At 37.6% G+C, this 129,696-nt stretch overlaps 3 protein-coding genes across 5 annotated transcripts; 2 read left to right on the top strand and 1 right to left on the bottom strand.

The window, feature by feature from the left end:
- Nucleotides 1–8,036: 8,036 nt before the first annotated feature.
- CCNI (cyclin I) lies at nucleotides 8,037–30,966 on the top strand. Its single transcript, XM_072405487.1, has 7 exons — nucleotides 8,037–8,366; nucleotides 13,056–13,212; nucleotides 24,389–24,523; nucleotides 26,227–26,301; nucleotides 26,518–26,658; nucleotides 27,959–28,189; nucleotides 29,341–30,966. Exons 2-7 carry the CDS (start codon nucleotides 13,099–13,101, stop codon nucleotides 29,794–29,796), a joined length of 1,152 nt encoding a protein of 383 aa, XP_072261588.1. The 5' UTR covers nucleotides 8,037–8,366; nucleotides 13,056–13,098; the 3' UTR covers nucleotides 29,797–30,966.
- A 2,722-nt stretch (nucleotides 30,967–33,688) lies between these two features.
- On the bottom strand, nucleotides 33,689–91,602 carry SEPTIN11 (septin 11). Of its 3 annotated transcripts, XR_011919915.1 has the most exons (11): nucleotides 91,422–91,598; nucleotides 62,331–62,451; nucleotides 59,737–59,932; nucleotides 57,354–57,540; nucleotides 55,300–55,461; nucleotides 54,883–54,979; nucleotides 54,550–54,718; nucleotides 53,001–53,133; nucleotides 52,494–52,681; nucleotides 45,862–48,264; nucleotides 33,689–38,222 (listed from the first exon to the last, which is right to left on the bottom strand). XR_011919915.1 is itself a non-coding variant. In XM_072405485.1 (10 exons), exons 1-10 carry the CDS (start codon nucleotides 91,446–91,448, stop codon nucleotides 38,204–38,206), a joined length of 1,299 nt encoding a protein of 432 aa, XP_072261586.1. In that variant the 5' UTR covers nucleotides 91,449–91,602; the 3' UTR covers nucleotides 33,689–38,203. The 3 variants fall into 3 exon arrangements, 2 of the variants coding, with proteins under 2 accessions (XP_072261586.1, XP_072261587.1); XM_072405485.1 differs by lacking the exon at nucleotides 45,862–48,264 and having other exon boundaries at nucleotides 91,422–91,602; XM_072405486.1 differs by lacking the exon at nucleotides 33,689–38,222 and having other exon boundaries at nucleotides 43,150–48,264.
- A 26,189-nt stretch (nucleotides 91,603–117,791) lies between these two features.
- On the top strand, nucleotides 117,792–123,987 carry SOWAHB (sosondowah ankyrin repeat domain family member B). Its single transcript, XM_072405484.1, has one exon. It carries the CDS (start codon nucleotides 117,939–117,941, stop codon nucleotides 120,930–120,932), a length of 2,994 nt encoding a protein of 997 aa, XP_072261585.1. The 5' UTR covers nucleotides 117,792–117,938; the 3' UTR covers nucleotides 120,933–123,987.
- The last annotated feature ends 5,709 nt before the right edge of the window (nucleotides 123,988–129,696 follow it).

Below are 129,696 nucleotides of genomic sequence, written 5' to 3'. Positions count from 1 at the left end.
TTTTCTATTCATTATATCTACTAGAACCCTATTCGGACATATTTCTGTAAGTTACAGGTCTACAATTTAAAAAAAAAAATTTCATGAAAACCTGTGACGCTTTTGGTACAGAAATCTAGACATCAGTGTAACGCCCAGGTGGTTAAAGAGGTTTTTGTTGACAAGCTGGAAACTGCTGGAAACTTCTGAATTGTACCAAGACACAGACATATGTGGAGAGAGGTTTTTAGGTACATTCAACACTTTTCCATGGTTCTGATAGATTTTAGGATAGATCTGTATAGGAAACAATTGGCACCTGCACTGGGCCTAGTAGTCCAGGTGACCCACCAGATCCAGAGCTGTTTTTAATCATCAGCAAGGTGCCAAAACTGTAGGGTTCACTCACTGGAGCATTACTGTTTATAAAGTGGTATTGGGGTTCAAACCACCATAGGAATGCTGGATGCTAGGGTTAGAAAAAATGCTAATCATTCTGATCCAATTCCTGTGAGTAACTGGTAGGAAAATAGGCACTCAGATGCTTGTGTGAATAAAGCCTTATGATATCAAATTCAAGAGGTCAAGAAAAGCATTGATTGGCTATATTGGTGGTCTATTGTTGAAATATGTGTGACATGCTTTTCTCCAGGTCATCAGACCTCAGGGACATGGTCACACATTTATACAAATATTCCAGTGTGATCGGGATTGATAAAATTTTCAAATCAAGATTCTTGAATTTGATTTTAATATTGTCGGTCAGAGACAGATGTAGCTGAGCTCTTGTTGGCTGAGGAGAGTCTGGGGGCCCTTGTACAGCTGCATATTTTGCGCCTCACTTTGTCTGCCCCCGTTGCAGGTGATACATAAATGTCTTTATACTTAATCAATAGGATCTTGATTGTGTAGAAAATGTTTACATATTTCCAAACAACACATGCCAAGCAATGTTTTACTTCTATCATGTCTTTTCCAAGTTCCATGTTTTCATTGTGTTGGGAGAATGAAAATATGCAATCAGGGCCCACATATGAGATGTTTGCAAGTGCCCACCAGTGACTTCAGATGACCCCGGATGAAAACACAAAAAGCACCATTGTTGTATGAATCCTATTAAATTGCAATAAGGGCATCCCTACACATACTGGTCCTCATCAAAAGATTCCGTTGGAAGTAGACTTTAAATTACTATTATTATTCAGTATTTTTAGAGTGCCAACAAATTATGCAGTGCTGTATGGGGGTTGCAAATGACAGACAGATAAAAAGCAATGAAACAGGAGGAGAGGACCCTGCTGGAAGCAGTGGCTGATGGTGGGAGGATATTACAAATGAACTGGATTAGTCTGGTTTCTGCTAGGAGTCTCCCCATATAAATACAGATACTTTCTATCCTAAATAGTTAATGCTACATGTTATACTATTGTATGCAATGCAATATGTTACCTAAGTATACCAGTGTTTCAGATTTGATTGTAAAGAAAAAAGTTGTATTACTAAAAAAAGGCTTAAAATGCAAACGTTGTCTAACATAGGGTTAAAACACAATAAAGAAACCTCTATAAATATATGTTTACAGTATTTCTGATAGATAGATAGATAGATAGATAGATAGATAGATAGATAGATAGATAGATAGATAGATAGATAGATAGATAGATTGATTAGATAGATAGAACTTTTATATAAGTATTGTGTTTGTGTAGTGTTGTTTTGTGTTACTTGTAGAAAGCTACAGTAATAAACACTGAACATGATCCTGTGATGCAGTTGGTGGGCGTGGTATTACACATAGCAGCACGCCATTGGTTGAGCAGACACACCTCCTTTCCAGCTGACAGAACAATAGGTCGCTGTGCCTGAGCCAGAGCTTCTCTATGAGGACTAGAGAGGGGCGTGTCTGTTAATGTCTGCCTAGACTCTGTACACAGGAATGTGACGTCACATGTCACTCATCTTCGCACTGATCCCTCCGCACTAGAAAAAATAGTCTGCTGTGTTTATATTGAAGTGAGGATAGCCGGGGTTACGTCATTCACATTGTGATAGCAAAAAATCAGCTTGATATGTGACACTATAGTCGTAGAAAACATGTAAGATGTTACAGGAGCTTATGTTATTAGCAGTATAGTATTATTATTATTCAATAATAAACAGGATTTTTATAGCGCAAACATATTACACAGCGTTGTACATAAAATAGGGGTTACAAATGACAGATACAGACACTGGAGGAGGAGAGGACCCTGCCTAATTATATTATTATAACAGATTTTCTGGGCTGGGTTTACAGTCATATTAGAAGTAGGGGCAGCAACAAAATTAAAATTCACTTCTTCCCATGGAGATGAGATGAGAAAGGAGTATGGTTTAACACTAAGTATTCAGGTAAAGGACAGGCACCTACCACACCAATCTTATACAAACCATGAAAAAGGAATAAAGAATCCTGGGATATACCTATGTGTTTTTTTTTGTTCACCACTGTTTCCTTTATATGGGTTTTAGAAAATAAATGCAATATCTTAGAATTTGGGTTTGCAACCCCCAGGACATGGAGAACGACACTAAAAAAAACAAAGATCCTTGGGGATGGTGGCAGAGGCACATTGTAGATGTGGTCAGTGTGGTGACATGATACATTATGCATGTGCCAAATTCAATACATCAGTGCTGTAAGTAATGTTTGCTAGCTGTGGCTACACTAACACACTTGATCAACAAAAGAGATATAAGAACATAGTATAATAATAAAGTAATAAAAGTTTACTTTAAATAATGTAGCCTTAACACCCCCAAACAAAACTACACTGATTATACTTTAACAAGGCCAGCTACTAACAGGACTGAAATCACACAAAAGAACAAATCCACACAACCCATAAAGTCAGATTCACATCTGTAATCTTAAGATTGACCTTTGCATATCAGTACTTGGATGAAGAAGAGGAGAGGGTAGACCCCTCCCTTAAGCTTGTCCTGAAAATGTATTTGTTGTTGAAAATAAAAAAGGAGCACATACAGTACTTAACAGTGTTGTTGATGTGGTTGCAATACTTTCCACTCAGCACTTTTTTTTTTTTTTTATGTTTTCCTCTCTACATCTACATCCTTGTTGTGCTGGAATGGTAAGGCAAATCACAAGACAGATGAATGTACAGGCATGAGCTGATCCCTGGGGCTTTTACTATTTACAGGTCTATAAACATGAAAGGTTGCATTATGTGATGCTGTTCTCCTCCGAGATATCCAACATGATTAGCTCTTGTCTGTGGCAGATATATGGGCCAGTTTCATCACGATACATAAAAAATGTATTTATATTTGCAAAGCAGTTGGGTCAGAAACATTGGCAATTAGAGAAGGCTTGTATGTCTTTCTGTTATTTAAAACTTGTTTGAGATTGTAAATTACATTCAGATTTTGTATACAGATTCAGATACAGATTCACATAACATAAAATGTGCAGGACTGCAGAATCATAACTTTACTGGCCACCATTTATATGACTCTGTAAAGGAGCAATAGGAGCATATTAAGCTATGGTAAGCTATAGGAGCATAGAACACATAAGAAGGATGGGGGCAGATGGCATTATTATCACCATATGTGCCTATCATAATATTGGTCCTAATGAAAAAATAAATTCCACTTTGCAAATTTGCAATCAGGCAGAGGTTTATTGCAGAAGGGGACAGGTAATATAAGCTGGCAAATCAGCTTTGTTCAGTGCATTGATGCACATACATTAAGGTGCATTGTGTTAGGGCAGCCTGTTCATTTTGAATGGACAGTCAACACAGGAATGGACTAAAAAACAGATATGCAGCACTTTTTTTGGCATGCTCACTACAAGAACAATGGTGTGTATAATGCAATGCATGTTTGTCAGACCTGCGTTCCTTAAGCTTTAAAATGGTGCAACTGCCCACAGTGGGCAATCACATTGTGTCTATTATTCTTTGGGACAATAAAAGCATGAATGTTATTGGTCAGTGGTCATTATTGGCATTATATGTGTAGAACTCTTTCCTTCATGTTGTCAGGAAATAGCAGCAAGATATAGATGTCACTGAGAAAGTTCCATTCACCAAGTAGTATAGTCAGAGGACGGTGGTTGCAATACTCACAAGGCTGAGAAGAGGTGATTTATAACAACACAAATATTGCTGGTTACTTTTAGGCATGAGGACCTGGTGTGCCAAGATAAAGACATATTCTCAGTAACCACATAGGTTAGATCCAAATTACACGGATAGGAAATCAAGGACCGCACCTCACATTACTGGTTTCCTTTCAATGACATTGGCATTAAAAAAAGGGGCCACAGAGGTCACAATTGTACAGAAAGGTCCTTGTCTAAAATTCATACTGAGGCCCATAGATCTGTAGCTATACTACTACTACACAAGTAGTGTGTTTATTGAGGAGGGACTGTACAGAGTGTTCAGCAGAGTAAGGGCTTTATCAATGCTCTTATTAAGCCTCCCTCATCAGCAGCAACAACATGTACACCAGATGGTGCACCCTATCAAAATGTATTTTTGCTTTTTTTTTTACCTCTGTAGGTCTTGCTACCCTTCCATTAGTGCCTCTACAATTATAGACAGCAATCATCCATCCATATCTTTCTTCACGTCTCATGAGAGGGTGCTGGGGGAACCAAGGATTGTCATTTAAGTAAGTCACCAGACCTGATCAACTTCATCTCAGTATTTACTTGGTGCCTTCTAAGTGACCTAGACTGACTCTCAGTCTTCATTTAACCAGTGCCAAACCATTACCTTGCAGTTGCTCCTATTACATAGACAGCTTTATTAATATTATTATTCTTATTATTAATTATAATAATACACAGGATTTATATAGTACCAACATATTATGCAGCGCTGTACATTAAATAGGGGTTGCAAATGACAGACGAATACAGACAGTGACACAGGAGGAGAGGACCCTGCCCCGAAGAGCTTACAATCTAGTAGGTATACACATACAGTATTATGCAGTCTCACGTATTACACAGACAGGTCAGCTTTACAATATGTAATACACCTACTTACATTAAAGTTTACATTGGACGGCTGGGAGATTTCAGTGCCTCTGTTGAAAATGGATTTCTTTACAATTTGTTTAGCTACAAAGGTGGATGAGGGCTTGTTGTAACTATTTAGCTCTTGTACCTTTGTGGTACCCTTATACCCAATTATAGCAAATTTTACATTAACACTATGGGCCTATTATGTCGGCTATAACTTTTTTTTATTACTTAAGATAACAGAGTAATATATATTGTTTTATTAGGACAAACTATGTTATCTTTTGACAATAGTGTTCTTGAAAGTTTTTTTATTTTCTTTGTTTTTATCTGTGTCCCTTGGTCTCACGTCCCCAACGTTCACACGCCGGCCGGCATCTGTGTAGCCTGGCGATGCCAGGCAGGGGAAGCAGATGCCGGGCATCACTGGAGGACGCTGTGGGCACGTGGGGACCAGGTAAGACTTAAAAACTTCCTGGCAATTCCACCCTGAGTGTGGCTCAGGTTACTGCTTTTGATACTAAAAACAACACCGAGCCACACTCGGAAATACCACCAGGGAGGTTAAGGGCCATCTAAGACATAAATAACATAAATGTAGAGTTTCCTAAAAGGAAACACAACCCATGCCCACTAGTAGTTGTTTAACATAACTCTAAAGATGCTGTTTATTTACAGAAATAGCTTTTAGTAAGTTCATCAATAACAATAAAGAGAAACAATGGGAAACATAAGAAAAATCCACAAAACAAAGATAGCTGCTAATTCTAGATTTAGAATACTAAGGGAGGCTTCCCCCTCCCCCATACTGAAAGAATGGTTGTCACTGAATGGTGCTTTTTCTTTATGTTTTCTTACACGATATAGGCTTATCTGCTCGTACCAGTCAAGTATTCTGTGGAATCCTCTTTTAGCCCTTTGAATCTATTTAAGCCACAACAGAGTGAAGACCAGTCAGTCATACTCAAGAGCCTCAAAGACAAGATCATCTCTCATCATTCCCTTTTTCTTCGTCACAGCCGTTATGTGATATGTGTTATGTGTCACCTTTATCAAAAAGGGCACAGTCATTTAAAAAAGTAATGGATGTTTTATTCAACTTTAATCATAATGACTATATTGTTTATTATTATTATTGCTTGTGTAATTTGCCATGTTAATAAAATGATCTGCTTTTAAACCACTAATAAAAGACCATGGCCAATCAATTGCCATCAGTGGTTTCTTGCCTTTATTTATGAATAATGGTTTGTTTATTGCAATGACACCTACAATCCCATGCAGATTTCACCCATCTCTTTAGGCAACCAGTCCTAGTACTCCCACTGTGCATATAAACCGTATGGGATATAAAATGTAATGGACAAGGTTTTCATGTTCAAGCCTAACTCACATTCCCGTTCACACCATGACTACGTTTTATATGAAAGATAAGCATATAGAATGGCAGCATTTGAAAAAATAGAATTGCGTCTCCATTATGGCTGATGCAATTGTCAATACCAATGTACACTTTTCTTAGGTACTGCTCACCAAAATGCTGCCATTAGCACCCATGAAGTGTTTACGTAAAATCATATAAAACCACATGTGATGGAGTATTTGTGTGATGGTATACTTTAAGTAATGACAGTGCTAATTCTCTATATATTTGTTTTTCTATAAATAAAATACTTTTATTTAAAGTGGTATACTACACCATAAGCCCCCCTTTTTCAAATAGACCCCCTCTGGGGATGTTCAGACTGGCAGTGAGGTTGTTGTGGTTAGTTTTCTCACACCAGTGAACTGCTGATAAATGTAGTGTTTCAACTGCGGAAGCCCAATATTGATAAAAGCAAATAACCAAGCAAGGTGCTAGCCGCTGGAAGCTATTATTATTTAAATACCAGGATTTATAAAGCATCAACACATTATTTTGACGAGCTGTACACAGGGGGAGAGGACCCTCCCCCCAAAGAGCTTACAACCTAAGAGCTACGTGGGAATGCATGATCCCGCACCAGATCTGAACCGGCCAAAAGCTATGATCTTACAGGTGTTTTTTTTTGGTGGTACTTGATGTGGCTCACCATTGTCAACCAGTACGCAACCACCCCGAAATCACTTGGTTATCACTGAAAGGCATGAGAGCAGTTCCCCATTTTTTAGTAGGTGTTTTAAGACTGTGGATTATTTCGGAAGCTCCATGCAGGGTTTACAGCTGAACTACAGCAAGCTCTGAGGGACCCCAGATGACCCATAATCTTTTGCAACGTGACAACAGAACTGCTCGTAGCTTAAAAGATGTGAATGGAACCCAAGCAGTGGTGGACACATCCAACAGTGAGCCCCTGTGCAACACTGACTAGTGGGTGCTCCCTCCAGACCTCCAGCCATAGTAAGCAGAAAGAAAAAGCCCATAAATTTAAATTGTCCTGAAGTGTAGAAGTGACCAGTGCAGGGATTGCTGGGACAATTACCACAGACCGGGGGCCTGCATGTTGGCTCCATAGCCCAGCGCCAGGGATAGATAACAGGGTGCACAAGCCAGACACTGAGGGAAAAGGCCGGTGTGCAGGCTGCCGTGGGGGCCCCTTCTAGCTGGGGAGTGCCTGGGGCCCCTGTACAGTGTAACGCTTTGCACAATGCTATGTCTGCCCCTTCCTCAGCGCTCCCATAGTAGTTGAAGCTGAGCGCTCAGGAGTAGTTAACCTTGCATTTGTCAACCGCCCATCCAAACTTTGCCATAGCAGACACCATACACAAAAAGGGGGGAGTTGTGGAGCCATTTATGCTATTGTTTTACCTCAAAATAGCCCATGGCACCTAATGCTTTAAGATATTTTGAGGTAAAACATTTCCATTCAGTCAAAGGAGACAACAAGCTCCCATAAGGTGAATGCTGGAAATCAATGCAAAGTGCAGAGAAGCCTCCAGCACTGTGTGTGACTGCGCTCCCTCCGCCCCTATTCATACAGCTCCCCCTCCTTGTCAGCTTTATCACCGCACATATATCCTTCCTCCTCCTACCGGTCCTTCTTTCCCTCCCCACCCCCTTTAGGAAGTAAAGTAGTCCTCCCTTCCTCTTTCTCTATTTTTTTTACCCCTCATTCCTCTGTTTTTACCCCATTCACCTTTATCACCTTCCCCCCACACGAAGAAGGACTCGGAGACTTACCTAGGAGAGGCTGTAATCATGCGCCCCTCCAGCTTCCACAAGCAAGGAGGAGAAACCCTCATCTAAATACATGGGGGTTCTGTTATATAAGACATACCCCTGTTTTTTTTCTTTTACATTTTTTATTATTTTTTAATGGACCGGATGATCTCCAAATGGAGCAGTGAAACCAACAGCTTTGCAGGGGAGGTGAGCTGTGGCATAGTAAATAATATAAATAAAATATATCCATGTCTTGATTATTGTTGTAGTAATACATGTATTAATATTGTATACATTATCACTATACATTGGCAGGTTCATATTGCTGTATCACAGGTCCCTTGTATAGTATTTGCACTGATTTCTTATTATTAGATGTATCTGCTTTTTATTGCACTGTAAATACATTTAGATTGCAAGCTCTTGGGACTAATCTCGTACACTGGGGTTCATCCTGTTTGGCATGCAGAGAGGTTGCAGTGACATCATCTCCCCATGTATGGAGTCAATGCAGCAAAATACTTGTACACAGATCCTTTGTGTCCCCATATCCTGTGTCATACAGGCTCACATGACAGTCACTTGTTTTATTCCATCATTCATATAACATAACCAATGTCACTTTTATTTTCTATCAGTGTTGTGTGATCTTCCCAGGTTACATAACACTGATCTCATATAAGTTTCTTTGTTGTGGATTGCCAGAATGTTTTATGTACGGTACATGGGCGATATGTAGGTGTATGATATTATTAAATCAGTACAAATTAATAAAATACCTGCAGTCATAAATAGTAAATCAGTGCAAAGATCAAGGAATGCTATCCATAGCAGCAGTCATATCCTAGCGGAGTCACAATGTTGTGCGATTATTATTGTTTGCAATATTTTCTTATAAAAGCTGTTGTTGCTGACCAGCTTCTAAACTTTGTACCCATTAAGCCCCCAAAACGGTTTCAGTAAAGGTTCCCTGAGTCCAGAGAATTATTTCAAAGGTTTCTCTCAGGATTATTAGGGTATTTTATAAAGTCAAAGAGTGTATGCAGCTCTTTTTTTTTGCCTTTACACCATACAATGCCCAGTAGATGTATACCACAGGGATGCCTACTTGCTGCATCAGGGTGCCCCTCACAATGAATGGCACCACAGCACACCAATGCCTGGTACATGTGGTTAACCCAACCTTAGTGGTTCCTATGCCTTGGGTGATCCTGACACAGGCTCAATGAAATGTAAAATATATTGTTTTACAGAATCGCATCTTTGCACTGGAGTAATGCACTCAGAATTGTTCAGAGTTGGACCACAACATGCTAAGCCAGCGCACCTATATTGTAGGACAACGCAATGATCTATCACTTTCTTGCATTGGTTTCAGTACAAAACAAAGGTTCATTTAAAATTATTAGCGTGACTTAAAGCGTACCTAAATTCTGAATTTTCCCTTGACATAAAAGGGTAGACAACCCTTTTATGTTAAGTAAAAATTCTGTTTTTTTTAAAAAAAGTTTCCAGCACTGCCCCCTAATTCTCAATCGCATAGGCGATCGAGAATGAATGGGAGCGCAGAGCCTCCTGGGATACAGTCACACATCCCTGTCTGTGCAGAAGGAGCCCTTTCGTCAAAAGGGAAAAAATTGCCGTTCTCACACATATGCCCAGTGAGATCGGCAAGTTTTTTTCCCATCTTCCATACCCAATCTTGTGCCTGTTTCGGGCCCGAAAACGGATGCTGCAACAACAGGATACCTGATGGAAGAGACCTCTGGGCTGATCGATCCTGCTCTGTGGGATTGAAGGTAAGTGTATTTTTTTTGTTTTCGGTGAGATTTGAGTTTACTTTCTCTTTAAAACGGACCTATCATCATGTTTTTTCCTTTATATGAATGAGCAGAAGGGGCTTTCTTCTGATGTAAAATAAAGTGCCGATCTCACGCATACGCAGTGAGATCGCCATTTTTATTTACATTTTCTGAAAGACATGTCAGCTGACCTCGCGCCTGCGCAGGTTGAGATTGAGTACGTAAGATGAAGATCCTTGGAGAAAAGGAAGAAGATGGCGGTGCCCGGTATACAGCCAGGCATGGGACAAAGAAGGAATAAAAGACGGAGGAAGACCGAATAGAGTAGGATTGCGGATGGATCGATGGCTTTCCACCTGTAAGGTAAGTTTTTTTTTTTTTAATATAATACATATTACCACACAACATAATGTGCATTTGATTTTGAGGGAGTCATATCAAGTCTAGAAGTCCCTGCTGAGAACAAGTCTAGGGAGGCCAGAGCCTGTTAGTGTATATATAGCCATTTTTTTTAAATTTTGGATAGAGTGTGGAAGTTTTAGGATCTTTGTTTGGTTTTGATTGCTGTTCATATCTCCAGTAGGTAGATTTGCCACCAGAATTTTATGTCTCTCAAAACAACAAGAACATAAAGGGATGTTGCTACCAGATCTGGATGAAGATTAGGCTGACATTCCCCATTGTCAATTCACACACCAGCAGTATACAAACCTGCAGCTGCTTTTGTGATGACCTGATCTGATCTTACCTACAACTTTGAGCCAAAGGGTCCCATACCCAAATTGATAACTGGGCATCCAATGTAATCTTCTGTTAATCAGTATATTTGCCAAAACTGACACCCCAAAATCAACTTTTAGCTGCTGTGATATGAAATGGAATGCAAAAGGGCCTGATGTATGGAAGACTGGAAAGGATAGAGTAATATTGGAGAACCTTCGTGATCCATTTGGCAGATAAAAAATAATTTGCTATTAGTTGCTATTAGTTGGCAAATGTTTTTAATCCTGGACCAAATCCATTCCAGGTTTGCTGGATCATTCAGGTTCTCCCTTGATAGTCTATCTTCTTCTAAATGTTAGGCAGTGCTGATTGCTCCCCAGTTCAGTTATATCTGAGTATTAGTCATTAGAGATAGTAAGAATGGGGTAATTTGCAGCCAAGACACAGTTTACTCAAGTTACTATGTTAGCCTGTGTATTTATAGCTTTGGCTTGTATACACAAATGCTTTGTTTGCATTGAGGTGCACTGCCCTGAGTAAAGGCAGCACAGGCGGTTGAGAAGTAATGTTTGATAGCCATAGAAATGCCTGGATAGGAACTTGCAATGTGTTTGGCCGATTGCAGAGTATGCTTGTGTACAGACAACCTGCCCAGATTTTCATCATTGTAGTTTCCGTGATTTGCTGCAATTATTTTTGGCTGGTTTTGGTTTAAAAAGGGTTGACTGAAATCTCTCCTGCATTTAATGTATATTTAGTTTCCTAGTACACTCCCCTAGTATAATGACCAAGTGAATGGATTTTCTATGCATCTTGTGTGCCTGTGAGTTTCATCTCCATGTTCTTGGAGGTAGCCATATCTGTCCTTTTTACATATGCATTATTATTTATAATTTGATAGAATAAGGGTAACTATGCGAAAGCAGCTAAAATGGCTTAAATAATAAAGCAGGCACCCCAAGGGCCATGCCACACTTGTGATTTTATCATTGCTGAGTTGTAAAAGTTAGGTTTTGGTGTTTTGGGACACTTATGTGCTGCCAATACCCTCCCATAACTAATGGAGCTGGCTCTAAATTTGGAAAGCCTGTTCAACTGCTTTCACAGAGTGATGTTTAAATGAACACGCCGTGTTTATTGGTACACAAAATACCAATGCGTGCAAAATGTAGACCATAACTCCATTATCTTTTTTAGGGTGTTGATTCATGCATAGCATATAAAATGAAAAACAAACACACGTGAATGGAAGGTGTGTTTGTTGTTGTGAAATATGGTGTCAGATCCATTTTCAGGAATGATGTGTGGCTCATCCTTACACCCAAAATCTGCTGTAATTGCAATTGTTATTTGTTTTTTGTTACTGGTGTTTCCAGGAGCTTTATCCAGAACTATACGAAGAACAGAAATTTTTCTTTCCATAGTGCTGCATATAAATCTACTTTGTGTCCATCAAATAAAAATAAAAAAAATTGAAATAAATTTGTAAGTAGGTGTTTTCAATGTTTATAGATAGCCTTGTTAGTATAAATTCTAGACTTCTTAGATCCAGTCTTTGAGGGCCAAGATTTGCACACATTTTTAGCATTTTACAAACAGACAGCAGTAAATGAAGTAAGATAAGTTTACAAAAAACTAGAGATTAGCTATACAAAAATCCTGGCTCACATGTGACCCTGGGGGACTGGACATGGACAGTCCTGATATCGGATGTTTTCATAACTTTAGTTGCTTCTTCTTGCATTGTTTTCTTGCAATAAAACTAAACAGAATTAGTTTCTAATTATCCTAACTTTTTTATTAGCAAAAAAAAAAAAATGGCTAAAGTTGGGCTTTAAATATACACATCACCCAATATATTAGTACAGTTGTTCCACAGATGGATTTGCTAAATGAAGAATAACCCTGCAAAGGGAGCAACCAAAAACTTTAGATTACAACCCAGCCATCTCACCCAAACATTTATAAGAAGACTACTCGTATAGAGTTTCACACTAATTCTGATTTGCTCCTTCACTCCTTCAATCATGTATTGTATCCAGCATAAACTTTATTCTTTTTTCCTTTAATATTTGTTATGTTTAAGCAAAATATCCTTATTTTAATGCATTACTTTCCTATTCCCATGAGTCATATGATGTGATTAGTACATCTTGCTTGTTTTTGTTTTCACTATGTATGTTTTAGAAAAATGTCCGCTCAGCAGTGATCCATGTCCCCTACCAGAAAAGAGATGTCACAAGGCTTTATTGCACACATACAGGACATGTGTAATGCTTGAGTTATAACCTTGTCATGGACATATATCTATCTATGTTAGCAGCTAATGCCATTATTTTGTGTTAAAAAAATTCATATTTTTGTTTTGTAGGTAGCTGTATCTGGTTGGGTGGCAGGCGCATCCAAGGGGTACCATGAAGTACTCTGGGCCCCTGGAGAGCCAGAGACTGTCCTTTCTTTTAGAAAGGGCAGTCTCTAGAGAAGCCCAGATGTGGAAGGTGTGCGTGCACAAGACCCCAACCAACCAGGTAAGTGTTTTTTTAGAAATAATATATACCTTTTTTGCTTAAATACATGCTGAAACTGTGAGAACACTTTAACACTACTCCTACATTAATTCTCCATGGAAAAGTAGGCATTATTGTGTCTTAAAGCGTATTTAAAACCAGTATATGGTAACAAATATGCCTTTAAAAAAAGCCAGCACATAGAAAAGCCAGACTTCAAGTCTCCCAAGCTCTGCCATGGTCAGATGCCATTATGAACCTTGGTCTAATCAACATTACTTTTGTTTCCTGAACTGTGCTGCTGATTTGAACAGTCTTCGGGGGGACTTGAAAGTAGCAGTCTGACTCTTCTAATGATTCCAGCATGGGATGTTCTTTTTTTTTAAATTCATATTATATTTAGGATGATCGGTTAAGTTTTAACTTGTTGTAGAACACATCATGAAATGGGCCTGTACTGACACAACATAAAATGACTTTTATTTGTCACATCAAGCTTCCTTCAGCATACTTTGCTATGAGCAAAGACTCAGAGAAATGGCATGTCTACTAATTGTGTGTCCACGCCATTTAAGTCAGGCTTATGTTTAATTTTGTGCTTTTTTGGTATGCACCACAATAGTAAATGGCAGCCAGCTGTGAATAAAAGAATAGGCTGCACACATGAAAATCAAATCTCCATTGTCTGTTTAGTCATACTTAACATAAATCAACCAAATTGTATTTAAACTGATGTGTTGAAGTACATTAGTCATTGTCAGCATTTAGGTATATACCCATGTTTAGTGAAATAAACTATGTTCAAGTAAAATTGTGCTATAGAAAGAACAAGTTACACCATTTGCCTTTACAATAACGTAAAGTAATTGGGAGACGGGGACAGACTATTGTCATCCTATAACAGAAAGTACCTGGACAGTAGCTTTCATGGCAGATTTAGTAATATACTGATAGCTGCAGATTCAGACAGAATAAAAAAATACTTTTAACATTATGTACGGCATATATGTGCTGAGATGAGTGGGATGCCCATGACAGAACTTTTAGTGCTTGAGTTTACATATACAGTAGTTTTAAAAGGAATTGGAGCACTGGCTTGACTGCTGAGGTTTTTTTTTACCTCCAGAGAATTTATGGTTATCCTTTTATCCTGTAAAACAGACACTGCGTCATAGGTTGTCAGTTAGGCAGGCTTGTGCAGCATTTCTTCATTTTGTATCACATGTTTTCCATGGTAATGACACATGTATATACACGTATGTAATTGGAATATGGTGATTTTTATTTAGACTTCTGTCCTATCACAGAGTGAGTCTAATTTCTACAGAATATCTATATGGGAATGTTACAGTGCTTTCAGAAAAGTCAGCTTCTTTTGTGGAGTTGTTTGAGTTCTTGTATCACCTTTACTAACAATCTTGTTTCCAAAATAAAAGCAAAGTGAACAAATTCTAAATGTATTTGTATCATAAAATATTTGATAAATACATTATAAAATATTAATTGAAACTGGGACTGATTTTCACTTCAAATCTGATTTCCAATATTAGTTTTGAACTGAAGTGACCAATCATAAGCAACTGATTTTTCAGTCCTCGGTCAGACATGAAGAGATCAGACAAATATCAATTATACGTACACATCTTACATAACATTTATGAAACATCAATCAAATCCAATCAGAATTGCAAACCCTTTTTAACTGAGAAAATCAAGTATTTAAAGTACCAATCGCAAGAACAGTAGGGGTTTTACTTTTGTGCCTAGGCCTTAGACTATAGGTACACTTTAGATTTTCTTTTACAAACGAAAACTGAAAGATGCCTGAACGAGTGCTGTACATACAGTGCCATTCTGCTCTATGAAGAGGGAAGGAGGAGAACAAGTGAGCGGCACTCCACTGTGCTTTCTCCTGTTCACTTGCATTGTGGTCATTCGTGGATCCTCTAGGACAGGATATTAAACGATGTCTGATGGCCGGTGTACACATGTCAAATTCTAAAATAGCCCGAAAGCAATAATTGGACAAAATTAATCATCTGACGTGTGTACGTAGCCTTAAGTCTTGCCACAAACAACCTTTAAACTCTGTAAACAACACAAAAGTGCAAGGTATTATTACGGATACGGACTAATAAGGTATATAAAATCTGTGTACTGCAGACTAAAAGGAGGACGTTATGACAGCAGAAAGAAAATGTTTTATCCTACATGTTAAAGTGTATTTACACCCAATGGTTGTATAGAGTTGGAAAAAGATGAAACTAATTTATGTAGCTCATTACCTATTTCTCCTATATCTCCAGCTGGTAATATAGTTTATTAGACAAGGGGAATGTGACTGTAGATTGCTAGGAGTCATTAGTAGAGCATTCCATAGATAAAAGCTCTAGGTCAGCTATCCTTGCATGGTAAAAACCACAATATTTCATCTTTGTCTTTGGACGTGGGGGTTAACTTAGGCTGTTTACTTTAGAGTTTGATTAATGACTTTATAAGAGAATTTTAACTTAGCTTAGTAAATCATGTGAAAATCATGTGCCAGGAATTGTAAAAAAAAAATGATGATTGTTTGGGTAAAATCAGTGAATCTCTACCTAATAAAAAAAAGTTTTTGTTAGGAAAAACAGGACTTTTATTCAGCATTGGTCATAAACACATTAAAGCCGCATACACATGTGCAATAATAGTCTTTGGAAAAGATCTTTCACAATCCTTTCCAACAACTATTATTGCACGATTCATGAACAAGTGCTGTACATACTGCACCATTCTGCTCTATGCAGAGGGGAGGGGGAGAACGACGGAGCAGCACCTTGCTGCGCTCCGGTCCCCTTCCCTTGCATTAAGATCGTTAGTTGTCCATCGTCCGTGGATCTGCCAGGACGTTCGTTCGGATGCCAGATTCTCGCCCGATATCGGCCCTGAGGCGATTATCGGACGAGAACGGTTGGAGGTGTGTATGTAGCTTAAGGGTCTGCACCGATGGGTTTTATTTGTGTCAGATCTGTTTCTCCCCCTATACAAGTCCATAGCATTGCAAAAGTAGTTTGAAGCAGCTGGGGGAAGCTTAGAAGAATAGCAGCTACAAGTGGTTTCAAAAGGATCTTAACCTTATGTCAAATACAAGTGAAACACAGGTAAACCTAACCTCCCTTGTTCTACCTGCACAGGTCCAAAGTGACCAAGTTGCTAAACTTTTTTTATTTTTTACCTAAGGCTCTTTTTTTAGTTTGGGGTATACAGTATACTGACATGCTTCAGTTTTTTTTAGATCTTTCTGGGATTGCAATGGCAAAATGTATGCACATACCATCCCTGCTCCAACAGTGTTGGTCTGAATGAAGGGGTAGAGGTGCAAAGATCTCCTACAAACTAAGTACTTGTTTACGTGGGTGGCAGGCAGTTTGCAGGGAAATAAATTATTTTAGTTGATGCTTTGCCTGTCCAGTGTAATATTTAATATACTAATATAGTTGCAAATTTTAGCAAAGTTTGATCTTTTATTGTGTGTACTGCAGCTTTAAATACTCTTGGCAATTTTCTTTCAGATATTTCACATAGCATATATTTATTTTGTACACCATTTTGTAGATAATTTTTGTTTACAAGAAAACAATGCGGAACATAATAATGAAAAAGCATATTAAAGCTAAATGACATATAACAGAACACGTCTTCAGAGTTTATGTAGGTGCCCTTTACTCTAGGGACAGTTATCTTGAGGAAATGGTCTGACATCCTGTTCTACCACACAGCATTTCCTTGTGTTTAAATTAGGGTAAAAAACATCTTATTTTAGATTCAGGCTATGTGCCATTTTGTGTTTTGTAAGAGCGTATTTTGGTTCAGAGTTTTTATTTCACATACGTTGGCTTTAGTGGATAGGCTTCATACATGACATTGTCTTACAATACTTAGTACTGTAGAGATGTGTACATTCACCCAAAAGTAATATTTCAACTTGACATAAATGATGTTGAAATAAAACTCCAACATGTTACACTGTACAGCATTAAAAACAGCATCTAAGTTTAAATAGTTGATGATGACACTTGCTTATGCGTGAATATAGTTAGCTCTATCATTCTGGAGAAAAGATCAAGTTAATGGGCCTGATTTATTAACGCTCTCCACAGCTGGAGAGAATACACTTTCAACGATGAAGTTGGGTGATCCAGCAAATCTAGAATGGAACTGATCCAGGATTCAAAACATTTGCTAACAAATAGCAAATGATCTTGAAGAAATCAATTCCAGGTTTGCTGGATCACCCAGCTTCACTGATGAAAGTGTATTCTCTCCAGCCTTGGAGAGATTTTTTTTTTTTAATTAACATTTTTTAATTATTTTTCAATCATTAACTGACAATAAAAATGTAACAAAACTGGAATAATAGGGTATAACACACAATAACCAGTATAATGCGCATCCTTTAGAAAACAAAGGACAATCGTGGTGAAAATAAAAAAAGCATGTTGAATCAACAGTTAAATGTACATGGAAGAACATAGAAAAGACACATCTCCGCATAGGGCTTTGGAGAGCTTTAATAAATCAGATCCTATGTAAGTTTTTCACAAAAATGGTAGATGATTACCAGTTTTGATAAGTAATGGGGATGGAGTGTGGGTTAGAGTCACACATGAAAAAATAGAGATAATGCTGCTGGAGAATACAAGCATTAAGAATCAAACTGGGCCTACTTCTAAGTGTGCAACCATAACTGTAAAATCAGCTTTGACTACCAATGAGTTTAGCAGACTTCAGCCATACTTTTGTATAAGTCTAGACCCTGTCAGTATTTCATTCAGCTGGAGTCACTAGATTTAAAAGTTGCAATGTCAGCAGGAATATTCTTGGATAGAAACCTGATAAAGTAATACAATGGAATATAACCATCATAGGATTGGTTTGTAAAACAGATATTCTTTGCCTATCCTGTTTAGTTTGTGCTAGAACATTTTGACGTCTTTATATTATCAGTAAATAAATATTATTCATTCTTCTGATGATTTTGCAGTAGAAAGTAATAATACAGGGTATTTGCTTCACCATTTGTTTAGTGTGTTCCCGTTCAGTTTATATCTTGTTTCTATGCCCTGGGGGCATTCATCATGGTAATAATTCATTGTGTGTTCTTGGAAAAGTTCTATTTGCTTCTGCAAAATTTGGCATGTCTCTGCAGCACAATTGAGGTGTAAATATAATAAAACCTAGTTGTGTCTACAGACAGGTTTTATATGAGAAAAACGTATAATAAAGTAACAAAATAGCAGATTTTGTCTACTTTAGGCTTAGTCTACACGGACTGTTTCCCCAGCGTTTAACCTGAGGCTTTTAAAGCCCTTGTTTGAAGTCCCCATGCATTCCAATGGGCTAATCTACACCAGGACGTTTCCTTCAGGCACGTTTTTGAGCTTTATTTTAAACGTTGCTTGCAACGTTTAAAAAATTAAAACGCTGGTAAATCGCTGGAAAACGCGGGAAATCGCGGGAAAACGCGTCCATTGATTTTAATGGGAGCGTTTTCCTGCGTTTATGCATGCTAGAAATTGTCAATAAAAAAGCTTCCATTGATTTCAATGGAGGCTTTTACAAACGTTTTAACAATAGCCTGTGTCCTGTGTCACTATTCCATGTGTCATGCATGAATAATTACATGTACTATGCTGTTAAAAATTAACACCTATGCCTGGCACGTGTGAAGATTGTCTGCCATTGTGTTTGCTTTTGGTGCTTTTCACACCTGCAAATGATGTCATTCATTATCACTTGTGTGTAGTCATTGTGCTTCACCTTGCACTCTTTTCACTCTATTCTGTGTATACTGTTACATTTGTCACTGTACTGTTGCATGATCACATTATCACATGTATGCAGGGATGTATGTACTTCCTGTACTCGCAGAAATCACTGCCCAGGGTTACAATTTGCATTTCTACCAAGTGCTAAACGCTTGTAAAATCGCGGTAAAACGCGGATAAACGCGGCATAGACGTTTTTCAGCTTTTTCCAGCATTTAAAAAAAGTTTTAAAACGTTAGAATAAGTGCATAAAAACGCTTATAAACGCAGTAGGAACGTTTACATGCCTTTTTACAAAACGTCCATGTAGACCCAGCCTAAGTGCATAAAAACGCTTATAAACGCAGTAGGAACGTTTACATGCCTTTTTACAAAACGTCCATGTAGACCCAGCCTTAAGCCGTTTGCTCTCGATGTGGTGCATAGTTTGCCTAAATGATGGGATTAACGGAACTCTCAATCTAAAGGACAAAACCAAGCAACAGTTAAAATTGATCAGTTAATAAATTACTTAATTTGTTGTATTCTTTACATACTGTGTTGATGTGTTGGTAATATGATTGCTATGATTAAAAAACACACATTTTTTATATATTTATATAAATTCATCTTAAGTCACTAATGGTGATTATACAAAAATATAATTGACCTATTCCTCATTGTATTATATTGTCAGCAAAGCAGGTTTCCAAACATATTGAAAAACAGATTTTATAACCTGGACCCGACCCCCTCCCTTACGGCTAAATTTCATATTTAGCCGTAAGGATTGCTGGTTTGAGGACAGAGGTAAGTAGTTCTGCAGGTGTGCTCCACTCAGGGTAAAGGCATAAATGAAATGGCAACTGAATCAAGGGTTGAGTTGTCCTTTTAAAGTGAAACTAAACCTGTGAAACCTGTCTCTGTTCAGGCTGGGATGATTTAACTTATTCCTGGCACATGCAGGGAAAACTGGAATTGCCGGGTATCCTGGCAAACAAAGATGATTTTGTGCATGCACAGCTCAGCTTTTTGACAGATACCTGGAGCAATCAGGCAGATAAGAGACATTTTTGAAGAAGGAACATCACCTATGCCTTTTGGCAATAATGACCTGCCTGATTGTGAATTTTTAAAGTAGAACTTTGTTCAATAAAAGATTTAAGTAAAAAACAAATCTGCCACAGTGATGGTGTCTTTGACTACATGTCTTTGATTATTTACTTGCAATTCCTGAATAAGAAATGTAGAGTCTATATTCCATTTAGTTTGTCTTTTCTGAGGTATTGTAATAAAGCCAGCGTATTTTTTTACCAAAACACAAATTACAAGTGTGTGTTACTTTCCTAAATTGCTCTGTATAGTGTGGGAGCCAAAGCCAAAACCGTGTTTCCCATGTGGATTATGTGATTATGTTGGTTTTTAAAGTTCACATATGAGACACACTTGATTTCACTTTTGAAGTTGATACCAAAGTCGGCAGTTCACTGCTTCAAGTGTACATACACAACTACTATGATTATTAGTTTATTTTACCTTCTTTACTGTACATACATTTTTTAAATCACTTTCCTCAGGGACAGAGATTTAGTTGTTAAGCCCATGAGAAGGTAAAAAAGATTCACATTTTAGTGCCATTTAAACAGGACAAATTATAGAATAAAATATATAGTTTTATAACACTATTTTTAGTTGATCAAAGTAGAAAAAATTTTTTGCTACATTTTTGTTTTTGAATTACATGCAAAACAATATCACCCAAAGAAAGTTTTGTTTGTTCTTTTACTAAAAAATGTATTGAAATTTCTGAATGAACAGATTCATACTGAAAAAGAAAATATTGCTCTGGTCCATAGGAAGTATGCTGAATGTAACAAGCAGAATCACTTAGGGCTTTTTCACACCCATGATGTGAAAGCACACAGCTGGCAGCTCTTGCTTCCGAGTGCTCAGGAGTGGCAAACTGCACTGCCAGGTAACCATATATTGGCACAAATCTTCAAACAGCCACATGGTCAAGCGACTTGACACTTTTAGGAACTGCACCCCGATCTGCTGCAGCCATATACAAAATTGATTCCCAAAGGTTAGGACCATGTTTAGGCTCGCAAAAGAAAGCTGAGGCTCACTGCGGGTCTGAAATGGCCTTTACAGTAGTCATGGACATGGGAAGATGCCTAATGCAGCCATTTTTGGTCATAATGTGGGGCAAGCCTATTTTTTTTTCAAGCCTGTCATGGGGTCATAAATAAATAATATGAACTATGTCTGTCATTATTGACCTCCCAGAAATTCCTAGTTAACATGCCAATGTATCGGACTCTGGCTTCTCTATTTTCAGGTCTGGACCTTTTTATCCAAGCTGGAAGCAGTTTTTTACTTTTCTACTATGCAGTATACATCCCAGCTTGACGTGCAGAATAGAGCCAAAGATAATAAAATTCCTATGCGGGTTAATGGAAGTTACATACTTAATAGTTGTCGAATAGTTCCAGGGAAGGACCCCACTGAAATGTTGGGGAACATGGTGGCAGACCAATACCTTCCCCACAGTCCTTTTACAGAAGTTTTCTCTAATGTCATGTACTTATGTCAGTGCTTATCATATCCATTGTCATGAGTTCCTGCAGTTCCTGCTTTTTCTACAACTTGAAATACAACCAATAGCTGTTTCTAACCAAAACTACTTCAACCCTGTTTCAGACAGCTGATTTGGCATGGTTCCTCCTTGTTGCCATTACTCATTATGTGGATAACATATTCACTTTTACAAAATGTAGACATTGACAGTGGATTAGTAATAATTCTGGGTATAATGCCAGGATTTCTGACTTTGATACACTGCAGGTCTTATGAACTTTGATCACAGAACACTTGCAATGTGAGAAACTCTGAGGTGGAATCTGATTACTGCACTTTGCTTGTCTTCCCACAGAAAGTCTGCTCAAATGACATACTTCTTGCCATGTCCTATGGAGCGATAAGATAAGGCTAATGAATGGCCTTTTACCTCCTTTCACAGCCTATATTACATGATCCTACCTAAACTAAAAACTAGGGCTGAGGAGTTTGCATTATCAATCACCCAGCAATCCAACAGTGTGATTGCCAGTATTTATTTTCTGCTTTACAATAATTCTGTATGCTTGCATGTCTGCTTCTGAAAGGCTTGTTTTAGTCAGTTATGTTTTGAGTCTGATTTATGAAACATGGAGCATAAAACTTCAGCAACTCTGTCTTGCACTGTTCTGTACTATGTGTTGACTAGTTTAGCATTGTTCAAGTCACTTCTTGCAAATCACGATCCTCTTAGTGTGTAAAGTTTCACATAATAGTGATTCATAATACTGGTACAGTTGGGTTCATTATGCAACATTGTTTCCACCAAGTTCTGGTCTCTGTGTAAACTTTGGAGAGTAAAGCTACGTACACACGTCAATCTGGTGTGTGTAGAGCCCGCGTCTTTCATTGTCCGTGGATCCGTCCTGGCGGATCCACGAACGATGGACGATGAGCGATCCTAATGCAAGGGAAGGGGGATCTGTGGGTCTCAGTGCTATTTTTTTCTACCATTTAAGACAAGCTCCTTCTTGTAATCACAGCTGAAACCTTTAAAAAAAGTTAGTGGCGAAGTGGACTTAGCAAGCGGGCAGCCATTTGATCAGAGCCTCATTGACTGCTCCATGACGGTTCTGGGTGGGGTTTGTGGTGTGATGCAGACTCGACAACATTTTTGTCCAGTATGGAACAGTCTCTACCAGCCAAAACAATACAGTTGGAGAGTCTGTTGAAGAGTTGGAGTGTCTGTCAGTTGAAAGAAGGGCTGAAATAAAAAAAGAAAGGTGGTGGTAATTTTAGAGAACACAACTTTGAAAAGACAGAAGAGCACCTTTGAACTTTTAAAACTTATAAAATTAGTAATTTTCTGACATTTTAAACAACTTCCTAAATGTAAAGCTGTAACCAGTAAAACAGCCCTGTTTTGGAATTGAGACCAAAAAGCTTACATATGGCCTTCAGTATAAGTTCTAAGTTAATGGTTTCGCACAGAAGAAAATGTATGGGAATGGCATTAATGTACAGCCAGGAGCTACAGTTTGTAGTGCTGATCATTATTTTGTTAAGCTTGTATAGGCTGTTTTGATTTCTTAATCCGGGGGCATGACTGCTATTGTGCTCTGAAAATGCACATGTAAGGACATTTTTATTCTTGAGACTGCTAGCTTTCCTTGTGGCTTATGAATTGGAAAGAAAGCACAAGCAAGCCTGTGAGAATGACTACTATCACGTTCGATTTCAGAATATGCAGAGCCTGGGGCATGGTACAAGTGCTTACAATGTAAACCTAAACTTTGTGTGGTTTTGTGTCAGTATTCTTAATGAACACGTATAGGCAAGAATTACCACACTTTACATTAGTACTATATATCTATTATCAACATACTACATATATAGAGGCTTCCCTCTCGTTTCATAATCAGGTGGCTTGAAGAATGTTCACATAAGACATACTACATAATATACATAATACATAAGACATACTAAGCATACAACCATCACATGATTGTTTTGTAGTAAGGACTCTTTGGTAAAGTTGTTCTAACATTCTTACTACATTGGGTAGGTTAGTGGCCAGTGCTAAGTTATTATCTTAAATGTTTTGTTTAGGTTTCTTCTATTCCCCCTAGGAATCCCTTTCCTCCCCTTGTGTGTGGTCTGTCTAAGAATTCATATTCAACAAATAATTATTAGGATGAGATGGTCCAGTTGACCCAAGCTTTGACAAAGTAGGTTAAAAGATACTGGCCCTCAGACTGTGGACATCATTATGGGATTATCTCCGGATTCAAACTGAATAATATTGAGCTACAAGCTTCTTTTGTTATTTCAAGTTTTATAGTTTGTTAATATTGGCTGGAGTTTTGCTTTGTAATATAGACAAAATAAGTCATTAAAATTCATTTTTTCTCAGTCATTTTTAATCTTTTTCTTTATCTACAGTTTTTAATAACCTAAAACATTCTTAGAGATTTTACTTTGTGACAAAGTTAGGTAGAATAACTATGTGGAGTTTTTATTGTTGTAATGCCAGACTGTAATTCCACTTTTATTCCAGCCTGCCCTTGGATCAGGACTGAGGGCTCTTGAGAGGATTACTTAGGCAGGATGTTCTAATGTTTTCAGGCAGTTATGTTCAGAACCCTGCTGGTCCCTCCCACCATAATCTGCTGACTTTGTATAGAGAAGCACAATGACAAAGTAATTATGCCACTAGAGTCTAACATATAAAGTATGTATTGAAATTTAAAAGGTGTTACGAAAATGTAATTACCACTGAGGAACCGGGGAAGGCAAATATAAGTAGATGAAACTTGAACATTAATAAATCTGTATTTTTTTGTTTTGCACAGGATACAGCTATTTCTCCACAACAGCGAGATGAAGTTATCCATTGGTTGGCTGAGTTGAGACACCAGTTCCAGGTTTATCCAGAAACACTTGCTCTGGCCATTAGTATTTTGGACCGATTCCTAGCCTCAGTCAAGGTGATCATTTTTGTTAAATGTCATTTTATATATATATATGTATGTGTGTGTGTGTGTGTATATATATATATATATATATATATATATATATATATATATATATATAAAACCATTTTTCAAAGTACCTTATCACTTGTGTGTGTGTGTGTGTATATATATATATATATATATATATATATATATATATATATATATATAAAACCATTTTTCAAAGTACCTTATCACTTACTCTGATTCTATATTCTCCTAATCTTCCTGGGACCTATAAACCCATATATATAAAGCACCAGTACTAAACATCTCCGGGATCTAGGGGCATTCAAATGTGGATATTTCCTTGATACTCTAATCCTTGTTTTTAAGCATCAAGAATTTTTTGTCATTTTACTTTCAATGCATTCACTGTCACAATCTCAATAATCCCCTGAAAAAGCCAATATGGCAAAACGTGACGGGACATGAGATAAGCTCAAAATTTTGAGAGATATATATTTATATTTGTTTTATCAACACTTTCCGTCAAGTTGTATTCTCATATATAGACTCGGAGTGTTATGTTGGAAATAGGACAACCTAGACTCTATGTATAAATAAACACAAATACATTTTTATGCCCTCAAAGCTTATCTTTCCCTTTCTTCTTCTCCTTCTTTGATATATATATATATATATATATATATATAAAACCCTCCTGCATTTACTTGGGAACGATGAAGTTTTTTAACCCCCCTGGCATTCTAATTCTGTCCGTATTTTTACCCCAAAATTGTTACATTGTTTTGCATGAAAATTTATTTTACATTGTAGGCCTATAATTCTTAGGCATAACTTACTGAAATATGTCCAATATTTAATAAATGCTTTAATAAACTATAAATTAATAAAAAATCTGTTAAAACAAAGGTGCATAAATGTACAGAAACATGTAATATAACTGTACAGTAGCATGTATAATATATATATATAGTATATTTATATATATTATATAAGGATTACTTTGGAGTGAATTCAATACAACTATTTTGTATTGAATCCAATACAAAATTATTATTTCCCGCCACGCCTCCCACACGTACCGACACATGTACTGACGTCACCGGAAACTCCCGGGGATTGTCAGTGCACTCGCTAGCAGAAGATCGGGAGAAGAGGACGCGGCACGACAATGGGCACAGACGAGGAAGACGCCTTTGGGACCAGGTAAGTGGTTTTTTTTTAATGTTTTTAGCTACCCCGAGTGTGGCTCGGGGTTACCGATTTTTGCATGTTTTTTTTTTAACCCTGAGCCACACTCAGGAATACTGCTAAGGGGGTAAATACCTAGAAAATATTGGGAGCACAATTGACCTACTTGGTCTGGGTTGATATAATCTGTTAAAACACACTGATTTCTTACATCAGGAATTCAGGTATGACCTGACCTGTGGCTTTACGATTAGGATGTTGCCGCAAAATGTTATATACGGTATATGTCCAATATTGTTGGATCAAATACACACTAAAATACATTTCTGTTTTACATTCCTGTAGAAAACTACAGAATATACTATGCTTATATTTTCAAACAATACTGTACAAAAATAGAGAATATAAGGTGATAAAACATAATTATATGCCATGTACCAAGTTGAAAAAAAAATAATAGGAATTCCAAGGGATGGCCATGAATTGTCAGATCTAATCATTTGGTTTTTACTTTGCAGGCTCATCCAAAATACTTGCGGTGCATTGCAATCAGCTGTTTCTTTCTTGCTACAAAAACCATAGAAGAGGATGAGGTGAGTCCTAATTACACAGATTGTATGGTTATAGGAATATTTTATGGGCAAATCAGTGGCATACTTTAGGATTTTACTTGGCACAATGTACAAAACAACTGGAATGTGTTAGATCAAAGAGTGAGTGAAAATTCCCTTGCAAGTTGATATTTTTCTTTGCAAAGTGAACAGCCAGAACTTCTTTAGTAATTCAACTCCAATGTGTTTCTCTTGCAGCGGATTCCTGTTCTTAAGGTTTTGACTCAGGAAAGTCACTGTGGCTGCTCTCCAGCCGAAGTCCTCCGGATGGAGAGGATTATTCTGGACAAACTGAACTGGGATCTTCACACGGCAACTCCTTTGGATTTCCTTCACATTGTAAATACATTCTTCTTACATTCTGCTTTTATTTAAACCTATTTATATTGAAAAGCAATTCAATCCGATTTTGTTTACATTTTTCAAAGCTAATTATTTTAATGGTATTAAGAAAGAAATAGGTGGTACAAAGTTTTTGACGGGTTTACACATAGATGGCACCTTACACAGCAAATAGAGAAAAATATCTAGGCAGAAAACATAAATTTGTATGGTTATGAAAAAAGTACAAATAATGGAAGAGTCTAAAATCTGGAGCTTTTGTTTGCTCAAATATTTTTAACATGAAGATAGGTATATGTAACGTATAAAATATTTTCATCTTCACCTGCAGTCATTTGATTTTCTAAAATTTACAAAAATGTAAATCTCTCCTTCTTGCAGCTATGGAAACTGTAGACATGCTATCGATTTGTTGAGATAGATACTTGCCCATCTGGAGTGATGTCACTATGCAGGTTTTTAAAACACTGAGGCTTGTTGAGTGATTATGGCCTTCCCCCTTTCCGGGCTTAATAGTTTGAGAAATATTTCGGTATCAGAACAGAAATGAGTAAAAATCTTCAATGAGAACATTGCAATGTATATATTTGAGAAGGGAGGTTTGTTTTTCATGTAACTGTTTATGTGGAAAGGTAATATTGCTTAAAAGGGCAAATACAAATGTAAATTCTACCTACCCATGTACAAAGTAAAAGTTATTATATGATACAGAATATTTATATATTTTGGTGTCTGCAAGTACTTGTATTAGTCTCCAGAGTAATGTAGTCTGTGGGGCCCCTTGGATCTCAAATCCTGGCTGTACAGCACATAGGGCTTAGGTCAAGATAAGGCCCTTACCTATCCACACACAACCCCCTGTCATTCGGCTATCAAATACCTGATTCTCTACTGTCCACTAAGAGACTACTCACATTAATTACCATAAATGTTACATATTTAAGTGTGGTAATCTACTGAATACATTCCAGGTGCATCCAAACAAAAGATAATCAATGACTTACAGTTGGTTTGGACCTTGTGCTCTCCTTGTGGCCCCCTGCTAAGTCAGAGCTACAGATCTCAAGCTCTGGAGACTTGAAGGGGAAAGCTGAGGGAGGCGGGTGTATGAGGACAATTCTTCCTATATACATTAAAAATGTATTTTCTGAAACCATGAAAGTTCTTTCACTACAATGAAGTTATCAATAGTGTGTTGTAACCAAATCTTAAAGCCAAAATACTAGCACGTTCATGAATGTACAAAGGATGTACACTAATTTATTGACACTCACATTTTTTTTTCTCTTTTATGCAGTTCCATGCCATGGCACTAACCAACAGCCCTCAGATGTTAGACAGGATGCCAGAGATAAGTCCATCACAGCACTTGGCTCTGCTCACTCGCCAGCTACTTCAGTGCATTGCTTCTCATCAGCTCCTGCAATTTAAGGGCTCCATGCTGGCATTGGCTGTCCTCAGCCTAGATATGGAAAAACTACTGCCTGATTGGCTGGGGCTTACCATCAAACTGCTTCAGACTGCACAGGTGGGCTAAACATTTCTGATGTTTTAAAGGGATATCACTTCCCTAATAAAGGTTAAAAAAACTCCCTGATTTATTTCAAGGAACAGTGGTCCCTTTATTATGTACGTTATCAGAACCTTGCTCTGGAAGCCTGACACACTTAGGATAACTGGCAGCTTGCTTTGTATATAAGAAAATTAAAAAATATGAATATTGCCCTTTAATAAAGTCAATGAGAGTCAGTGAAGTATCCCATGTTGATTACACAATGCCACATCCCAGGTTATAATAATTTCTACACAATTGAGGGAAAAAAGCAAAGGGGATTTTCCGGTATACATCTACGGTATACATCTACATACAAAATAATGAGTCTTTGTGTAATATATAGACAATTTTTTTTGATCATTTCATGTTAATAAAAACCACTTTAATATCAATTTTAAAAAACCTACAAACTTGTTTTACATATTTTTTTTTTTTGCAACTGATGTAATTTACATGGTCAAAAACTTTCCTCGACGTGTTTCGTGGATACAACCACTTATTCAGGAGGAATACATATTCTATAAAACAGTCATATTTACATCCTAAATTTTACCCAAAACAAAAAAATGAAAATCTATATTATAAATATTATACTTACATCACGAAAAAATATGTTCAAAAAAAGGAAGCTTTTTTTCCTCAATCGTGTAGAAATGATTGCCCCTAATAGTTTAGGACAGCTGACTTTTAAGGAAAAACATGGGTAGCATCCTAATTCTGGCATTTTCTGGTATGACACTAGCTGTCAGTTGTGCAGATGTTGGTTCTTTAAGAATCAGGACTGTGATGCCAGTGACTGAATGGCTTTAACCATGTCATGGTGTGGTTGCTCTATTTCAGATTGGATTGTGGAATGTTTAGGGGCATGTCAGTGCTCTAACTTCTGTGGTAGATCCTGAGTACAGGTATCCCTTGCATTGCATTGTGAATAGCAAAATGTATGAGCAGACACCTTTAGGCTATTCAATAGTGTTAAGTCTGTGGCACACTACTTTGAATATATATTATGATTCCTTGCCTAAAATTTTCTTCTGCTATATATAAATACTGCAGTGGTCCTGTTAATGCTATACCATGGTGTTGTTGAGTGATCAGTTTTTGACTAGTTCTGTAATCTTTTACAGATGGATAGCTCCCAATTCTTCTGCTGTCGGGAAGAGGCAGCACGGCACCTTTCTCCTCTGCAGGCTTCCTTGCCTCCCAACGCTGTATATGTCTACAGCCCCTTAAAGCGGATGCTGGTGACCTGCAACAGAGGAGAGTACAAATTCCGTCCCTCCCCTGTCCCAGGGCCAGCTGTCCACAAACAGGGTAAAAGCACACCAGGAGCTCTTATGAAGGGAGCAACTTTCTTCTACCAGCGACTGGCAGCACCGTCTGCCTGCAAGCAGGCCTCCACCAAGCGTAAAGTGGAGCAGATGGAAGTTGACGACTTCTATGATGGGATCAAAAGGCTGTACAATGAAGATAGCACTACAGAGGCTGGGAGCATGGATATTGCTGCATGCAATAGCGGCCTGTCTAGACAGGATGGCAGCATATCCCCATGTCCCCAGTTGCAAGCAGTGTCTGTCATGTGATAGCGGCCTTTCACACCTGCAAGTAAGATTCCTTCTGACACCTTTTTGGATGGAAGTTTAAACTTCCAGTGCGGTGCATTCCTGTCCTCATAACAGGAATACTGTTCAAAATCCACGCAGAATGACATCCATTGTAGTCAAGGCCATACCTTACCAGCTCTGGACAGAGGTCTATGATTCCTGCCTGTTTTCTCATGCTGCTAATTCTGGTTCCATCTCTGTCATAATATTAAATTAAAAAAAAATACATGAAAACAACACATAAAATGAAAACATATAAAAAAAATCCAAAACACCTAAAAACAACAACAAAAAAAGTAGCAAGATTGTTTAACTTCTCTAGTGTTGTCAGTTCCATTGTGCTTTGCTGGAGTATTGTATACTGTGCACCTTGACATTTTGTATTTTCGTGCAAGCATATTTCTATCTGGTGTTCTAGAGTTGACCTTAAGCATTATCTCTTATGTATGTCAAACGTTTTTGTTTTTTTTCTTCCTGTGCTGCTTTCTTGTGAAAACTGACTTTACACTAAAAATATTTTCATTCCTAACCAACCAACAGACAAAACGATGATAACTGTGAGTCCTACCAAGTTATTTAGTTGTGCTGTAATATTTGGAGAGCACTCTGCTTACTGAGCATTGTGTGAGCTTTAATCCAATGTCAATACATGGATTAATCAGAATTCGGTTTAATTAGTTGTAGAACTTTCATCTGTGTTTCTTGATCAATAGGAACTGGCCCTATAGTGAAATTATTCTCTGCTTGAAGTGGGTTGAAGAGATGTATGTTTTTTCTTACCAGCGATTTGATTTCACTCACAGGTACTCACCTACCAGATGCTGTTTTATTCTATTAGATGCAATCACTTTTATTTGTTGTGTTAACAGTACACCATGATCGAACTATGGCCAGTTTTAAAAAATGTTAGAACCTTTTGTGGCACATTAGGTTTTTCTTTTTTTTATTTTCCTCTGGGACAGTGTAACTAGAGTTCATAAATGCTAAAATAGTTTGTCCCAGCATGCATAATTTTTATTGTAAAACTATACTATTCATAACATCATACTTTATAAAGATCTCTGCTCAGTCTGCGGCAGGCATGGCCTATGGAATCTTTATTCCCATGTAAGTTTTTCCTGGTTGCAATAAAAGTTGCCCGAACTGAAACTATTTGCTTTGTGATTTCTGTGTTCCTAAAATGTTTTTACTGTATCTGCATCTGAAAATCAGTAGTATGAGGTCACATGAGGCCAGACAGTTGACTGAGTTTATGCTGATAACACGCAGTTGTCAGAGTCAGGTCAGTCAGCTGAAGATGAAGCAACTGTCGGACCACATGTGACTTTTTTTTTTTTTTTTTTTTAGCAAAAATGATAACTGAAGATTGAATATACAAATTGTCGACCGGTTTGGACTCTTTTAGGAGCCAGCAATATGGAAATGTAATATTTCATGGTACTGTTACATTTAGCTTAATATATGGATCATTGAGTTGACTGGAAGAAATCTTTCCCCTTTACTAACCAAAAAGAATACTCAAGTCCTAATATGAATTCTCGTTGGGGTTCATTTGTTTGTATCTACCATTTTATTAGCAAGATAGAAAATGTCTGAAATATGGATAAAAATGAACATGGTGGTTACATGAAAAATGTGTTTTTGTTTATCCCTATCCTCGGGTTATAAGCATCATGTACACCAGGGGTCAGCAAACTTTTTTGGCAACTGGGCCATTTGAGGATGTCAAGAAGGCACACTAGGCCGGACTTTCCCTCGAGTCCCGCGCTGGTGGCTCCACCCCCCACCACTGAAGGGAAATCCCTTTCCTCCGCAATGCATACGGAGGAGAGGGAATCTCCCCTTACCCCGGCGGCGGAAGTGTTAACGCTGGCTGTGGTAAAAAGGGAAGGGAGGCATAACAAGGAGGCTCAAGAGCTGGAGGTTGCTGACCCCTGCCGGCTTGGATTAGGCCGGATCGACCAGGGGGGCACTAGGCCGGAATGGGCTTCTGGCTTGGCTGTATCTGGCCTAAAGGCTGGAGCTTGCCTACCCCTGATGTACACAATCCTAAACTAAAAAAGGCATAGCCTGCTGTCAACATAAAACTCCTTCTGGTCTTGGAGAATAGGCTTTCCACCATCTTGAGATGCAATATGTGGGGCCTGAGCGACCAATGAGCAGGCTGTATTGTCCTAACAACAGCCTGCAGGAGTTTGTGATTCTTAATGTGAATATGGAGAAACTGAAGGTAATACTTTAGAGGTCTTGGATAGCAGCCTATGTGCATAGCTACCCATCCCCTTGCTTATAGGTTGGGAATCTTTTTCACCCATAAGAACAATTTGCAAATCCAAGTACTTTTTTTTAAAGTCAAATTCAAGAAATATTAACCTTCAAAATTTTGATTAGGAATACTTATCTTAGTAAATCAATCACATGGTCTCTCGTGGTCCTCAGTAAGTTTTCAGCTTTTCAAAATGTTACCATTTATCCAGGCAGACAAAATTTACAATGAAAGTTTCTATTCTGCGTTCTTGACATCTGAATTACACTTAATTTCCCCAAAGAGTGCTTAATGTAGATCAGACTCAGATCTGCATTTTGATTACCAAAATAATGGCAGTCAAGACATTTCCACATAACACCCTCTGCTGGAGGATGAGAGGAATTGTTGGCAATGTATCACACTTCCAGCTACTGGCTTAGGTATTATTATTATTAATATTATTAATAATAATAATAATAATAATAATAATAGTATTAATAAACATGATTTATATAGCACCAACATATTACACAGTGCTGTACATAAAATAGTAGCAGCATACAAAAATCCAAAGTGATATCTAACGTTTTTGTTTTTTTATTTAACTACAGCAAGTGCATATTCTCTATAATTTATAAAGAAATTACAGACATCTAGATAAATAGATTTTCTTATACCAGTATGTTTTTGCCTTCTCTTTTATCTCTTCTTTTTAGCTGTGGATATGCAAATCAGCATTTCTGACATTTTCACACTTGCTTCTGATTCTCATAAACAGATGCCATCAGGAAACTAGTATTTTGCAGCCCCTGTTTTAGTTCAGCAGAGATATCTTTTCAGCAGTACCCAGTTCTATCTTTCTACATATAAAGTTTGTGGTCACTGCTAAAGAACCACAATACAATAAACCCAGAACCAAAGGTCCAGAATTCCTGTTTGTTCACAATTTATATTCCATGTTTTGCATGCTCTATTTTAGCTGCTCAGCAACATTCACTGTTTGTATCTGATCTTAAGGTATGCCACCCAGAATCCCATATGCATCATTATGGCCATTGCATGTAAATCCTCCAAAAACATGTCTTTTTCAAAAGCAGACTGTTGGCTTATACTTTATTTGGTGTAGAAGGCCTTTAGGTGAATGGGCTTGATTTTTTAAAAGAATTCGCAAAAGAAGATTCGCTTAGCTTAGTTGATGTGAAAAATAACATTGAAAAGAATACACAATCACATGCAAGGAAAAAAATCCTTAACATGATTGGATGGTTGAAGTCTGCAGAGATTCACCAACCTCAGTGAATTATCCCTTGCAAGTATATAATTCACTCTAAGTAAACCAACCCCAATGTTTCACCAACTGGCCCTACAAGTATTAAGTGGCCAATACTAAAAATAATGCCATGGTTTGCTTTGAAGAATACTTTTCAAAATGTAATATGAGAGTTCTTCCCATGTGAACACATAATGGCTCTCACCCTTATTTTTCTATTTAAATGGCAAAACCAGTTCTGTATAATAAAATATTCTCAGCTATATACATTGAAAATATGTTATGATTGAAGATTACATTGAATAATTGACATTTATATTGTAACATAGAAAATAGAATATGAAACGACAGAAGTCTGTAAATCTGAGTGTTTTATTATAAGATTCAGTAACCTGAGTTGTACATTTCAGTGACTGACTCAGTCATTTTATTTTCATACAAAACACATACAATATAACAAAGGTAAATAAATAAAATGTAGACTGAAAGGATTGATACTTATGCATTACCACACAAAATAATCAATATTTTTTTACATTATCATTAGGTTTATTTTTTCATTTAAAAAAATCCTTCATATTCACAGACACTTCTTACATATATCATGATTTATATATATACTGTACACTTCACTGAGGCAGGCAAGGTAAAACAGAGGGCTACGGACTGCTTGAAGTATGCTTGTGACACATGCAAGTTTATCTGTGTGACTCCTACATTACTGATCATACATCATACAATATCATGTACAACCATGATGGATTCACATAGAATATTATCTTTTAAGACCAGTGGTTCCCAAGTTTTTTCATTTTCATGACCCGCTTGGTGTCTTGGTAATTTTTTAAGGGAATTGGCAAAATTGGACACACACATTGCGGATTTTTGGTGTCTCTCACAATTTGTTCCACTATATCCCAGCTTCTTTAATGTGTCCTGTACTACCCCATTACAGTATTGCCTCCATTATCATTCATTTCTCACATTATGGCACACCATTTATTGTTCCCGAGCTCCTGTAGTACTCCCTTACATTGTAGCATCTTGTTTATAGTGCTCCCTTTCTTTTAATGCCCACATAGTGCATGCTCTTTTAAAGTTCCCCCCATTAGTTCTTTCCTATTTATAATGCCCCATAAGGCACCATTCAATATAGGGTCCACATTATAATACATTACAATATACATTATGATACCCCAATAATGGATTCTTCAATATTGTGCCCTATTGTGTCCCTATAGTGCACCATTTATTACAATCCCTAATCAGTTCTCCACGTATTATATTAGCCTCATAGTGCATGCTTTAATATAGTGCCCCCCTTTAGTTCATGCCTAATTGTAGTGCCCTCATTATCATAGTACCCTATCATCCATAAAAGCTCATTTTATCATAGTTCCCCCAAAGTTCTAAACTCATTATTATCACACAATATAAGGCCCCTGTTTGTTCACCACCCCAGTGCAGAGCACATATAAAGGAGAGCATTGTATAGCTGTATTCACCTGTGCACTCCTGTTCACAGTAATAGCCACATCCACAGCCATCACACTTGCTCTGATTTCTACTCTTGGATACTCTGTTCTAGGTTCTGATTTTATTGAATAGGCTTCACAATGTTTGCCTTCACAGTTAATCTCCTACTACAAAAACAATATTATAAACATCTTCCTCAGTCTAATTTCTTTTATATAATATATTGTGTGAATGTCTCTGCTGTGCCCCTTTCCATACTGTAATGTTTTATTTTATATATTTAATATAGTAGATATTTGTGAACATGGTAAATTTAGTGTTTTTGTAAGGTTGGTCTTATATAGTACACCAGGATCAAAGGCTTTTATCAATGACCCCATATACTTTAATGATTTAGTAAACCAAAGCAGTAGCTTGTGTCCATGCCGATACAATAGTTTTTCCCCCCCGACAGATTTTCCCATGATTATACTATAACACTAAGTCATCCTAATCAAAGTTCCATCAGCTGAAGGGGAAAAAACTGGGGCAATAAAGTAGTAATTATCACAACGATCCTTACTGATTGGCATTGCAGTTATTTTTCAAAACTTGTCTGCTGGCTTCCCTTTTCACTGAGCAGACAAAGGTGGGGGCATCACCTGGTAATCTTACACTCTTTCTATCCTAGGGTGGCTACACTAATGTCTTCACTGTATATATGTAAGAAATCATGGTTGTCATCCAGTCTGCTTTTGTTATGGGGAAAGGAAGTGGGGGGAGTGGTACGGCTATTGGTTTACACCAAAAGAAGGCTGCTTACTTTCAGATAACAAGATCATCAGGTATGTTCTGTATTGTTGAAATACCTGCAATATATGACATCTTTTTTTAGGGTTTATTCTTTAAACACACCTCAACATATGGCATTGGGGTGAATTGGGACCTAGGTGAACTTCTTTGTTCCTTACCAGGGATCGGCAAAGTTTTAAGGCCACTAGGCCATTTATGGGGTGGGCGGGAGCACACTAGGCCGGACCCACCCTAATGGCTCCGCCCACCACCAGGGAACGCCCCCTGAAGTGAAATCCCTCTCCTCCATATGTATAGTGGAGGAGAGAGATTTACCTTCAGGGAGCTTTTCCTTTTTACTGCGGCGCCGGAGGTATCAACGCCGGCCACGGTAATAGGGGAGCAACTGCAAGGGGGCGGCACCGGAGCTCCGGTGGCTACGCTAGTTCCCCCTGGAATTCCTAAAACCCTTGCTTAGCTCAGAGTTTAGCCAGAGTGGTAAGCTTAAGGCTATGTTTAGACTGTTCGTGAAGTTACAGTGTGGTTACTGTTTCCTCATGATAGTGAACTATAGTCTCTCGGAGGACCCTGCATGTAGCATCATCCCAGGACAGCCTCAGAGAGAATAAATGAGGGTTGCAGTGAGCAGTACAGTACTGCTTACTGCCGCCAGTGCAGCCATGCAGACAATGGTTTCTTTAGGAGGCCAGATGGTGACCAAGTGGCTGGCCAGGTACATGAGATCACTCGATCCCAAAGCAGGTATGGACCAGCCCTTAAACTACAATTATTTTTGAAAAAATAAATTGGAAATTTGAAAATAAAAAGGAAAACTATTTTTCCTAATTTTTTCATACAATCATATTGTACCTGACGCTATTTTGTAGCTTATGTTCTACACCTACCAAGGGTAGTTTCTGGGAAAGCCAAATACCCTAACTGCAAATGTGTGGGAGGTGGGAGGAAATTGAAGTGCCCATAGGAAACCCACACAAACAAGGAAGAACATGTAATTTTCTTGCACCAAGCACTTTAGTTTAAAAACTGTATCAATGTTTGTGCCTTTCTGTGCCAGTGACTACAAAACCCCAGGAAGTGCAGGATAATACCCCCATTGGCTTTACAGAAACAAATAGCTACAAGCCAGTTTTCACATTGCACACTGAATTGATTGTCATTATTGTACATTAATAAAGTATGAATACCCATTCCTCAATATTTCACAGATGTATTATGCTTTATATACAAAATGTCTCAGTGTGAAAATGAGTAGAAAAATGTTCTTTGCAACAATGGCAGCCTTCTGACAACATTTACCATATAGATTGTACAACCTTGATGAATATAGATGGTACAATAAACCACTTGCTGTTTCTACCACATTATATTCACATCACCCAAGACTTCACTTAAGCGGCAGTGACGTGAAAATCAAACGTGCTTGCTTGAAAACGCACGGGCCTGTGCATGCACTAAAGCAACATGCCGCCTTTTGGTTTAAAAAATAATGCTACATCTAATTTTAGTGATCAGTCTGTGAAACTTTGAATATATTTACAAAGTTTCAATTACAGCAGCAAATGTGTAAATATCAGAACTGTACGGACATCCAATAGATTTCAGATGGGGGAACAATGTTTCTGATTTGTAACACAGCAGTGTTCTGTTCTATGGAGAATGGAGGATCGGTGAACAGAACCCCACTGTGCTCTCTTCAATTAAAATACACAGTGGTAATACTTAAATCTACTGTGGAGAGCACTGTACATGTCACAGTGGAGACTAGCACAAATATTCATCTAAGACAATAATCATCTGACATAGCTTTAGACAGTTAAGGCGCCCTTATAGGAGTTTGACCTGTGTAACAAATGGGTTTTTGCAGTGTTTGTCTATGTAGGAGGTGCCAGTTATCCTATCTGTAGTATGGAAACGGTGTTGTATCGTATAACCTGGGCTTTTGTGTTCTCTGTAGTGCTTTAGTGAGCTGTTATCAGTTACAATGACCCACAGACAAGGTGGTGTAGGCACCACAGGTGTTAGAATATCAAGGTCAGCTGTTCCAAAAAACCTCCTAAAGCCAGGAAACAAAGAAAACTGATACACAGTCACATCTATAAGTTCTTCAAGCCTCTTCATTGCAGTCTATATCCTTCATAAACAGTACTTTTTTCTTAAGTTTCCAATCTTCCAATTCAATTTTGTTAGACATTCTCCATTCACAGGAACTCTACTTCCTTTTGTGGAGTGAGAATCTGGACTTTACCTGAAAAGAACAATTTTGGGGGAGAGGTTGCAGTGTACATAGCATAAAATATGTATGTAAGGGTACCTTACAGCTACTTCACTAAAGCAAGTCAGTGAAATGCCATGCCCTTTGGCAAACAGCTTTATATTTTACACACCCATGAGGCCACATAGTGCTTTTACTTCTGCAATCATATATAAAAGTGGTGCGTACACAGACACAGTATACATCAACATGTAACCCACAGAAGGAAAAATCAAGGAAGAACAAAAGAATGCATGAGGCAAATCATCCAAGAGGTGATCAAGACTGCTTGTCTTCTGGCCCCCTTAAAGTCCATAGTAGGAGAGGTGGAGGACTGTCAACAGGTTGCTTATATAAAGAAGAGGCTACTGGAAAAAAAGAAAGAAAAAAAGAATATTCAAGCAGTGGGATTATGGTTCTAATTTTGGGCCATATATCACCAATCCCTGGAGATATGATTCTAATATATGGCCATATATCAACAAATCCTGGGTTTATGGTTTTAACATAGGGTCAAATATCACCAATTCCTGGAATTTACCTAATCATAGAATACTCTGTTTCTGCCATTTTGCCATATGACAGAAAGTGATCTTTTTCTGTGTGTCCTAGTGGGTCCAAAAATGTAAGAATGCCAATAGGAACCGATTTTGCTTCTAAATATTTTAAGGACACTTAAAATGATTAAGCAAAGTGCACTGGCTGCTGGGTGCTGTTAGACAATGAAATTCCTCAACATCTGCCATTTTTTAAGAGCAAGTGTATCATCCCTAACTTATGCCTTAATTCTACAGCTACTTATACTGGTTATCTTCCATTCAAAACAATGCAACCCAGTGCAGCTTGCACAAACACTGTAGTAGTTCTAGACTCTGGAACAAATATAGGTAAGCATCTATAAGGAAGGTGGGTAGTGTAGCTTATTTTAGTTGTAGACTTGGCAAACAGTATTTAAAAGGAACACGTCTTTATATACACTCAGAAAAAAATAATCCTTAAATGGTCACACAATCTGAGCAATGACAACTTTCCATTACTTTACATAAAATATATCCCCCTAAGTTTGAATTTTGTTTTATTTTATTTCTTTGTTGTCCCCCTTGTGCTCTATTTAGAGAAAAACTGTACTTATATATTTAGGCTGCAGACTTAAAATGTTAATCATTTATGTTTATTAGATTTAGTGACTGCTCTGGAACAAGTAGGTGCTCGGCAATGTCAGTTCAAATAATTCTCACAGTTCAGGTTTCCTATAACAACGCTTACAAAGTTCACAAACCATAACTTTTATTGTCCTTTCTAAACCACATGTTACATCTACAGAAGTAAAGGTTAACATAACACAAGGCAGATATACACACACTTTTTTAATAAATATTTACACAATATATATTTGTGTTTGAGTTAAGATATACCTCTGACGTTTCACACCTAAACAAATGCCTTGCAGCTTACTATCCTAAGTGTGCTTCTGGTCATTTTAGGGTTGGAGAGGCTAAAGTGGGATTACTAAACAGGAAGTCAGCTGCTTTAGGAAAGCAACTATTCTCACAACAGCTATTTTAAATAACTTTGGTCTCATATATGTTTCCAGTAATACAATTTCCTAAATGATATAGCTTGAGCTAACACTGCAGCAGTTTAAACAATAGAAACACTTTAAATGTACCACTATGCTGCATTACCTAACAAATGTTGGACTGAATTTGAACAGCTCACATACTCTGTGGCTGAAGTGATTAAATAAAATCATTCAAGTTTCCATATTTTACTTTTATGACCACAAACCATAATGGATGAGCTCACTTATAAAAATGACATGAACTTTGAATTTAAAAAAAAAGGAATACTTTACAAACTAGGGCGCACATTCTGTATCACATGGCAAGATATTTTAATGATTCAGCTGTCATCGATGTTAGCAAAAGCATTTTTAATGGTCAGCTCTAGAGTCAATTAAAACATCAGTACAGAATACTTAACATGACCTTAAAGTAGCTTGTAATATAGCATCATTGAAAGGCCTCGGGTGGTGCCATCTCTTCATATCCACAGCCTTCCAGTGGGTCAGCTCTGTGCATGTACTAGTTTATGCACGGGAAAAGGTCACAGAAGACAGCAGTCTCTGTAATTACACTTGCTCTGGGCAGACAATAAAATTACTTATTTGTATATTACTTTACTATGTATGGGGTTGATTTACTGGAGGTTTGTGTATACAGAAATTAGCAACACTAGAGGTACATGGTGTCATCACACTTCAATAGTTTTAGAATCCTCATCTTAAACACAGGTAAATTTATGTGATATGTTAATGTTGCTTTTCTAATGTTAAAAAAATAAAGTCTTAATTAGTTTTGTTTTTTTATTAGGTACACACCAACAAAATGCATGTAAAAGGCATGCACAAACTATACCATTATAAAGATAGGACAAAGACAGTACAAGTGAAAGAGGTTGCTTTACAATGCAAGATGAGAATACACAAAATGGGGTCCATAAATTACCAACAAAATACCAATCCACATCCAGAAATAAAGAATGTGGCAGCACCCATTATTTATTTATATATTCTTCAGGAAGATATATATATATATATATATATATATATATATATATATATATATTTGCATTTATTTTGCATATATATATATATATAAAATAAATGCAGTTAAAAAAATAAAAATAAAAAAGGAACAACATAATAAAGGGGACCTCTCACCATAATACGCTATCTAAAAGGCTATCACGTTTATATAATTTAAAAAAAAGAAGGGCCCCTCCACTTTCATTTTTACCACCGTGGTAAACTTATGTCACAGCCTCTTGGGATACGTATGTCACATATACCAGTAGGCTGCTCCTTCTGCTCATGCCTGGGTATGTGTCATAATGGTCTTTCCTACAATGTAAAAAAATGCCACATGTATACAAGGAGTCTGATTTAATAAAGTTCTACAAGGCTAAAGAGAATACACTTTGGTCAGTGAAGCTGGGTGACCAGCAAACCTGGAATAGATCTGCTCCAGAATTTAAAACATTTGCTAACAAAAGCTAATGACTTTTAGGAAATCCAATCCAGGTTTGCTGGATCACCCAGCTTCACTGATGAAAGTGTATTCTCTCCAGCCTTAGAGAGCTTTATGAAATCAGGGCCATTGTTAGGCACTGTCTAGCGTTGTGGACAGTGTGTAGCGCCATCTAGATTTTTCAAACAGTGAGGGGCTCCATGGTTTATGAATATTATGGACTAAAACATAGGTTCTCCTCTGGGTCTTGCAGCCTCATGGCTTATCATCTGTATATCATTTTGTAGTCCATAATTTACCAGGTGGGTATACCTTATTTACATGAGCTGTGCACAGACCTTTATAAATGTGAGCCGACTGATGACGAAAGTGCTCACAGTTGCTTTCACTGTGTGAAAAGGCCGTCATAAATCTGAAAAAGATTAATTGCTTCCTTTGTGTTTTAAAGAAATCAATTAGGGGGAACCCAGTCACAAATGGACTTGAATTTAATTAGTAGTTAGATGAAGAGTTTTGTTTTATGCACTTGAACGTGTACAAAACCCAGCCCTCTTACAGTGAAAACAGTTCTTGTTCACTGCCTTGTGTATAAAAGTGCAAGACAAACCTTCTTGGACTGTTCCAGGGTGTCACTAATCCATGCATTGTTTATTGGTGTCAATCCTAATTGAACCTGCTAGCCTAAAAGAAGTCCTAAACTTGATAGAACCATGGTATTAGAGTTGCTCGTGGAGCAAAAGACTGAGACATGGCTGCCAACTGCCCCATAATACACCCTGTAGAATGAGATCTGGGGGGAAGAGGTATCGCACACAAGGAACTGAAATGAAAGACAATTAGGTCTTATTACTGTATGACAACAGGTGGAGGAATTAATAAATTCTTGAACCTTGTCCATGACAGTATGGTGGACCCTACCAAGTTTGGTTCAGACTAAACAGTAGTAACGTTGTAATGAAAACAAAACTACTGCAGTGCTCTCAGAGGATACACCTATCTGAAAAGTAAAACAGGTCATGGATGTTGTAAAGAACACATAGTATAATACTGGCCTTTGATTTTCTTTAGTTCTTTATGAAATTAAATGGGATAATGGTAACCCTACATCAAAGGCAACCTAACAACTTCTCATTAGGAATCACAGTTGGGAAGTTGCAGGAAACTGCCATAGTGTCAGAAACAATTTAGTGGTGTTGAAGGAAGATTTTTGTACTACAGTTACAGGATCTCAATTTGGCAAGGGTAGCAATGTACCAGATGTTGTCTTGCTCTAAGATTTTTATTTTTTTGTAGTACACAAGCCAGAGACCCAGCAAGGTATGCTGATGGGCTGTTATGCCAATTACCAATTGTATGTTGGCAAGATCTGCTCCATCCCTCAGGTCTGAGCAGTGGGAGGAGCGTATGTTCATCTTTTTTCTATATATAGTTTGTATGTATCTATGTACACAAATCCAACCATATCAGATTGCAAAGAACAGATTGCTGGCTGAAAACCTCAGACACTCAACAGTAATGACTAGTCTCTGTAGACTGGTATCCAGACTGCCTAGGCTGTGAAACAAAATACCTATTGATAGAAAGAAAAATTTACTCTAAATAATTTATCCGAGCCCTTTTATATTTGGAGGGGAACTTGCAACCTGAAAAAAAAAATAATACAATCTTCCTATGCCACTAGAGAATATATAAAATATTTTTTAATGTATATATTATAATAAACTTCCTCTTAGAGGTATGAAAATATTTAGACACCATGATCCTGTGCTGACCAATAAGAACCACATCCATCACCATAGCTTTTTGGACTGCCTGCTCACTGAGAACAGTGTGGGTCAGTTTTTTGCATCACAATACTAATAAAAAAAAATGGGTTCCTTGTGTGTGTTTTATTTTGTGCTCATTTAAAAGATGTTGGGCTTTTTATATTGCCTGGAATTCCTCTTTACTAGTATTTACAAATATGTATGTTGATGGTATTCCTTTTCTTTCTAATATTAGGTGGACACATAAAACACTTTTTTTACACTGGTGGATACATTTATATATATACAAACACATATCTGACACACAAAGTACATTGTACAGTGCATTCAAAGGTCTTAAATGGAAAGTAGCCATTTGGGTTCCAGAAAACTCGAACTGGTACCCTCTGCTCAGTGATTGAGGAAAGGCAGAAGTTGTATTGGCAACCAGCAGCATTTGTAATATACAATTGTCTCAAGGAACAAATGCATTTGAACAAGAAAAGGACACACACATGAAGTTGGGGTAAAAGTATATTTTTTGTTGAGTGCTGGCAACAAAACATGTCCTCTGTCCAACATACAAAATTGTATTCAAAATAACTTGTATAGTTTTATATTTCGAAAGACAAAATGTTTAAAAATTTAAACACATAACAAGTGCCTACTATATGCATCAATTATAATAATACTGCATTAACACTGGATGCAAGGGGAAAAAAAGGGAAAACAAGACATCCATTTTATATCTTTAACAACACTGGTATTCAAATTTCTAAAGCTACAATTTAAGGCAAATGGTATATATTTATATAAAAAAAATTAAAGTATAACATAACATTATTCCTAATGCTGTTCACAGCTTTATGTTCAAAGAGGAAAAAAGGTCATGTTAAAACGTGACAGCAAGTGTTAGGCTGCATCCACAAGCTTACCAAATGGCATACAACTTGTTTATCCAAATGCACTGCAAATGAACAGGACGTGATGGACAATGAGAAAAATGTGACGACCCATGAATTACTGGAAGAAGCAATAAAAAGCAAAGCAATGGAAAGCAGAGTTGAAGGGTACGACCAAGACAGCATCACAGGCAAGGATGTTTGTATTGACCCTACACTAAACCCTGTAAACTAAACCTTTTTTTACGATAGCTGCAAATCATGCTTAGCATAACATTATTGGGTGTATTTAATCTATATACAGAAGCAGCCCAAAGATCTTACAACAGCTCATACTAATGTACTTGCAGCACTATATACTCCTGTACTAAATCTCATTAGGATTGAACATCATATGATCATATTGTATGAAGTACTGGGGAAGGGATAATCACTTTGATACATAAGCCCAGTAGTGGCACTGCAGCAAGGTTCTGGTCTGGCTGTATTGTGTATCAACCGATTCTCCTTGTAGCACTCGCTTAGAAAGCAGATAAATATATTGTGTTCTCATTTAAGTACAAAAGAGAACTGGAAAAGGTACATACACTGTGTGAATATCTGCTGTATTTTTTTACAAATGGTTTATAAGTTTTGCTACTCTATCTGTACATGTTTTCCATACTAGTGGTCATTATTACACTAAATTAATTTATTCTCTGCAGTTGTCAGACATATTACGAGTTCACATTATTTTAATGACAGTGATTGATTCACCACCAATTGTTTGTTGTAAGTCACATTAAGTCACATGACCTGTAAACAGACCTGTAAAGGACCCCCCTGTCTTATTATCTGATTACTAGTTAGCTAACTTGTTAGGTTTTTGTGATACTTACACTACATCGCTCAGAAAAATGAAGGGACATTCGAAAATTTAATACCAAGTCAATTAAACTTTTGCGATATCTATCTGTTTGGAAGCATAATTGTGAATCAATTTCACCTGCTTTGGGCAAATAAAAGCCAACAACAGGTGGACAGGAGGGGCAACATTGCAGAAGCAGAAAGAACAGTATCTGCGTCTTTGTGCAAAGAGGAACAGAAGTGCACTGCTAGAATCCTAAAAGATGGACTGTAGTGGGACCTGTGCTTACAGTCCAGCGTTGTGCATCTCAATTGCCAGACAACACCAGAATTGGCAGGTTTATCATTGGCCAGCATGACCAGTTTGGCAGTGGGTCAGAGATGGTCTGGGAGGACATGGAGGGCCAATCAGACTTCCACATGCTACCAACTGCTGTTAGGTACTCAGATAAAAGCCTCCGACCCATTGTCAAACCTTATGCCGGTGCACTGGAGTTCCTCTTGGTGTTAGTCCTTGACTAGTCCCCACGTTCCCCCACCCCACAGACCTGAATCCAATAAGAATCCCCTGGGACATTATGTATAGGTGCAGCTGTAGCATCACAGACTGTCCAGGAGCTTTTTAGTGCCCTGATCCAGGTCGGGGAGGAGATTCTCCCAGGGCACCATCTGCTGTCTGATCAGAGGCATTGTTGGGAGTGCATAAAAGGATAAAAAAAGAGAAAATATATAGTAACACATTTCTCAAACTCAATGTGCAAATGCTGCAACTGCACAAAAGGCATAAATACCATCCCTATGTATCTACCTTTTTCTTTACAAAAGGATAGGTTTTGTTACTTCACCTTTTGTATGGGTTTTGCATCCTTTAAACATGGGTGAATGTTCTTTGCTGACTTTGAACATCTGTTTTTGAAGTAAGAATATTTATTCTGAAGATAAAATACCCCGTAAACATCCGATGCAAAAGTAAGAGAAGGGGGTCGGAAACCTCGCAATGTTTGTTCTAAACTGAAGTAATGGTAACCTTCAATTTAGAACATTAGATTAAAGCTATTCACACAACTCCCACTGATTTAAAAATAGCCTTTGACCTAAGTGTGAATGTTGGTTCGTATGGACGGAACGAATATACAAGCACTTTCTTTGAACAAATCACTATGCAAACAGGTTTTTAAATATATGCCATTATGTATATCTTTCATAGAATTCTCTTTTTTATCCCCTCTACACCTGGATTGTTTATTTGTATGCAATTCTTCCAGAGTAGTACAAATGAGCGAAAGGAAGAATTTTCCTGGTTGCTTTTAAACAAGACCCATTCCAACTCCAGAATTATTTATTTAGGAAAAACTACTTGCATGCTTACTATTTCCTAATAATTAGGAATACACACCATTTTATTCTTTGTCAATATACTCCGTATTTATAGCACTTGGCAATTGTACCTGGGATCTCAGTAAACTATACTGTATATATACTTACATGCTGGAAGGGGAAGCGCATCCAAACATATGGAAGGTAAGCCATTTTACTCCGTGCACAGCCAAGGACTACTGTGAAAAAAAATAGAGACAGAAAGAACGCCATACAGGTGCAGGGCTAATGCACTAAACATGGCCCAGGGATAGGTAATGGAATAAAAGCTTGGATGGGTCACTGTGTAAATGAAATGTTTTTATATTGTCTTTTGTTTTGCTTAAAAATAGCTAATTACAAAAGGGTACAAACAGTGCAAACATTTTTACACAGCTATAACCAAATTAGAAACATGTAGACTAAAAACAACTATTCAGGTTTAGGTAGGCTGTCTCCAATCAGGTGGGCTTTTACCTGTAATCCAGAACACAACAAAATCCAGGGTGACTGGGCTGTCACTATCCAATCCTTAGTGACTAGGGCACAACCACAGAGGACAGGCCCGAAGCAATCAGCATACAATGATAATACAATGCATGGGGAACTGCTGGTCAATGGACCTGAAATTCAGCTCACAAAATGTCTTTCTTTACATAGTGTCTGCCTGCACTATTTGGGCACTATATATGAGCAACAATTCACTTTAAGGCTGAAATTCCTGAGATTAGCCATGTTTTTTTACCATATCTTTTCTATAATGTGAAAAGTGATAGAAAGCAAAGTGAGCCCACAAATTTAAAACTAACCAGAAAAGAAATCTCACAATTTCAGTTTGAATGTGCAATACAAACACAGCAAAAGCAGCACACAAAATGACAACCAGAGCAAGATTTATCAAGCAATTATGAATGAATGACCAAACGTGATTAGGAAACTGGTTTATGGTCAGAATTCCGACCCTTCATTTAAAGTATAGCCAATAGGCTTTAATGTCCCTGATTAGTGATATTTGCATAGTGGTCTTTTCCATATCTAATGCTACCCAGAGCCATGTTTAGTTTGTGAGAAATAAAATTAACACTGCCCCCATCAAAGCATTATCAAGTAATAAAGATGCATATTGGATGCATTCCAGCACGACTGGCTTGCAAGTGATGGAATCAGCTACAGGCAGAGTGGGATGTGAATTTCTTGAGGAGGGGGAGTGATCCAGGCGAGCTTGTGAGCAAGAAAAGAGACAGGCTACCTAACAATGAGCAGAATGAAGTAGTAAAACAGCATCAGAAGAGAAAGAAATCCAGAAGTCAATAGGTAAACATGGGTCGCCACTTCTTGGAATGTATCAGAAAAGGTAAGGAGCTGTCCAGGAAGAACGGCATAGAAAAAGAATATAAGACACAGTTTAGTCAGTTTTCTTACCATGTATGCCAGTACAACATCTGCTTGGGGTTGCAATGTGGAGAGCTTACTCTTAAACTTGAAAAGAACAGCAATGGACAGAGGTCTAGGAGCTCCATCACACATACATACACACAGTCTGCCCTCTGGAGTAAATGTACAAAAGTGAGGAATACTTAAAAATTACATTTATTGGAGCTCTGTAACATTTTTAAAACAGGAAAGTTCTTGTTGCTTTGTAAGCCAGTTGCCTCGCCTAACCATAGTGCACCACAGTGAAAACCTAGGCCCAGGACAAAGAAAATGAAGCAAAAGCATGAAGCTGCTGTGGTAAGCCAAGACCTACAATGCTGCCATAGCACTGTCCCTATAAAGATTAAAATATAGGCTCAATGACTGAAAGGTGGACTTTTTTTTTCCTTCACCGTTTTATGCTTAGTTAGCAGCATCATTAAAACACTGATGTGTTTCTTTTTTTTTTTAGTTAAGTCAGTTCCACCATAACCAGTGTAAAGAGTTTTGTGTTAAGGTGATGTCAGATTTCAGCAAATAAAGTGTGCAAAGCTAAGTGGAACAATTCACACTGGTGTTTGGGGGGGACATACAGTTTTCATTAAAATGTGTTTTCGCTATATGAAATACTCACGTTAAATGAGAATCAACACAATATATATATATCTATCTATCTAGTTTAAAAGGGATGAACCTAATTGATGTTAAACTGATTTCTTAAGTGGTAGTCACACACAGACTGCCCATTAGTCAGCTGACCAAAGCAGCCATTTTGTCTGAGGTCCGAAGAGCAGTCCTGTTGAGGGGTCCATTATGAAAACATGCAGGTAAGGTCTTCAAGGATTAGATGGGTTTTAGCCAGCAGGAGCACAACAGTGATTGGCAAAGGCACACATTTTTGCCATTCGGAGCAGGCCAGGCTTGGCAACATTCGCTTCCCAGCAACAAAACAAAAGAGTCCAAATGCACGCAGTCTCTCCACGTGCAGCCAAACATGATGTGTTTAGTGAGTGATTAGTGATCTGTGTCGAGGAACACAAATGGCAGGGACACATTACTGCAAAAAGCAGGTGAATAGTAGGACATCCTGGGCTCGGCACACTTTATGTGAAGCTTGCACTGTAAGTTAAAAGAAAACAAAACACACACAAAGGGGGAGACATACAAAAAAACACTCACATTAGAAATGGAAAACTTGAAATTAAGGAAAAAAAAAGTATAAAACAAAACACAACTGAACAAAAAGAGCACCACTCATCTTTGGAGTAAACGGTCCTACCTTGATCTTATTCGCATTGCACAAAATACACACAAATAAATCTCATCAAACCAAATCATTTTATGGTTTATGTGTCAAGCTCTGAAATAAAATGGTATGTTTACTACTAGAAATCAATGGCTACATGACAAAATGTTAAAATATAATGACACTCTGAAAACATTTGTGATACAATGCATACTGCATAATACTGTCAAAAGTAACTGCATATTCGGTGATATCGCTTTTCTGATAGTTGCAGGTTTGATTTCTAATGCAATGAACATAGGCAAACTAAAAATAAAAATATGGTGAAGAGATGAGAACGATAAACAGAGAAGTAAAGAATTTCATATGTTGTAATGTAATATCAAAGCTTGACACATATACCAAATTTAGAAACTTACATAATGCAGGTGTGGTAAAACAAAATTCTGTTAGTACAGCATCAAAGTAACGTATCATTGCTTAAAACAACTTAAAATCTATTAAAACACTTGTATTTTTTTACTGCTTTGTGGCCAGGCCCCATATAAAGCAATACATATGCTGTCTCTTTAGGGTTTTCACTTGCTACTTGTTAGGGCAATAGTTAAAATACCCTGTTGGAGAGTGACTGACAGACTGCTGCTCTCACAATCAAGCAGAAGCCCGGTTCTCCAAAGGCCCTACATGATGCTCCAAAGGAAGCAGGCTGCTAGAAACGTGCTGCTGTGTTTTAGTGAGTAGTGATCCAACTCGCCAATATACTGCCAGCACAGAGTATACAAACCCCTGCTGCAGCACTAAGCATCTAAACAATAATAATAATAATAATAATAAAATAGCAGCCTATGTATTGTTGTATATACAGCCTGACTGCAATACAATAACAAATACAAATTGTTTCATTTGGCTTAAAAAAAAGAACAAGCACAAAGTCAATATAAAAACAAATAACAAAATAAAGTTAATTAGTTTTTATTATGTAAACTCTATGGTCTTTGATATAATAAAATGACCATTTAGACTAAGGATTCTCCTGAAATAAGTGCCCCATTTTATTTATGACTAATTTCAAAAAACTATGCCAAAAATATTTTTTTTATTTTATTACATACTCTATCAGTACCAATATATTTTTATTATAGTATAGGAACAGCTTTCTTCTAAATGCCACTGCCAGCAACCAAAATGTGGAGAGTCTTGAATTTACGTTACTGCTGGCAGCATCTCAGTAACTTTTAAAATACTAACATTTTTTTTTTCATGGGCACCATTACTAGGCACCAAATCTCAGTTTTATTCAATTAGGTATAACGTATCATTAACAATTTCTTAAAGTAAACACACGTTTAAAAATACATAAATGGACTTGTCTACTTTTAAATGATATGCATACTTTTTAGGTATTGTAGACCTCATGTAGATGAAACCATCCTGTAAAAAAGATTTATCTACCAACATTGTATTACTATCAGTTATTGTACTGTAGGGAACCACTAGATGGTGACCATAACACAGTGGAATATGTGAGGAAAGGAGAAAGAATGCATTTTGCATTTTGGCCAAGCACACAATATTTTTTTATAAAAAAGGCCAGGCTATTATCTACAGCCAGAGGCCTCTAATGTTACATGATTCTACCCTGTCGCACCACCCCAGAAAAGTTTATATTGTCTCCAGACTAGCCAGACACATATTTGTGAAATGATAACAATATTCACTGGTGTAGACCTGGAATTTTCCTAATTTGTCTATATTGTTGATTTACTTATAGAGCTCAGTGCAATGTCAAGTTAGGTAACCAATATCTTTATTATATCTGTAATCAAGTACTTCATGGGGATCACAACTTATTGTAAAAACATTATAAAGTTAAATTTGATAACTGCTCACTTCCTATTTGGTATAAAACAACAACTTGGACCATTGGCTCACAAGTGGAGGTTTTCAAGTATATCCTGATCATTTTTTTTTTAAGAGAAGATTTATAAGTTTATTAAAAAACAAGTAACTTCCTTCCTTGGACACATACTTATGCACATCCTCTGGAGAAAACTGAGTCATTTTGACACTTAGGAGGTCAGCATAAGTGAGAAGCTATCTCAACACTTATATTCCCAGCATATGCTTAAGAGTAACATGTTGGTACTGAGAAAAATTTGATACATTGAAATTTTACAACAGGCAGTAGCAGCAGCAGACAAAGATAAATGTGAAACCAAGTTATGTTTTCTCTAAAAAAAAAAACAAAAAAAAAAACTTAGTAATAGGAAGCTGAGAAGGAATGCCTTTCAAGTCTGTGGGCTTGTTTCAAAGAAACACATAGGGTCTGATTTATCAAAGTGCTGCCAGGTTGACTAGGGAGAAGCTGGGTGATCCAGCAAACATGAAATGGATTTCTTAAAAATAATTTTTTATTAGTTGGCAAATGCTTTCAGTCCTAGAGCAGATCCGTTTCAGGTTTGCTGGATCACCCAGGTTCTCCCATGCTAAGTCTAACGTCTCCAATCTAGAGAGCTTTCATAAATCAGGCCCATAGTGTCTGTTTATATGCAGAGCTCTTTCAGATATTATTACAGCTTCATGAGTATGGAAGAGACCTGTGGAAAGCTAATAAGCTAACAAAGAACAGAGCAGCACTGGACTATAAATGCAGGTATACCATAAACTGTAAAATGTAAATGTGTCCTACAATGGTTAGCTACTTATTTTGTGATAAATATATTTGAATTTAATATGTTAGCAGAAAAGGGCAGGAAAACATTTCTAATGTATTACAAAGGTGAATTTTAAGGTGCATTTAAACTAGTGCTTGCATAAGTGCAAAAGCTGTAAAGTGCACATGATAAACTGTATGGCACACTTTTTTAAGCTAAAAATTGTGCTAAAAAAAGTAAAACAATGTCTGTATCATGTAAATGCCAGCCTTGCTGCCTCAAAGACACATTTCATTGCACCCAGAGGCCTTAAGGCAACGCAACACACCACAACACAGGGCAATACACTACTGTGTGAGGTGAGGAGGATTGAGGAAAAAGCTGAATGTTAATTCTATGGATTGTTCCCTTCTGAATGGGTCCTTAAGCTAGCATTACACTTTGCATTATTTTCTGTTGATTAGATGATCGTTTTGATGGAAATGTTTGCCAAATGATTTTTTTAATCATATTTTCAATTATTATTTTGTCAGAATGTAGGTTTTTAATTATTAGTGATTTATCCTATTTAAAGTACTTTTGCTCATTCACTTCATCTATACTGAATGTAAAACTTTGGGGTTATTTGTCATTTTCAGGGCTGTAAACCCACGATCTCAACACTGCAAAGCTCTTCATGTTAACAAACACTAGGGGCTTATCATATTCTCTGAAGTCAGCTATGTCTGGGCCCAAGCACCCCTGTATGCAAGGTAAAAATATATTCTCCAGAGAGACAAAACATTCTTTAGGGAACTCCGGTGTTGGACCATTATTGACTCATCCTGTAACTATTACCCTTTTGATGCCCACTTGCACATGAAAACCTTGAAAGTGATTTTTGTCTAAATATGTATTTGTAACCTGCAATTAGTAGCACTAAACACCAACTTAACTTTTGCAGGGAAACCCATAGTCTTTGAAATATATTCTGTTGTCTATGGGATTAAACACTACCTGCAATCAGTTAGTGTACAATAAAATATACTAACTAGCTGAAAATCAGCTCATCTTACAAGGGGGGACATTATCCAGTTTGCCTTCTCCTGTCTTCATGTGCAGCAGGAACATATGTTCCGGCTGCCAAATTGACATACATGCTCTAGTTTAGGTAAAGATCAGATGGTCTCTGGATGAACTAAGGCCTGTCCTGGCTTCTCACAATAGTCAAGAAAAAAAAAGCTGCATATTGTAAGTACACATTTTATGCTGTTTTTTTTCTTTTCTGCATCCAATGTGTTCTCTCCCCACATTTTAATATTCCTTTTTTAATGAACACAATAAAACATCAAATAAATAAAAAGTATTAAGACCAGTTTCCCAATATGAAGATGAGAAGATGGCAGGTAGCCACATTCATGCCAAAGCCAATGGCTGAAATGGGACAAAGGTCACACGTGGCGGCTTACTTTTTCTTGTCCTTGTCTTTCTTGGTCTGTTGAGCTCCAGCTTGTTGGGCTTGGGACTGAAGGAGTTGTGTGGCTGCCTTCTTCTTCTGGAACATGCTGACTTCTTCCTCAATCTCTTTTTTCTTATCCTCAAGTTTCTTTTTCTCTTCCTGGTGAGTCCTTTTCAGGAGGTCAAACTTTTCATGGAGCTGATAAGAAGCATGGTAAATACCATCAAAAAACAACATATTACAAACTAAAATAACTGCAGAAGAGTTTACCATGTCTGGGTCGCTGTGTAAGGTTACGGATAAGACTATAAAAAAACTAGTTTACATCATTGTACTAATGAAACAATACATTAAATATGTTATTACTACTTAGAAATATACTGAAAAACAAAAATATCTAAATTTATATATGTTTGTTTTGCCTTTGAGTCTTGTGCCTTTGTTGTAAGTTTTATTTGTGAAATAATATAATCAAAGAAAACCATTAGGAGTAGCTAATTGACTGAGCTATTCTTACTTCTTTTTCAGCTTCTTTAAGTTCAGCTTCCTTTTCCTTTACTCTCATGACAAACATTTGTCTCATTTCTTCCTCCTTCCTTTGAAGTTCCCCAAGGAATTCGTTCCTCTTTGCTTCATATGTTTCCTGGAGGCTGGTAACAAAAAGAACAAACATACTTTACTACCCTGAGATCCAGTGTTGCATCACTATCTGTGGAAAAATACTAAAACATACAGGAGAACATTTCTCAAACAAACGCTCAATACGAACACTAATCTAACAATAGACATGAAACAGATGTAAATTTACAATATATATAAATGGTAATCACTACTGAAGAAAAAAAAACTGATAATTTCATGTAACTTTTCTGTACAAACTATTTTTTTTGATATCTGATACTTGTGTCCAGTAGGATTACAAAATCCTATATACCTGCATTACTTAACATCTTCTGCATCAATAATTTTACATAAACATTTTTTTAAACTTTATAATTTAATCATCAATATGACCAATATAGCACCGTACCTACATTTCCTAGTAAAATTAACAGTTACTGGGCATCGGATATCTGGCTAATTGACCCCTTTGCCTTGACTCAGCTTTGCACATAGTAAGATTATTGTCCTGCATGTCTGCAGATCACATTCCTAGTTAAAAAAGCAGGTCAAATGCATGTCAGAATGAGGGCAACTGTACATCAAATCTGTCAATCAATTCTGAACGATTCCAAAAGCATCTTAAAATGCTTGTGCTTTTCAGAAAGTCTCAGAAAAAGTGCAATAAGCAGTCATCTAGTAGTTACTGCAGCATACGTCTGGGAAGAAAAAAATATTATGACAAAATAGTATTTGGTTAAAAGCGGTGTTTTCTCATGCCATTCTTTTTCGCAAAAAAATGATTTACTGCCAATATTATTGTCTTCATTAGAGCCATACCTTTCAAAGTATAGTGTACACATATACAGCAGTGGCAGCAGGCAGTAAATGTCAATTCACACATTAGATAGGATTCATCCATTTTTACGTTTGCAAAAATAGAAGTAAAAATTAACACACACATAGTGCTAATCAGCCTTTTACTGCCAGTGTGTTTCCCATAAGAGAAATAACAAGTTGGGCCTATAACTCATTTCCAATCCTAATATGGCCAGATGAGGCCTCAGGCATGCAGGAAGTCAGTCAGAAATTCCTTAAATGCTTGACAGCTGCTGTGGTAAAACAACATATAATCTAGTGTATGTGTAAGCAAAGACGCAAATCATATGGTATACCGCTAGCTCAGCTGACAGGACTGTGTGATAAATATATGATTTAATGGAAACATCATCACAGATGTGCGATAACCAAGGTATTTGGAATGCAATGATTTGTGCTGAACGTAAACATTTTCTTTTGCTACTGAACAAAGGAAAATTGTTATTATATAACAATCTGCACAGCTCAGTGTCCCATTTTGGTTTCTCTGTTTAGTTATAAGCTAAGCTAAGTTTGGTTATAAGCCAAGCTAAAAAAAAATAGCAAAGGTTTACTTTAGTTAATTGTCAAGTAAATGCCATGGTTACCTGAAGGGTTTGCTGTCGGGGTCAGTGTCTTTGAATCCCATTTCTTCAAGTTTGCAGCGTCTGTACAGCTCATAGTGGCGAGCATGTGTCTGTTCTCTCAAGTCCTCCATGTTTACTCGTATTAACATTTCTCTCAGCTTTACAAAGTCACAATGGTTTTCATTCTCAACTGAGAGGTAATAAAGAAAAAAAAAGTATTGCTGTGAAATTTTTTTTACCTTTTAAAGCGTATATTTGTTTTAAATTGTAAAATCTAGATGAAAGGCATGATCATATCATACACTGACATCACAGGAAAAACATAAACAAATGTGTAAACACTTGGAAACCTACCTTGCACAATACCCCAAGGATACTGCCTTGCTTTAGCCATTTTGTTTCCAATTTTTACTTCTTCTGTACTTCCAACCACTGCAAATGGAAGGTGCACCTATACAAAAAATATGAATAGTATATTTCTTAAGGAGTCTAAAAATTATGAAAATTCTTTGCCAATATATATTATAAACGATACACCAAGGAAAGCAGTAAAAATATATTCTGCATGTAAGGAAGGAATATAGCCAATAGTATCATATGTCAAGGTGTTCTTTGTCCAACAACACCTCCTCAACCTATTCAGGTGACATATTTATCAAGAACTACCAGAATGTAAACCTAATGGCAATCCTACTGTTGCTCCAAGACATTAGAGAAGAAACTGTTGTGACAAATGACAACAAATATAAACTATATAGGAATACAACTTACACTCATTGTTGCATTGATCTCTGCTACTGTCTCTTCATCAGTAGGAAACTGATAGATCTGAACTCCGTTGCTGACCAGCTCACTCATGATTTTGCTTTTGAACTTGTGCAGCTCATTTTTAGCAATGGTATCAGCTTTTGCAATGATAGGTATAATATTCACCTAAATACAAAATGACAGAAAGTTAGTACTCTTTATAACAGGTCCATTTTCAGACAAGCACCTCCCTAAATGGCATCACATTTAGTAAACTTGGCTGAAAATGAGTATCAATATTGATAATAAGAAGGAGGTAGAGTAAAACATGGAAATTTAAATTCAAAGCAAGTCTGGCTAAAATATAAAACCACGTAAACCACCAATGCATGTGCTATACTGTGAACACAGCCCTGACAAGCAAAAAAGACTTTCCTAATCTTAATGCACGATCTGACCCCCCAACATTTCTTTCAACAACAGATGGTGGTGCAGACCTGCACGTTTGCATCAGGCGCAATACATGCTTGTGGTTACAGAGATGGGAGGGGGGAACATAACAGACATCCCAGCCTCTCCCAGCAGAAAACAAAAGTCATCAGCTGGTAAAATAGTCCAATTCAGCCAATCAATACTTCCTTATGCATAGCTCAGCTCATAGCCTTCTGGTGGAGGAGGTGGTTCTGAAATGTATGAATGTTTTCCCAACATTGGAACTAGCATTCCGAGCGCTGCGAATGTTGGTTTTTTTTTAACTTAATGTTTAAATTAGAACCTCAACAAAATGTCCACATGAAGCAGTTTATTTTGTTTTTGGCAAATGTTAGCAAGGGGTCCTGTGTGGTAATAAACAAAAGCAGATCGGCTACCAATTTCATGTTCGACTAACCAGTCCAATCAATTTAAAGTTTGGTTGCTATTCAATCATCAGTCCCGAACAGGACACAGATGCATTTCGTATTATGTTCTTACAAATGTTGGGGTGGGGACAAAGTGGACCACAGAACCATACTGAGAGTGCTCCAACACATGAGAGAACCAAAAATGAATATTTTCCTGTGACAAAGACAATCTAACCATTTAACCAGAGTTTCTGCTAGAAACTTTGTGTGGGGGGGGAAAGCACAAGAAAATTACTTTAAAATGAATTTACTTTTTCCCTATTGTGCTTTAGCCATTATTTAATATTAATTTTTGTTGGGAAATATCAGATCCCCAGGTATGTGAAAATGGCATAAGTAGTACTAATAGAACCTTTTTAATATAGAAGTTTCTTTAAAAAAAACAATTCTGCGTAAGTGACCTTCTACAATCACAACACTATTTCCTTTGTTTACTCTTCCAACCATATAAAAATTAATGTGTTTTAACAGATGGTACTAAAGTAAACACTTAATTTCAATGTCACTGTAAAGTGAATGTGCAGACATACACAACCTAGTGCCTACCCAGTATGAAGAAGGTCTGTTTACGCAAAGCAACACTTGTGTGCTAACAGTAATAAGAGAGAGTGATTAAATATTGGGAAAACCATACCAAACAAGTATAAAAAAGGAGTTGTATAATAAAAGAATATAATTGGTAACGTAAGTGAATAATTCATGATTTTTTTTTTATATTGTGGTCCAAATCAGTCACAAAGAACTAGACAATATAAATACACTGACATTACAGCTTTCTACTGCTCCTATAAATACAGACAGTGCTAAAAATCTGGCAGGAAATTTCAGGGTGAAAAAAATAGCCACCACTCCTCCTACATCAATAAAGCTGTAATAAAATCTGTAGTGTATGTATTGCAATGACATTCTGCTCAAAAATCCTGTCAATACAGGTCTATACAGATAAGATAATTGTTGTCACAAAAGCAGAATTTGTTACTGACCTAAAAACAGACTAGGAAACTGGAATGTTGTATTATACAGGTACTAGATTGATATCTCCAGTACATGCCACCATATATTTCCTTGATAACTAAAAGAATGGACCTTGAACAATTTGGAAGATATTTAAAATATGTCACAACCAGGCTTACTTTTAACAGGAAGCACCATGCAAGCAATCAAATGAACACGAACCTTACTGTCAAGTTTCTTCATTGTGACCAGGTCAAGAGATTTCAATGAATGGCCTGTGGGAGCAATGAAGTAAAGGCAGGCATGAATCCTTGTGTCATGATAATTATAAAGTGACCTCTTGATCTTCAGCTCTTCTTGAAGATATGCCTCAAACTGAGCATCAATATACTCAACAATAGGACGGTAGCTGAAATGGAACACAGTACATTGGAATTAGAGATGATTTTTGCCTCCCTAGTACTGTGGAAAACAAAAGTACACAATAAACAAGGATATTAAAAACTACCACTCACAAAGCATTCCTAATGAGTAAAGCAAGACACTGTCAACAAAAAGCTACAAATTGACATTTTGTGTCACACTAAAATGAGGTATGAATGCCATATCTTGTATTTCTAATCTATAAACCAGGTTTCTTTTCAGCTGATCTAAACAGGAAATCTGGCAGCTGCTAAGAACCATTATTTATTAAATCTCTAAGACTGCTGAGGTTAGGCTAGCATGGATGAACATGGATGATCCATTAGACCTGAAATGGATTAAAGACATTTGCTAAAAAATTACAAATGATTTTATAAGATCCATATCAGGTTTGCTGGATAACCCAGGTTTACGCATGATAGTCTATCTTCAGCAGTCATGAAGAGCTTTAATATTTCTGGCTTATTGCGTCTGTACACACCGGCAGGAAGTGAACCTCTCCCAACAGGCATGCCACTTTTTCACAGACTAAACCGGGACATTACATGCCTAGTGTTAATATTAGGTATTGATAATAAGTATGCCATCAGCAGCTCTGGTTCTATTCTGTATTGAATTGATCCTCATTGTTATCTGGAAATATTGTAAGAACCATGATTTATGACATCAGTGATGTTCTGTAGTTGTGGTGCAATGTAGTTAGGTTGTTTCTCATCTTTTTATATCACTGCAACAACATAATCAGGCAAAAAAAGAGTAATAACGATTTCACCCAGCAAAAGATAAAACTCAACAGCTAAATGTATCTATGATAATACAAAATAAAATCCTTGGTCATGTTGGAACACTGAATAATTGCCTTTTCCTGTCCAGACTTCCTTATGGTCTCTTTATTTCAACAAGCAAAGGCCCACGGGAGTGCTGTGTGGAAGCACTGCTTTTGATTTATGTGATCACTTTGACCATACAAGGAAACAAAAGAGAGATAAGGGTTTGTAGGGGGTCAGAACATCTTTAATGTGCAAATATGCTGTAATACTCAGATCAGTTGGGTCAGCTGGACACTGGAATTCAGGTCATTATGCATTCAAATGCAAAAGCAAATATAAATATACAGTTTTGAAAAAAGGGCCACCACAAAACAAGTGGGTTCAATATAAATATTTATACTGATTTTTTTCTGAAACATTTATAAAGTTTCCCAAACAATGAAAAATGTGAATTTATTATCCTTACGTTCTAATATCATCTTTTTCTCTTTGTGTTTGTCATGTTTAAACATTCTTGTTTATAAAGAAGTTTATTTTGCAAAAACTTTAAACGTTAGCATGTGGACTTCCAAGCTTCATTATAACAAACAATTTATTTCTCTTCTCTACATAACCCATTTTAAAGTGACAGAGGTAGTTAGCACCTACCGCACATTCCTATTGGGCGGGAGCCTTTTATAATATGAAATAACATGGCCAAAAGATAAATTTGTGTTTGGCAGAAGGGAATAAAATAAGCTCAAATATTTTAAATATTTTCAGATCCATTATGTACCAACCCATGCTGTGCAAATGTAAAATGCTGGTTCTGCAACCCAGAAGACCATGACACTTTGTAACCAAAAGGGAGTATTCAGAGGCTCTGCTTTGAAGGCAAGTATTACAGCCTAAGGTGATTTTTTGAGTTGAGTTTTGATGCTTCTATAAATTGACATTATTGCTTGGTGCTAGGTGCTGTGCATGCCTCATTACAAGGGTAGATTCACAAATAAAGGAATCAATACTGAAAATACCAGGGGTGGTTGCTGAGTATTATACCCCACCCCACAAGCACCTGGCCATGTTCGTACATTAAATAGTGCAGTGTACTGAAATGGACATTGGATAAATCTAATTGAAGCAGTTTATTTGATATACTTACTGCTGCAGCTGCTATCCCCACTCCACCAAGCTCTACTCAGCCTCTAACCAAGACTACATCAGGCTCAATGACAAGCCCAGTTGCCCCGGATTTCTATGGAACCTGCACTAGGAGTAGACCACAAAGCTGCACATGCTCCTACTTTTGGATCATATGATTGGAGTATTAAAACAAAGCTGAGTGTCTTTGACCTTTTGATATGATGTACATTGTTTTAAATGTAGTGAATGTAAAAATTACTGTAATTCTTACGCTTTTTCAGTATACATACCTATCATCTTTGTTAATCTGGTCCCCAAATCCTACAGTGTCAACTATAGTTAGCTTCAGACGGACATTACTTTCTTGAAGTTCGTAGCTTCTTGCTTTTAACCGGACCCCGGGCTCACTGTGAGAAACTGGTTCACTTTCAAACTTTGTATTGAAAATAGTGTCCATTAAAGTGGACTTTCCAATACCCGTTTCTCCTAAAAAACAAAAGATAAACAATACCAGTTATATTGGTGCTTAGAATGATGTTTAATAGTTAAATGTACAGATTAAAGCAAAATTTACCATGTGGCTCCTTAATTTGTTTGTGGGAATTGTGAATTTGACAGGTTTTCCAACTTTATATTGAGGAGTACAAATTATGCTAACTTCAAGAAGGTGCTTGCAAACCACATTTGTGGACACATAGTAGTATATTTGAGGGTTGTCATCAAAACTACAGTAATCAAAGTCTGCAGGCTAAAACATCACAAGGCACATATTACAAGTGAGCCTTCCCCTAACTTCTAGCTTTTGGAAATTAGCAAGTAATAAAACTGTCCCGTAAGAACACTTAAAAGGAAGGCTTACCAACCATGGCCACACAAAGTAAACTTGTAAATGAATCATCAACCTCAGAGGCAACTGGGATTTTGAACATCATAAACATGCCCATCGTTAAATATGGTATCCGTGCTACACACTAAAACAAGGAAATAATGAATCCACAAGCCAGACAGTAATCTGCACTAAAAAATGGCTGGTTGCTAAGGAATAAACAGTCTCTGGACACACAGCCTAAGATCATCTATTTCACACAAAACATTTTCTGGTTTACTACTTCTAACTAGGCTTAAAATATAGGCTATTATTTTCTTTATCAATAACGTTTTTTGCCTTGGCAATATAGCAGCACCACTCACCTGGTATTTATTTAGTAAAATAAACATAAAGACACTATAATATGATATAGTGCATGTATATATTCACCTGCTACATGTCCTTTGTTGCCCCTGGGGTTCATGATCGGCAAGTTTGGCACTGGTACTGAATGAACATATTCGGCCACCTGCTAACATGCACGTGTTGGGCTGTGCAAGCTAACCGTTTACAAGTATGAACAAATTATGCTTTTAGGGCATCCAAGCTTTCCAGCAACATCTATCTTTTTTTGTTTTGCAAACATGTTTAAAAAGCACATTTAAAAGCATTCCTTGCATTGTTGTAATATATTCTAAAATCAGCCTATCTAGAGTCAGCATTACATTTACATCCACAGCCTGTTATCTGTTTGTAAGGCATTTGGGCAACTATGAAGAACAATATCCACTCCTACATAGTTATCTAACCTATAAGTACTTAAGTCTCACTATAGGTACGACAACAGATCTTCAATGTAAAAAAATTTGGAAGTTTAGTAGCAGGGTCCTTGCATTGGTGGAGGACAGCAAACCTTTAAAGCTCTGGTCCAGCCAGGGAATCCTCTAAATAGGCTGCTGCCTGGTACTGAAAAGCACCAGCACGGAGTCACAGACCCAGAACAAGCATGCTGTGTCAGAATTCCTGATCTCTATAATTGTTCCAAGACAGTAACTCAGGAAGAACGACAGCCAGAAAACAAACTTGTATAGAAAAGGTCAGCATTGGCAGCCTACATAATTCATGACTGGTGTACATATGTACTTTGCATATACTTAAAAATTGCACTTTGTTACTTTTCAGTAATGAAAATTGCTTTAAAGTAAAGTTCTGTGGCAACTGCTCCAGCCAGTCCACAAAGAGCTGTGCTGATGGTAAGGTGTGATGGAGATTATGTTGCAATGGTTTGTGTCACAGAAGAGTCAAAATAGGTTGGTCAAATAGTTTGATACTACTTAGGCCATGAGTCCGCTAATATCACATTCAAGATGGCAGTGCCCAGCAATAATCTCAGCGCTTTAGGATATCTGTACTGGTAAATAACACACCTACCATATGTAAATTGGTAAAAATTATTATGGGAAGACTGCTGTTAAAATAAATGAAGTGGGGACAAGGTCTCTAAGTAAATGTCCAAGTTATTTGAATAAAAATATATATATTTTAAATGTAGAACCTAATGCACTTTTGTACATTTACAAATGTCCAGCAGGCTTATTAGAATGAATTGGAAATTCATACAAAAGCACGTGTCATGCTGCAATTAGCATTGATTTATTAAAGCTCTCCAAAACTGGAGAAGATAGACTTTCATCAGTGTTAGCAAATGTTTTCAATCCTGGACCAGATCAGGTGTATCTTCTTAAGCCCTGGAGAGCTTTAAAAAATCAGGCCCAATGTGTTTGCATCACGAAAAATCCACATTTTAAATATTTCTGCCTAAAAAAAACAAAGTATAAACTTTATGTAAATTGTTTAAATATCTGTCTATAAATACTGCATGGTATTTGCCTGTGCATAAGGAAGAAATCGCTATTACATCAGGAGTTGTGATTTACAAATACGCAGAGGATTCATAATAGTAATAGTAAAGGAATAAGGAAAAGAAAGAAAGGATTTGTAATAGAAATTGCACATCTTTGCAATTTTCAAACTTACACAAACTTCTGAAAAAAAGCAAATAATGAGTTCACTCACCAACACATAATATGTTAAAGCAGAATCCCTGTGAAGTTGATTTGTTGACAAGCTGGTCTGGAAGACTATCAAACCCAACGTGGCCCGCTAAAGACAAATTTCTTAGGTCATCATTAGGTGACTATAAAAAGAGAAACATATACATAATTGAATAAACTTATGAAAAGAAAAAAAATTACAGAAAATAAGGTACAATTACATGAAAAATTGGAAATCCTTTTAGTAAGGAGTCCACTGAAAATTGAATGGCTCCCCTTCCTGTCTTTACATTATTCCTGTATTTACATTAAGTACTTTATATATCTTTTTTTTATTAGGGTTTAAACATTAAACATTCAGTTAAAATAAAAATGAACAACTTTCTCAGGGACGATGAATTATTGCCTTATGATGATGTTCGGTGGGAGATACTTGTAAACAATACAACTGATTCTAAAGGTGCGTACACACTTCCAATTTTTATCGTTCCAATCGAACGACGAACGATCGATTGGGCAAAAAATCGTTCGTAAAAAAGTAACCAACGACGCCGACGAACGAGGAAAATTGTTGGAAACGAACGACCGGACCGGCGGATCGGATTGGGCGACGATCGTTGAACATCGTTCGTGTGTACGGTCGTTCGTTGATCGTCCATGTTCAGAGCATGCGTGATGAACGAACGTCCGTTCACTTTCCTGTCGTGCACATAGTTCCTCTATCGCTTAAATGATCGTATCTATTGTGTGTACAATATCTACGAACGATCGTGTCGTTACCTCTATGTGCAGGATCGGTGCTATACGATCGTTCGTATATATCGTGCAGGAACGTTCGTCGTTCGTTTTCCGACGATAATAATTGGAAGTGTGTACGTAGCTTAAGAGCGAGTCATCCCGAACTGGGGATACTTCACAGCAAGCTGGATATAACCTTTTACAACAATGTGCATTCTTAAGCTGCGTACACACGGCAAATTTTTCTCGCCCGATAATCGGTATCGGCCAATTATCGGGCGAAAATCTGCCGTGTGTACAGTCGGTCGTCGTCCATCGTCCGACGACCGTCCTGGCGGATCCATGGACGATGGACGACGACCGATCCTAATGAAAGGGAAGGGGAGAGCGTGCAGCAGGGTGCCGCTCCGTCGCTCTCCCCCTCCCCTCTCCATAGAGCATGAATGGTGCTGTATGTACAGCACAGTTCATGCATCGTGCAGTCTTTTCTCGTTGGAAAGGATCGTGAAAGATCCTTTCCAACGAGAAAAATTGCAGGTGTGTATGCAGCTTTAGATAAGATGACCTCTGAGAGCCCCACATCCCTCATCTAACTAGCAGTATATTGCTGCATAGCATTAGTGCAGTCATGCAATTCAGTCTTTGTTCCAATATCATCAGTATGCATCTAACAACAGCAGACCTCACAACTTTCAGATAAGGCTACTACATCAATGGTGCTGTACTCCAGAAGTCTTCCTTCTTTCCAAATAACTCACCCAAGGCTTTTCTGTAACTCTGTTGCAGCACTTGACACAAGCCCATATCCCACATATACAGAGAGGTCCTTATTTCTGGGCTGCAGCTGAGCCCCCAGACTACAATCATGTCACTCTCACTACCAAACCTGATGACAACATTACTAGTATTGGCTATTAATATATATATATATATATATATATATATATATATATATATATACACATACACACACACGAGGGGGTGCTGAGAAGTTCCTGGCTTTGCCCCCTTCCAAATGAAATAGAAAAATGAGTGTGGGGCATATGACAGCCTAATATCTTAGTATGTAACTGTGCAAATATCAGGTCTTTGCGATTCTTAAAACTGTTTTTTCTTTTTAGTGAGAAGCTGTGATGGCAGAGGCACTAGCAAGTTTCACATCGTTGGAGTTATGGGCAGTCATGAAGTTCTTCATCTGGAAGGGGGCAAAACCAGGAACTTCTCAGCACCCCCCTCATACCCACACATGTGTGAGTGTGTGTATAAATGCTCTGCAAGAAACCTGCATTACATATTTGTTTCTATATCCATTACTCACAATTTTTTTTTTATACCATAGATATTTCCTCATTATGGGAGTTTACCCTCAGCAGTTAACATTGCTTGTGGCCAGAATTCTTAATTCTGCGCAGAAAATTTGTACGTAAAACCAATAGCCAAGCTAAATTGCTCTCATCAACACAATATTTCCCACTCACTTATTTTGGTTATCTCCACCAATGTAAAATCCTGTATTTTTCCACTTTCAGGCAGCCAAGCTGAGAAACATATTTTTAGCAAAAAATCTTGGCGAAAAGAGAAGCAAATCGACTTAAGGAATATTTTTCTACTGTTAAGCAGTACTGGTCAGCCAGTTTAATCAAATCAATTAGGAATGTGGCTGAAGAGCTACACACAGTCGCACACACGTGTCCACGCAAAGGTTATTAAAACAAGAAGTATTCCTGACATGGCAGATAAAATGAATTTCCTGACAAAGGGCTGGATGAAATAATTGTCTTGAATATAAGCCAAGTCTGAGTATTGCTTGCTCAAATGGTGCTCCCGTTGTGCAAGGAAACGCCACACATTAAGTTATATCCTCCAACTGATAAAAGATGATCTGAAAATGGAGTACATTTTATACTGCCTTCTGAAGGAAATAGGGCAGGCTTACTTAATTTAAAGAAGAACTCAATGCAGGTGTATAAAATAAAGCAGGGCATGTAAGCAAAAGATAATAAATATGACCAAAAAATAATAATATAACCATATATGATTTGTTTTAGTATTGAATGAAGCACCATCTAGAGGAGCCTTTCTCAAACTGTTTAACATGGGGGAACCCTTGAAATACCTAGTGAACCCCTAAGACAGCTAGAATTACTTTATCCAAAGCTCATAATACAGAGCCAAAAAGATCATTCCTGTCAGTAAAACTGACCTGAGAGGTCCAAATTGCTTGTTGCTCAAGGAATTCCTAACAACCTCTGAAGGAACCCTGGCTGAAAACATTGGTCTAGAACATGTAAATTCTGGAATAAAAGCAGCACAGAACTGAACACAACAATATGGGAATACAAACAATTTTATTCTGCATGGTTCCATCAGACAATCTGGTATAAACTCTGCTGACTTTTTTGGTTTCCAAAGTTGTCTGAAGTATTCAAAGCTTATTACAAATGTCTCAAACTCCAGCTATAATTTTCCTTTAAAATATACACCACAAGTAAAGGCCATCTGTTACAGACATTAATTTTTTCCCAACATTGTATTTTTGCTGTCATCATTTATATCTCTTCTATACTAATCGAAGGTTATCATGGCAAACAGGGAGAGAGCGAGATTGTCCCAGTGTGGAAACCTTAGACTAAAATGCTTGTCTGGAATGCAGAATTCACATCTAAAATGTCTTCTTATCCAAAGCTTGGACACAATATTATTTCACGGGATCCAAATGATAAAATATAGGCGTATGCTTTGTTGGCAGGCATGCTAATGTATTAAACTTTATTTGCTTTCTAAGTGAGGATTTTTTTTTTAAATCATACAATAATACTTCATTATCACGCACTGTGTACTACACAACTGCTTAACACTGCTGATTGTGTTGCTTCTTTAAAACACTTTCTGCCTACAGGCAACTAATGCAGTGCCAGTACTCCACCATTTCTTACCTTAATAATATTATTATTTTTAAACAGGATTTATATAGCATCAACATATTACGCAGCGCTGTACATTAAATAGGGGTTGCAAATGACAGACAGATACAGGCAGTGATACAGGAGGAGAGGACCCTGCCCTAAAGAGCTTACAATCTAGTAGGTGGAGGAATTCACACAACAGGAGGGAGTGCCTACAAGAGAAGTGCCCAAACAAAAAACTATGTGCCAAGATTACCAGGTTTTAATCAAAGTTGCAGATCAATTTGATTGTATTTACATCTATTTTAATGTTGGCAGATATAATAATTAGCCAGCATTCAACCATGCTGAGTATATAGCATCTTACGTTTTGTGTAATAACAAAACGTGCCAGTTTCTAAAATTAGAAAATAGAATGTAATTTGCAAATGAAACAAAAGTCACAAAGCTGAGCAATATAATTCATTCCATAATGATATACAAGACATTTATCACCACTTTCCATCAGAGTTGAAATAGAATGTTTCCATAGAAACGTCTTGACTAGTCCTCAGTTTTAAACTATTTTTTTTCTGGGGTCTGAGCACGCCACGCTTCACATACCAGATATGGTTATAAAGGAAATGCTCAAGCCTGTGATACATTTTGTTCGCGTTTTTCCTTTTACAAACAGAGATAAAGGAAACATTTGACCAGTGTTCAAGAGAAAGCTTGTGCTAATGTAGAATAGTATTTTACTGTATTTGCAATGTTCTAACACTGTCGCACTCAAATCTCAATGAACGCCAATCATAAGGAACTAAATTAAAAAGACTGCTGCAAAGCTGTATAATCCTGGGTTTGACAAGTTTATGCCTAAAATATGCTTTACGTGAATTTGAACTTTAATGGTAATATTCTGAATTCTTTTTATCGCGATAAAACTGGATCACTGCTAACACACGCTGTTGCACGCTGGATCGCTGCTCCCAGTCTGCGTCTCCGATAGTATGACCAGCTTCCTGTAAAGTAGTCCAATCATCAAAGCTCATTCTCAGGCTCTTCAGTGTGTTAGATACAGACCACTTCTACAGGTAAAACGTATCATCTGGGATTATCTGTGTGAAAGCACACACATTACAATGAGTTGTGCATTACGAGTTGCCAAAAGTTGTGTTGGGGCATCTTATTTATTTGATTGGGCTGCACAGGCAGCACAGAAAAAATGTTCATATCATTGTAGCGCCCCACAACACATGGTAGGGGAATATCGTGCAGTGGAGTGTTGTACGCTGCAACATAGATCAGCAAGGTGAGTTGGGAGTCACTCAGAATAAAGGACACCCCAACACACCAACACAAGCTACAGGTATTGCCTTAATGTTTGCAGTGTCGTACTGTACAAATATAAACTAGCCCAAAATATTTTGACTGCCATTATTAGTGGGTTTTGGCTGAAATCACAAATATACTTTGTCAGGTGTTTATTTATGTTCATTGAAGCCTTACACTTTTAAAGTGAACTTAAAGACAGCAGAAACACTGCATTTTCTTTATTTGTAAATTATGTGTCTGATTGTATATTGATGGAGGGCTAAATTCTATAGGTTTTTTTTAACCTTCCCAGCCTTATAAGTTTTAACAGTTCTTCAGCGAGTGTCTCTTTTGATGGTTTGCTCTGATATTGTGTAAATAAGATACAATGACTTGTAGCCTGCAGCACCAAATTTATGGTGACATTGTAATTATTATTGACAGCTAGATTTAGATTTCAGAGACTAGATAATCTCGACACATTGAGTTACGTAAATAGCCCCAGGGAAAACAGGCTGTACAATATTCAAGTGTTATCTTTTTCAATGAGAGCTTCACCTTTAAAGTGATTCAAAGCTGAAAATTGCTAATGTCCTACTAAGGTGTGTGTGTGTGTTGGAGATGAGAACACCACAACCAGAATAAATTCAGTAACTCAGGAAACATCAGCAGCCATACTGGACATAAAAATGGCTACAGTCCAATGGACATTAAGAGACAGTATGTATACTGTATTATATTGTGCAGTGACAGCAATCAGAGCTCAAACGGGCTAACTGAGCAAGTCTGCTTGTCACAGAATACATCTGTGCATACAAAACTGCTACTAAATTAGTCACATACAACAAAACATTAGAAATTATTACAGAATGAAGAAATGAAAAAGTCCAAGAAAGAATGAAGAAATCAAATCCTAATGCAAAACCTAATCTACATCCAATAATCAAATAAGTCTTCAGAGAGGATAAGCAATTTCTTTGTCCAACTATTAATATTAATAAACTGTATTTATAAAGCGCCCACATATTATGCATCGCTGTACATTGAATAACGGATGCAAATGACATATAGGCAAGGACACGGGGGGGAGGAGATGACACTGCCCAGAAATAGCTAAGAACTAGATTACTTTATACATTTAAAAAAAAGAAATTTATATAATAAAGTAGAGATAAACCCTAACAGCATACCAAAAAATAATAAACCATTGCTGGTTTTTTTTTCAATATTGAATGCTATTTTCACGTTTGTATCCCTATTTGCATCTCGGTGCTTTTGATCTGATCTTGGCCAGACTCTGTTAGCCACTTTCTGTCTACATACATCACCTGCACATCACTGCTCTGGGCTGGCTTCCTGATTTGTTGTTTTCACAACCATACCACAAATGATGATTGTTTTAGAAACCTTGGGTAGAACTATCTAAAAGGACATTACACTTACTTTCAGTTTGGGCCATTTACATTTTTAGCCTTAACCAACCAATAAATTATTGATAAAACTGTTCAAGTTGTTTTAATATAAAAAACTAGAGCTGCTCAATACCAGTGATCGATATATGGATGGTATGACTTGCTTAAAACTAGAGGCTCATTTGGCACAGTAGGCCAATTGGAACACTTTTTGCAGTATATGTGACCCAAGAATCCTTGTTTTATTGCAATATTAAGGGTATATAGTGGTTTGTAGTGGGTTATTTGATAATTTTTAGTAACAGAGTACAGCCACTCCAGCTTAAACTATATACATATTATATATACCCAAGTATAAGGCTAGGTACACACGTGCAATAATTGTCAATAGAAAACAAGCAATTAACAACAGATCAACCATTATTCACAATTATTTTGACTGACCGTATAGTGCACGATTTTGTACATGCTGTAACGATACATGGGCAGCACGGTGGCTCAGGGGTTAGCACTCCGGCCTTTGCAGCGCTAGGTCCTAGGTTTGAATCCCAGCCAGGACATTATCTGCATGGAGTTTGCAGGTTCTCCCCGTGTCTGCGTGGGTTTCCTCCGGGTACTCCGGTTTCCTCCCACATCCCTAAACATGCAGTTAGGTTAACTGGCTTCTCCCTAACAATTGACCTTAGACTATAATAATCACATATGACTATGGTAGGGACATTAGATTGTGAGCTCCTTTGAGGGACAGTTAGTGACACGACTATGGACTATGTACAGCGCTGCGTAATATGATGGCGCTATATAAATACTGTATAATAATAATAATAATAATAATAAATTGTTTGAACGATGCAGGAAGTGACATGTACCGGAGAAAGTGTACCGCAGAACCATCCACGATCACTACACACAATAGTGAATGATCGTCGCCCAAACCAATCCACCAGAACGGTTATTCTTTTCCAGCGACATTCCTCGTTCATCAGCGTCATTGGCCCGTTGTTGTGCATTTTGTTTGTTGGCGATTATCAAACAATCGGCCTCTAATTGTTTGTTTCCAAATGACAATTATTGCACGTGTGTACGTAGCTTAAATCAGGATTTCTTGGACGCCAAAATAACATTCTAAATGTTAGCAGTGACACATTTCATGCCCTAGGTTTATACTTGAGCCAAAGTAGGTTTCCTGTAGTCTCTGTTTACATTTGGAACAAATTATAATAAAGTATATATGGTACAAAACATTTCAGTGGCTGTGTGGCACATTTTCTGTGCATCAACTGTAAAACACCTCTTAGTTCCAACATGAATCCTGTCATGTGAACCCTGCCCTAAAAATAGGTCCAGAGGCATCGCTAAGGTTACGTTTCCTATTATATCCTAATTTTGCAAAATAATAGAAAATAAGTAAAAGTAAACAATATGACCAGATCAAAATAAAGAACAAAGATTGTAAAAAAAAAAAAAAAGATAATGAGTGCAGCCACCACATCTGGTAAGCTACATGATATTACATTTTTGTTTTGCAAGTTGAATATGCTTAAAAAAAACTTGGTAAAAATATGTAGAAATGGACTGATAGAAAACGTAACCATTTGTTTAGATTAGTAATGCACTACCTTCCTGCTCGATTACTAAGAATCAAGATTTCTATGACCCCCGAAAAGATTTTAAAATGTCTTTCTGCACACCATACATGCTGTGATGAATGTCACAAAAGAGAAGCTTAAAGTCTTTGCTCAACTTTGCGTTAATCAGTTCTGTATATTTGTCAGGCTAGAGTGTTCAGTAGCCCCTTCTTCCTGAGCTTCCCCACATCTCTGGAATGCCAAGAAGTGAAAAGAAACCACAAGTATGCAGCAGATGTGCAGATACATACAAAGTGCAAAGGCCCAGAATATATTTTAGGTATACTGAAATTAAATAGACTTGGCTGCCTAACATTCATAGGAAGGAAACTCTCAGCAATTGACCAAGGCAAATTTCCAACTTTAAAACTGAAACAAAAAAAAAAGAATTTTACTACATACTACTACAAAAAAGAATTTTACTACATACTATCTATAGTATAACCTGGCATTATGGGCTAGTCAATGACACAGTTTGGTTGGGTGAAACACAGAGGTCTGATAATGTAAAATTGTTGTGTGACAAGTGTAGGTGACTTGTCCATTGTCATGACAACTAATATTTCTTTGCAGAAGAAAAATATATTGCACCTGCTAGATTTTATTTTTTATCATGGACAACGTTGGTAAATCATCATATACAGAAAATTCAACATTTGGTCACGTTACAAAGGATCATAAAAGCACTATAATACAATGTTACTTTCTTGCCAACTCGAACAATTACAAAACTACAAAATGATAAGCCATTAAAATGAACCTTGTCAGCTTCTTGTCAATCACATTCAAATAAAAAAAATAATACAAACCTTTGGGAAAATGATTTTAGCAACTATATAACAAGCTACTGACTACATATTCAGAAATGATTTGTATTTGGTAAATGTATATAAATCCAAGAACAAAAATGTGATCTATTGCAGCAGGCCAGCTCTTTATTATGGAGGCTGCATTCGTTTTTTTTGTTCCTTTATTTTTACATGATGACCCCGACAGTAACAGGTCCTGTCCTAGGATGACAAAACTAAGGGTATGCACATGTGGATTGTCAATTAACTGCATACAATTACCACAAATGGGTAAAAAAGTCATTTAACTGCTTGTTTGGTTCAATAATAACCAGAAGTGAAATGCTAAAATGTTTCCTGTTTAACCAGCCGTTTGAACAAGCTCTTACAAGACATCTGTATCTAAAGCTGAGCAGTGTTGTCTTCCTAGGAAAGAAAGTCTTAGGACTACAGAATCCCTTGAATAACATAGGGGAACGTGTTCAGTAGTTCATGAAAATAGTTTGGAACCATGCTAACTGAGAACAGTGCACAGAGAGCACAGGTAGGTATTAGGGTAGGTATCAGGATTTCTGAAGATCAACAGTTTTTTTTGTTCACTTATTAAACAGATAAACCAAAACACTTTGAAAAGTATATTTACTGGGCAAAACAATTATTGTCAGTGTACACCTTACACTGCCTATAGTGGATAATTTAAAGCCTTCCCTTCATCAATACAGGTCAGGTTTATAGCAGTTTTGTCTTTTATCATTTAGATACATAGTCACTAACTCTACACTCCGAACTTTACTAACATCCTTTACCCCCTTTCCAGTAACAAATTCTTTCTATACAGGCTGTACAGTCTAAGCACTGGATTTCCTATGACCAACACCTAATGCCATTTTCTGCATGGAGTATCCTAGTCCCTACTGGGCACAATACAGTAAAATTATGGAAATTTCCAGCTCTGCCTTTGTGCTAAAAAAAACATTTTTCCCAATCCATAACTGCAATACTTGGGGTTTTTGGAATAGCACATTCAGCATTCAAAAGCAGCATGTCACCCATTGGAAAAGCAGTGTGCGGAGATGACAAGGAACATCTGCGCATTTTTTGTGTCTCATAAACTTCCTCCTCAACAGTGAGGATGTGACAGACAGGCAAAGAAAGATTCTAAGATGCTTAGTTAAATTGAAAACATATGTCAGGCCTGAGAGTACAGCCAAGCCCCTGCTAGTTCTCCAAAAGAGATATCTGCCTTCCTTTGCACAGATGTATATTCCTGGCATAGCATTCCTGTTCAGACTGACATGAGCAGACTACATGTATGCAGAGATTCCAATCATACAAGTATCCTAATTCAAACCAAGTAATGCATGTAATATCAAACTCTGTGTGCAACGTCAAATAACCTTTCATAGCACAAGTGTAAATTCTCTGGTAAGCTTAGTAATTCTACCAGTTATAAGTGTCAATACCAATTTATAAATGTTTGGAGACCTTACTGTAATTCTTTCCTAACAATGGACATCCCTGAGCGAGTATCATGAATCCTTGTTGCTGCTGCCCGTGACTGTTGATGTCAGACACTGTATTAAAATATGAATAGAATGTATAAAACACATTGGGGTAGATCTACTAAAAGAATATGGGCTTGATCACATAGAAAGGTAAATTATCCCATTGCAAGACATAATTCACTTCACTTACAATGTGTTTAAGTATCACTTTGCAAACAATGCCAATCACTTTTAAAGCAACCTAAAAAATACCAATGGTTTACATGTTTGGATTCTTTGGATTTGGATTCTACTAATTCAAGTGAAACATCCCTAGCAATGAAATAATTCACTTTGTTAAGCAAACTAACTAGTAACTTGACTCTCAATAAAACCAAATATTATTTCCATATATGAAGGGTTTCAGTTATCTAAGCCATGGTATAGCCAGTTGTAGTTACATTTAGCTGGACAAGTTTTGTAATGCTAAATACATTTCACACTTCATTCATGTGTCTCAGCCCTCTTAATGCAACCCCTATGGGGTAATGAAATGTGTGGAGGCATATAACGATTGTTTAAAAACCTGATGTGAACCTGAGATGTGAAAGTTGTGAGTAGAGCTTGTGCACATTTCTGCTTTGGGGGCAAGAAATTACAAGTGGTTTAAACACTGATATGTGGAATATTGAGGAGCAGGGATGTAAAAGGATACCCATGATTCTCATTCACAAGTTGCCCTGTTGAATCACTATTTCATCTGCTTCTGAACACACTGATTATCATGGGAAACTTGCACATGGACATCTCATATGATCTTCATTAAACTCTATCAGCAGTCATACTGGATGCAGAAAATCCCTGAATCTAATGCATTAGTCAAAATGGCTATTACTTTGTTATTGGCGAATCTTACAGTCATCTGAATTTAGTACATTTTACCAAAGTGCATTCTCCTGTCAACTAAACCAAGTACCATATCTATATGTATATATATCTCTAATGTGTGGAAGGTGTGGATATTAGTAAATTGTAAACTGCCTCAAAAGACACCTAAAGATCGTATCTTTATGAAATGTCATCCGGTTTCCCTTTCTTTTAAAATAAACTACTGAAAAACATTAATAAACTACATTACCCTTGCCTTTTTTCTATGAAGCAGCTGTTCTTTCTGGCTTGCTTATCCTATTAACAAACGTATACCTAGAAACTGTAAAAACAACCATCAACATCTTGCTTAAGGAGGCCATGGAACTGCTCTATGGCTCCAATATTCTGGTGTATCCTTCCCACAGATTGTGCAATACACAAATACATAGCCTGTGGAGTCTGCTGTCAGCCAAGTTGCCTTGTGGTCTGCTGTCAGAACATTTAGTACAGGACAACAAATCAGAATAGTGCGTTGTACTACAGTTATTTGTAACCTAGGCTGGAAAGTTTATAAAACATGCCCAATGACTTATCCTTTGCTTTCAATATATATTTTGTGAAGAGGGATATCTATCCTTACATTAGAGAAAAAGTAGTGTGAGAATATCTGTCACCAATAATATACAAGACCCCATTTGACAGTAAATGCACTTCCTGTAAAAAGTAAACATTGACACCCCTACCTGTTCTCTGTCATGCCCTGTGAAGTTATCCTTCAAGCACGGAAGGAAAAACAAAAAAAAGGAAGGAGTGTGCAGAAATCGACTAGAAACAGATATAACTTTTTTCCTAGTAGTGCTCTCATAACGAGACCACAAAATTACCTTGGGGGCCCTTCAAAACCGTTCTGGTCAGTTGCAGTGTGCGATCACACGCACTTTGATGTGGGGTATGTTGTGCATAGGCACCTCTTTCATACTGAATGGGCTAAAACGGCAAGGCAACAAATAGAAAAATTGGGCCTTTTTAAAGCAGTGCACCTCAATGCAAGTTTATAACAGGTGCACAACAGTAGTTTCATGAATCGCACCAGAAAGTACAAAATGCTTTGCATTACAATAAATGCTACAGATATATGAACATTAAACACTGCAGTTACATGTTTTACCAAATGTTTTAGCCTACTTGTTTAGTAGAGTAGTAGAGGGTACTGTGCTGAATAAGAGGGTAAAAGGTCATTGTGTCTCTAATATAACTGAATGATGGGTTTTCTAATCAATCAAACAATATGCAGTAGCAGGATCATGAAGAATTTACGAAAATGTAAATGTGATAAACATGTACAGACTAGAGAATATATGTAAACATAATATTACACCTTTCATTCCTTCAGGTCCAGTGAGCCCTGCAGTGCAGTAATTTTCCGGCCACTGTGCCAACATGAGGATTTATTAAACCTAGAAAAGATCTGTAAAAGCTGAGGTTCTTTACTTTTGCATTACATATGTTAAACATATGATAGTGTACTTATTTTTGGCTGCAATCCATGTTATGTGCAGTCTATGTAAAATACCACAAAATACAAACTGAAGTACAAAACATATTCTAAAAAAAATGCAAGATAAAGTTTTAATGAATCAATGGTGCCCAAACTCTGGTCCACTTGGTAGGTATTGTGTAACCCCATGGCTAGGAAATCATGTTTTCCCTGCCCGGGTTCTTACTCAGATCCAATGAGTTAGGAATCTGGAACTAAAGGGGAAGTATTCCTTTCATTGCCCTGTGGCTCTGCAATATGTAATGGAAGCCTCCCTGGAACGCCCCCCCGTTCTGTAGTAGGACCTGCACTACTAAGCGACTGAGCACTACTAAGCGACTGAGCAGAAGTGCTGCCTTGAGCACCATACATGTGTTATGAGAACTATACTACTGGAGCTAAAAAATTCTTTCAATTCTGTTCTTCTTTGTTTAGTCTTCTTAATTTGTTAGGCTGATTTATACTACCTTCAAAGAGTGTTTAAAAGAGATGGACCATTTGCAAACATTGACTGTCAAAGTGCATTCACTGGGATATTTGAATGGAAATAACAATATCAGCAGTGTACATGAGGGACTTTAATCACATCAAACATTAATATGCATAGCAGACTAAGCCTGATGCTGTGAAGCTGGAATTACAAGGTGCAGGCAATTACCTCTCCCAAAATCAAACATAAATATTGACTTCATAAACCTCAATGCTTGCATGCAGTTGATACAATATTTATTTTTCCCCAACACTACCAACATACTTTTTTGACAAAATAAAATGATTTTGGTTATGGTTTTTTTTTTTTTTTTTATTATTCTTTTGCCCCAACTACCCCTGCTGAAAGGATGATTGGAGGGACCCAATCACAATTCAGGATCACTCAGTTTGTGGACAAAAATATATGCAAAATGAAACCAAATCCTTTTCATTCTTCATCTGTTTGCATACTTCAGACACACCAAACAATTTGGGGATTTGAAAATAGCAGGCAAAATACAGCTTTTGAAAATCTTGCGTTGCTAATATTACACGTCCTGAAATAACACTTAAACTGCACACATGTAAACTAAAAACAGACTTTGAAATAAGAATTCCAAAAATACCAAAAAAAAAAAAAAACATCAAAAGGGAAAATGGCTCATATGGGAGGGTTTATGTGTTATTTTTAGGGATTCTTTTTCACACATCTTAAGACACAAGTGAAAAGCACAAACCAATCACCCCAGACATAAAAAAACACAAATCAAACTTGCCATACACAAAAGCAGTGATATTGTTAAATACATGCACTACTCCATCCTGGCACTACAATGGCATTTTTCTACACCTCATAGCCCAGATTCTCTCTGATGTTACAATATGAATGGATAGGACCCACGAGGGCTTACACCCCCAACATACCTATGTTTAAGCCTGAATTTACACTTATGTCCTTACATTGCAATGCATTTTTGAGGTGTGATTTGATGGACTTTATGATGTGTTGGCATCCAAAGCACATTTAAAACATTTTTTCTACATATGGGTAGAACCAATACAATTTTCTATTTATATAGCACCATTACATAACACTGTAAAAGACAACTGTGGGTGACAAAACATTAACAATTAAACCAATACTAAAATTGTATGTTAATAGTATTTCACAGTACTGGGTGGCCTTTTTTAACCACATACTCCAAAGTAATTAAAAACCATTTTAGCCATGTTATCCCTAAAAGCCAGCAATAGAAGGAAAGACTGCCTTGATAGGTTTCCATATGAGCATAACTGATTTACTGATCAAACACGTCTAAATCAGTTGTGTGTAATGTGAATGTCGTATGAACCGAAGCTGGATATGGCGAGTTACCAGCCACAATCATGTTTCTGTATTCTATACTACAACTTCATGTATACCACTAGACACAGCGCAGTGATCGTGTTGGAAACATGGCAGCTCTGCAACTGAACTGATACACGTGGGTATGCAGACCCTTCATGATATCTAGTAGACATAGCGAGTATGTGTTGGGACTAAACCCTCCTAGTGTTGCCAAAGGATGTTTATAGGATTCACAATTATTATTGTAAAAACTATTTTTTATAAACTGTTGTTAGTGAAGCTATTAGTCAAAAATACCACAATTTCTAGATAAGAATATCCTTGCCTTGACATTTAACAGCAACAGCAAGGTCACACTAAAACAAACACTGCACAAACACAAAGACTGACAGAGTCTTGGGACTCCTCCTGGCTCTGAAGGTTCGGGGTCTGATGGTAGAGAGGTATTGGGGTACTTTTGAGGTGCTGACTAGTATTCAGTTTTGAACATGTTCTAATGGTTCTGCCTGTGTAGGTAAAAGGAATTGTGTATCTAATTCAATAGGTAATATCACTGTCCAAGTTACAGTTGGATGCAAACAATTTACAATGTGCCACATGTAATATTTTAGTCCTGGACTGAAAAATATGTAATATATCCAGTGGTGTACAGCAAGCTGTTTATTTTTTTAACTTAGACAAGGCACCCAGATACATCCAACCCACTTCCTGTTTGGAGGACTTAAGAAAAGCAGGAAGATGTGGCTTTGGAAAACACAATTAGTAATACAGCTAAAGAGAAAAAAACACACGAGGCATACAGATAAACGGATTATACAAAGTTCTAATAGTTTAAGAATCATTGCACATCTTTCTGTTCAGCTTTTTTCCTTTTGTTTTTAGTTATGGTGTCATTCTCATTTTGCCTTAAATGACTGCTAAACCAAAAAACGCGGTATGTAAAACAGCATATCATCACGAATAAAAATGAAACTGACCTAGTGACCAGTATGAACAATACACAATTGTACCACCTTACTTCGTCACTATAGCAACATATTCCCCCCTGACTGTTCGGTACATTTTGAAAAGATATGTAGCAGAACCCAGATACCACAAAATGCCACTGACTGGTGGATTATCCAGACTTCTAAGGCTAGGTACACACGTGCAATTGTTCTCGTCCCATAATCATCTCAGGGCTGATATCGGTCGAGAATTTTACACGCGTACAGAGCTCGTCGTCCATCATCCAAACGACCGTCCTGGTGGATCCATGGACGACGAACGATCGTAATGGAAGATCCTTTACTACGACAATTATTGCACGTGTGTACATAGCCTTTAGTCTGTAATAAGATACAGGTCAAATTTCAGGCATCCTCTGCAATAGGAATTTCAGTTTTGGTATGATACTCCCCAAGATTTATTACGTCTAATGAGATGCAGCTTCTGAATTGTTCCTTATCACGAGGTGATTTTACCAAACTAGCTGTCCGGATACAGGAATCAGTTTGGAAAGGATATGGTCAAACCGCAATGTCTTCAGTAATAGGTAAGAACCTGCAACAAAGTGTAGTAAAACCCTTACAATGCACATAGATCCCCCAGAGCGGAATTTATCCCAACAAATGTGAAGTTACACTGTCAGAAAAGAGCACAGATCCTTTAAGTTTGTTGGGTTTTGATGCTGAGAATTGAGCCCCAGGGAGTCTTCAAGTAATCAATCCCCTGAAAATAAACCCTTGAAGTGGAACTAAATCTACACAACTTACCTACCTCCACCACTTTTCTTCTAGTCTTATTCCTACAGGCAAACTTTAGCCATCTTGTTTGGCTGTGCTGGGATGATGCCTTTGCTGGAGTTCATTCATCCCAGCATATACAAGGGAAGCTGGGATTGTCAGGTTTCCCTGGCAACTAAATCTGGAACTGCTCATGTGCAGCTCACCTTTAATGCCAGAAATCTGAGGAGATCAGGCTTTAGTTCCACTTTTACCCTAACATTACCCCCAATATTTAAGCTAATTTAGGGAAGCCCCTAAAATATTACCTGATCCTAACCCAAAAATGACCCCCTTTATTCCCAACCTTAAAACTAAATCATAGCTTCCTAAAGCTTTTAGATTTCATTTTAGTTCTGAGTAAACTTGAAGAGTGACTGTGACACAAAAGGACACACACATATTGGCTCTGCTTCACCTTGACTTTAACATTTTACGGGGAAAAAAAAAAAAACAACATTTTCAAGTAAGCCTTTTCTTGGAGACATATGGGGCTCCTAAAAAAGACAGCAGGCTGCCTATGATGGTAATACTTTGGCTACAATACTCACTGACCTGGAGCCAGTAGTCAGATCAATACATTTAGGGACAACTCTGATGTCCTCATAAGCATACTTATTCCAGCTAAGTGACCGTCTTTTAAAGTGAGATGGTCAGACCAGGATAATTAGATTAGGAGTCAGCAATAGCAGCCTTTGTCCTCTTAATGGAGGTGCTGGCAATAGTGCTGATTTCTCCTAGAATGTTATTTATAACTAAAAAGGCATTTGCATTAAGTTCTGTATTAAACCATCTCATACTGGAGCAGAAGGGTGTCTCTTAAAAGTCCCAAGAAAGCTGTTTGATGCTTGTTATTTGTAAATGGTTTCTGAATGTGATGCTTTGCAGAGTATGGTTTACAAAGCAAGATTAAAAAATGTGTGTATTAGGCCTTAGTTGGATCCATGGGTGTTATTTCCAGAGCCGGGGATCAGACTATGTTTTAAAACTTCAGCTGAAACCACATCTGCTACTGGGACAGCAGCCACACTTTGGAGTCACCTACATGATCTGCTCATATGTCATGTCTAACATCTGAAACAAATGCCAGAGAGAGGTGAACAAACCTTTAGGGGTTGTCCTTTATCTTAGATGGGTAAGACATTCAGATTTTACATACCAGCTGGCAATAGTCTCATATTGATAACGTTGAACCGTCCAAATGAACTTAGGCTTAGAGAGCAATGGAAAGCAATTAACCTATGCTGCATGGCACAGTTCTACACAAGGGCTTGCGGATAGGATTGAAAAATAGTGAACTAAGTGCTGTTCCTTGTCCATGTTTCACCTGTGTGTGACCAGAGACCCTGCACTGCATAACATGCTAAACAGAATCACAAATCCTCTGGCAGATATGACAGTTCACATACACAGATCTTCATTTTCTGTTTATTCTCGGTTCAGTTTTATACAATCTGTGTTAAAGACTACCCATTTTAAAATGCCCCATCGCCTAGTTAGGCTTTGCTTACTGATAGTAAATTCTAACTCCCCAAAATGGATCTGGCTGAGAAAATGCCAAAAAGTTGTTCAGAGAAATCGACGTTTAATAAATCCTTTCTAGCTTCAGCCACATTTTTTATTTTTGACCAAAATTCCTTGTGGATGTCGACCAAGGATAATTAGTAAGAAAGACACATATAAACAAAATATTGAACATACAGACACACATGACTACTTTACTGAATTTGCCAAACAGGAAACACGAGACGGCATCAATAGCCTAAAGAAAAATCACATATGGTGTCCTCATTTTCTCCTACTAGAACACAGAAAGGCAAAATGTCCTAGATATGGCTGTATGTGAACATCGATCAGACTGCTCATCATTTTCGTTATCCTGTATAATTACACCGATCCTGTTTTATGATGTACACCAGTCTAATCTGAGCACCTCCTGAAGGCACATACATAAACCTTGTGAACTTAAAGTATATCTAAATCTAAATACGAAAAGAAAATGTATATAACCCCTAACAATGTCCGGCTCTCATTTGCTAAAATACTAACTGAAAGTGTTTTGTTTTTTTTTATCAGTTTACAACCAAAAATATCTTTTAATTTTTAAAGCCAACATTTTAAGTTCCCCAGCAAGAACTGCCAATGTATGCAGACTAGGAGATATTGCTTCATCCTCATATCATTCACAGTATGCCATCCCACCCCCATCAATTAAGAAATTTCCCTCAGTACATGTTTCTAATTGACTTTTTACACATTAGTTAAATTACAGTAGAAACAAATTATTGATTAAATTCATCAAGGAACATTTATTTAGCTGGCACAGGTGCAAACCTAGGGTATTTCTGCAATCTATTAATTATACACAGCTTTCCAAATGATTTATATGACTAAACAGTGAAATCCACCCCGTCCCCCCTCCCCAGAATTCTAAGTTTAGTAATGTTGTGCTGTAAGAAAACCCAAGACTGAAGACCTACAATAAAGCTGGCTCCTGGACTGCACAGTTTATTTCTACTTTGTGCTGCTTGATTGACCTCACGGCAAAGAAATATGCAATCACAATCTTAGGGTTATAAAGACTCCGGAAAATGGAAATAATATTCGTATGCTCTAGATATAAAGGAACAGACTTGGCATATATGAGAAATTATATTGCAGACAATAGAAGGTTAAGAAACACTAGGTTGTCCTCAACACTCTGTCTAAACCCATCTTCCATATCTGCTGACAGGAATTACCGTTTGTGTCATCCGTATCATCAGAGAAGCGTTTGAAATAATCCAGAAGTTTTTGGCAGGTGCATGTTACTTGCAGTTGACCTCCATCTGACTAGGGAGACTTCTATTTCCATAGACTTGAGTGCAAACCCCACCAGAGAACAAACAGCAAGCAGAAGAAAACACAATACAGGCCCATTGCAGCACATGCTTAGTTGTAGGCACCTTCCCATTTTTCCATGGTTCTTGTGTGATCATTAACCTGCAAGGACAGGTCCAATATGGCCATCTGATTAGGGGAATCTCTCACACATTTACATAAAAAAAGATCAAACAAATGGTCACTTGGGAATAGGAAAAGGAGGTCTTCAGAAAGTACAGCAGCCATGCATAACCCCATTATCCCAGAGCTCATTTCTATTCAGACATCTAAAAGTCTTATCAAACAAATCTACATTCTCATTAGCATTTCTTTGTACTCTCATTTGACTAATTGGTGAAGGTGAAGGTTAAAACTATTAGCTATTTAGAATAAATATAAATGGTCAAAAGAATAAACTGGTATTTGGAAAAAACACTGAAACAACACACAAACATCATAGATGACTACTCTCCATGCCAGCTAAAATTGTTGGACTTCCATCACAAATCCCATTCCATAAAAGCCATGTTGGATTTCCAGACAATGTTCAAGCAAGAGAAGAGAGCCAGCAGGTATCTACTGGAGGGTATAGCATTTGAAGGAAATAATATGGCCAGTCTATGCACCTCTCTGCTTGACAAACATACACATAATAATGCAGCTATGGATTTCTCATTGCTGTATGGCATTTTTTTTAAATCCCATCATTATAATGAACAACACACAAACCCAGGAGATATATTTTTTTTTTTTTACTAATGTAGATTAGGCCAAACCTACTAACATTAAGGAATCCTCTGAGCAATCTAAAGGAAAATGCAGAGGTGTGCACACATGCCAGACCCTAATTTGTCATTTCCAACGGAAGGAATGACCAGTTGCTGAGGGTGTGTTGCATTACATCAGCAGCAACATACCGGTCAGGCCCTATAACTCTTCCTGTCATTCACAAAAAAAGTAACATCCGGATTAAAAGAAAAAATGTTTACATATCTGGCTACTTCAGTATACTGCACGTATGCAAGTTGGAGAAAATAGATATGATCTAGTACTACACTCATGTGTAACATATAAATGTGCAGGGAAGGCTTTGCTCCAACAGCAAATTTTTGCCTGACCTGTCTGCTTATGGGTCTAGGGGCACGTACACACGTCATTTTTCTGTTGCAGGAAAGATCTTTCTTGATTGTTTCCAGCAACACAATGGAGAGGGGGATGACAGGCAGGAGGCACCTCCATAAACCTCTATGGGATCCACAGTGGATCACTGAATGATGATGGGGGACCGCTGTACACACAATAGATTTCCACCTGAGATTAATATGATCATCTCGGATGACAATTACTTAGTGTGTGTACCTAGGTTACATGGGAAATAATACAACAACTGCATATCTGGACAAACTGCAGTGGGAAAAAGGGGTAGACGGGCAAAAGGTCAAGATTGGTTTTCCAGGCTGACGGCTACAGTTTACTCTTAAAAAAAGCAGGAGCTTTAAGTCCTATACAGATGCTCAATTTTTAAGGTTAAAAAAAATATTTTCCAATAGTTTCCAGTAACAGAAGGAACAAGCGAGTGCTATACATTCTATAGAGAGGAGAGTATGTGCAGGCGTCCTGCTGCCCTTAAGGTGCGTACACACTTCCAATTTTTATCGTTCCAATCGAACGACGAACGATCGATTGGGCAAAAAATCGTTCGTAAAAAAGTAACCAACGACGCCGACGAACGAGGAAAGTCGCTGGAAACGAACGACCGGACCGACGGATCGGACGACGATCGTTGAACATCGTTCGTGTGTACGGTCGTTCGTTGATCGTCCATGGTTAGAGCATGCGTGATGAACGAACGTCCGTTCACTTTCCTGTCGTGCACATAGTTCCTCTATCGCTCAAACGATCGTATCTATTGTGTGTACAATATCTACGAACGATCGTGTCGTTAACTCTATGTGCAGGATCGGTGCTATACGATCGTTCGTATATATCGTGCATGAACGTTCGTCGTTCGTTTTCCAACGATAATAATTGGAAGTGTGTACGTAGCTTTATTCCATATTGTTACCAGCAGCAGTCATTCATGAGTATTCCGTCAATTAGTGATCTGGCAGAATTGATTACTTTACTTAATTCTTTCTTTGGACTTTTTGTTTTCCCTCACTTGTTATTAGATCACAGTCATTGGGTTGGTAGCTCTGATAAAAGGGAGCAAAACCAAGTCTCAAACTAGATGACATCAGCCCGAAGAGACAAAGCACAGCACAAGGCTGTAATGGTAAAAGATCTGAGTCAGGGAGACTACTGGCCATACCCATGATTGGTCCTATGTTCCGTTTAGGTCTTTTTTTGGCACAACTTCAATTATATTACAGTATAAATTATTCTGCTCTTGGTGAAATCCGCCTAAGCTCACAACTTAAAAATTACTTTTCTAGCAAACCCAACAAGCAGAATAATTAGATGTCAGCAAATAGTGTTGTTTAGGGAGATGAAGAAGAGGAGTTATATAATTATATATAGAAACACACAGAACTAAGATCCTTTAACCCACTACAAAAATGTATACATGAAAGAAGCCTTAAATGGACATTTATGTCTCAGGAAACATTTGCCAATGTAAAGCTTCAGGCTTTGGTGCATTAGCATAGTGTGAAGACAATTACATTAATGAAAAGTGGGAAAATGCCATAATAGTCTATTGCTATCAGAGAGGCAGAAATTGTCATAAGTAACCCCTAGCAACCTCATGAAGAACCCTAGGATTTTATGGCACCTTAGTTGAGAAGGCTGGTATACACCTATTACACTTAAGCTACGTACACACTTCCAATTATTATCGTTGGAAAACGAACGACGAACGTTCCTGCACGATATACACGAACGATCGTATAGCACCGATCCTGCACATAGAGGTAACGACACGATCGTTCGTAGATATTGTACACACAATAGATACGATCGTTTGAGCGATAGAGGAACTATGTGCACGACAGGAAAGTGAACGGACGTTCGTTCATCACGCATGCTCTGAACATGGACGATCAACGAACGACCGTACACACGAACGATGTTCAACGATCATCGTCCAATCCGATCCGTCGGTCCGGTCGTTCGTTTCCAGCGACTTTCCTCGTTCGTCGGCGTCGTTGGTTACTTTTTTACGAACGATTTTTTGCCCAATCGATCGTTCGTCGTTCGATTGGAACGATAAAAATTGGAAGTGTGTACGCACCTTTACAGCCCCATGTAGTGAGTGATGAGACAAGGTATGTGATAAGCAAGGGATGCCAGGTTTTGTCTCTGTGTAGCTAAAAGTAAAGTCTGTCTGCAGTGCACAGGAGTAAATGCAACACTGACATGCTGGATGTTTAAACAGAAAGCCACGTGGAACATAGAAAGTGTTTTCTTACAGGGAAAGTTGGAGGTCTTTCATTGTGAACATAGGTTTAAAAGAAAACATCTTTTAAAGCAGTCAATGGCCCATTAGCTGTCCTAACACTCACTGCCACCAGCCATGGTCCCAAGTGTTGGTTAAGGTGGACCTAAACTCAAACAAGTAACAATTATCTATTGTACCTATGCAGTACTGAAAGTGTCATTTTTTATATTTTATTATCCTATGAACTGTTCTAATAAATAGATGCAGCAGGTAAAACACATTATTTGACATACCACAATAATAAATGGCAAACAAAGCAGCACATTCCCACCAATGTCACACACATTATCCTAAAAGTGAACTTCACCAATAGCAGATGTGTCCCATCAGAGTGTGGGAAACTCCTTGAACAGGAAGAAAAGTCAAATTATTCCTATCATTATTACATAAACTACTGTAAACACAGAGAGTACAAAAACTAGTGACTTACATTTTATTGACCTAACATCATTTATAATGTACACATAGATAAGAAACAGAGAAAATATTCCTTTTCATAATATAGCTCCGTGGAGCATCCCCTACAGTGCTCCTTCTATACAGGTTTGTAAAAAATACTTTGTTTTGGTGCACCCCTTCTGTTTGAGACCTCCATTGACCTTCACTAAATTCACTGTGATATTTTACTTCTTTAGAAATGATTTTCATGCAGTAATTATTAAACAAAAATGTTGTTGTGTTGACAGACTTACATAAAATACAGCCAACATAATAAAAAAATCTGTAATATTTTTGACAATTGTAGAAGTTTAGGCATCATGGAGAAATTACTTACAGATGAAACCGCTTAAAAAAAATGCTTTCCTGTTTATAACACAAGGGATCAACACAACTTTAAATGTCAAAGTTTAGGAAAAATTGTATTTGTTAATTGTCTTTTGCTTCAAGAAGTTATTTTTATTTCTTAACATTGAAGTTTACTTATGTATTGGCTTGCTTGCTCAACAAACTAATGAGCAGTGTTCAACCCGGATAGGCTGGAAGAAATTGTAGGTGGGTGGCAGCCCAACTCCTCAGTAACCACCCAAAACCAGCCATGTGGTCACTGAAAAGTGCCGGGCAGTGGGCCCAGCTAAAAGGGGCTGGGAGGAACACTGAATGAGGTTTAATTAAAAATGTCTCTGTTCTCATTATATTTCTTTATTATGTCCAGTGATGTCAGCACTGGATCTCTGCACTTTTAAATGCAACTCATGGATGGTTGGAGGGGACGTGCATAGTTTTCTGAAAACAGCGGGCCATCAACATGTAATGCCCACAGGTGATGAAGAACCTCTATGCCTGAAATGACATCAATGACATAAATGGATGGGCCAAGGACAGTAAGGCAAAGAAGGAAAGGGCTGGATGATGCTGGAAGTCTATCAGTCAGAAAATGAGATGTGTTTTATCTTGCTGCAGTGTGCAGTAAAATCAGAGCAAGGGCCATTTAAAACCCATGGTGAGCTGTAAAGTTTTGCAGCGGACTCAACTGCAGTCCCAGCCACACCCAGGGACAGACGGAAACCATTTTTTGGATGTGGCTGCAGCAAATTGCAGTGCAGTTCTCAAAAGTGACAAAATACTTTGTCCCGCATGGTCATTGTGGGCACAGTCATGTGCAAATGTAGTTGTACATGGTGCAGTTTGCCTCCTGGCTGTGAAGCAGCACAATCCTGCGTTTTTGCACCTCGCATCTGAAAAGGCCTTAAATAATTTCAGTACAAATAACAAGACTGTACAACTTAACAACACTAAAGGTGAGGCTTGTGTTAAGCCTTAAAGTCCATCTAATTCCAAAGTCAAGCTAATACCTTCTGAATCTTAACACAAAATGCAGCAGACTTTAAGGATACCACTAAATAGCTACCAAAATCATCAATACTTTATTTGTATAACAAAATAGCATTCTCCATCTCCAAGACATCGAAATGGACTTTTTAAAAAACATGTAACACAAAAAGATCATTTGTTTCCATACTTTATGTTCAGAGAGTTGGCACATCACTATTGGACTTATAACATTCATCAAGGATGTCTCATCTGTCTCATATAATACACAGTTAAAATATTAATCAATTGGAAACAGATGGTAGCTTAGGGTCACACGATTGTCTGAAGACATCACTGATTCAGGAATTTGTATTTTTACTAAATATTGGCCGTTATCAATAATCTAACACTACAACTGAAAGTGGACACCCAAGGAATAGCTTTAAGTATACAGGAAATAAGCACCTACCCCTGTAACAAGAAATACTCTTAGACCCCAGTTATACTATTTGTATCATAAACACAACACTTTGCTATGTGTAATGTAAGAATCAAGGCATAAAAAAACATCTGAGCACCTTTTTGTAAAGCAGCACGTCATCCTAATAATTGGCACCCCAATGCACCTAGGTTTATGCATTTCAGTAGCATGATATACCTGTTGGGTACCACAAAGTCAAAGTGTGAATAGGTACCAGAATGAGCATCTCTAATGAAAACTTTCTCCTCCACTCCTGCTTCGGCGTCAACACAAATATTTACAGGACTAACAAAACCAATCTGAAAACCATTCCCTGTCCTACCTGAATTTTTTTTTTGCTTTAAAGCACACCTATATTGACACAACATATTTTGCATATGAATTACCAATGCACAATAGCATGTACTCATCTGTAAAACATTTTGCTACTGATCAACTCCAATTACTTGAATTGGCAATTTTTGACCTTCAACACCAACCCAACAACATGGAACCCCAGCTTATGATCAATGCTTAAAAAATGAAAGTATTGTGACAATAGCTCGTGTAACATTCCTTCTACAGGCTGATAGTTGCAGGCAGCTGTGCAAAAGTGCAGGATTTATGTGGCATAATTCAGAGCTGATGTTTGCTCTATCAAAGGATAGAGCAAACAGTTGGCACTGTACACTGTATTTTTCAATAGGGAGGGGGAGATCTCCAATGATGAAGCTTCAGAGCCACAAGGCAAAGAAAAAGCATACATAATCAGGATCTTATTAAGTTTAACATAGTGTTTAGGGTCTTAATATCACCAGGATAGGCCTGTTAAAGCAGAACTAAACTGAAAACTGCCTAAAACAAAAAAATACACTTACCTTGAATCCTGCAAGGCAGTCCGATCCATCCGGAGGTGTCTTCCGCGCTCTGGGCACCACCATCTTCCCTTCTTCTTTTTGGTTCTTCTTCTTACGTCACCTAACCCAGGCGCGAGATTGGTAGGATGAAAAAAAACTTGCTGATCTCACTGCGCATACATGAGATCAGCAAATTTTTTTTTTCACGAAAACGCTCCTTCTGCATATGTCCAAAATGCTCAGGCATGTGCAAAAGGTGCACCCAGGAGCCTCCCGGGATGTGTGATGTAGGTATCCCGGGAGGCTTTGTGCTCCCATTCATTCTCGATCAAGGGTTGTCTACCCTTTTATGTAAAGTGAAATTTCTGAGTTTAGGTACGCTTTAAGTCTTTGGTCCCACTAATTACATTGGAAGCATCACTGGATCTAATAGTACCTAATTTCCTATTATCATAACAGGTTACTCATGGGTCTTTTAAGTGTTACTCCCACATTCATTCACGATATATATAAAGTTTTTTTGTAATGATTGATGTTTGGGTGAAAACTGTTACATTAAAGTTTAGTTGAACCTGTCTTTCTGTAATACTAAAAACTCTAAAAAATGTATTGAAAAGAAAAGTGTTTAGAGCAGCAGTCACCAACCAGTGGTCTGTGAGAAAAATTTTGGTGGTCCACAGAAAAATTTGGACATTATTTGCACTTTTATTAATAATAAAACAAAAATATTATTCTAATCAATTCTTACATTCTGAATGAAATTTTCGCCTTTATATTGCAATATATTCACAAACTGTACTAGAGACGGAAAAACAAGAGATGCGCAGTGTGACGTCAGTGTAGTCTTACGTTGTATGAAGTAATCGTTGCCAAGCCGTACACTTCAGTCTTGTTTCCACCATTACAAGTCACCCCGCTCCGCAAATACCGATTGTCATCCGATTGTTTTATGATATTTGTTTATTTCTCAGATGTTCGTTTAGGTCACTATGACCTTACCTGTGTATTTTCTTTAACTGTTATATTAAATGGCATCAAATAGTTTGACTTTGATAACTATAATTTCTTGTTTGGTCTTAGATTGGAATTAAACAAACCCATAGGTGAGAAAAAGCAAACACATATTTTGCAATTCTTTAGTAATCCCAAAGATAATGCAACTAATGATAATAGTAACAATAGTAATGCTTCACTTAACTGTGAGCTAATCAATGAATCTGAGCCTCCACAGTCCTTATCAGGCACCCTTAAGGAAGATCATTATTTTACAAATGTATTTATCTTTTTTTTTTTTAAATTCATATTAATGGTTCACAGGATTTAAAATGATGAATTTAGTGGTCTGTGAGATCCGAAAGGTTGGCGACCGCGACATTTTGAGTACAGGTCCACTTAAATAAAAACTTCAACAAGGCACACAGCAAAATACAAAGTATCATAGCCAAAGGAACAGAGGAGTTCTAAGCCTGTTCACCAATCCTTACTGCAACCAATTTATTTATTGCTCCTTGAGCATTTATAATGTTTTAAGCTTTGTAATGAAGACAATCATCTTATGATTCACATCTGCACTAGCACACAGCAAACCCACACAGCTCAGATAGCCAGACAGCAATGAGAAAGGAAATGATAACTGTTTGTCCAAGGGCTGGATGAGGGGGGAAACTGAGAGCGGGATGGGGTGAGGCCTCTCCATCCGGCCACTGCAGCCAACAAAGAGATGCCTTCACATCTTATATTGTAACCTCTAACACCTCCTCTGGATGGAACACTACAAGCATGCAACTGGGATAACACAACAGCACCTTTCAGCTTGGGATCATCATAGCAGATCCTTCAATAAAACTCCAAAGAAAAAAAAAATCAAAAAAGGATCCAAGACATGAAAAAAGAACAGACAGAACCACACCCTTCTTGTATAAATCATAAAACCACCAGATTTGTGATCACAGGATATGATAGTCTGTCATGAAATCATAGCCAACTCATTGTAAATATTGTAACACCTCTGATCACTTACTGAAATAAACACACAAAAACAACACATACATATATAAAAACACTAATATACTCTATATCACAATATTAATACACACTTTACACTGCACACCCATTCTATATAAAAATTGGAAAATCATCATCATTGGAAAAATGAAATCTATTTATAATTAGGACATGTTGATCCTCTATACATACAATGATGGATTAGTTGTATCCTGGGTCACAAACTGTATCAGTTCATTGGCCCCCAGCACTGGTTCTGCTGCTACATAAATCAATCTACACAGACATTAGCTTCTGCCATGGCATTGTAGAATATTTTAGAAAGCAGCAATTGATTTTTTTAATGGGATCCTAGCAACCTATTTATAAATGACAGGATGGGACTGAAAAGACTGACATGATTCCAGGTACAAGCAGCGCACATTTATATATATATATATATATATATATATATATATATATTACGATTATTTTACAATCATAACAATTCTGGCATTGCTAATCCATTCTTAAAGCGTACCTAAACTCAGAAATTTCACTTTACATAAAATGTTAGACAACCCTTTGATGTAATGTAAAAATTCTGATTGTGCAACATCCTTTATTTAAAAAAAAGGGTGCAGCACCGCCCCCTAATTCTCAATCACCTAGGCAGTGGAGAATGAATGTGAGCGGGATACCTACGTCACGTGTCCCGGGAGGCTATTGGGTGTTCCTTTTTTTGCGCAAAGAAAACAATTTGCAGATCTCGCGCATGCGCAGTAAAATCAGCATATTTTTTTCCCATCCTACATCACCCGATCTCGCGCCTGGGTCGGGTGACTTAGGATGAAGAACCCTTAAAAAGAGACGAAGATGGCGGCGCCCAGAGCGCTGGTTTCGGGACGACGCGGGACATGATGCAGGGCGCCCGAGGATGGATCGGACTGCCCTGCGGGTTTAAGGGTAAATGGATTTTTTGTTTCCAGTTTAGTTCCTCTTGAAGAGGCAATCGACTTTCTATAAAGTACAGATACAGAACTTTTTTTTATAAAGGGATCACTAAGACCCCCTGGCATCCTGGGCACAGGGCAGTCACCCATTCTGCCCTGTATATAATACCCCCTGTGATGACAGTAGGTGTCAGTAGATTGCTAGCTCCTTGGCTCAGTGATCAGCATGCACACACCCATGACACCCATAGCAGGCGGTGTGTATATCAGACTTGGCATGGTGATGATGAGAGGCAGCGGTGCCCGGAGGAAGAATGGATCCGCTAGCTGGATTATATAACCTCCTCCTACGCTTTTCTTCCCCTGGATGGATCATCCTAGCTATGGAGATGAGAGGCAGCACAAGAATTACATCGGCACGACAAAGAGGGTGCCCAATGCGTGCCCGCTCCCCCTGTGCCATGGCACGGTGAATGAACCTTTACACACGAGGTGGCGTACAATGAATGTCCTGGTCACAAGCAGGCAATGCATGCAAATGGTGGAAGGAAAAAATATTGCCAACTTACAGTCTGCCTGCCCACTGCCACTGCCATGCTGCTGTCCTAGGGGTACCGAATGTAGAAGAATGCACACAGACCATGCGAGAGCCCAGCACTGCCGCACTCACTGCCGCTCATCTAGCTCTGGAGGAACATGGCCACCACAGGGGAGTCTCCCTGCAACTCAGGAAAGGGGGGTGGGGAGTTCACACACAACAAAATACTCAGAGGGTAAGAAAGAAATTCCTCTCAGAGTAATACAGCACTTCACAGAAATAGCATTCGTTGACATAAATTCCGGAGCTCGGTGTGACGTACTATGATTAATGTGGGCTCAGCGTGTGAACGGACTGTACGCACCCCCCCCCCCCCCCAGTCACATAATGGTACGGGCTGAGTGGCTGAGGAATAGTTTGGAGTGGATGTTTGTTTAGGTCAGAGCAGCACGGAGCCCTATAGAAGGCTCTGAACAATGAACTCATGTCCACCTATGTTTATTGATGCTGCAGGGAGGACTAAAATATATGGAGAACCCTGAAGTACAGCACTGTATACTATTCAAATACACACAAAGACACAATGTACTGTATATGGAAACAATAAAGGCACTTTGCCTACATCTTTGTTTTCATAATTCTCCAGTATTGTGTTTTAATATTATAATACAGTATTTATATAGCACCATCATATTACGCAGCGCTGTACAAAGTCCTTAGTCATGTCACTAGCTGTCCCTCAAAGGAGCTCACATTCTAATGTCCCTACATCAGTCATATGTCATTATTACAGTCTAAGGTCAGTTTTGGGGGGAAGACAATTAACCTAACTGCATGTTTTTGGGATGTGGGAGGAAACCCACGCAGACACAGGGAGAAACTGCAAACTCCATGCAGATAGTGTCCTGGGCCAGATTCGACCCTGGGACCTAGTGCTGCAAAAGACAGTGCTAACCCCTGAGCCACCATGCTGCCCATTTTATCCATATGTATCCATACCATAGAGAAACCTCTTATATGTACTGCCAGTGGTGCCTGTGAGGACCCAGCATGTGGAAAGGCCATTGTATGACAGCCTTCCACTAATAATTTGGGGAACCCCATAGTACACCAGGTATTTGGGTAAAAAGCCTCTAATATTGGGGGCCAATGAAAAGAATGCCATCTTTACAGACAACTAAAAACATTATATTCAAGCAGCGGGCTCTACCAGTGTTGGCTTCAGAATGCTGCAGGTGTCATTAAATGGGAGGTCAATGAATTAGTTTAGGGAACTATTGGGAATCTCTGGAGGAACTTTGGTTGAGAATGGCTGGAATAAGACATAGCAAACACCAATCACTGGCACACTTATGAAGGTTGAGGAAATTAGTGATCACAGTTTGCAGTGAACGCATTATATCTTACATTGAATGCTAACCTTGCCCCATGTTGTATTAACCCTCTTGATCAGAGTTGGGAGAGAAGACAGAGCTTTGCGAATATACAAGATCCTTCACAAGTGCAGAATTCTGGTCTTTTTGAAGTAACAGTATTGGTAGCAGGTCATAAAGTGAATTAGAAGACCATTCAGTTCTGATGTCAGGCAATGCTGGGCCTAAATAACCTTTTTTCTGGTGTAAACACTTCAGCCAGCAGTGACTCATTGTGGGGCCCCAAGAAAATGGCACAAGAGTCTTCGCCAGCTGAAGTGCATGCCAACAAGCAAAACATTTTGACAGCATAGTAAAGAAGTGTAAGGCTCTGCTTTAAAAAGAGATAATCTGATTTTCTAATACAGATGTACAATGTACAATTAGGAAGTATGAGGCACTGCACATATTGGTGTAAGGCACTATGTGTAACAGACAGACCTAAACCACTGCATATACCTGAGTGGCACAAGGCATAGAGAGTAAAAGAAAAATACAAGAAGTATCACACAGAAGAGTCACACAAGAAGAGAAGCAATACATGTAACAGATAGATGTTAAATAATCACTTTAGCACAGATGCATTAGGCACAGAGCATTGAAAAGAGACATGACTATAAAAATTCGATAAAATATTATAGTGCATACAATACAAACATGCATGCAATACAGTAGTATGACAAAAATACATGCAAAACATGGGTGTGAGATTTGCATTTAACAGAGCAGTGTGAGACACTTTGGGTCTGGTTAATTAAAACTCTATCTTCTCCAGTCTTGGAGCACTTTTATAAATCAGACCCAATGGACCTGGTTTCTTAAAACTTTCCAAGGCTGGACAGGATAAACTTTAATGGGAGAACTTGGGTAATCCAGCTAACCTGAAATTGATTTCTTAAAAAGCATTTGTTATTAGATGGTAAAGTTTGCTGGATCACCCAGCTTCTCCTATGATAGTTTATCTTCTCCAGTCTTGGAGAGCTTTATTAGATTAGGCCCAATATGTAATAAACACATTTTAAATACTTTGTTACAAAGATGCATGAAGCACTGAGTGTACTAGAGAGGAATGAAGCACCTCATATAGCAGACAACATTGAAGAGATATGTGAACATATATAATGGGGTAACACGAAGCACTATGTATAAAAGCCATGATAGGTACTAAATGTACCAGAAATATAGTACATGTAACAGAGGTATTAGGCACTAACTAAAACAAAGATGTATGAGGCACTGCATGGAACAAAAAGGTATAGGGTAATAGTTATGAATAAAACTGTGTGTATAAAGTAAAATTTGTAATCAACTTTAAATAAGGGAGGGGGGGGGGGGGGGAGGAGCAGATTCACTAAATAACATAACTATAAGCACTTGGTATGGTGTAGGGAGGATTTGTTTTGTGGTATCAATACTTGTCAGTGAGATGTGTGTACTGAGGGTAGATTGATCTAATTCCTCCTCCCGCACTTTATATCCTGTAAATCAATGACTTCACTTCCTGTGGGTGCATGGTATCTTTCTAAATTTTTCTTCCTATGTGTGCAGAAAATCATTAACTTCAGGAAATGTAGATGACATTACTCCTTCTCTTCCTTTAGAATTGTACATGGTGGAGAAAATGTAGAGTTGTTTTTCTTTCTTGCAACAGATGTACAAGAATCACGTATACCTGTCTGCTATGCTGGCACAGCTAACCTACCTTTTTCTGTAGTATTATGTCTCCACTTTTTTTTTCATGGAAGATGTCTCATGTGTTATTTACCTCTGCTACGCTCTTTCTCCAACTCTATCATGCATCACTGTATTTTTACCAGCAAAGTAGCTACCGTAAATGTACCGTACAGTGCCATCTGCATCTATATATATAGGCAGTGCCACATACCTCTCACTAACATATTGTGTGTCACACCACTGAATTATATACAGCACTTTACAACACTATGCTACATGCAATGCCCAATAAGTATCAATTAAATAAAGTGCATGCCCTGCTTTTACAAAGAATCCCATGCCTCTTTATTATAGGCAGTGCCGTTTTAGTATACATATATATTTTAGTATAGTATATTTTTTTTATATCCTTTGTTCCATGTAGTGCCTTTATCTTTATTTTTACTTGCTAGTTATACATCTGGTACATCCACACAAGGTCTTTAGCTGTCCAGAGCATGTCATATACATCTGGATTACATGCAGTGCCCCATACCTCACAAATGCAGTGCCTCATGCTTCTCTATTTGCCACAATTTCTGTTTATTACAAAATATGGGAGGAAGAATGTTAGTTCTCCATGTTTGTATGGGTTTTCCTCTAGACATTCTCACATCCTCATACATATAAAAAAAAAACATAATTGTATGGTAAAAGCCTCAACCATATTACCCTAAAAGTAGATTTTGGATGTTGATTGGCTGCATGCACTTTAAATCATATGGGAGAATAGTGCTTTAAAAATGTAGTAAATTGCTAAATAAATATCTCACTTCGCTTAGATGTAGTGCTTCATGCATCTCTCTTAAGCCGCATACACACGTGCAATTCTTGTCGTTGGAAAGGATCTTTGAAGATCCTTTTCAACGATAAGAACCGCAAGATGCATGAATGAGTGCTGTATATACAGCACTGTTCTGCTCTATAGAGAGGGGAGGGGAAGAGCGACGGAGCGTCACCCTGCTGTGCACTCTCCCCCTTCCCTTGCATTAGGATCGCTCGTCGTTCATCGTCCATGGATCCGCCAGGACGGATCCACGGACGATGAATGACGCGGGCTGTACACACGTCAGATTCTCGCCGGATACTCGCCCTGAGCCGATTATTGGGCGAGAAAAATTTGACGCTTGTCGTAGCTTTACTTGTAGTTCTTTCCACCTGTTATATGCTGTGTTTCATGCAACTCTAATGTAAACTCTTCGGGCAGGGTCCTCTCCTCCTCCTGTGTCATTATCTGTATTTGTAAGGTGAGGGTCAACAAGAAATCATAGATCATCACTAGATTGTCATTGTCCAACATCTGTCTGCAATTACCCCTAGGAGAAAGTTTTGGCATTGCTGAGCTGTATGACACTCACAAATTTCAGCCCACTGGATTACTGGGAGCAGCTGACACAAGAGACAACAGTCAGGAGGAAATAGCAGTTTAGCTCCAGGGTACCAGGATATAGAAGCTGATAAAATATCAAGCATTCCCCAGAGACCAAACAGGATATAAAAACAAAAGATCAGAATTACAGATAGTAATAGTGGTAGAGACCATAGGCAGACCTTGTGCCCTTTTTTATCCATTTTTAAAAGTCACTTTAATAACTAATTCCTCATATAAAACATTCAAAGGGAAGAAAAACTATTTAAAAACAAAAAACAAAACTGTGTATTAGCTGTTACGAGATGGGACATTGGATGGGAAATTACTTGGATGTAGACAATCTGGAAGTACAGAGGAGTGGTGGCAATATTCAGTGTCAGCAAAGTGTCTGGTTAGGAGCCTTCTTCAGTGCCCAGCCTCAATGAACCAATTAGAGGCTCATTCATAACAAATGTTTTAGAGGTATTGATTTCCCCGGTATGTTATGGTGGGATTGTGGGGTCACAATGACTTAATGGGCGGTGGGGGGGGGGGGTACCTGAATATGATGGGGTTATTATTGTATATATATTTTTGTAATGTGTTATAGTTCTCATTATGTGCCTTTGGACCCTTTGCATCTTCTCAAACATCAGCTTTTTATATTGATGACACAGACTTCAAAATAAAGGTATGGACTTTATCTTGAGTGCTAGTGAGGTTACATTTCTGGTCCTTATTGCTGGTCTTTATGGCCCTTTCGCCTGTATTTTCTATTCCTTTTTTGTCTGCTGTCAGTCTTCTATATTTTCATTGTTTGTGTCCCCATTGGGAATGTTCTTTTCACTCCTGTCCAGGAGCCACTGAAACTCCTTGACCCATTTACCTCATTACTTAGATAACATTATTTACCCCTGGTATGATAAGAAGGTTACAACACCATGGAAGAAGGTTGGTCACTAATGTATCCAAGTAAACAAATCACTTTGTAAAAGCAGAATCATGTAGGGCAAGCAGGGAAATGACTGAGAAGGCAATTGAGGGACTAAAGCTGCGTACACACGTCAAATTTTTCTCGCCCGATAATCGGCATCGGTCCTGGCGGATCCACGGACGATGAACGATGAGCGATCCTAATGAAAGGGAAGGGGGAGAGCGCGCAGCAGGGTGCTGCTCCGTCGCTCTCCCCCTCCCCTCTCCATAGAGCAGAACGGTGCTGTATGTAAAGCACTCATTCATGCATCGTGTAGTCCTTTGTCGTTGGAAAGGATCGTGAAAGATCCTTTCCAACGACAAAAATTGCACGTGTGTATGCGGCTTAACAGTGGTAGAGTAAAGAATTGTAATAGAGACCTGAGATCAGATTTACTAACAAGGAGCAGCATTTACTGGCAAGAATGTATTACTGGGAGGGGAATCTGTAAAACTTTAGATTTGGATTTTTACATAAACAGTTCATAGAATATAATCCTATATTCGTGTAAATCACAATAATCAATGAAGATCACAAAGGAAAAATGATTTTAGTCACAGGGATAAATACAGCTTATAAAAGAACGTCTGATGGGAATAATAAACATTTTGATGGATGTTCAATTCACACTTTAGGTGTGGGTTTTATTTAGGCTGCCATATTGAAAGGAAAAAGGGAACCCTATTTTGGTTATGTTCACAACAGAAGTCTAAACAAATCATTTCTCATGACCTCTGAAGAGTTGTTAAAGTTCCATGACTGGAAGAATGACAAAAGTATTTTGGAATGTTTGGACTGTATCATTCCAAGGCCAAGAAGGTATTTTACAAATGTGAGAATCTCAGTACTGTTGTTACTCCCCTTGGGAGTGGCAATAGTGCAAAGCATACTATACAATCCTCAAACAAATGATAAACTCTAGTTTGGCAGCCCAGTGTCTGCAACCAAATCTTGAACATGAGAACGTCTTTGTTCTTGGATCTACCATAGAAAACTACAGATCAAGGGTGAGTTTCTGAAAGAAGCAATTTCAAGATAGGTAAAACAGAAGTTCAACATTTTGTAGAGACGGTACACAAAATACCATTTCTATTCATAAATCTGCACTAACAATATTTTTAATGTAGATTTGCAGTTTAGCATAGCATACACTAAACTAATGTCTCCAAGCTGTATAATAACCATATTTATCCTACCAAAATAATTTGTGTATAAAAACACAATTTGTCCTCTTTCGCAGTATATTAGTGCTGGTAGCAGCCATCATGCTTGGCTAGGTCATATTGTGTTCACAGGATGAACTGTACATGTGAGAAAAATAAAACATTTTTGCTGCTTAGCGACAGTTCATCTGTTAGGCAGAATCTTTCTGGTTTGTTTACTTGGCAAATAAAAGCTTATCACTGCTCTTCATACATCAAGGACGAACGGAGGAAATATTGTGACTTTCAACTCTTCCTGGTCATTATTATTTTAATTATTATTATCAAGTAGTAAAAAACAACCAGATATTAGGATATGATATAAAAAACATATACAAATGTGCTTTGCCAGGGGTAGCTCCTGATGATGGTTTGATTTATGTTGCAGTCCTAGGACACACCTGGCTGTAAATTGTATCCACTGACCATTAAGGGGCACAATTCTACATAAGTCTTTCTTCTTTTTTTCACTGTACAAGTGTGTACATAGTATGGCAGTTATCACACACAGTTTTCAGCAGCCTATATTATTTGCTTATTATTATTAATAATAATAATAATAATAATAATAACATTTGCTTTTGTATTACACATTAGGGTATTAGTTTTCTACATTTCATCACATTGTTGTGAGACTTTACATTATACGAGTTGATACCAGTTGATACTCGTATACCAGTTGGCTTTTACCTACTTAATTTTAGGAGTTAGTAAGCACCCCTGCTTACTTTTATATAATAGTTTTTATAACTGGTGTAGAAATAAATGTTGTAATATATTTAGATGGTTTTAGCAATGTACTTAGGGTGGCTGTTTACAATGTACATCCTTAAATAATCATTCATTAAGTAAATTTTCATTCATTATGGAAAAAACTACATACTAAAAACCAAACCTAATTAAATCAGTGCACTAGGATGAGCATGGTTTATTGTTGTTGGGCTTCTTCACAGCCTCAGGCCTGGATGGCTTGCAATCCTTAAAGGCCAATGAACTAAAGGCTGTATTGCATAATCCTACAACTGAATGTTAGGGTGTCTCTGATCAAAATGCATTGAAATCTTGTAGAATGAAAATGATTAAAACCTTTTAAATTACACACACAACTAAACAGGCTACAAAGAGAGAACTCCTCGTTTTTATAATGGCCAAGTCCTGACACTTCAGGCTTCCTTTATAGGGGCAGAATTTTTATAAAAGAAAAGTATGAGTTTAAATTGGCTGATTCCCCCCACCTAATTTGTAGGTATCTGGTTATATAATTAACATTGAGAGAGATCTGATGCAGTGTTTCCTTCAAAGAAAGTAAGTATTTAAGTCTTTCTTCAACCTTCTATAAGTTATTATAAAATCCTAATACAGATGTAAGTTAACATTTAAGCAAGGTCAGGCCTGCTGGACTCAAATTGGCAAACTTTTATTTAAGTCTATGTCATCTAGAGATTTTGTGTTCATGCTAAGCATTCTGGGATGATAAAGGAGAATATAAGGTACACAGAGCCTATTATATAATATCCTACCTATTTATTATCCAAACATATATCAATTAGAAGGCACTGTCATTTTCGGTAATCATTAACAGACTAGGTCTGCAATGTAATCAAACAAGGCACACTATAAATGTGGTCTACCAAATAATTTATTACTGTTATTGGCATAAGGACAGAAAATGGTAACTGTTGGATACAGCACATGAAAATCATGGGAGGGACATAAAAAGTTTAACAAAAAAAAAAACTAGATAAAAAGAAACTGGCTTCCTCAGGGGATATTTGAGACTCAATCTGAGAAGTACTGAGATGGTAACAAGATGTGTTGTTCCTAATGTGATTAATCCTTAACTGTGCTGTGCTGGGTATCAGTTCGATATTTTTCTTGGAATCACAGCAGTCCTTGTTCAGGTTTAGGATAGATGGACATTACTATCACACCTTAGGGGAACAATCCTTGTTCCTTGTTACCATCTCAGTACTACTCACATCGAGTCTCAAAAATCCCCTGAGGAAGCCAGTGTGCAAAACGTGTTGGATAACAAGACATAATTTCTTGTCAAAGTACTGTACATCCAATTACTGTTGTACTTGTTTTGTTTATTTATACACTATGAAATGATTTGTATACAGTTGAAAAATTTGTAAATATACAACAATGATGGGTAAATTGCAAATATTTAGAACACCTTGCCATAAAAAGCCTTCTTTCTTTCTTTCCTTTTTAACATACTTAAAATACTGATGTAATGATATTTTAAATTTGCATTCAGCCAGGATTATATTAAACCGCAAACCAATCAAATTTAAATTATCAATTATTTATTTGTAAATCATTTAAATTTGATTTAAAACATGTTATGACAATTTCATTAGCTTAAGTGAATTGCAATATCCCATAAAAAAGGAAAACAATGTTCAAAATGCTTGTATCTCAAGATGGCTTTGGTAACAAATTTAGATTGTTAAGTTCTTGCTCATAATGACATCTACACATTTTGCAGTTTTGCCACACTGCTTCTTTAGAACTGGAGACAAGATGTATATTTTAAATGAACAGTAAGCATACTGTATACAAGCTTACTTTAATATTTCAAGACAAAGTATACATAATCAAATTGCTTAAACAAATAAATTCACTTTTGACCACTTCCTGCCTTCAGTATGTCATTGCAAAAAAAAAAGATCTTAACCAGAAACTAAAAGCAAAGTTCAAAGTACAATGAAGTATAGTCAGTTAAGCGTTTTAATAATATTTTTTGTAGATGTGGAGGGGAGGGAGTGGATGGGGAGCAGGCACCCTGCAGAGCTCTTCTCTATAGGAAGGCACAGCAGCCATTCCTGATTGGTCTTTTATCAATTCGTTAAGGATTGATGAACAATGTTGGGGGACTACTGTACATACCATATTTTTACCCAAGACAAGACCATATTTTTACCCAGAAATGCAGAAACCGTGCCTTATCTAATTATTATTACACAGTATTTCTATAGCGCCAACATATTGTAACTATATATTACAATATATGTATTCTATAGCGCTAACACATCGCTGTACGAAGTCCATAGTTGTATCATTAGCTGTCCCTCAATGGGGCTCACAATCAAATGTTCCTATCATAGTCATATGGTAATATTTTTATGAATGTTAATCAGTTTAAGATCAATTTTTGGAGGAAGCCAATTACATGTTTTTAGGATGTGGGAGGAAACCGGAGTACCTGAGGGAAACCCATGCAAACATGGGGAGAACCTGCAAGCTCCATGCAGATAGTGTCCTGGCTGAGATTTGAACCTAGCGCTGCAAAGGCTAACCACTGAGCCACCATGCTGCCCTAATGCAGGTCTTCTCCTAAGTAAATAGGTTTGTTCACCCAGAGCCAGGAGTACATATGTTATTCAAGCAACAAGAACCACTATGCTCTTATTGAGATTCTTAGTTTCCATTGATAACAGCTTTCAGATTGCTATATTTGAGAAAATATGTAACAGTTTGCATATTTTTTTTAGAACAAGGTTCTTTTGAATTAAAATATAAAACACACATTATTTTTACATAAATATGTTTATAATTAGCCTAGAGTTTTTCTTTACATTAAACTAAAGCTTTTTTAATATACGTTTAATTGTAGCGAATGCAGAGAATCCCTTGATAACAATATCTGTTTCCAACAAAGGTACATATTTTATTCTGTTTTAGGATGCAGAAAGTGTAGCAAAAATAAACAGCCTGTGTGAAATCTTAGTTTACTGATTTCATTACATCAAGCTGTGGATATCTGAATTTTATGGGTACTTATACAGCATATTTGTTTGCTAAATCTTGGTTGGGTATACCTATATTATTTTAATGATCAGTGGAAACACTTATATAACAGCACGTACCAATGCAGACATTAGATAGCTTCTTTTCCAGCCAGTGTGTTTCTCAGCCTTGAAAAATCAGTGTCAGCCCAAACATGGCTTCTTTATCAGCAGATAATGTGTGAAGTGACCTTTCTATAATGATTATATCACTTAATGTGGAATTCTTGTTTGTGTGTCACAGTCCCATCTAACACCTGACATTTGACACCATAATTCTAAAGAAACATCACCTGATTTACATTAAATACATTTTGTGATAGAGCTATACATTGCAAGATCCTGTAAGCTGTTTTTTGGTCCTTTGTTTCAGATAAACTCAATACACAAAGGCAGAATTTGACATTTTCAGAAAAGCTGAAACCTTAGCTATAACGCTGCAATGGCGCCATCTAGCGTATATTTATAAAACTAGATAAACATGCTGTTTTATGGACATCTATAGCTTAAAGTAATTTGCTGTTTTTCCCCATTACTACTATATATATATATATATATATATATATATATATATATATATATATATATATATATATATATATATATATATATTACAGACCTAAGATATAATATAAGAAGTAATATAATACAATGCTTTTTAATACCATGCAGCCTATTCCAGGCTCCTTCTCTGCACTAACAGGTCAAATGTCCCTGTATATATGCTTCTTTTTTATCATTGGAAATAGTAGGGACCCTGTTTTCTTGCAGGCTTTATCTAAACAAGATGTATTTTATAATCTTTGGATGAAATGCCATGTATGTGCAGTATTGCATGGCCTTTTGGTTAAAATAGGAAATGAAAATCCATCTGGTCTAGTCTAGGCTGTGGGTTTTGGAACACCCTATATTATATTTATCACTTATATATATATCAATGATAAGTGGAGTAAACCATAGCTATCCTAAAATTTATTAAATATAAAGTAATTTAATGCGTGTTCATCTTTTTCTGTTCATTCACCCCATTACCCAGTTTTTCATTGGGAGAATTTTAACGAGTTGTATTGCAGATCTTGAGCGGGTTCTGTTTTATAGATATTGGGATAGTCCATTCAAGTGCGATTTCTTGAAAATGTTGGAACTAAACCTGAAAAACAAAAAAAGCAGGCACCTCTTTGTTGTAGGAGGCATATGTTATGTCTCTTCTGCAATAAAACAATGTTCTCAATCTTTTGTTGAATAATAAATCACCCTGGCATACCTGGGTACTAGGAATAAATGAATTCCCATACAAATGAGTGGCAGTTATGTTTTAAAGCCAGTCACCATAGCAAAAGCCCAAAACCCGAACCTGGATAAGGACCGGGCTATATGTTGGTGCCAAGGGGAGGTTAGTTAACTTCTGCTTTAAAGTGGGAAATTCTGCTACATGATCAGACCACATTTTGTAATAACAAATACTATACTACAGATGTAAATTAACACCTACAGTACTGGCTACCATTTGACCTCAAGTTCTGTGAAGCCATGTATTAGTTTTATTTTGTACCTCCTTCCATCATCTCTATTCTAAATTACAAATCCAGGTCCATGAAAACGTTTCACTTTCAAACACAGGTATTAGTAATAGTAGGTAGAGGAAAAAGATAAGGAGCATAAAAAAATAAGCAAAGCAAAGAAGGAGAAATCTCTGTGATGGTATAATTGTGCAGAATCGCCATGTAAGTTTTAACCTATTTTATGTATGATAGATTTGTCATCTTTCAATACTTGGCTAGCAATTTGCAACTAAGCTTGCTATTCAGATGCAAGATTTGCTTTAACCAAAGCCCTGCACTGATCCTTACACCTTCCAATCTGTATTTACCTAATCTTTTTTTTTATGTGTTTGAGCTACACTAGCTAAGCTGAGTCATATTCTTGTGAATCCCTCCTAAATAACGAGATATGAGTGTATTTGGGGGAAAGAACACTGATTTTATTTTGTAAAGTAAGATAAGTAATTTTATATAACAGTTAGTTTGCTCCAGTTGGAGTTAATAATAAAGTTATTTCAAGTTTTTAAAGCTTGGGGAAAACTTTACAAATACTTTGTAAATATTTCCAATATACACTGTTTTTTACAAGCTAAATTGTACATAGCTTTAAAGAGACCCTATTCATTTTAACAACAATTTTTCCATAGCATTATTTGTGCATTTAACATACTTTAACCATGTTACTGACATCTAAAAGCCCAGAGACTGTATCTTGGATGTGATATTCCCCATAGCTCTTTCCTTGGCTGTTACATAATAGGTTTTATAGGGAGGTGAGAGAAGAGGTTGCTTTTGCTGGGCCAGCTCATAGAATAATTTAACAGTTCCAGCAGATGGCAGTTTTAGGGAATTGATTCTCCAAAAGTAGTCAGATTGCTAGCATGTTCAAAAGCATCAGGGAAAAAAAGAAAATTTTACTGGAAAGAAAAACATTGCAAGTGAGCATTTACAATTCTCACATTTTCTGTGTTTATCTCTGCAATTTATGATCATGAGTCTCTAGCATTAAATTGATTAAATCTCTTGACCAGCAGATGGTGCTGTTTTGTAACAAGTTTTCTATAACACAAAACACTATAAACATATACCACTAACATGTGTGTATAACGTTAGATAAAAACTTACAATAGATGCACTTTCCTAACCCTTAAAATCAATTAAAGTACCAGTACAGTAAAAAAAAAAATATTTGAAAGTTGCTAAAATATGGTCTTAATTTAAATAAAGTAATGTATTAAAGTATTAGGTAAGTAATATATGATATGTTGGAGTAGTAGCTTGTTTGCAGTAGCTTTTTTATTTAGGCATCTATTTATGTAATATTCACTGAAACAGGTGGAGAATCAGCTATTGCTATTGCTATTGAAATACATGGACCTGGAATATTCTCCTCTAAAGAATGTTTTATTGAATGTCATGGTCACTGCTTTATATATAGACCTCAAACTGTTACAGATTCATCCTTGGTGTTTTTTGTTTTGTTTTTATTATTTGGTAATGTATTTAGAGAAGAATACAGGCACAATCACTGCCACAGTGATTGGTGGCCATAATATAAGGTTTGTGTTTTCATAAAGAACATAATCTTTTACAGAGATTGTAAACTCTTCGGGGCAGGGTCCTCTTCTCCTCCTGTGTCACTGTCTTTATCTGTCTGTCACTTGCTACCCCTATTTAATGTACAGTGCTGTGTAATATGTTGGTGCTATATAAATCCTGTTTGTTATTAATATTATTATTAATAATAATAATAATAATAATATGTGCTAATATATGCTAAAACTTGAGATTTTAAGGGAAAAAAATGAAAATAAAGAAGTACTTTATGAGCTGTACAAGATGGCCAATACTCTTTAAAGGGAAAATGGATCTAGAGAAAATACTAAATAAAATACAACCAATTGAAATGCTATCCGCTGATCTTAGTGACCTTGGTTTTATAACTCTCTGTTTCAATATTTGTATGTGTTTTCCCTGTTGTATAGGATTGTTTGTTTTATTGTACACCCCTTATGCTGCATATTATAAATAAAGAATGTTATAATATAAAAAAATAAATAAAATATTACCCTCATCAATTATTTTTAGAGTTTGGATCTTTTTTAAAAAACAATCATATCACATTTCAAATTGTTGCATCCTTCCACCTTTCTGGATGTTTTCTAATAAAACATCAGAGCCCCACTAAAAGGTAATAGGGACAGACTTTTTTCTACCAGGTTCTGTGATCACAGGTCTGAAAAGCAAGCAGGTAGCTATATAATGTCAAGTAGCTGTCAACAGACTCTGGTTCCTGTTTTGACTGAGGACTGAAAGCAGGGGTATCTCTATTTAGGGGCCTCAGAACATAACTTTAAATTATCTCAAATAGAGGTATAATGACTTTGAGGCCAGAGCAGCATGATGTCCTGATCCCCTTCTCTAGGAAAAATATACATAGCTTTTTTACAAGGGTCTTTTAGCCAGGCTAGTAATGATACATATCCATTCTCTTCTCCTACAGGAACAGATCTGCACTTTACACCTGCACTGAATGGTGCTCAAGTAATGATCTATGAGCAAGGTTCAGGACAGAACTATGACTCTAGACCCAAGTGGTGTGTCCATGACAGCCTGCGTCCACTGGAAATAGATTTCATGACACTGTCATTCAGCCTGGAAAAAGGAGCAACTCTAGATTGAAGGTAGAAACTGAAAGGAAAGCTGCTTTTTATTTTTAGCGTTGAGCTGTTTATCCTTTTTTTTACAATAAAAAAAGTAGATTCCTAATATTTACTACTAACCTAGTATATCAGCAGCATGGAAATCTCCCAAAATATCACACATTAGCTACTATAATGAATCTCTGCTATCCTAAAGCCTTAGGTAGTAACAACTAAGTTAAGCTTTGGGTAAGAAAGCAGCTGTGTACCTCGGAAATCATTTATCATGTTCCCACAACTGGTATTTTTCGGAGTTTGGTTGCAGGATTTTTCAAATTTCAAATTGTATCAGGTAATTTAAAGGACAAAAACACGTAGACAGAATATTTGCATGTGACAAATTGTTTAGGATATCCATCAGCTATGAATCAGTTCAATCTGGGTCAGATAATAAATTCCATCTGCACCTATTTGCATACTTCTCCTTGTACATAGTCTGACTATAATACAAGTAAATATTCTCATCATTAAACTTTTAATCACAGCACTTTTGCAATAGTGCAATGTAATTAAAACCATCTCAATTGTAGATCAAAAATTAGAGTGGCAAATCTGTTTTTACAGTGATCTGATATGTTTCTGAACCAAAGCACCATTAGTTGACTTATTTTTTATATTTCCTACATAAACTACATATGTACCACTGGGACCACATGGACAAGAGGAAATTGGTTACATGACTCTCCCATCGATACGAAATAAGTGTTTAGCTCCTTGATTTTTGGATTGGCTATGACATGAAAATGCTTTTGAGCTTCAGAATGACTTATTTTTTCTCTCTTGCCTACATACATAAAAAAATGTACAATAGCGGTGTTATGAACGAGGTGTGGACTCACTGTGCCGCTGGCCAGGTAAACTCTAGAGGGGCGTAACTAAGCAGCTACCCGGTTTTCACTAGAGCCTCTGATGGTGAGGATAGGCTAGGCTGCGGGGTAGCTACCAGGTGCCACTCCAGAACAATCCCCAGGAACAGAGGGCGTGTGTGTGTTACCTCAGAGACACACCCACACCAGAGCAAGTCTCAGCATGAAAGAAATACTGACATGGAAGACAGGTAGTGGATTACCTGAGAGATAGGACCCTGCGCCCGTGCCTGCGATTAGGAGCAGCGGCGCCGCCACGGCCTGCAGTGCTAACAAGCGGAAATAAATAGAAGGAAAGGAGGGTTTTTTTAAGGCAAACATATATTTCAGTGACAAATTTTAAACAGGTTCAACAAAAGTGCTATCATAATAGAATACAATGATATTAAGTCTTATAGTCTATACCCCTACAGTGTTTGTGGGGTTTATTGAGATTCAAGACTAAACAAAATTCTCCTCATCACAAAGCCCATAATACCATTTAGGGGTACCATAATTTTAGATGCTTGTAGGCAGGACAACTGACTCGAATTTCAACGCGTTTAGCCTTTCCTAGGCTTCCTCAGGGGAATGTGAGACTGTATGTGCTAGATTATGTCCCAGATTTGGTGTTATAATTCCATTTACAACAAGCAGGAATTTTTTCAAGGGTTACATCAGTGGTACAAGGAGAAAACCCACACTTACCAGATATATGCTGGATAGCACCATGGTTGGATATAATTTGTATGGATTTTGTATGTCTTCTCTATGAGGGACAGTTAATGACATAACTTTGGACTCTGTAAGGTGTTTCCAAATATGATGGTACTGTAATATTACATTATAATAACAATATATGCTAAATGTCAATAGAAATTAAAAAAACAAACAAACATTATTATAGTATTATTTGTTTGAAACATATGCCTTTACCTTCAAAATGCATAAAAGAGGCTAATATAGTATATATCTAGATGTATAACTCATTAGTGTCCTTGATCAAAAAATATGAATTTTAGTATAAAAATAACGAAAAAATCCCAAATCAACTGTCAATAAAAATTATTTTGAGCATTTTTAAAACTCTCAATTGAGAAACAAATACAAATGCCTCATAATCTATTGTTCATTCTAGCAGGAATGTAATTTACATTAGAAAAAGGTGTAGGATTGTTAGATTAACATGCTTTTAGTTGTTTAAGATGCCTTAAATAGTTATATGGTAAATGCATTTTTATTGATCCGGAAAGTGCAACAAAACTAAATTGCTGCATCTGCATATTCATTTTCGGACAGATAAGATATTCTTACCTTCCTGCAGCAGGAGAAAAGGACACGGCTTTCTTAATCAATATTCTATCTTTTAACTTGTTCAGCATATCCTGGTGTATCCCTTTCCTTCTAAATTCCACCCTGACTGTCACTATACTCTTGAAGGGCAATCCATTTATAGAAGTGCAACACACAGAGGCCAGAATAATGCAACACAAAGGCAACTTTTTTGTTAACCTCTTCGGAGGAGACTTTAGATTTCTGAAATGCCAGAAAGGTCATCTCCAAAAGGACTAACACGTTGTTCATTGCTTTTTTACTATATCATATGTATAAATGCAGACTTAAAGGTATTATTATTATCCAATATTTTTTATTATTATTATCCAACATTTTACACAGTACTTTACAAAGTATATAGTCATATAACCAACTTTCCTTCAAAGGAGCTCACAATCTAATGTCCCTACCATAGTCATAAGTAATTAACACAGTCTTAGGTCAATTTGGGGGGAAGCCAATTAACCTAACTGCATGTTTTGGAATGTGGAAAACCCACACAAAGGGGGTAATTTGCTAACTCCACATAGATAGGGTCTTGACCAAGGTTCAAACCTGGGACCTAGCACTGCAAAGGTCTTAGTTCTAACCATCAATGGTCAGCCATCATGCTGCCCAAGGTATATAGTAAATGTAATTAGAACAATCCTCAACAGATAATTTTATTTAGGAATCATTCTGTGCATTTAGATATATTTCAGGGGCTGGTCTACTAATTTAGTATTTGATTTGTTTTGTATCTTTCCTGAATTTTCAGGAGGGGGTTAAGAGGGGCAAAAGCCTTCCCAAAGTATTCATTGTACATGCGTGTAACTGTGCTTGTACTGAGGGGGACCAGACACAGACGATGATGGAGACTTAACTCAACACAGGCTGATAGTGGCAATGATTTGGCCGAACACAGGGTGATAGTGGAAAAGACTTAGCTAGACACCAGCTGATAGTTTCAGAGACTTGGCTGACTACAGTGCAATGGTGGCTATAATGATGATGATTATTATTATTATTATTATTAATAAACAGTATTTATATAGCACCAACATATTTTGCAGAGCTGTACATTAAATAGGGGTTGCAAATGACAGACAGACACAGACATTGACACAGGAGAAAGGGAGGGCCCTGGCCTGAAGAGCTTACAATCTAAGAGGTGGGGAAGCAGCATACAATGAGAGGGGGGATATGGAATTATGGGCGAGTAGTGAGGGTTTAGGAGACAGAAGAAGACGGGTAGGCAAGTTTGAAGAGATGGCCTAAAAGGAATCTTTTAAAGGAGCAGAAACTAGGAGCAAGCTGAACAGGAGGTGGAAGACCATTCCAGAGAGTGGGAGCAGCTCTAGAAAAATCTTGGAACCATGCGTGTGATGAGATGGGTGAGGAAGTCAATAGTGGGTCATTGGAGGAGGTGAAGGGAGGGAGAGGGGAGTAAGTGGGGCAAGAACTGTTGAGGGAAATGAAGGCAAAGCACAGGAGCTTGATCTTGATTCTCAGGTGAAATGGAAGCCAATGAAGAGAACTACAAAGAGATGCAGCGGAGGAGGAGCCGTGGGAAGGATGGATGAGTCTGGCTGCAGCATTCATGATAGATTGTAGAGGAGAGAGTTGAGTTAGTAGAATACCAGAGAGGAGGAGGTTACAGTAGTCCACACAAGAGATTCTAAGAGTGTGTACAAGGAGTTTGGTGGCCTCAGGGAACAGGTAGGGGTGGATTTTGGAGATGAAAGTGACAGGACCTGGAAAATGTTCTGAATATGGGGGGTAAATGAGAGGGCAGAATCAAAGGTGACGCTAAGACATCATGCCTGATTGGAGTAATGAATAACAATGTTAATAACAGTTAGAAATATGTTGGGGGGAGATTTGGAATTTGAGGGGGGGATGATGATGAGTTCTGTTTTATCCAGGGTGAGTTTCAGGAATCGGTCAGACGTCCAAGATGAGATGGCTGACAGGTAGCATAAACCTTATCCAGAACTGGGACAAGTCAGGGGTGGACAGATAGATTTTGGTGTCATCGGCATATAGATGGTACTGTAAGCCAAATGAGGATATATGGATATAATTGGGGTCTATGAGATGTACCTTAAACACAATGCTCAGTGATGGACTTTGTCAACTGGCAATATTCCCAAGTGTGGCTCGGGGTGGATTTTTCTTATCAAAAGCGGTAACCCCAAACGACACTCAGGGTGTAATTTCCAGTGACATTAAAACTCCTACCTTGTTTCCACGTTCCAGCAGCGTCCTCCAGCGGTGCCCCCGGTGTCCTTCAGCAATGTCTGGCATCTTCTTTCCCTGCTGATGCTGGCCGGGCATCTGTGCAAGCTGGCGATGCCCAGCCTGCATCTGTATTCCCAATGTGTGAACGTTGGGGACGTGAGGAGATGCTGGCCGGGCATCTGCTTGCGAGTCTCAGGCTGTAGGGGGCGGGACCATCATGCACATGGGACTGGATGCTTTTGCATTTAAAAATCCTCATTATTCATACCGCCAGGGAAAATTCTTCATCTTGCTGCAGAACATGATGATACTAAAAAAAAAAAAATTACAGGTGATGCAAGAAATGCTAGATATTCACACCACAGCGTTCAAGATGAGCTCCTTGAAATTATGACCTGACTAGGCAGCAAAATACTGAGAACATTCCACCTGCATAGGCATTTTAATTCAAGTTGATGAGTCATTGGACATTTCTAAAATAGAGAAGCTATCCTTTGTTCTGTGTAATGTATACAATGGTAACATACAAAAAGAACTTGTTTGCTTTCATCAAGCACATGGCACAATTTTGCATGTTCTTACAGATCTCAAAAATGTTCTCCATTTTTTCTCAGTGGTTAATAATCGCGATGACTGATTATTCATCTTTAAATTCAACAAGATATGCGCATGGCATGCTTTAGACAAAGCCTGTAACCTGCAGGCTAGATTTCAGCATAGCCAACATAGGTTGTGGTCTGAGATGACAGGCCTACCAGGCATGGTAGAAGCCCCATGCACATTATTTTTATGACAGTCATTAATCTCCCATGAACAAGTAGTATTGTACAATGTTAGATTTGGAATCATTCAGTATGGTGTTTAGGTGATACATTTTACTGACTAAGTAAAAGCTTAGTTTAAGCCTTATACTTAGCCTTGCACAACTGTACAGGTCTATCTCCTGCACTGATAGTGCTTACTGCATCAAGTAAAATGGAGCTGTCCTTGTTTCCAAGCTGCTAACGGTGAAGTATTGAGTTTGACCTGTCTTGTAGTACTGAAATGAAGTGGGCATACATTTCCCGCCTCCAGCTTTGGCTTGCCTTACGTGGCTACGATGTCTGCTCTTGTTAGTGTCATACTAAGGCTAGATAGTCAACACGGGGGTTAAAAGGCAAAACAAGGCTCTTGTAACATGCAGAAGCAATAACACATTTTGATACATAATATGAATGCAGTATTCCTCAATCAAAACTGACTTTATCAACTTTACTATATTCTACTACACAAAAGCATCTTTTAGTCAAAAACAAAAATAATCTATTATCTCTTAAGCTACATTTTCTTTTATAGAGAAGGTACCTAATGGCTAAGCATTTCATTTACTACGGTAGAGTTAAAAAAATGTAGTAATATATTGGCATTCAAGTAATGTTTATTTCTATCTTAATATCCCATAAGCACATCCCTGCAGATACGTTTGATCCTATGATCTGTACAGGGAGCAGATACATATATTTAAGGTTGTGGGGGTAGGGAATTTAGACAGAAATACAGACAGACTCTACATTCCTTTGTTCAGTATTGTTTCTGTAACACAGGGTTCAGTCTTCATCATAAAGATGGTTCTACATGATGCCCACAAAGCAGGGCATGAAATTATTACTCTCAATATTGCCTTTAAAAAAATGTATTTTTATAAAACAGTGTCTGGAAAGATTACTCTTTAACAGTAGACCATAACCAAAAGTAAACCTAGCAAATGGTTAGTTACAAAGATACAACACTGATACACATTGTTGCACACATTATTTTTGTAGCAATGTAACTAACAAAACATCCTACAATCTAAGACCATGTCTTACACTTCTGGCCAAATGACTTAAAGGAAACTTTACAAATCAGTAGTATCTGTACAACATCAAAGGACCACCTAATCATTTCTGTTAGATAATCTTCCAGGTTCATGTGTTTTCAGTAGAAGTAATTGATTTTGTAGCAAAGAATGTTTGGGGAATATCATATTTACTGCTTTATAAATATCCCCCCTTATAAATATCCCCCCAATAAGCCCTTCTGCAACATCTTGTAACTTGTTATTGACCAAGACAAACTCTGCAGTTGTTTCTTTTTGCATATTAAAGCACAGCTTGCTCCAGAAGTTAATGAATGTCAAGGCTCCATAAGTTTTTATTTTTTTATTTTTTGTGAATACCTCACAGTGAGGGTTTTATACAGTACTGACACTACACTGCCTAATAATATGTTGAAACAAACATCTGTCCTAATTGCATTTATAAAAATATTGTACCTGCTCCGGCTTACATACAAATTCAACTTAAGAACAAACATACAATACCTATCTCGTATGTACCCCGGGGACTACCTGTAATGTCTTTTTTAAGTAGACTGTTGAGATAGTTTATACTCTCAATTATGTCTGACTGCTCATGCTCTGGATTACATCTGTGCATATCTGAAATCAGATTGTGTTTTATTTGTGGTCATCCAGACATCTGCCCTGTCTACACATCTGGAACCTGAACTCAGTTTGTTTTTCTTTGCCTGACCTGACAGTCAGTCTGCTGACTCTACCTCTCTGCTGCAAACTCTCACTATAAAACTACCTAATCCATGTTTAGAACCCAAACCCAAAACGATTGTTAGTGATCAGTTTGGGTAGCAATAGGAAAAAAGATTTTTCTAGTGGACAGAGGTGGTTAAACGAGGGGCATCCTTCTTATCGGAAAATATTAGCTGTCCATTGCGTCAGTTGTTTAGCAAACCAGCACAGCGGATCACTAAATGATGCCAGGAGACAGCTGTTCTAATCCTAGATTTTCATGTGAGATGATCATAAACAATAATCTTGTGCATCAAAAATCTAGCATCTGTACACAGCTAAACATCACTTTGGCATCTGTCCTGCCTGTTATTTGGCTGCCACCTCTGCTGACACATTGGTTCCACTGAACTCCATGACAAAGACATAGGTAGCCACTTCACCAATATCAACACAGATGCTAAACTGGCAGCCTTCAATGTACCTGTTCACATCAGCAAACTTAAGGTGCGTACACACTTCCAATTTTTATCGTTCAAAACGAACGACGAACGATCAATTGGGCAAAAAATCGTTCGTAAAAAAGTAACCAACGACGCCGACGAACGAGGAAAGTCGTTGGAAACGAACGACTGGACCGGCGGATCGGATTGGACGACGATCGTTGAACATCGTTCGTGTGTACGGTCGTTCGTTGATCGTCCATGGGCTGAGCATGCGTAATGAACGAACGTTCGTTCACTTTCCTGTCGTGCACATAGTTCCTCTATCGCTCAAACGATCGTATCTATTGTGTGTACAATATCTACGAACGATCGTGTCGTTATCTCTATGTGCAGGATCGGTGCTATACGATCGTTCGTAGATATCGTGCAGGATCGTTCGTCGTTCGTTTTCCAACGATAATAATTGGAAGTGTGTACGTAGCTTTAGGCTGCATACATGCCAGATAATCATCTTGAGACAAATATTCATGGTTGTCAGATGAAAATCTGGCATGTGTACAGGGATTGTTTGACCTTGTTCATCATGGTGGATCCATGGACAACTGATCTGGAACAATAGCAATGCATGTAGTGCTCATTCTTCATCTACCACTGGAAATGATCATGAAGGATTGTTTCCATCAACGGAAATCCTTTGTGGATACATAGCCTTATTCTCTTCCCCCTGTACCCTTGTGGGAATTCTGAAAGGGGGTGGTTGTCTAAAATCCCGGAATAGGAAACCAGTGCACTCTAATATTACACAGGCATGGCGAGATGAAGAGTTTTAATGAAATAATTTATAATCTGAGATTACCCTTAGCAATAACAAGAGCCCAATACAATCAGCAAAACCAGAGATATAGGCAGCTGAACCTCCTGAGGTGCTCCTATTGGTCAGTGTGGTACCGTCCACATTAAATCACTATTATAAAGATAAATTCAGCTGCCTTTATAAACCATATTCTACTCAATGTCTTGGATCCCAGCATAAAAAATGTTCTCAAGATGGTAATTGCACCCTAGGAATACAATTTTGTCTTGGATTCTTCCTAAAAACAGTTGTCACTTACTGGAATGTGAGGGTGCAAATTATAAAGCAATGTGCAATGACTGCTAGTCCCAAAAGACCTGGTGATGTCAGTACTCTGCTGATTATTGTTCTTGCTAGAGGCTTTCACATAAAGAAGCAAAACCTTATATCTATCAAGATGGTCACCATCACCCAGAAACACGGTACAGACGCTGAAGGTCAGTAAAAGGAAAAGGATCAACTGCATCTGTATAATAAATGTACCTGGGCACAGATTTCAGCAATCAGTTTCTCTTCAGCATTCATAAAGACATTAAGGTATGTTTATGTCTTATTAGATTCTTAGAGCCAGGAATAGGTCATATGTCTGTAGGGCCTGAGTGAATTTTCGACTGGTGAAATTGGATGTTTTTTGGCTATTGCTTATCTATTTTGGATAATATCTGAGGGGGGTTGATAACTGGTCAAGTTGTATTTTTCTTGGCTACCGTCTATTCTCTTTGGATAGCGGAATGTATACAAAGTTTTCCTGTGCTCCACTATACACAGTATTATTACACTATACAGCCACAAGCATACATGTCTACATGATGGGAATGTTTGTTTTATTAGGCAGATGATTCAGCACCCAAAAAATGGAGGTCTCTAAGTAGTGGTACAGAATAGGATTAACTAAGGTTTTACATTCATTTGGAACAAACACAGTCTGCTCTGAAACATGTGAGATAGCAAGGTCCTACTGTCTATGTTGCTTTTTACCAGCCAGCTGCTATTATACTTTGTACAGATGGAAGCCAATGCTAGAGAGATCGTTTCTAGCGACAGCAGGAACAAATGAGCAAAGTACAGACACCACTGTTTTATGCAGGGATGACAAGTAGGGAGCTCCCCGCTGCGTTTTCCCCATAGTAACTAATAGTGGTCATTAGGGATCTTTTGTTTAGTGATCGCTAAACAACACTGTAAGACTGCTGTACTAAAGCTAGAGGTAATGACAAAGTATTGTTTGAAAATCTAGTGTCTGCACAAGACTCAGCACAGAACTAAAGTCATTTTAGCTTCTCATTCATGCAGTCATGCACTTAAAATCTTATATAACTGCACACTTTCATTATTACATTATATTAGTTTTACTGGCTGCCTGTCCAATCTCCAATAGCTGCCCAATACCACAACTTAACCGCCAGCAGGGAATAATAGTGATTACATTTCTCTCATCCATAGCCTTGTGGAGAAAGATTATCTGCTCACAATTGTTTATTTAGAAAACTGCTTGGTGATGTCTCCTAATAAAGATCATTTTCCATTTGCTGATATCTATCAACAGATTATGTATACCAGTGAAAGTCATATGTGAATGTGCTCAGTAGCATTTATAGCTATAGGCAGATTTTTTGTTACCAAATGAACAAAAAACTTGTTTGAGCTTTTTTCTCCAATTTTTTTTTCTGTTGTGGAGCCATTTTATTTTATATAACATGTGGAACGTGCTAGCATTATATTTGCATGCTGAAAAGTGACATTCTCAGGAAATTAGTGCACCCTAGCCTGGAGCCAGCTGGAAGACCACAAATCTGTAATGAGGCAAAGGTGGTAGGTTGGTGGTGTGCTGAAATACTCGTAGTACATACCTGGATAGAAGCTAATACATCCACCATGTTGGAAGTCTAATATTGTTGGAGAAATATTAATATTGATAATAATAAACAGGATTTATATAGCACCAACATATAATGCAGCGGTGTACATTAAATAGGGGTTGCAAATGACAGATGAATACAGGCACAGGAGGAGAGGACCCTGCCCCGAAGAGCTAACTTGTGGTGGTCACACAGTCAAAAGTAATATGGATATTTTTAGTGACGTGAATATCCTTTTGTAACACATGTACCTGTTTCATCCTGTAAAGCAACATTGGTCATTGAGACATTTTAAACTTTGTTTTCTCTTTGACCCAGATGGTGGACATTGATCCCAGATGCTTTGAAAGAGGCATTTGTATTTATATATGTGCACAAAGTCCTGGAGCTTTCTTTGTGTAATATTAGCAGCGGACATCCCTGCATGATCTCACACTGCAAATAACATCTATGAGGTTGTAGGCACACATTCCTCCCAACTCTCTAAGATAAGAATGATGAAGACATCATAGCACAAGTATGCAGATAAACCACCCAACCCTGCACTGATGGACCAAACAGAATAAGCAAAATCAGTAATTAAACCTCTATTTTCATGTTTGTATCGTTATAATGGCCATCAAATAACGAATGGCATAATTGAGATGTTTGATGAAAGGTGTAAAGTAACACAATATATGTAGTATATATATATAAATATATACTACACCGAACAGGACAACTGTGGATGAAATATGGACACAGGAAAAGAGGAAGCTTCTCTCTACACATGGGAAACACTCCATTAGGAAAGAAAGACAAAGGCTCCATAATTTAGGATGTTGCTAAGGTAAAATGAACTATTTCAGGGTTTCCTAACCAGGGCTCTGTGGTACCCCAGGGTCTCTCCAGAGGGTTCTTCAGCACTTTGGGCCTCTCGGGTCAGTTTAGGTGACACCAATGATCTATTTGGCTGTGTGTGCAGGCATCATTTGTTCTATTTTACTATCAGTACACAACTAGACAACAATATGAATCTTTGAAGTAATTTCTGAGGTAATATTTACATATATTGTGTATGTATTTCTGAGCCTGGTGTTCAGCTTTGGGTCACCCCTATGTCCTGAGCTGTATCACTTTATTATGGATGTAACCTGTACACCATGTGTAGGTGTCCTTGTGCTGATACAGACATATCTCCATCACATCCTCCTGTATTGTCACCTCAGCCATTGCTGCTGAGTAGCTGGCACCACAGTGGGCACGGCTGATATATATACCCTGTAGGCGGGGCTTATTGGGGCTCCAGGACTCCATTCAGCCCTATGCCATGGCCTTCACCTCACCCCGCACGGTGTATGTAGGAATTGTTGCTGTGGCCATACAGACAAGTGTGTCATTGTTCCAGCTACAAGCAGATGTGACCGGCAGCGGGCGGGATAATGAGAGGCGGTGAGCACAGCGCACCTTGCCGTACCTTGCACTGAGGAGGCGTGCCTCGTCCAGCCCAGCCCCTTTATCTCCAGGCCCCGCCCCTCGTAGCACGCCTCCATCTATCGTGCCGCTTCGCCCAGATGGGAGGGAATTGTTATTCATTGCGGGGGCTGGAGGGTGGAGATGGGTGTTCGGGAGGCAAAGGCCATCTTCTGCCCTTCAGCCGGGAGAGAGGAGGAGCTGGCGGAGCAGGTGCGGCTCAGTTGAAGTTAGGTGCCGAGGCTGAAGTCACATAGCTGGCCGTCACCTGCCGCCATGGCTGACCTGTGCCCGTGAAGGTGAGCATGGCCAAGGAGCTGAGCCAGGAAGAGGTGCTGGACTTCCTCTGCCAGGGAGGAGGGAAGGTGCCCAATGCCTCGCTGCTGGCTCACTTCAAGCACTTCTTGAGGGACCCCCAGGCTGCCGCCGAGCAGCTGCTGAAGCGCAGGGAGAGGTTTAAGCGCTATGTCAACTCGGTGGCGGTGGTGAAGCCGGAGGGAGCGGTGAAGTACGTGGTGCTGAGGAGCCGGTACCGCGATCTGCTGGGAGAGGAGCTGACAATCCCGGGGGGAGCGGAGAGCCACGATCAGCTCAGCAACAATGGGGATGAGATGGGCTGCAATGTGCTGCATGGAGCCCAGGTAGGAGGGGGATGGAGCGCACACACTACAGGCAATCACCCGGCTCACCAATACCAGGGGCTGCTCATAACTTTACACCAACCCGACTGGACCGGGGAGATTAACCCGACTTCTCATGGACAGATCGGTCATTATACCGAACATTGCGACCCAGAAATAAGACTGCCCTCATCTCAGCCCCCCTCCTCATCACACACATCTGTGTCTAGAGATCGGGAATCTACATCACCCCCCAGCAACAACTCATCACCTGTCAGCCATTCCTATCTACCCAACAAGAATATCTGTCTGCATGACAACAATCAGACATTGCTTGCCTACAGGACTTCTTTCCAACTACCCAGTGATACCTCCTTCTCACCCAGCCATACCCACATACCATCCCAGACCTCTTTACCCAGCCATACCCACATACCATCCACCAGGACCTCATCATCACCCACCAATACCTCCAAACCCTCCACCAAGAATTCTTCACCCACCAATACTTCCATACCCTTCACCAGGACCTCCTTCTCACCCAGTGATACCTCCATACCTTCCACCAAGACCTCCTCACCCGGTGATTCCTCCATAACTTCAACAAAGATCTCATCATCACCCAGTAATACTTTCATAACCTTCTCCAAGACCTCTTCCTCGCCAAGTAATACCTCCATACCTTCCACCAAGACCTCCTCACCAGGTGATACTTATATACCATCCACCAAGATCTCATCATCACCCACTAATACTTCCCTACCCATCACCAAGACCACTTCACCCAGTAATTCTTCCATACCCTTTTCTAAGACCTCTTCCTCACCCAGTAATGCCACCACAAAGACTTCTGAACCCCCTAGTAACACATCCTCTCCTTACAGCAAGGACTATTATCCTGCAGACAACTTCTCAGCACCTTATTCCAAGAATTCTTCCCTTTGTTCCTCTGCTGAACCCCCTTCATTGCCTGGATCACCTTCCTTGGGTGGCAGTGAACACTGGGGACCCCTACCTGGTGGAGACAGTAAATCTGAAGCAGCTAATCCTCCTTTTGTAAGTGAAAGCTACAGGGGTCAGCAAGAACAAAAACTTGGATGCACTGAGATACTGGCTTCAAATTGTGACTTGAATGGTAGCTCTCCCCAGGAGGTACATGCAAAACAAGAGGATCAGCCTAAGTCTATAAAAGAACAGAAAATTCATGGCGTTTATGAGGAGCCCACAGCTTCTTCCAGGTTCATGGATTGTACACACCCTTCCTCCTCCCTGCTGCTCCCTCATGAATCAAGCATCACTCCTCTAGATGTACAGCTGGAATATCATCAACTAGCCAGTCCATGCCCCTCACCACCTCTGCTTCCTAATGATATGTATGACATGTGGATGTGCCAAATGCCTGTTTTTAAGAGCATCAGGTGCCAACTGTCTTTGCAGGATTTGGAAGACTTTGTGGATCAGGAAAGTTGTGGAAGTGAGGAGAGTGACAGTGGTGAGGGAGGCGACTGTGACACTGAGCACAAAGATGATGAGGATTTCTCCAGTGATTCAAACACTGAAAAATATGCTCAGTTCGTTAAGGAGAAATCTGAAAACACCAGAAGGTGTCCCCCAAACAGAAAGTTCCTTAGTATTATTGAACAGTATGACAAACTGCAAAGTGGGGATCTACTGGAGGCCAAAGATACTCTAGTGGCATGCGAAGCAGAATCTAGCATTCCGGCTGATGCAAGGAAATCCCCTTATGCTGTTAAATCCTTCCTCACTGATCAAGCACCTATCATGTTTGAGCTAGCTAAGCATCCTCCAAAGCACAGAGCGAGTTCTCGCTTTCAGGAAATAATGTCTTCCTCAGATGATGAACTAATCGATAGGGATTTTAGAAAGAGGAGGCACCCATCACGCACTAAGAGACCTCCCGATATTGTTCTGGTACCTCCACAGCCCGACGTGGACATGCTTCTATCAACAAACCCTGTAAACACGTTTCTTGTAAATCCTACACACCAAAAAGTTTATCAAGCACAATATGAACTGAAAGCAAATGTGGACTGCTTGCCTAAAAAGTCCTTTAATTATAAATCTTCAACAGTACCCTTAGACCCAACAGAACACGACTGGATTGTTATGACAGCTTCTGGGTCTTGGCTGCAGGTCTATGGATTGTTTAGTCAAGACCCCCAATTGGCTCAACGGAAAGATTTTATTTCTGGTTACACAGCTCTGCACTGGTTTGCTAAGCATGGTGCTATTGAAATGTTCAATAAGTTTGTAGCTGGTTCCAAAAAGGCAGGAGTTGAACTTGATTTTAACATAAAGTCCAATGGTGGATACACCCCTTTGCACATTGCTGCTATTCATGGCCATCACACAGTGGCTGCCATGTTAGTAGAAAAACTCAAAGTGAATGTGAAGTTAAGGGACAACAGTGGAAAGAGGGCCTGGCAATACCTGAACTGCAACACATCTGGGGAGGTATGGCAGCTTTTAGGAGCACCTAAGGGTAAAACTATATTTGCTTCTCGCACCTTAAATACCGCTTACCATTTAAACACGCAGAACAAGTCAAGTCAGATAAATAGAAAAACATCTTTGGCAGCTTTTCTCAAACCACAACATCAAAAATGGAAGGCAAACAACCATCCTGTAATAAGGGAAAGAGAAATTTACAGTGACTGAGGCAGGGTCAGTTTGCAGAGCTCCCTAACAACAAATGTATACATTTGACTGAAGATGGAAAATAAAGTAAAACCTGCTTTGTAACTATACCAGGGCTTATGCTTTATGTCCTGCAAGCTGTGCTAAAATCTTGTCGTTTTACTGGGTCATTGAAGGAGACCGGAATAGGAACCAGTAAAAACCCAAGATTCCTGTGTTCTCCAGGCAAAGAAACAAACTTGCCATAGTCACACAGTTCCAGTTTTCATCTCCACTGTCATGCACCCTGCTCTGTCAGATACTTTTGCAGGTCATTTTTGGGGCCAGGAAACTGATGCTGGCAATCGCTATGGGTTGGGCTCCAGATAATACCCACAATGATCCTCCAGCTCCAGTCCTAAAGTCAGCTTGGCTTAAATGTTATGTAGGGTTATTATCTTCCTTGAGCTTCCATTTTTCTAAAAAATCAAAAACTTCTGTACCAATTGTTTACCATTTAACTCTGCATTCAACTATTTTGTAAAACTAAATTAGGAGTTTTTTTTCTTGGGGCTGCACAAAAACCACCTTATTCCCAGTTGCAATATATAACCTACATAAGTGTCTTACAGCATAACAAATGTTTTATCTCAATCCTTAGATCAGGAAAGTTTACTTTAGCACAAACATAGCCTTTTAATGATGCAAAAAATGTACATAGCAGCAGATGTATCCCATTTCCCCTGTTGTCAGACTAATATATTGACGCTCAGTATAAGTAATCTCTGTCTTTTTCCATTTACAGCAGTCAGGTATAGTCTGCAAAATGACTGTTCAACTTTCATGACATGATATTAGCTTCTGTACCATACTGTGATTTAAAGCCAAAGTAAATAGATATACTTTGTTGAAAAATTCAAGGTCATTTTTTTTAACTCTGTTATCTTACATCATAATATATTAGATATTATAGGCCTAATTTAAACCCTATCACACCAAGAACATTTTTTCTGATAAGTTTAGTGATATTTATAATATATATAATAATATTTTGCTAGGAGGCACCAATATAGGCATCATTCATTTCAATTTCAGCTATCAGAGTTTTTAATGGGGAACTCTTCAGGTTTGTTCAAAGCAACCTTGTCAGCTTCCAGCTACCTTGTTTTCAGTACAGGCTTGGAGATGAAGGGAATCATTTGGTTGCTGTAAAAATCCTTGTTGGTTTGGACTTTGATTAATGCGACCTAATATCAGCTATATGTGCTTAATTTGATAATGGGACTAGAATATCTAGAGGCTAAACAATTAAAGATTTATACAGTCCCAGTTTTTTCCCCCAGACTTTGTTTAAGCTGGGTGGGAAGAAGCTGTAGGTGGGTGGTTGCCCCTGTATTGTGACTCAACTTTTCAGTAACTGCTCAAAAACGCCCAGGTGGTTTCTGAAAAGTCATGGTGGTTTGCTTGGATAATAGGGACTGGGGAGAACACTACAAGACATAGCATTACAAACTATCTTGAATTTCAGCTACAAGTGGTTTATAAACCCCACCAACTTCAGCCAAAATTGTCTAATTTGGTTAAATGGGCACAAGGTTATACCATCAGACCGTTAGTAAATGTTTTCTGAATTTCCATGAAGATTACTCCTCAATTACTGTTTTTACATGGACAGGAAATGAGGTTAGATCTCAGTGGGGACTCAGGCAGCAATAAACAATAGTCAGAGGTTGTAAAGCTCCCCAACTCTACTAGAGTTATATTTTTTATGTTGTATTGCTTTAACAAGGAAGATTGCTTTTAACTTTGTTTTGGGTATGAAACAAGGGCCACGTCTTTTTTTGCACATTAGGACAGCCCATTTGTTTTCAGTGGTCTTCCTTATTGCAATACCTGACATAAGGTGCATTTATGCAGCACAAGGAAGTCGGTGCTTTTTTTTTTTTTGTAATTGTAGTCTTATTGTAAGCCCAGAGTGCTGCGAGGTGGCAAAGCACTGCTGATGTACTGCTGGGACTCTACTACATTTATATTTGTTCTAGGGTATATTTTATGTATGAGCTGTATAGGTTTATGATATTAGAGGTCTTTATTCCTTGGTGGTAGCCCTATTGTGCTCTCACCCTGCTCTTGCAGATGATACTTCCCCCACATCAATTTACTAGTTTTTAGTCCATCAATGTGTTATTTTCACGTTGTTAATGTACTTAAAATACCTTAAACTTGTCAATTTTGTATTTATTTAAATATTTGAGCCATTATATTTTTATGTATATGGCCAGAATGAGTTTTACACACTGCTGATTTCATACTTATATGTAAATGGAATCAGCTTAATTGTTATTTCTCACCTGTAACCAGAATATGACTTGGGTCCTGAAAGATTAGTGAGATGCTTCTACATACAGTAACAAGTGTGGAAATCCCTTTAAATATAATTGTGTAGACATACAAAATACTAAAAATCAATGTTCCTTATGTTCCAAACCCAAAATTGAAAAATCGTGTGCTAATAATTTTTTAATGTACAGCACATCAGGCATGTTTTAAACAAAGAAACTGATATAGTAATTATATGATTGCTGCCCTGGTGGAATTCTTGCAATAAGGAAATACAGTAAAAACCACATGGTTGATTAGTACAGCTTGAACTGTTATGATATTGCTTTTATACTGTAGATTCTACATAAGTACAGTTATAGTCATTCAGGCCTGATTGGTGGTAAGATAAAATGTTCTCATCTGTTAAAAGGTTACTGTTTGAAGATTTGACTAATGCATGCAATAGTTTAAAATGCACAAGTGAAGTCCCGATCTGCTGCTACATTTGCACTAATCTCTGCCAATTAAGGCCATACCGAAGGAATTTGTTTTACCCAGCATGAAAAAGAATCATTACTGTGCAGGACCGTTTCCTTTTTTGGATGTTAAAATGGTGACAAACAGGTATTTCTCTTCCAAGATGTGTTCCAGAGACTCTTAACTTTAAATCATTGAATTCCCATGGCCAGCAAGTTTACATAAACTGATACTGAGCACAATCAGCAAAACTTGAAATGTATGTGTAAAAAAATGTAAATAAACTTTTTGTATTTTACGTTTTGATACAATCTCTGTATTATTATTCTTTTAATGTATTTATATAAGGCCAGCATAAAACACAACACTTTACAGAAACCATTGTCATTTATATGTAAAGTGTATCAGTAGAGGAAGACCAGACAGGCCAGTAACAGGTTTGGCAGCTCCTGACTCATCCAAGTTATCAACCTTATAATAAACATTTAAGGAATGTCTAACAAACACACAAAGAAATGCTCTAAATATAGTTGGCAAGATAACTTCTTTGAAAAGAATGATTGGTTATAGATTGCAAGTTGTTTTATGTAAAACTGTTCAATGAGATCTGTATATAAAGTGAAAATGTTTCAGTTGCAACATGCCGATACCAAATGTATTTAATGTATGCTGAATAGTTAGGAGTTATCTTTTCCAACACACAAAGTACTTCCTGTCTAGTAATCCCAAGGAAAAATACTGTCTTCTATCATGTGTTAGCTTCCTTTATCCCAGAACTGCTGCCTGTGTGGAAAAGACTATACCACAAAGGTGCATAAATGTTAAATATCTATATTTTGCTAAAGAGTTTCATACAAAGTCTGGTTCTGAATTTATTGCATGGACTAGGGGAGAATGAATCTACTAACCATGGGTAGATAACTGGTTAAAGGCTAGAAGATCACCAGCCAGCATGTTAGGTGATCTGGATGAGGTTAAGGGGTAGGAAAAGAAAATAATAAATGTGATGGAATGCAATGTTTAAGGATACTTGTATCTACATTAATTTGTATAAGTAAACAAAACTGAAAAGAATGGTCATAAATGACAAGTCTTACACTTCTATACAGAAGGTTGTCAGCTTCTGTCTACAGGTACAGATTTTTATATGCATTCTGCAGCTTAAAAGGCAGCATTCTGAGGACTCTTAGTGCAAGCCCTCCTACATCTCACAAATGAGTAGATGAGCCCTGACATAGGAAGGGGTTTATACATACATAGGAAGAAAAATTTAGCTTAAATATTTAAGTTTTTTGTGAAATTCACCAAATCACTAACGAGAGTGTGATCAATGAGTAGGGATGAAATAAAGTACAAATTGATGCTTTTCTTCAGGAAAAAAAAATTATAGGAACTGTAATTTATATTTTTGTTGCATCTCCTTAATATTTTCATTTAGATCTGGTGAAAGATATCCAATTTAGAAATTCATGTTTTTCCAAATTTAGCAACCTTTCCTCATTGATTAAATAACACTGTATATAATACATCTTTGAAATTTAGTACATAGCCATTAAATATGATATTTTATAGAATTAAAAAAATCAACACCCACCAAACCATTTCTGGTTGAACTGAATAGAAATGTACATATTTTGCTATGCTGTAATTCCTTTACTACCTTTTATGTCCTTTACTAAGGTTTACCAGGAATATACCTGTATGCTGAATCCTGATGATCGTGTCAGGAATTCAGAGCTGTCATGTGTCTTGTTTTCAGAGAGTTATCAGCTTTTCCAGTTCTTATTTGGGGGGTATGTTGTGGAGAGTAGTTTAGGAAAAGACTCTGGGCAAGGCTGACAACACTTTGTTCACACAATTGCTGTGTTGTCAGCCAACAACATGGTTTGAAGCTGACTTATGTTATAGCAGACTGTAATCAGTGATATGCAGAAGTACTCTAGTGTTTAATTCCAGTACTGAGCCAGGAGGAGCTGTTAACTGCTGTGTCAGTGTAGGTAAAGCTGTAAGGAGAATGATTGGAATTTGTTAAGGATGAAAATCAAGTTCTGCAACTGACTAATTAGATTTTTTTTTACAGTTTATTAGAGCCAGTAAAGTTAATACCCAATACATCTCTCTCCCTCTGCATCACCTAATTAAATACCTTATCCCAGTGAAAATGACCTAGGAGCTCAAAGTGACTGAGTAAAGACCTCCGGGGGACTTTCCCTAGAATCCAAAACAACCAAATCAATAGGCTCTGCATGCTGATTTTATGATGTTTTATGAGAAGCATAGTCTTCTTCATCTGGTAACCCTGATAAGAGTATTAATGTCAGAGAAGTGATCAAAAAGACTTATGTTAGTTATAAATAATTTGATTGCCTTTCAATTCCATCAATGTGTTCAATAAAAAAAAGTAAACTGACATAAGTCATTCAATTACACTACTATACACAACTGTTGAATTGATCAAAATGTAAATTGATCATTTTATTTTGACTCCATTAATCTTTAAAAGAAGACAATAAATATATATATATATATATATATATATATATAGTACATGTTCCCAATCTGAAACTTTAACTAGCATGCCAGCCGAGCAAACTGTTTAAAAAATATTAAGTATTCTCTAAAAGAATATGTAACTGCATTAAGTCTGTAGTTGAGATTTAGAAATATGTAATTGGAGTAATGAGAAATTTTAAATATTATGTTACAATTCTTTCTCTGCCCTAAGCATACAAAAAGTGCTATTTATCACAATCCAGCCCATCACAATTCACACATCTATGCTATTTTGTAAAGGTGAATTTCTTTAATGTATATGTACATTGTAGTGTCATTCACAATGAACCTTCACATTACCTGATTAGTAGTGACATTTCTTGTCTTACATACCTTCTCAAAGTGGTCTATAATTGCACACACGACACTGAGATCAAAAGAAGGATGTAGACATTATTTCACTTTGTTAAAAATGTCAGTGTTTATTTAAAAAATGTTAAGTTCTATTATACAGTTTTCCTGTCTTTAAGAACACAAAGGAACAAAAATATGCTACATCAGACACGTGCAGTTTTCACACTGAATAGCAAACATCTGTGGTTATTTATACATTATATGCTCTGTGAATGTTAACCTGTGCTGTACAGGAAGGTTCTCTTTTTATAAAGATTTGTAGCAGTTAAGCTGATGTGACATTTCATCTGCTGCTTTGCCTGTTTATGAAGAACCTTGATCAACTAAATGATACAGATTAGAATGTTTTTGTCAATTGGATCAATAAGCTCATTGAAAATTCTATACCAGTCTGCTAAACCTGTGAGATGATTCTGCTTGAATCAAAAGACACATTTATGTCATAACATAGTAATTTTATAATTATCATATGAGAGTTTGGCTATTGTAAAGATACTTTTGTAGTAAAACATGAGCAGGTTAAAAAGGATAGCAAGATTGATGTAACAATTTAATACAAATCAACAGTTGTTACTGCTAAGAATATACAAACATCAATTCCACTATATGTGCAATTCATGTAACTTGAGATTTCCCATATACTGAGATAGCCAGGCAGCAGGACAAGAAATCAGGGGAGCTGTTGCCATCAAGGCCGAAGAGGCTTTATTCCCTCCCTATTTTACTGAAATAAGTGTTGTGTTGCTGTGTCACAATTTTTCCATCCTATCTGACAATCTGAAAGTGATAAAAACTGTCCACAATGACACAAAGGGCTGTGTAGCAGAATCTGTGGAGCAATTTATCCTTAATATGATAAAGGATGCAGTAAAATCATTCAAGTCAGGATTCCTGGATGCTCGTTCCTATCTTTCTATTCACCTGGTTTTCAGAAAAGAAAGCTGGTGTCCTATCAGATTGTGCTATCCCTCCGCATGGATCAGCTGTGTCTGCAGTGATATTATCAGTAGCACAATATTATTTTAACAACTCCCTGTGTTACATCCCTTATATCAGATAAACCAGGTGTTAAAGGGACCTGAACTTTTTAGGGTATATAGAGAACCCTTTTGGCTCCCATTGCTTACATTTTAGCCCATAACATTTGGGAAAAATAATATATGGGGTCACAAGTTCAAAAACATGAAAACAAACAGGGATCCCATCCCAGTTGGGAGTCAAGACCATGAGTTATAAGGTTGTAGGTACAACGTAAGTGCACACCGGCAAGTTTTCTTTTTTTTTTTTACCTTTTAAGAGGAATACAAGATTCTTTTCAGGCACATTTTTTGATACCCTCATAATGTAGCAATCATAACTTTTTGAGTTCAAGTAAACTTTAACATGATCCAAAGATCTGGTTTACACCAGCATGTCCTCCACCTAAAAGCACAGGTTTGATAGTACCTTAAAAAAACATCCTTTTTTCTGCAGAGTAATCATTAGTTTATGATGTACTGTAAGATCAGATTTTCAGTCCTATACTTAAGTGTTGTTTAAAGATAATGATGAGTCTCAGTTTTGATTTTTTTCCAATCATTTTATTGTGACAGTAATTTTTTATTTGTGCAACAATACTAAAACAAGCTGTCCTCTTGTATATCCTTTTATCTTTATAAATGTTCCCTTTCAGTTTTGTAGAAAAGACAATGCCTTGATAATCTCCCAAGGATAAATAGCACCAGTATGATAGGAGTAATAATTGGTTACAAGGTTCTTAAGCTGTACTATTGTGTAAGTACTATCATTTATGTTGAAACACTCTTTGTATTCAACTAGACATTATCTCTTTTAACAATAGTAATTGGCAAAAAGAATTCTCTACTTTGTATCTGGATAGTCATGTGTCTCTACTCAAAACCTTACATTTGCTTTAAAGTTATATTTAGAATTGATGAATGGAGTATAATGCTTCTCTTATACAGAGAAGTAAATTAGACACTACAATATGAGTGATTGTGTTTTGTGTTGGACAATTTGTCATTTAGATTCTCTTTGTAAATCGATTAAAGGGGTTCCAGATAAAGAAAATGTCTGGGCTCCTGAAAAGTTAATAAATTAAAAGCAGTTGCCACATGTATTGTATACATGCTGTGCTTTTGGCAAGTAAATGAATTTAGCAAAGCAAGTACAAATAGAGAAAAGGTATTGCCTGTTTATGCTATATATGTTGTTGGTACCCCTAGAAAATAATTGAATTGAAATGATTTTTTAAACTGGCTGTTTTCATTCATCAGTGACACACGTGTCTTTAATTATGCAGTCACCAGGACCACAGATCTTCATTTGTTTGATGTTCATATGATAATTGTTTCAAATAAAATCAAGGTGTTTAATGTCTCAGGGGACTGTAGCCAACCTCCTTGGGCATGGCTGGAGGAGTCATAATCCAAGTAAAAAAAAAAAATAGGTAGAAGTAGGGATACAAGCTGAACTCCAAGGGCAAAGCCCATCAGTGTACTATTGTACCATCAGTTGCTTTTTTAAGTAACAGTGGGCCCAATATAAGAAGATTTAGGGGGAAAGAAAAATATTAAAAAGGCTAACTGGATTTGTATTCTTTCTTGAACTGCGCTAATTTTATTTAAATAAGGGCATACAGGAATTTGCTTAATCCATTCTTTGGACACATAAGACAAAATGGGAGCTTTTTGTCAAGTAACATCAGCTTTATTTGTATACATGGACAAATTAGGCTTTCAAGGAAAAAAAAACTACATGCCTACTGTGAAACATGGAGGAGACTTCATTATGTTTTTTTACTGCCTTGCTTACTTTGGCATTGGATGCCTTTATTCCTTCCATGAAACCTCAAGACATTCTGAAGTGTAACATATTGCCTACTATCATAAACCGCTGATTGCCGCACCCAGAACACACAGCTAAAAGCACCCAAGAATGGCACAGAACAAAACATTGGAGTGACCTTCTATGAGCCTTGATTTAAATCCTATTGGAGTGGGTCAGAGTATGTGTTGACAGGTTCAGAAGTCTTATTAGGAGCTACTGGAATCACTTGTTTGCTGCTAAAGGTCATTTAACAACAAATTAGCCTAAAGGT

The sequence above is a fragment of the Pyxicephalus adspersus genome, chromosome 3, assembly GCF_032062135.1.
Source record: "Pyxicephalus adspersus chromosome 3, UCB_Pads_2.0, whole genome shotgun sequence".
In the NCBI taxonomy this organism is placed as follows: domain Eukaryota; kingdom Metazoa; phylum Chordata; class Amphibia; order Anura; family Pyxicephalidae; genus Pyxicephalus; species Pyxicephalus adspersus.
Note: the sequence above shows the minus strand (reverse complement) of the source record. Positions and strands in the feature narration are given on the sequence as shown.

Excerpts from the sequence above, each read along its gene's own strand:
- CCNI (XM_072405487.1), top strand. The coding sequence starts at position 13,099 with ATGAAGTACTCTGGGCCCCTGGAGAGCCAGAGACTGTCCTTTCTTTTA. Across the intron at positions 13,213-24,388 it reads ACAAGACCCCAACCAACCAG|GATACAGCTATTTCTCCACA; the intron begins GTAAGTGTTTTT and ends TGTTTTGCACAG. Across the intron at positions 26,659-27,958 it reads CTTTGGATTTCCTTCACATT|TTCCATGCCATGGCACTAAC; the intron begins GTAAATACATTC and ends TCTTTTATGCAG.
- SOWAHB (XM_072405484.1), top strand. The coding sequence starts at position 117,939 with ATGGCCAAGGAGCTGAGCCAGGAAGAGGTGCTGGACTTCCTCTGCCAG.
- SEPTIN11 (XM_072405485.1), bottom strand. The coding sequence starts at position 91,448 with ATGGCAGTGGCAGTGGGCAGGCAGACT. Across the intron at positions 54,719-54,882 it reads TCCTTGGGGTATTGTGCAAG|TTGAGAATGAAAACCATTGT; the intron begins GTAGGTTTCCAA and ends ATTACCTCTCAG. Across the intron at positions 53,134-54,549 it reads CCCGACAGCAAACCCTTCAG|CCTCCAGGAAACATATGAAG; the intron begins GTAACCATGGCA and ends TTTTGTTACCAG.